The sequence below is a fragment of the Xenopus laevis genome, chromosome 9_10L (genome assembly GCF_017654675.1).
Source record: "Xenopus laevis strain J_2021 chromosome 9_10L, Xenopus_laevis_v10.1, whole genome shotgun sequence".
NCBI lineage: Eukaryota > Metazoa > Chordata > Amphibia > Anura > Pipidae > Xenopus > Xenopus laevis.
The window spans coordinates 74,223,832-74,368,010 of record NC_054387.1 but is presented as its reverse complement, the minus strand read 5'-3'; the positions used below and the strand labels follow the sequence as shown (position 1 = coordinate 74,368,010).

The following is a 144,179-nucleotide window of genomic DNA, read 5'->3' as shown; positions in this document are numbered from 1 at the left end:
CCAAAATGAAATGTATCGAAGTACTGAATGCTGCAAACCTAAATTTCATTCTTGAATAACCTCAAACTATGTTTAAAATATGTACAGTAGCTAGTAGAGTACTAGAGTAACAAAGTCTTGATGCAATTGAAATGCCTGAGACAGCACTCCTACTGTATCATAAAGAAAAAATACCAATCATAATCAATGATGAATTGGTGTCTGATAAGCCTTTCTCAAAGTAACCACAACCAATGACTTTTGGAACTATTGTGTAGACATTTTCTTTTGGGCCAGATTGTATGAAAACCACATACCTGTAGATCAGAAGTATTCCCCAATATGATTAGGGATCTTATTTTGTTATTAAAATGATGCCCAAATATCTGTGTACAATGGATCTTGAACACTCTTTAGCTTTTGTGGAGCTACTACTCTTTGCATCCTCTTCTCGAGTTAGCATTAATAGATTCACATATAGGATAGAACTTGGCACAATTTAGCATAACAGCATTGAGTTTTGTAAATGATTGGAATCTCCTTGTGTATCTGGCCAGATTGGCTAAAAGCGAATATTACATTGCAGCAAATGCTGCTTGATTTTGTCAGAAACCCAGAAAAATAATAGTTTCTTATTGCTCACGGTGTTATTATTGTGCTAGCTTGGTATTTGCTGCTATTTATCTCTCAAATGGTACTTCATTCATTCTCATGGGGTCAGAACCATCCATGTAACTATTAATCTCTCTGTAAAACTGTGCTTTGTTGCCCCTAGTCATGAAGTCAGAACCATCCATTATTAGTCTCTCAGCAAAACTGAATGACATCCTTACATATGGAGTCAACATGTAAATATTCATTTCTCATTAAAATAGTACTCCTACTCTAACTTTTGAGTTGGGACTATCCATGGAATGTACAGTTATTTTAACGCTAAATAATATAGTATTCTTTACCTACTCTGGGATTCAGAACCATCCACGCAACTATTATTGTCTCTTTAATTAGCACTTCTGCTCTACTTATGAACTTTTTCTCAGAACTTTTACCCTACTCATGGAGTCAAAACTATCCACGCAGTTATTAATCTCATGGTAATTATGCCTACTTCTCTATTACCAATGCAAGATGCAACTATTAATTGTTCAGTAAAGTTGCTTATTTCTCACTAGAATAGATCTCCTTCTTCACTTATTGGGTCACCATCTCCTTTGATAATATGAAGTAACATGGGCAAAGTTTGTTCACATTCAGATCCACATAGCAAGCACAAAAATGCTTGCTTCATCATTCTAAAAAAATTAGACCAGGAAAAGCAAATTGCCTGCTGTTTGCTATGGCTTACTAGACAAGGAATAATGCATACATGGCCACTGCATGGCCATTCCACACAAGTTCAAGTTGCAGTTTGTATATATGTAAGCCACAGGTCCTCAGTCTGTAATTCGAGAACCTGACCCGTAGTTTATTCATGCTAAACCTTGATTTCTCCCAAATCCCTAAATCCTAATGAGAGACTCTCATTAGAAAAGAATGACATCTAAACAGATCTAAAAGTAAATTAGCATATGGCCTATACACACACACACATTGAGTCTATTGCCTAAAATAAAACTAAAGATACACACAGAGACATTGTATATGCGACACACAGCAAATGCATATCACAGTACAATAACAAATTAATAAATGTGTATATCTTTCAGTGACTTTCAACACTAAGGGCTAGGCCACACGGGAAGATTTCAGGGAGATTAGTCGCCTGGCGACTAATCGCCGCGTCTAATCTCCCTGAATGGCTTGCTGGTATCTTGCACCCGCTAGCACTAAAGTCGCCTGCACCTATTCACAGGCGGCCTAGTTTTTCAAAGTCGCCTCGATCGGAATTGCCTCGATCGACTTTGAAAAAAGTATCGCCGCGTGTGAATAGGCGCAGGCAACTTTAGCGCTAGCGGGTGCGAGATACCAGCAAACCATTCAGGGAGATTAGTCGCCTCAAAGACGCGGCGATTAGTCACCAGGCGACCAATCTCCCTGAATCTTCCCGTGTGGCCCTAGCCTAAGGCACGTCAAGCCCCATGTGCACATTTTTGAAGGTTACATAAACTTTTCACAACCATGTTGTTTTGCCTTTCAACTGCCAGCATACTCTAACACAGTGCTCTCCAACTCTATCAATGCATTGAGCCAACTGTCTCATGTTTATGGGCTGGATAATATTGATTTAAACATGTTGTACCCAGCAGTTTATGGAGTTCATAGTCAGATGGAGGGGATGTAAAAATAACTTAAAAAGGCCATACATGGCCTGTAGGCCTCCAATTGGGCAGCACTGTGAGAACTATAGTTCAGTGAAATCAGGGTTGGATTCACATTTGAATAAAACCTTTCCCCGCCTCTTTAGACAAGTGGCCCACTTAATGGAAAGGGCTCCTCCAGTGGGAATCCTGCCTGTTGTTTGTATACCCAGCTTGCTATTTCTTGTCAGTCTTGTAAGCAGGAGCCTCACTGGAGAAACCTTTATTGGGGGCACTTATCTTGGCCATATCTTTAAAAAGGAAAGAACCCCACACCCCATTCTAAACATTCCCTGACTGCAACCACTGCCCTCCCTTAATCTGAGCCCTTCCCCTGTACAAGTGGGGCAAATGAACAGCAGCGACATCGGGGCTGGAGTCAAAATAGGCCCTGGCATTCAAGTACACAGAGGCCCAAATAGTCCTCCTCCAGCCCCACTAAATACTGACTGTCTATGGGACCTTACAGCAGCCCCTCTGGCATTTGCCAGAACCCACAGATTGCCGTTCCGGGCCTGACTGATGGTGATCGCCATGTACAAACATGTTCACTATAAGCTGACCTGGTCCTGGCTTCATATCATAGTCTCTGACAAAAATCTGTCTAAGACTAGAGGCAAATTCCTGTGTGACCTCTGAGAACAACACTATTATACACGAGTATTTAAACACAGTTGTTGCTGAGTCTAAAGTGCACTTGCAACCAACACACAATATGATCTTCAGAACAAAAACCTTCTGGTCTTTAGTGCTTTTACAGTCGGACAGTCACAATATACTGTGTTTTATACATTTTCAGCAACAACTCAAGCTCCAAATTAAAATAAATTAATTTTTTGTTAGAACAGTCGTACCTGCTAATTCCAGTATACAAATACACTACAATATATACAATATATGCTTATTTTTAAAATAATATATTTGCCTTTCTTTTATGCCTATGTTGTGCTCAGTTATTGGTCCTCCCCTATTCATTTTCCTACTGCCTGATCGCTAAAGTAGGTGGGACCCTAGCAACAAGATAGCAGTTTATAGTAACGAAAATAAAGACCCATTACCAATGCCACTATCTACACTGTCTTAAAAGTTGATTTCAAGGTGAACTTCTCCTTTATGTACATATTATATGTACATAATTTTAAAACAGCATTCTTTGCATATATGATATTTCATCCAGTGAATATACACCATGGCACCCTATGGTACTGTAACACTCAACAGAATTGTGTCTGTTTTTGGTACGAGTACAACAGAATACTTAGTACATAAAATACACAACTTAGTGTTATAACACTGCTGCATTTTAGCATGCGTACATATACAGTACAGTGGGTCACAACCTCTATCCTCTAATCATAAACCAGCCTCTAATAACAAATTGTATATAATCAAGGCTAACGAGAGAGAGTCTGAGATTGACAGTGAATCCCTGGTGTATATATGAACAGTTATTAAAGAACATATTAAGCCCTTTGTGCTTTATCAACACTTCCTCTCTAAAGGGCACCCAGAGTGACTGCCCTTTCTGCCCTTAATCAAACCCAGCCTATATATCCCCAACCAGTCTGGAAGTAGATATAATAAAGTATTACATTTACTACATGCAAAGAGTCTTTGAATCACTGCATGGACACAATGTAATCTCCCGAATAACAGCAAAATACAGAGCACTCTGAATGCAACATGAAAATTGAACTGACCTGTATTTACTATAAGGCAAGATCTGTTTTCACATCTAACAATGACTAATGTGTGACTCTATGAATTCAAAAGTCTTGCCATTCATTGGCTTTGTGCAGATATCTGCTTCCTATTGACAAGTAATCCTGTTCTCTGTATAACAGTTCAGCATTACATCTGCTAGGATATGTTACCTTGTATAAACCCCAGCCATGACACTGTCTTTATCCACATTACCGAAAAGAAAAGACCAGTAAGTACTCCGAATAACAGACGTCTCCAACTCATTCTATAAGTTCATTCATTGATGTTGGATTCATATAGAGAATAATATTAAGTCTGACTTGGCAACATAATAATTACTCGGATGAACTTTGTGACAATAAAAACAGTTCAATAGATACACATGTGATATTAAATTCAGCATTGTAGTCGGGATCGTATTCTTTGCACAACAGACATAGTCCCTTATATCTACCTTTAAAGGGATACTGTCATGGGAAAACATTTTTTTTCAAAATGAATCAGTTAATAGTGCTGCTCCAGCAGAATTCTGCACTGAAATCTATTTCTCAAAAGAGCAAACAGATTTTTTTATATTCAATTTTGAAATCTGACATGGGGCTAGACATTTTGTCAATTTCCCAGCTGCCCCAAGTCATGTGACTTGTTCTCTGATAAACTTCAATCACTCTTTACTGCTGTACTGCAAGTTGGAGTGATATCACCCCCCTCCCTATTCCCCTCCAGCAGCTAAACAAATGAACAATGGGAAGGTAACCAGATAACAGCTCCCTAACACAAGATAACAGCTGCCTGGTAGATCTGAGAACAGCACTCAATAGTAAAAACCCATGTCCCACTGAGACACATTCAGTTACATTGAGAAGGAAAAACAGCAGCCTGCCAGAAAGCATTTCTCTCCTAAAGTGAAGGCACAAGTCACATGACCAGGGGCAGCTGGGAAATTGCCAAAATGTCTAGCCCCATGTCAGATTTCAAAATTGAATATAAAAAAATCTGTTTGCTCTTTTGAGAAATGGATTTCAGTGCAGAATTCTGCTGGAGCAGCACTATTAACTGATTCATTTTGAAAAAATTTTTTTTCCCATGACAGTATCCCTTTAAGCATCAGTGATTAATAGGCACCCGGGGTTCAAATGTACAGCAAGTGCTTATCTATCAATCACATATCACTGATGCTTAAAAAGTTCTGTCCACTTTCAGAAGCAAATAAGGTACAGTCAGAGTCAATATGAAGAAAATACTAGAACTTTCTCACAAATGAATGTGAATAGACCCTCGTAGTGCAATGAACCCCCATCAATGCAATAGTCACTGATAATGTACAAATACTGATCAATACAGGAGTATGAATATGGAATTTCTATACTGATAGGTGCTGTAGGGAGTCCAATACTATAAAGAGTCAGACTTGGGGGGGGGGAGAGCTGAACTGATGAGTGTTAATGAGGAACTGCAAGGCTTGTTCATTTCTAATAGTGATAACCCAAACAACACAACAATAACACTGCTACGAGTGATTCGTATCCTAAACTTCCAATTATGTGAGTACAACAGGACATTGTATACAGCAGGGGATGCCTTAGATCTATGCAGTGCATGTGATCCACTCTCATTGATCCATCCTGCATTATACTGAAAGGCCCTGCAAGCAAATCTGTTCCATTGTTTACAATGCTCAAGTGCTGAACTCATCAGAGCGGGGGCTTGGGGGGGAATTTCAAATGGGAAACATCACATGAAATAGTGAAAACAGCATATCTGCTCTATGTGATTTATTCGTCCAGCAGATGGTGCCGTGGGGTTGGTCCACTGACTACACTCAATAGGCCAGGTCAGGGCAGGTTATTGGAATACATGTGATCTTTCTTCACACTACAACTCCTAGAAGCTCCAATGCTGGGAGCTAAGGGCCAGCAGGCTGCATATAAATATTATATGTGCCATCATTCAGGGGTCATGCATGTCTGTTTGTATCTGTTGTAAAGTTACTTTCTGTGCATTGTTAGGAGGGAGGTTATATAATGTTTCTTTCCAAGTGAATGTGCCTTCCCCTCTGTGAGCAGCCCGGGTCTCCCCTGCACATGCTGGGCATGGGGAAATATTATGGTGGGCTCTGTAGGAATATTACCTGCCATTTGCATGATGGATATGACACCAAAAGCAGCAGCATCATTGAAGGCAAAGGCACCCAGGATAGAAGCAGCTAACACAGCAAGTGGATGTTATGAAGAAGCAGCAGTAGCACTGAACTGCATCCTTCCTCCCTCCCCGAGCATCTCTATTCCCGGCACATGGTTCCCATCTGCTGCTGGGCATCGGCAGTGAGTACAGAGCAGTGGTACCTACCGTCAGTGGAGCAGGGATCCTGTGTCCTGAACGATCATTGCAGAGGTCGGCAAAACCTGCGATCCACGGGCAAAGTGATGCTGCTTGCGACAGCAGTAGCAGCGGCAGCAGCAGCAGCAGCGAGAGGCAGAACAGAAGCAATGAACAGGGGCCTCCCAAGCAGCAGCGGCTTTCAGTGCGGCCAAAGCCCAACCTCTAAAGCCATCTGCCCGCCCAGAGCCAGGCTTAGCCAGTGCAGGGGGAAAGCGGAGCCTGAGAGAAGCCACAGCCCCTGCATGTCACTAGCTCCACCTGCTCCACACTGACTGCCTGCTGCAGTATTGCTGGAGAGGTCAGGCTGCTGGATGTGGAGCGGATAATGGGCTAGAGAAAATGAACAAGGGATGCGCTGCTTTACTAACAACTGTCTGGATCATCCCTGGGATGGGCGATTAAAGATAAGAGGGGTGTGTAGCAGAGGGGGAGGTGGGGATTGGCAGAGAATGTGCTCACTGATGTTGCTTGTGGAGCTCAGTGAAAGAGGGGGGCGATAATACATATGCACCCTATGAACTTTCCGTGGGGCAGAAAGGACAACAAAGTAACATAGGTTTTGTAGTGAGTGATTCCTGAGGACAGTGCAAATAGGGTGCTAATGAGACTCTTTTTGTATAGCTGCTGAAAAGTTTCTGTGGAGAGCGTGAAAAAGTGCAAAGTAGAAGGAGGAGAGGCAAATGGTACTACTATGCACATTAGAGCCTTGTTTGGAGTAGTAGATTGACAGAAGGGGCATATACAATATACATGCTTTTACTAGGGAGGAGTTTGTGTGGGGCACAAGGTGAGCTAAAGACAAGGGCAGTGTGTGCAGGATCAGACAATTGTCAGTGAAGAATTGAGTTCAGGCCCGGACTGGCAATCTGTGGCTTCTGGCAAATGCCAGAGGGGCTGCTATAAGGTGCCATAGAAAGTCAGTATTTAGTGGGCTGGTTGGGGCTGTTTGGGCCTCTGTGTTGGCTGAGTGGGCCTCTGTGTACCTGAAATGCCAGGGCCTATTTTAATTCTCAGTCCGGGCCTGATTGAGTTGTCAGTACTAGAAAACAAGAAGAGGTCTGGGGGAAATGATTTATGGAGATGTACTGTAGTCCTCCTGGTTGTATATTGAGCAGGCAATAAGTAAAGTATAGAATAGTTTAAAGAAAGAATAGTTTAGTATGCTACATTACTAATGGGATCATTCTGTGGAGCAAAGAAAAGGACAATGTTCTACAGAAAGAAATCAAAGTGAGTGAGTGATGTTGTAAATCGCTGTTAAGGAGCCACAGCGCTGTACAGTGCATAAAAGTACAATATATATAAAAGTATACATGGTGGAGACAAATCACATAATAAATATATAATACACAAAAGCCATGAATATCTTGTAAATTATATCCTTATAATCGGTGAGTAGTGATGTCATCAGTTATAAACGGTGAGTAGTGATGTAATTTCTGTCACATGACTCACTAAAATTTGTGTATTATAATAAATAAAGTACCCCCAATTGTAAAATATGAGGATATTATAAGTTACCTCAGAGTTCCATGACCTGTATAAAAACACTCGGCCTTCGGCCTCGTGTTTTTATATGGTCATGAAACTCCTCGGTAACTTATAATATCCTTATATTTTACAAGAGGGGGTACTTTATTCACTATATACAGAATCATAGGACAAAGAGCTTAAGTGCTATGTGGTAAGAGACATAGTGGGAAGGAGGTCCCTGCCCCGTAAAGCTTACAGTCTAAGTGGATGGGAGGCTAAAATACAGGTACAAATTGGAGATGAAAAAGTGCATAGTCAGTAGGGACAGGACTAGGCTAATGTTTTAGTGGTCCAAAAGGTAGTCTCTTGGTTTTTTTTTTAAGAGATTAAGAGAGGATTCCTTACGGAGGAATGCAGGGATGGAATTCCAGAGGTAAGGAGCAGCAAGATAGAAGGGTTTGAGACGAGAGGTGGCAGTAGATGTGGATGGTGTGAAGAGAAGGTGGCTCTGAGAAGAGCGGAGAAAATGACCAGGAACGTATAGTGAGACAAGAGAAGAAATGTAGTGAGGAGCAGAGGAGTGAAGGGCTTTGAATGTTAGTGGAAGGGTTTTATATGCTATGATTACTCTGGGTTAAAAATAGAGACAACTGTCCATCAAGTCAATTATCCAAAACTGCACTGCATAATCAAGGTGAGGTTAGGTCCAGGTTTCTGCTCTCCATTTCACAGAAGGCAATTCAATTTTCTAGGGATGGTCTATGGAATATAGAAGTGTGCTGACACAAAATCACAGTATTGTGATTTGAACTGTATTGAAGTATTTTATCCATTATGGCCCCTCCAAAAGATTTCCTACCACTGATGTCAAACTAACAGGCCTATAATTTTCATGCTGAGAACAGGACCACCTTCCATCTCTTCTGCTCTTTCCCATTCCCTTCTCTTTTGTCAACTATCCTAGTAGTTTATCATTGTTCTTTAACATGCAATACCTGCTCACAGCGTAACAGTTAGTGCTTAAAAAATGATAAAAGTAGCCATGCAGTTAACCATGTGAAATTACAGAAGGGACATTAGCTTTTTTTTTTTTAAAAAAAAAATTTTTTTTTGAGATTTATTATATCCCGAAGCTGGAAATAGCTCAAATCTAAAAATACACCAACTAAAACCTGTTGAATTCATGTAGAAGTCAATGATAGAGTTCCCTTGAACCATTTGAAGGTGTTTGTAGCCTTCATGATGGCTCTAAATTGAACCAATTCAAGTATTTCAGTTTTTCACTGCAGCTACACTGATTTAAGTTTTTTAGAGTTTTTTCTTAAATTAGAAACCATTCGAGTTGTGAGTTCATTCGAGGTCTAAAAATGCTCACAAAGTTCTAAAATGTGACCTTTGATAAATAACCTCTAAGATTTAATAATTGAAAAATACACATTTTTAATAATTTTAATATAAAACTGTAACTAATAATCATTAAGAGCCATTGCCTAGAATTCATAGAATTCTGCATCTCCTCAGACCACTTATCACAAACTATGGAAGTTTTCTCCAGGGGAGAACCTTCCTCCACACTCACAAGAAATGTTACAGACAGCAAAGAGAATCAACAAAGACCCTACAACAAAAAGGAAAAAAAAGTTTCAACATTCAATTTGGAATTCGAAGGAGGAAAAGGAACCCTCACAAATAAGAAAATATGGCCTGAGAGAGAAAAGAAAGAGATGGAAGTTCTAAATCTTTCCACACAGGCTTTAACCCAAGATGAACTTAAGGTACTGGCAAAAGGCCTGTCCTTTTGCCCCACAAAAAACTATGATTGTTTCTAAATTATTATTGACGTTAACTCATTTGTTCATATATTGTTACTGAGAAAACATTTTTTCTTTACTTCTGAATATGAATGTAAACATAAACAGCACCAATTGACAAAATTCTACAATATTTGTACTTTAAACCCTTCAACTGGAATATAATAATGATATACGTAGAATTGGCATATCAGCTCTTCCAGACCAATTAAATTTGTTTAGACCAAACTCCGACTTTTGCCTAGTCCACCAAAGAACTCTGGTAGTCGATCTTTTCCAAAAAAAAAAAGATTTGAGATCTCCATATGAAAAAACCTGCTGTGAATCACACCATCATAACTTTAATAAGGGTAAAAAACAGGTATTAAGAATCATGGTGAATGACCAGTCAATAGTCATCTGTTCTGCGGATAAGAGAGGTATTATAGTGGTTCTCAATTATGATGACTATAATCAAGAAGCAATGTCCCAGCTGTCAGACAAGGATTCATTTACTGGCCTTGATTCTTAACCCCACCCTACCCTTCAACAAATTCTATATATTCTAGACAACAAAGCAAAACAAGCAAACTTGTTAAGCGAAAGCCAAGTAGAATTCCTTAAGGTACAATATTCAATAACACCCATATTTTATCATATACCCAAGGTTCATATAGAAAAGCGTCCTCCAGTAGGCTGCACTATTATTTCAGGAATCTACTGTTTGGGTGAACCATTGGCCCAACTGGTTGATACATACCTACAAAAACTGGTTTTATGACTACATAACTATCATATATTACCAACATATCATGAACCAGTTATATAAACTCACTTGGAAGAACCATTTTATCTGGCATGCCTTAGATGTAGTGTCCCTCTACCCGTTATGCTAACCTTACTATGGGCTGGTGGGAGGAACAATATATTTACAATTTAGAGAATCTCTTTAAAAACAATATAGTCTTTGATGACCTGATCATTATCTGGTACCCTGTCATCCATTGTCTCACTCTGCATTTTGATCTGTTATCCAGTCCCCTCTCTGGCTATCCTGTCCTCTCCAGCTATCCCGTTCTCTCCTGCTATCCCGTCCTCTACTGCTATCCCGTCCTTTCCTGCTATCCCGTCCTCTCCTGCTTTCCAGGTCCTTCTGCTTTCCAGATCCTTCTGCTCCCCTATCCCCAGTCTAATCTGATTCTACGCTCGCACCGTCCTCTCTTCCCGTCTTTCCTGTTCTACACCTGCCCTCGTTGCCCTCTTTTTCCTGTCCAGTCCTGGTCTTTGTCCTCTCTGTCCTGTTCTGCTCTGACAGACTACGCCCTCGTCACCCTGTTCCTGCCTTACCCTTTGTGTTACATCGGCACAGCCAGTCCCTGCCTAAAGGGTTCACCTTCCTCCTCTACAACTACAGTGCCTCCTTCCTAATCCTTGACACACAACAAGGGAGTTTGTGTTTAGTCAAATCCTTTTTACTATAGACTAATCACTGTGATTGTTGGATGTATGTGCTCTTGTGTTTGATTAGAGCCCCTATAAAGGTGTTGTACAGGGGTGTGCTAACTACTTACTAGAGTAAGTGACCCAGCAAGCACGAAACACATTAGGCATTTGTCCTTCTTGTCCTAATAAATATTTTTGCAGTTTTAACTATTTTTCTTTGGTTTGATTTTTTTGGGAAGCCCACATTATGTTGCTTTGGTTATAAACCAGGGACACATGCCCATGAAACTTGAAATGCCATTGGTTTCTTCACTCTTTTGACTACATTTGAAAAGGCTTGGTTCTTCTTTTTTTTTTTATATTTAATTTATTTATTCAGTTTTTTTGTTAAAACAAAGAATAAAACACATAACAGAACAATACAGCAATAAATGTTTTCTCATTGCATAGTCATCAAGGCTTGGTTCTTCTTGGAAGGTTATTTTCTACCCTTTTCTATGTTCTTTTCCATGTTCCATGTTCCACTGGATTCTTGGCTAATACTAACTTTTGTGCCTGGTATTATAGAACACTGCCAATGATAATTTGTTCCACTTTATGTCAATTTAAACAGAAGTATGTCCCCCCATTTAGCACCAGCTTTTAGCAAATAACTTGCCTGTTTTCATACTGTTCTAATAATAACATTTTCAGCATCAGGGAATCAATTATATCATCCTTCAAAAGGCCTCTCTGCACAGTAAATAATGAATGAGAAAGAAAATAATTTAAAAACAATTTATTTGGTTAAACACTCTTCATTAAGACAGTGTTGCCTACAGCACATATTATCTTATCATGTTCTTACTACTATCATATCATATCACAGTGATACACCCATCATGTCTCACGTTTAGCATATTTTAGCATTATTTACTTTAGCATATTATCTGCTGAGTGTGCACTTGTCCTGTCCCTGCACTATGCTGTCCTGTCTTGCAGGAGTTGCATATTTTTGCACTTGCACTTTTTGTCTGTTGTCCGGTACTTCTCTGTTGTGTGTAGCACCATGGTCCTAGAGGAACGTTGTTTCGTTTCACTGTGTACTGTACATACGTATATGGATGAAATGACAATAAACTCACTCTTGACTTGAAATGGATCTTAAGGAAAATAATATGACTGAAAAAGAGGCTGATTTTTCTTTTAAATAAAAGAGAGTGATTATTAAAAATTTCAGTGGTTAATTACATTGGGTTACAGTTGTAATTTCAGATGTATTTAAATTACGATAACAGAACTTAAATGTAGAATATTCACATCATTTCACAAAACATTCTTGTTTTAAGAATTAGATGTAACAGTGCAGACAATAGAGGTCAGAAAACTACTGCTTTCAATAGGAAAAAAACTCCACTGAATATTTTTAATGACCCTTTCATTATAGAACACCGTACCCTTGTTGTTAGTATGTATAATGACTTCCTAAGATGAATTGGCCTTACAATTTATTTTGTGGTTATTTAAAGTACCTCTGTATCCCACTGCACCTCTTCATTTTGCAGTTGAAACTACTAACAGGTTGTTAGAGTCTCATTATCAGGACTAGGTCAAATCCAAACCCATGTTGTCATTCTGATACACTTTCCTCTTGAGCCAATGGAGGCATTGCTCACATTTCCTGGACTCTGCACTTATGTATATTGGACTACACTGCCTGCATTCATTTTACATAAGTGGGCATTATACCTTGCCAGTTCAGCAAACTGCTTATGGCATTACCCAGCATAAGATCTCCTACCCATGGACACTCAGCTGGCTTTCCTGACACTCATTGGCAGTAGCACCAATGCAATGGATTGCAAATTGGGAGAAAATAGAACAAGAATTAATTAATAAAAGAAAGATATATAATAAAAAGTATTTCTGGAACATGACATTGAGGAGAAACTAGCTGTAGGTTGCAGAGACTTTAGAAGGATGTCCAGTTGGCTGGTGCAAATACAAATCAACTGGAATTTGGGGATCCCTACTGCTTATGTCATGTAGATAGATTAGTATTAGCTACTGAATGCACAAGCTAGGGAGAGCTGGTGGGCACAAGCCGCAATGGATCCTTGGCCTGCACCCAATAGCACTCCCCAACTGCACATGCAAATGATGTGATCAGGGCCTCTAGCATGGGATTTACAATATAGCGCTAGGTTCAGAGTACAGCCAGACTCATGCAAGTGCTTTAAAATGAGCAATAAGGACCATGTTTTTGCTTCTGCTAAGGCAAGGTTAATACAGCTAGCTTAGTCATAATAAAAGCTTTGGCTTGGCAGCAACCGGAAAATAGTTATACATTCAACTCTTTCAGAGGAATCAAGATCAGTCCAAGATGCGGCTGGATGTGATTTATATACTGTGGGGAGTGATAGTCTCACCTCCCAGCAATGTGAAAAGAGGTCTAGCATGGGGCAACCATTACTGGGAAGCCTGCAACTGAACAGGGGGCCCTAAAGACAAAAGGGGCCTATTTGTCATGCTGTGTAAAACATAGGAGAAAAACATCATGGGTGATGTTGCCCATAGCAACCAATCAGATCTTTGCTTTTGTTTTCTAACTTATACGTGACTGATGACATCTAATTGCTGCCTGGTTGTTATGGGTAACATCACTGGTGATGTTTTTATTCTTTGTTTTACACAGCATGATAAATAGTCCCGTAATTTGCTAAGGTCTAGTAATCCATAGCATCCAATCAGATGTTTGATTTTAAACAGCTTCTTAGCAATTGCTACCTGCTAATTTGTTGCTATGGGTTACTAGATCTGTAGCTTTTCTATATTTTATTACATTTAAATTCCATCTGATAAATTCTGAGGTGCAATAAAAATGAAGATATACTGCTTTTGAGGTTTTCATTTATTTTAATAAAACGGCTGTGACCTAATCCTCACCATCCTGTTATCATGATTGACATCTGATGTGCAATTCTGAAGTCCTGCAGAATGTCACTCATTTGCTCACACTCATCCGCTTAAAAATTCTACCTGCTGATACACTGGGTCCTGCTGATTGCAAAGAAGTGACCTTTACACACGTGTGTGTCTCTGTAACCTGCCCATAATATCAGCTCTTCCTGCCACATTACACACTGCAGTTCACACACTTGTCATACATGACCTATATAAACATATGATATGTCATATTTCCAATAGTTCTGATATCGTTGGATTCCTGGGATTTGTTCTGATACCAATCATTTCCACCCCTTCTTTAAGGGCATTGTAGGCATTATAATTATTTTGATCCTTATTAATTATCTATTGTTATTGCTGCCAATTTTCTCTCCCAGCACATATAGAATATATTCAAGTTAAATTGGTGGAGTGCATTATGGAACTCAGCAGTGGCATAACGATGCAGTGCAGGGTCCCATCAACCCAAAAAAACTTTGGAGCTCCTACCTGTCCCTCTTGTTCCCTCCAGCCATCTTGATCATGTCCCCCACTCCCCTGGCTGCTCACATTGGAGCAGCAGCTAGGGAGGGGGTATTTTCTTAAATATATAGGAAGAAGACAATGTGGTCTGGGCCCCAGTGCCGTAGCTAGATGGGGGTGGGCCCTTGTTGCGCGATGCACAGCCGGGCCCCCGCCCCCCTCCATACTCGGCGGATTCCAGTGGCGAGCGGGCTGCCGGGGGGCCCTGAGGGGGGGTGCGGGCCCTGGTCCGTTCGCACCCCTTGTTCCCCCTCTAGTTCCGCCACTGCTGGGCCCCCCTGTTGCCTGGGGCCCTCCTGATCCCCATAATTAACCCTTATTGGAGGCAAAACAACCCTATTGGGTTTAATTAATGGTTACATTTTTTTTTAGTAAGTCTTTAGGTATGGAGATCCAAATTACAGAAAAATTGCTTATCTGGAAAACCCCAAGTTCTGAGCATTCTGCATAATGTCCCATACCTGTACAGTATTTTGTTCATTAAGGGTACAAAATCCGATGTGAGGGCTGTTACCTGCAATGGATATAAAGTAAGACATTATTTGGGACTGCTAACAGCCGCAAAAATTTCCCCACAGTAAACGGCACCTGAACTCCCATTTGTTAAAGGTACTTGTGTCAAATAGCTGTCTTTGCACTTCCATATAGTTGTGCTTGGCACAACTTATTCCTTCCTTCCTCCTGTTCCGATTCACACACAGTTGTGCCTGCTGACACAGGGGAACCCTGCAGCTACCATCACCAGTGATGGGTGAATTTGTCCCGTTTTGCTTCGGCGAAAAATTTGTTTAGTTTTGGACGCCGGTCTATTTTTTCCGACACCGGCGAAGCACGGGAAATTGCAGCGAATTCGCACCTGGCGAATAAATTTGCCCATCACTAACCATCACCTTCAAAGGTGTTCCCACGGAAATCCGGTTCATTTGCCACAGTGCAGCTGCACTGAAAGAATGGGAAAGATAAATCATTTGCATGCTAACCATCAACTATGATTGCAACCAGACTTCAGCGCAAATGCATGCAATTCACATGTACATGCTAGTGCAGTTGCACAATTGCATCAGGTGCATCACCCCCTCCCTGTGCCCTTAAAGACACTGGAATTCAGGAAAAAAAACCTGTGTTGTGGGGTTAAAAAAATCTAGAAATCTATCACACTAAACACTACAAGGCTAGCTGCTGTAGTCCAGTAACTTTGGGATGGAGAAACAATGCTATAGAATGTATATGTCCCCTATCATTACCTATTTATTTTCTATTATAGGGTCACTCTTGACAATTAGCACTTGCCGAAGGTTGGCCCGTAGCACTGATAACTGCTGAGGAAGGACATTTCACATTAGCTGACTCAATATACAGTAGATTAAATAAACATTTCTAAGTCAGTTGAGTGCCAAGTTTTCGAGTTTGAAATTGTTTTTCTTTTGCACGTCGCACTCTCTGAAATTACTGTTTCTTGATTGACCTTGATTAGTAAAGCTATTTGCTGCAAATTTGCCCTAATTATTTTTGTATACAAAGTTGAGTTAAGCAACCGCTAAAAATTATACAAATGTCAAGGAATGCTAATTACTGAGAAAAGACACTGGAAAAACAAGGTGCAATGCTAGCGAGGTTGGAAGTCAAAGTTGGAAATGTAATGAGAGTTTTTTCTCTTTTTTTTTGCCAGTAAACCCAGACATAATTGTTGAAAGTTTTAACAAGCCTCCCACTCATGTCCTGCAGAATATGTATAGCCTCTAGAAATATAGCATTGTTTCTTTTCACTTTCAATGTATACCTCTTCTTTATTCTTGTATGCATTTTTAGGTCAAATGGCAAATGGAATATAATATTATAATTGCCTGCATCTTTTTTATATTGCTAAAAATCCATTGCAACATCAGCCCAATCATCGGTTTTCCTCTATGCTTATCATACTGAATAAAAGCCTAACACAAGCCTAACATCAGCATGTTCAAGGCCAAAATATTGGCTAAAAGAGTGTACAAGTTATTACCACTGGAATCTGGGGCAGCAGCAATAGATCCTCTGGAATGAATAACATCCATCTCAATTGGAGAACCCTGTGCAAATTCTTGATGCTGACTATAAACCTTAGTAGAGAAGGGCAAGGCTCTTTCCTCTTTCAGCACTGTTGTGCCCCCCATAAAGAATGGGTTTGCTGAGATTGGAGTATAGGAATGTGACTGTCTTTCACAGAACCCTGACCTCAACCCAACTGAATACTTGTGAAATGAATATGAACAGAGATTGTGATTCAGTCCTGATTGTACAACATCAGTGCAAAATTTCTTTAATGCTTTTGCAGCAGGAGGAAGCAAATCCCACCAACACTGTTCCATTATAAAGTGGAGCCTAGGTAAGGGGCCGTTATAACTCTAAAGGAAGGACCAACTGTAAGGACCTGTCAGGTTGTGAACCCTGGACAAATTCAAAATCAGTAGTTTTTCCTCTGTTGGGCTACTAGAAGCTTTTGGAGCTACTGTACCTCCTCTTTCTTCACAGCCTTCACCTCCAATCTTGTTAAGGTCAGATGCCAGCAATTGTGCTATCCAGGCCCCTTTTCAGCTTGCTTCTTCTTCCTCCTATTGCTGGATCATTGAACTATTACCCTGTTGTCTAGACCCCTATAACCTGAGATCCTGACCCAGCCTTATCCTCCATTATATGATCTGCTGGTTTGACCTTTGGCCTTTTTTATGAATTTGTATTGCTTACCACCTTGACCTGTTGCTGACCTGACCTGTTGCTGCCTGCCACCTGCCCCAAATGCTGGCCACTAATTAAGACTTAATCCTCTACTTACACCTTATACCAAATCTGCTGTTTGATTTGATTCAGTTTTTTTATTAGACCATTCTAGTTACACTGTTTATTGTGTCCAGTTACTATCATTGTTTAAGTTACTTAGAATATAGGTTCCTACCAGACTGTTTCACACCTGTTGTATTTCCTGACCCCAACATTATTTTTAATGCCCCCAATATTGCATAGAAATTCTGTGTAAGCTTCATTAAATGGAAATAACTTTTAATTATAAGTACATCTGTACCATTTCTGAAATAGTCAGGTTACTTCTTCCTACCCCCCTCATCAATCTTTCTCTCTACAGGTAGGATTTGTGACAGAAGGGACTTTCTGATGGACAGTTAGCTCTAATACATAATTGGTCTGTGAACCTTTGCCTACATGATGTATATGAGTTAGCTGTCTTTCAAAAAAACCTGTCTGACACAAAGCCTGCTTGGAAAGATATTGCTGAAAGGGGGATCCTGAAAATTAATCGTATTACTTAAGAAACAGAATTTTTAAATGATAATTCAATGTTATGAAAACTCAAAACATATTCAATATAAAAAATGTAGAGAAATATTTATGATGTGTTTTTTGATGAGTAATATTGGCTGTTCTCGTGTCCTTATAACTAGACCACCAGAATCATGAATATTGATATCCTGCTTGTGACATCTAGTGGCAATCATAGACTTTGAACTAGGAATGATAGTCTTCTAGGTTTGTGTTGGTGTAAATACAGTATGTATGTATATTTTCATTTGTATAGCACTCCTTGAGGGAAAAGCACTGTACAGCAAAACAATAAATGAACAAACAAGGGGTCACTGCAATAATAAGAAACAATAACTTCATTATTAGAAATACAATTCAAATACATATAAAATATAATTACAATACAGATTAAGTTCTCAGTGTCAAGTAGACAAAAGTATAGAGGACCCTATCCCTTAGGGCTTACAGTCTAAATGGGTGCTGACTGTTTTCAAATGGCACAAATGCTAGCCTTAAAGCAAACTCATCTGCTCCCCCTAACTGTCCATAGTAGGCATCCCAGTCTTAATTACATATGCAAGAACTTTCTCCAGTTAGAATCATCCTTGCCAGCTCTACTTTAACCATAACATATTGAGATTACTAAGCAAGTTTTGCAATTTTGCACTGTGATCAAACAATGGAGAATATATAACTTTTGGTGTTTAGAAATAAAAATATTTAACCTTCAGTATTGATCGTATGAATATGGTAAGAATAGAGAAAAAATAGTAAACAGAGCAGGGAGAATTGGAGGATAAAATAAACCTTAGAGAAAGGGTAAAATGTACTTGGTGAGGTAGATTTAGTCAACATTACATTTTTCTAAATTGGATCTAAAAGTGATTCCTAAATTATCATCGAAAAATATAAATTCAACTGTTTAAAAAACCTGAAAAACAAAATAGCATGGATGTTAAATATAAACCTCCTATCAACTTCTAAAGCAGCTTGCCATGTAATTTGTATAGGCAAATTTGTTAAATATTTTTTTTTCCTATTGATAAAACTTGAACATGTTCAGAAAATGGAAAGTCAAACATTTGAGATATTTTTTTTTTGGCAAAAAATTCATAATCTTGAATTTAAATAAATTTACCCCACAGTGTACCCTTTATTTGTGTTTAGGGCACTTAAACATACAATGTTATTGCAGTTTCTCTTTTCGACTATGAGCATAATGCAAGAAAGAGACCCATGGGAAGTGATGAAGCTTAAAGCCAGCTTGCCAGAGAGACAATGGCTGTTCAGTCACAGACTGAAAGCCAGTCAGTAAAACCTTCAGTCAGAAAAACCTTTAAGGACAAGAGAGGAAATAAAGCAATAGGAACATAAATGTACATTCAGCTATTAATATTAAATTTCAATAAATGCACAGGGAGAACATTTTTACCTAACAAAAGAAATCTACTCTTGCTTGATTTTTACTTCTGACTTCAGATATATTAGTGTTTACCTTTAGACTCTGACCTTTTCTCTGTTATTAAGGCAGTTGATAATGTCTTTTTTTGTCATTTAATTTCCCTCCAGCAAAAGCAACACAGCTATTCATTGTGTCTTTGCTCATGTAAAGATTTTCCAGAGAGACTGCATCAACATTTCCTTTTATACACCACTGCAGAGCGGCACATACTCTAGCGATTGGATATGACTGTTCACTGCACAGCACAGCCTGCATCATAGATAGATAGAGATGCTACAGGGCTTTTATCTACTTGCATGGAATTATATACAACAGCAAAGTGCCCTTTCTTTCCCCACTACAGATCTTCGCACTAATCAACCCATTTGTTTCTTATAGATCTGTGTCTAACTGGTATCCATGGAATATGATGCAAAGCAGAGTTATCTCATGGGAACTTCAGTATGGAATAATCAGATTGCGGTTATCTGCAAAACACCAGACCAAAAAAAATTAGATATTGTTTTAGCTTGGAGCCATAGCAGCTATGTGTTTTGTTATTTGTAAAGTATGAAAATATACTCCCAAAAGAATTTAAAAAAAAAGTAATATAATTTGTAGTTTTTAGACATATGCAAAAAGTCAAAGTCTATGATGCTTCGATAACATGGTCAGTCAGAAAACGGAGCAAGTTAAGGAACTCACTTATCCTCTAAGGATCACAAATATACCAACTGGGCTATATAGTTTTATTTCTATATAAAATATGTCTCTGACCAGCCAACAGAGTATTGGTTTTGTCAGATCTGGACACTGGAGAATGTCCAGCAGGTAGAAGCCTATATCATGGGTAACCCAGATAACACCCATTAACTGTAGGATTAACAGCAGCAGCCATGATTAAGTGAAAGAAGTAATTTAACAATCAGACTTAAAACAACAAACAAACAGAAGTGCAACTGAAAAAAACAGAGTCCAGATACAGGCCTGAGTTGAGACAGAATACTAAGCAGAGTCCAGTAACGAGCTGAAAAGGTCAGGGCTAGAGGAAGTCAAGGTCAGTAGCAGGCAGCAGTCAAGCAAGGTCAAATAACAGGCTGCAGGTCAAACCAGGAGATCCACAGAAAACAGGTATTGGATGGGAACAGGAGAGCAGGGGAACAGGAGGCCAAAACCAGGAGGGATCACAGGAACCAAAGAACAGATCACAGGAACCAAGGCAAGGATCACAGGAACCAAGGCAGGGATCACATGATGAAGATAAGCAATTAGCGGCTTACAAAGGCCCTTAATTGTCTAATCACCAGCACATGATGTTAACAGGTAGGCAGAGACAGGTGTTCAGGGAGCGACATCTTATAAATAGTAGCACCAGCCAGTCCTAACTCTAAAAGCCCCCAGTAGTTTATAAGGAGAACACACAGCCTGCCCACTAAGGAGGCCAGGGTTTGAAACCTGAGAGTCCTGACAGGTTTCCACTAGAACAATTCTTTTATTGACAGGAGTGTAATAGCATTAGTTTGCATTTAAATAGAGAGGGGTTCATAGAGAGAAGGAACTTGAGTTGATAAATGGGCAAATTAAATGGATTACTGTAAAACTAATTCAGTTATAGGTGAGAGGATGCAACAGGTCTATTGTTGAAAGAGATTATTTAGACTTGGATCTGAAACCAGGTTTTGCCACAGAATCAAATGGGTAGAATTTCAGAGGAACAGAGCAGCTGACTAAAATGATTTTTTAAAAGGACTTTGTCATGATGGATGTGATAAAGCCAGAGCTTCTCACATTTGCTTTTTAATCTTATCGACATCCTTGAATTTTAACCATGGATCACCTCTTATTATGAAAGTCAAGGGTAGGTTGTACAGTGAGTGTAAAAACTTTAGAGGGTAGATATTTCTCTACCTAAATGCTTTATGGCATACAGCAAATGAGAAGAATGACAGGGGTTATGCTCACTCAGGCTGAAGAAGCTAGTTCCAGTGCTGGAATTATTACCTGAGAAAAGGAGAGTTCCTGGGAGTGAGCTTTCTGTCCAAAAGGAAGGAACAAGGAAGTGGGGACTAGCTTGTGCACTTTGAGAGAGCAAAGGAGAAAACAATGTGTGTTATATGTAATTTATATATATATATATATATATATATATATATATATATATATATATATATATATATATATATATATATATATATATATATATATATATATATATATATGTAAATTATATGGAATCAATTGTCCTCAGTGGTTGAAGCATCCAACAGCAAGTTTCTTGTATATGCAAACTACCAGAGGTCCTACCAATTTTTGTTTCAGAGGAATACACTTTAATTTGATTGTTATCTTTTTTATTTTCAAAAAACCCTACTGTGAATAAAATACAGATGAGTAAATACTCTGGGTTTTGCTTCTACTTTGGAAAAGCTCGAATTTCTGCCATCTGACATATAAATAGTATAGTGGAAGATAGTATTGTTAGTTCAAGTTTTACCAAAAACTACTAAAAATTTTGCAATATTGGTATTATTTTGAATTTACTGGCTTTCAAAATATGTCAGGAACCCAGGTAAATGTTGCTTAAACCTTCCAAAAGCACACCATGCAGTAAGTGTATAATTAGAGGTGCTTGGTACAATCTAATACTAATAGATAATTAATATGGCTTTGAGAAATATCACGTCAGTCATGTACACTAATGCTAAATTACATTTCTGTACCACTTTGCGTTGAGAGGTTTTTTTTTATTCACAAGGGGAAATAAAAGTTGACTTTCTAGTTTGAGAACAGAACAAGAAAAAGACAGAAGAAAAGCACCATCTCATTTCCACTTTTCTGTTTTACAACTGTGATCTTGTTAAGGAAAATCCCATTAGCAGTTACATATTATCACTTCCTAAGGGTACTTCTGTAAATGAAGACTTTTTATCTTTGGTGACATGGCAGATTTAATTATAAGCAATTGCCTAGGTCTGATATTTGCCAGAAGAGTACTGGAGTCAATTACCTTCTTTTGGGTGCAACATGTTTAAAAAAAAGGTAATTTAATTTGTTTCCTTGTGTTTATTAATTTGATTTTGTCTTTTGATGTTTTTTAAAAGACATTTTAAAATGATTCTGCTGAGAGGTGTATGTTCTGTCAGTTACGCTACCTTCAGGTACATTTCCATTAGAGATAAAGCTTTCTTTCCAACTGATGATGCAAAAGTTCATTGAGAGGCTGTGATTAAATAAAGGCTGAAGCACTTTGTAGTGCATGATGGCATTTAATTAGCAATGATGCAACAATTGTTTGTGTTTCTCTTCAGATCACTTTTTTTATTTTCAGAATGCAAGTATCAGGTCTGCATCTGACAACATGCTCTGCAATTGGTCTTCAGTTGGCTTTGACTAAAGCAACCTCAAAGTTGTTAATGAGGTAGTTCAAATTCAAGATATTTTTAGAATGTTATAGATTAGCATTTTTTCAGCAATTTGTCCACTTCATTTTTAATTGTTTTTGAATTATTATCATTCTATTATTATTATTCTATTATGCCCCTTTCAAGCTTGCAGAATAAAATACTATGAAGTTATTGGGGTCACTGACCCCAGCATTAATGCTGTCCGAGACTATAATTGTATGCATTGTGTTCGTTTTTAATATTTATCTTTCTATCCAGGCCCCTTTAATTCATCTTCCTGTCAGTCATTGTTATAATAACTGCCAACCATTAAGTGGCTGAAATGAAAAACTGGAGAACTGCAGAATAACAAATAAAATAATTCAAAAGGTGAAAACCCTTTTAAAGACATAATGCAAGCAATGTTATGTGACCACCCAATTCAGCCATGTCTTTGTATTAATTCTTAATACTTCTATGCCCACGCTCCATTGAACTTAAACGAATATTGTAATGGCCTAAATTACTGAGAGTATTGGAGCTTTTATTGATGTTACTGGGCATTCTTTTGTACATACTTATGTAGAGAGATCAACGAATACAAGTTGTCACATGACACAACTTACTTTCTGTCATAGGTTCTTTCTAAAGGCCACCATACATGAACAGATGGCGACAGATTAAGTATATGGGACCCTTTGATGTGCTTCCACCATTAAAATCTGGCCGAAAGTCAGCCAGATGTCCATGGGGCACGTTTAAATTAAACATCGGTTTGAGGACTGCATCAATTCATTGATGCAGTCCTTGATCCAACCACCTGTATTATCCTCATTGTCATCCAACTTTTGGGCCCTAGGGCCTAAGAATGGATCAGTCCGATATTGCCAACCTCAAGGTGGGTAAATTGGGGAGAGATCCGCTCTTTTGTATAGCCAGTAGTGATCTCTGTATGTATAGCCAGTAGTGATGAGCAAATTTGTCCCGTTTTTCTTAGCCAAAAAATTTGCAAAACTGCAAAAAAATTTGCTAAATGTTTAAAAATTTGCAAAACAAATTGAAGTTAATGAGTCTCAAAAAAATTTTTCGTGCGTCAATTTTTCTCACTCCAAATGCATTAGTCAATCAGAGTTTTTTCTTGTGGCAACTTTTTTCATCTCTGCGACTTTTCTGTCCAAATGCATTAAAGTCAATGGGCAATTTTTCTTATGGCGAATTTTTTTTCCAAATGCATTAGTCAATGATTTTTTTCTTATGGCAACTTTTTTGTCCCAGCAAATTTTTCCGTCGCAAATTTTTGCTGCAGTTTCGAGAAGAAAAATTGCAGATGGCGAAATGTGGAATTTTGCCTCAAATCTATGGCTGGCAAAAAAATTCACTCATCACTTATGGCCAGCTTAAGGCATCCCATGGAAGATTTATCTTGGGTTTTATGCAGTATAGGCTGTATTTGAGCAAGTCAAAACAGAGACCTGTTTTATTATTTTTCCAGATCATATTTGTTATAAATTATTAGTTATTATAATAAGCCAAGATTTACAAAAACTGTGTTGTTTAGCAACTGCTACAATAATTAATGATCTGTGGTAATCAAGGCTTGCTATTGATTGGCTCAATAAGAAGCAATTGAAGCTTTGACAGATAAAGTAGAAAGACGAAGAAGAATATTAAGCTGCAAACACAAGCAATATTCGACTGGGAATAAAAATGCACCATATAGGAGTGTCCTAGAGATACACAGACAATATCTTTAAGTGTCTATCCATAGGAGGCTCCCCCTGTGCTAATCTACATGAATCCAAGAAACGGATTGTACACTCAATTTACAAAAATAAAAATGTTTATTACATCAAGGAAAAAGGGGGTTACAAAAATAAAAATTGGCGAGCCCAATGTGTTTCGACCATAGTGGTCTTCCTCAGTGGCACAAATAATAAATAATCAAAACAAAAAGGCATGGTCGAAATGTGTTGGGCCCACTAAATTATTACTTTTGTAATTTTTGTAATCCCCTTTTTTTTTTGATGTAATAAACATTTTTATTTTTGTAAATCGAGTGTGCAAGCCATTTCTTGGTTTAGAATATCTTTAAGTGGAGATTCACTTCAGAATTTAAAGAATAATAGAGACCATAATTAACTATTGCCATCAAGAAGAAGATTTACAATCTAAGGACTTCTAAAGAACTACATCTGATGAAGGGTCACCATGTATAGTACAGGTATAGGATCCCTTATCCGGAAACCCGATATCCAGAAAGCTCAGAATTACGGAATGGCTGTCTTCCATAGACTCCATTTTATCCAAATAATCAAAATTTTTAAAAATGATTTCCTTTTTCTCTGTAATAATAAAACAGTAGCTTGTACTTGATCCCAACTAAGATATAATTAATCCTTATTGGAAGCAAATCTGTTCTATTGGGTTTTTTTAATTTTTAAATTAATTTCTAGTAGACTTAAGGCATGAAGACCCAAATTACGGAAAGATCCATTATCCGGAAAACCCCAGGTCCCGAGCATTCTGGATAACTGGTCCCACACCTGTACCAGGATTTCATGGAGGAAAGCGAGTTAAGTATATAGGAAAGAGGCTATATTCAACACTTCGTGAGCTCATTTTGAAAAAAACTCCCATGAACTCGAAATTCGACCCTTGATAAATCTGCCTCTAAGAGGGTTATTTACTAAACTACGAATGTAAAAATCCCCAAAAATTTTTGATTTTTTTAAAATTAAATCACTTTTAAAAAAATCCCGAATTTTTGAGAATTTATCAAAGCACAAGGATGGAAAACTCTGAATCAGAAAATCCAGCATCTCAAACCATATAAAATATAAGTCAATGGGAGAAGTCCCAATGATTTGCACTGGGTTTCGTGCAATACCCTGTAGTTTTCTGAGTTTTTGTGCAATAAAGCATAAGAAATCAGATTTTTCGGGTGAAAAATCCGAAAATAACGTGAAAATCTGATTTTTTTTTACAAAGTAAATGTTCAGGAAAATGTAATAAATAAGCATAAAAAAGCCATAGCGGATTTGATTGTAGCAGAAAATGTTGAGATAAAATCAGACTTTGACAAATAACCCCCTTAGTGTTGCAGAACCTACAGTACATAAAAATGCAATATATTTCCCCATTAGAGTCACTTTAAAATGTTTTTAAGTATTATTATCATTATCTTTTTCCATTCAATGCTACGTTACCACTTTATCACAAAAGGAAATCAGTAATTTCATAGAAAATCCAATTCTATGCTAAGAAAACACAGATCATTCTTCGATAGAAAGTTGAATAAATATTTTCTCCTGTTAGCATTTCATCAATCACACAGATGTACCTGGCAATATCTGATAAAAGAAATTGATGTCAGATCCTAACAATTTCTGCAGTTTTATTATATATTTTGACCCTGATTTTGCTGTAAAGAAATCTTCATTTTTTTTAAATAAGCTGTTTCTGCAGGAATAATGTACAGCCATACTGCATTAATACATATTAATACATATGTAGAAATTCAATTATTGCATTTATGTCTGTATTGTAAAACAACAGTTATTATTCCTAAGACCTTTAAAAGCTTGTTTCGTAGTCATTCAACTTTGTAACTATATTTCTTTTATTACTTTAAAAAAAAAAAAAAAAAAAAAAAAAAAAATATATATATATATATATATATATATATATATATATATATATATATATATATATATATATATATATATATATATATATATATATATATATATATATATATATATCTAACTCGTAGTCAATGCACACACAAGCAGGAGGCCCGGGAGGTAAAGGCTCATTAGTTCATCTGCAGCATTTCACATTAGCAACAGCAGCAATGGAATGCAGATGCACCATAACAAGATGCAGTCCTGGGCCACCATCAGTGATTATGGGACCTTATACTGTTAAAGAGATTATGCTGTGATTTTTATGGTTTACTTTTTTTTTTTACATTACACAGTTTACATTGCAAATAATTCACTCTGCCATTTAAAAATGTATTGTTGAAGCAAAAAATGTATTTTACTTTGTTGTAATATTGAGGTGGATCCATTGTGCCTGATTCTGAGCTTTGGGAAAGTTATTGTTTCTCCCATTCTCCCATTCTCATTGTACTTCAATGCTACCCCAGTATTGCTCCCTAGTCCCACCTAGGGGTAGACATGAGGAAAAAGCAGGGTTTTAGCAAAGCAAAAGATTTCTAAATCTGACTTCAATTCTTCTCCAGCCTTCAGGAAACCTGTGTTTTTGGAAGGGAAAGGGTGGTCTGGGGTGTCATAAATCATCACCCTTCATTGTATTTATATAGTTCCCACTGACTCTCAGTGTATTTATTGAATATGGGGATAAATATTGCTTCTTGGAGTATTTATTATACATTGGGCTAAAGCTCCAACTGCTTCTAATTGTATTTAATGTATTTTGAGCTCCACTACTTCCCCCTTATTGTATGTATTTACGTTGTAGAGTTATTGTTCATAGAAGCCAGTGTAACATTACATCGACTATGACTGCTGTCTCCAATTGGTAATCCGGCCACACCTGGTGAACACAGGTACAAAGCAGAACATCAAATGGCCAGATAAGTCATCAAGCATGCATTTAGCTTACTAAACACGCGCTTCCATTGTTTGGACCATTCAGGGGGTGTTCCGCAGTATTCTGCTAGTAAAATGTTTGAAACTATTTTAGCAGTCTGAATTTTACACAACATTGTATTGGACAATCATCTATTCGGGAATTACCTGAAGCTATTGAAGGTGATCAGCAACATGAAGATCCTCCAGTTCATCCAGCAGATGCAGGCCAATGCAGGCACCAGGACTGGCAGCAAATCATTTGTGTACACTTCTCTTGTAAGTACATTTAAAATGCCATACACATGAGATTCTGATCATGTAAACATTACATTATGTTGAAATAATCATTACATATTTTTTTATTAAACAGGGTGATTTGACCCTTGAAATGCATATTCTGAGGAAGCCTAATTTATATTTTGACTTAAAATAAGTGAAAAAAAATAGATATGGCCAGTAAATGGTTCTAGAAAAAGTATATGTTTATTTTGATTGTTGTAGACGAGGTTACAAATATATTTGTTTAGACGTGGGTAGTGATAGGCGAATTTATTCAGCAGGTGCAAATTTGTGGCGAACCTTCACGTATCGCCGCCGGTGAATAGATTCAAAGTTTTTTACACCGATGACATTTCTGACGCCGCGGCGCCAGCGACAATTCCAACTCTGGCAACAATTAAAATGCATGCCCATTGACTTTAATGTGTGTCCAATTGTCACCGGGGTTGGAATTGACGCCGGTGTCAAAATTTGTGTTTCATGAATTTTTCGCATTTTTGCGAATTTCACTGGAAATTCGCAATTTTTTCGGTGAAGTGAAATGGGACTAATTTGCCCATCACTAGATATGGGTTATTTTGACACTCAAACATTAAACCTCCTTTTTAAATACAAAACACACATAAGAGGAGATGAACACTTGCCGAAAATAAAAAGATAGAGAATCTGTTCGGAAGGCTGGCGAAGGTCCTTTTCAGCTGGTGTGGTGTACACTATAAGATGATATAGAGAATATGATTTAGAGCGCAAGTTTCAATTTTGAAAAGTCCTTTAATAAAAATGTGACAGTGAAGTTGTTGACTCCAAAAAATTAAAAAGCTATGAACTTGATATATATTGTATTTATGGTAAGTTGTGATGTGGTTTTCAAAAAAAAACCAAATTGCTTAAACAACCATTTTCCTCTCATTGCATCAACAGAAACCATCATTTTAGTATCAGTGTAGCATGTGCCACCCAAACATAAAACCATTTGTAAAAATACATACAGTATCTACTCTCATAATTAATTTACATTTTGGTTATTAAGGTTACAGAGCCTGCCCGCCAGATAAAATTGTAAACTGCAGAAAGGCAGAAAATCCTGCTTTAAACTTTCACTTGTTTAATTATTTTTCCGTTTTAAGGGAAAATAAATAGAAGTTGAAACGTAGTCATAAATGGTATTGTATGCCCTGCAAATCATCAGCAACTATAAACTGTCTTTCATTTGCTAATGCTTTTATTTGTTATACTAATAAAGCTCCTATTTCAGAACAGAACAATATGTCTTTTCCAGTGAAGAACATTCTTTCAGGGCAGAAGGAATAATGGCTTGAGCTATGAAACACACTAGAGGAACTCACGAGTGGCACACTAAGCATTATCTGTACAAAACGGAATCTACTTGACTTCTGCGACATTCCGTTACCATTCAATAAATTGTGTTCCACATCCTTGAGCTTTTCTCAAGCATCACTGATTTGTAAGCATTCTTTGATTTATTCCAAACTGAATTTCAAGCACAGACCCTCATTGTATCATTTAGAAACACTGGGAACCTACACAGAAATACAAAACCCTTTAATGGAAGTTTAGCTCACTTTTAGTTCTGGTAAATACTCAATTCAGTCTGAGCAAAGTCTTTCTTTCATTTACTGGTTCAAAGATAAAATTTCCCCAGTCATTTCCAGATGCAGTGGCTTTTGTTGCACAACTGCAACTGGGTGGGTGAAGCAGCAGTTTAGTACATGGCAGTTATGAGCAACACAGTTTCACATCTAACACTTCCATAGAAGCGTTTATATTAATAGGTGTTACTATTTATAACATAAAGGGCAGATTCTTTATGGGGAGTTACTTTTCCCTGGGACACTACTTTTTTCCTTCTTAAACTAGACTGTAGAGTTGAAACTCCGTACAACTCCCAGTAAAGGCTCCCTACACTTTAAAGTTCTTTAATAACTTGGGTGCCAGTGGTTCTATAAAACAACAACATTTCAATGGTTAACGTGGTCCAGTGCCCAAAATAAGAGGCCCTCACAGTGTATTTCTCTTGCATTCTCTCTATCCCTGATGTTGCACTCAAGTATATGCACTCAAGTCCATATTATGCTTTCAGGTGACACCCAGGGTACTAAATCTTCAGCTATACTCGTGGAGCAACTGGCTGCTCTACTAAGTACGCTTAGTTTGACTCTAACTACTAGAGCAAGCTATAGCAGGATCGATCCTCACTTCTAGCTACTCCTACTGAGGCCTCAGGTTTTCCAACATCAACCATCTACTTCAGCAAGTGGGAAACAAAGAGACAGAACATATTGTGCCTCCTCTTTCTGAAAGACTAAGCGCAACTAATACACATGGCCAATAAGGAACTACAGGCATGGAACCTGTTATTCCAATTACTCGGGACCTGGGATATTCCGGATAAGGGGTCTTTCCATAATTTGGATCTCCATATCTTAAGTCTACTTAAAAAATAATTTATACATTAAACCCAATAGGATTGCTTTGCTTTCAATAAGTACTAATTATATGTTAGTTTCGGATCAAGTACAAGACACTGTTTTATTGTCACAGAGAAAAAGCAAATCATTTTAAAAAAATAATGATTTGATTAAAATTTAGTTTATGGGAGATGGCCTTCCTGTAATTCTGAGCTTTCTGGATAATGGGTCTCCAGATAACAGATCCCTTACCTGGACCAGGTAAACTGTTACCTGGAAAGTTTATCAGTTCCCCTCTCCCAACCTTGTACTAGCCCAGCTATGCTGGATTAACCCTTATGGGCTCTACATAGTAGAGGAGTACAAAAGCTTTACTTACTTACCTACATAGTTACAGATGCTCATTTTGATTGAGTCACTCTGTTTAGACTTAAATACAGTACAACAGTAAAAATGTAAGTTATGCCACAGTATGTATTGAGGTAGGTGCAGATGGGTTAAAAAATATGGCACAATTATAAATGTATTTAAAAGGCATTTAAGCTTCCATAACAAAGTTGATTTTTATGATTTATTTTTAATTTTTTAGCATCTATACAGTCTGGAAATAAAGGGGCCGATTCATCAAGGGTCGAATATCGAGGGTTAATTAACCCTCAATATTCGACTAGGAACTAAAATCCTTCGACTTCGAATATCGAAGTCGAAGGATTTAGCGCAAATTCTGCGATTGTACGATCGAAGGATTATTCCTTCGATCGAACGATTAAATCCTTCGAATCGAACGATTCGAAAGATTTAAATCCAACGATCGAAGGAATATCCTTCGATCAAAAAAACTTAGGAAAGCCTATGGGGACCTTCCCCATAGGCTAACATTGACTTGGGTAGCTTTTAGCTGCCGAACTAGGGGGTCAAATTTTTTTTAAAAGAGACAGTACTTCGACTATCGAATGGTCGAATAGTCGAACGATTTTTACTTCGAATCCTTCGATAGTCGTAGTCGAAGGTCGAAGTAGCCCATTCGATGGTCGAAGTAGCCCAAAAAAACTTCGAAATTCGAAGCTTTTTACCTTCGAATCCTTCACTCGAAGTTAATGAATCGGCCCCTAAGTATCTGCTGGCTTTGGTCCAATTTACCCTAGCAATGAGCGAATGGTTTGAATTACAGCCTGGCAAATTAAAAAGAGAGGATCTAATTAGAAAGATAAGTAATATAATAATAATATATCATAAATATCAATAATATAGTAGTCTAGCCGTATAATAGTTGTGTTGGCTGATGAGGTCAGTGACCCCTAGAGAAAACTAAAGAGCAACGAGAAGGGCAAATAATTCAAAGAATAAACATAAACAACTAAGACCAATTTCTAAGAATAGGACATTGTATAACATATTAAAAGTGAAATACACATTTAAACCTTGGAGCTCAGTCGCCCAGCAATTTTAGGAATAGAGCCTCAAAGCAATACTGGTCAATTTTGTTCTACTCTTTAGGTCCAGTATCTACTTAAAGGAAACCTATACCCCCAAAATGAACACTTAAGCAACAGATAGTTTACATAAATATTGCCCTTTTTCATCTCTTGCCTCGAGCCACCATTTTGTGATGGTCTGTGTACTGCCTCAGAGTTCACCTGACCAGAAATACTGCAGATCTAACTGTAATAGGAAGAAGTGTTGAAGTAAAAGACATAACTCTGTCTGTTAATTGGCTCATGTGACCTAACAAGTATGGTTTGTTGGTATGTTTGTGTGCACATTTGCTATTTATGATTACCCAATGGCACATACTACTAGAAAAGTATATTATTATGAAAATGGTTTATTTACATGAAGCAGAGTTTTACATATGAACTGTTTTATGCAATATCTTTTTTTGTTTGGGGGGTATAGTTTTCCTTTAATGGGAATACTCCTTGTGTACAGTGAGAATCCTGCTTGTGTACACCCGGCTCAATGTTCTCCATTCATAAGATTGTTGCTGCTGAGTGTTATGAAGGGAGACTTATTTGCGACAGTGGAAGCTTGTGCAATTGTGTCATTGATGCTGCACACTCAGGAGATGTTATGAAGGGAGACTTACATCAAGGAGGTACACACTCAGGATCACGTAGCACAGACTTTATTAACTGATCCCAAGAGAGACCATTAGCTGCTGACCACACGGTCTATAACTACCAACAAGTATATCCTGCTAGTTCTTGCATAAGTTAAAACAGTGAGACCTCTAGTGACCAGTTGTAATATATCATATTGCTACACTGAGATTAAACATATTTGTTTCTGTCCCCAAACACCTCAACAGCAGCACTAGCACTCTCAAACAAGATGATAAAGGTATTTAAGCACTAATATTTAAAGGCAGGAATTCAGTAGAGAATTCTGTTGCATATGTGAATCATTTTCCACCATCTAATGTGCTTTGGGGAGCTAGAGAAAGCAATGCAAGCGGTCTGTGCAAGGTTATTTCCCCCCTTTAAGAGGTGTTCTGTGGGCACATTCATTTAAGCTTTTCTACATGTCTACAGGGAGATCAACCCTTTACCTGCCAGCACTGCAGAATTTACTGAATTTCACTGGAATTTAAGTTACTGTAGTTACATTTCTGGGATACTGTTTATTCTATGGAAACAGACATTGCTTCATGGACTACAGTTAAGAGGATAAATAAACAATGGTTTATATATTAAGTTGCTGTTCCATTTAAAGCACCATAAATTAGTCCTTTACTTAAAGGGCATGTAAAGTCTAAAATAGAATAAGGCTAGAAATGCTGTATTTTGTATACTAAATATAAACATGAACTTACTGCACCACAAGCCTAATCAAACAAATAATTTATGCTTTCAACGTTGCCTACAGGGGGTCACCATCTTGTGACTTTGTTATACATCATTGCAAGACTAAGACTGTGCACATGCTAAGTGTGGTCTGTGCTGCTTAGGGATCGTCATAAACAAAGCTGCTTGAGTTCTGCATGGCTGGGAAGTAAGGCGGCGGCTCCCCCTGCTGCTCATAAGTATGATTGTTTCCCTGCTCAGCAGTTAGGGACCATCTGACAATTCCTATCCGTCAGGTTTCTTATAAAAACGGTACACATTTTTTAATTAAAGTATCTTGGAAATAGGTTTCTTTTTCATTAAAGAAAGTAAAAATGGGATTTTATTTTTTTGCCTTTACATGCCCTTTAAATGTGTATAGGTTTGTTTGCATTACAGCAAGAAAAAAAGAGCTACAAGCCACCTTGCGTATAATCAGACTATAATCTTGACTGTCAAGAACCTTTATAGAATATGAACCTTACGCCTTTTTGTATTGACTAGTACTGTACTGATATGGCAAGTCTTAACTTGATATGCTTTACAACTAATTGATTCCTTTGTGTGAAATGCTTTTTAATGGGAGCATGATGTTATATGTTATGTTATTTCAATGTAAGTCAAGGGTAAACAGAGCCACATGATTCCCATTGGAGGACTGCTTGTGTTGGGTTAAAAATGTATCTGTGATTAAGAAACGTCCTCAACCATCATGCTTTTACCCTTTATAATATGCTAAGATTTGCCTTTAATTTGCTTCCTGAACTCTACTTTTACATGTTGGGATGCAACAAAAAGAGCATGGATCAATCATGGTGACATAATAATACTAGGGCAATTTAACACAGCTAAGCAAACAGAGCCCAGAACACTGACACAGAACAATGTCAGGAACAATGACACAATCTATCTTAAGTGATTAAATCTACCGCAACCTGATAGATGTGGTACAGAAATAAAATTAAATCAAATCACACATTGTTTAATAGTCCAGATTGTTAGGATTGTTATATTAGCACATGATGCTGCATTATGAATAATATGCAGTATATTACAGCCATGCCTGTGTAATTACAAGAGAAATTCTTGTAATGACTTTGGTTTAGTATCATGTATTGAAAAAGCAGTGCATTGTCACACTGTTAACCCAGAGATGCTTTAAATGTTGTGCTTTAAAATTAAAATTGTTGGGGAACGTTTAAGAAACAATAAGGGGTATGTAAAAAAAAAGCTGCCATAAATTAAAGGGACCCTGTCATCGAAAAACATGTTTTTTTCAAAACGCATCAGTTTATAGTGCTACTCCCACAGAATTCTGCACTGAAATCCATTTCTCAAAAGAGCAAACAGATTTTTTTATATTCAATTTTGAAATATGACATGGGGCTAGACATTTTGTCAATTTCCCAGCTGCTCCCAGTCATGTGACTTGTGCCTGCACTTTAGGAGAGAAATGCTTTCTGGCAGGCTGCTGTTCCTTCTCAGTGTAACTGAATGTGTCTCAGTGGGACATGGATTTTTACAATTGAGTGTTGTTCTTAGATCTACCAGACAGCTGTTATCTTGTGTTAAGGAGCTGTTATCTGGTTACCTTCCCATTGTTCTTTTGTTTGGCTGATGGGGGGAAAAGGGTGATATCACTCTAAAGGTGGCCATATACGAGCCGATAAAAGCTGCCGACAGACCAAGTCAGCAGCTTATTGGCCCGTGTATGGGGCCCCCCCGACGGCCTTCCCCGATCGAGATCTGGGCGAAAGTCTGCCAGATCTCGATCGGATGGGACAAAAAATCCCGTCAGATCGCGGCCGCATCTGTTCGTTCATGCGGTCCCGCGATCCGACCCCCGTTTCCCATGCGTTAGGATCCGATCGTTGGGCCCTAGGGCCCACGATCGGATCAGCCCGATATTGCCCACCTCAAGGTGGGCATATCGGAGAGAGATACACTCATTTGGCGAAATCGCCAAACGAGCAGATCTCTCGGTGTATGGCCACCTTAACTTGCAGTACAGCAGTAAAGAGTGATTGAAGTTTATCAGAGCACAAGTCACATGACTTGGGGCAGCTTTTTTTCTTTTTTTCCCATGACAGTATCCCTTTAACATTTTAGCATGATTAAAGGGGTTGCTCATCTTTGATTTAACTTCTAGTATGATGTAGAGAATGATATTCCGAGACAATTTGCAATTGTTTTTTACTTTTTATTATTTAGTATTTAGTTTTTTTAGTTATTTAGCTTTTTATTCAGCAGCTCTCTAGTTTGCAATTTCAGCATAAAGTGAATCTAGGTAGTAAAAAGTAGCAATAACAATAAATTTGTAGCACTTGTTTTTTAGACCCCCATTTGAAAGTTGGAAAGAGTCAGAAGAACCGACACATCATAGCTCTGTCCCATATATATCACTGGTCTCTACTCTTTTTGCAGTGCCCCCTGTCCCTTAAATCATCATCCAGTATAGATCTGTATGTATGTATTTATACATACAATACATTTTACAGACTGCTTAGGTCAATATCCATTGTTAGATGGGATCAGATCTGCATGCACTATAAGTATGCTTCTAAACCCCAATATATGACGTCAGCTTATAGGAAAAGCAAATTGTTTAAAGGGGTAGTAAACCCCGTTGCATTGCACTATTCAACCAAACTACAAATCCCAAAATCACGTAACATATTATGAATCTTAAAACATGCTGGAAGCTGTAAAGCAGCAACCAGAACTATTTAGACACCCCTTCACTAACCACTGATATTCAGACCCAGATAGCAAACTGCCTAGTAGCTATCTATTCCTGGATGAACCAACGCCACTTCAAGCTCAACTTGGCAAAAACTGAGCTCATGGTCTTCCCACCCAAACCTAGTCCATCTCTTCCTTTCACCATTACTAATAATGGCATGGGCATTAACCTTGTTAATTCAGCACGCTGCTTGGGAGTCATCTTTGACCAGTCTCTCTCCTTCTCTAATAATATTAATACTACTGCCAAAACCTGGTGTTTCTTCCTTCTCAGTATAGCAGAGATATGCCCCTTTTTTCACAAACAGTTGAAACACTAATCCATGCCCCTATAGTATAGGCTATTACAATCTCCTACTAACCAGTCTTCCTGACTCCCTTCACTCTCCCCTCCAAATAATCTTAAACTCTGCTTCCAGGATCCTCCTGCTCTCTCCTAAGAGGGAATCTGTCCAACTCCAACTAAAATCTTTAGCGTGGCTGCCTGTTAAGCAAAATATAGCATATAAAACCCTTCTGCTAACATTCAAATCCCTTTACTCTTCTGCTCCTCACTACATTTCTTCACTTGTCTCACTGTACATTCCAGGCTATCTTCTCCGCTCCTCTCGGGGGCCACTATATTTTCACACCAACCACATCCACTGCCACCTCTTTTCTGAAAACTTTCTATCTTGCTGCTACTTAGGTCTGAATTCCATCCATGAATTCCTCTATAAGGAGTGCTCACTCAATCTCTTCAAGAAAAAACTTTTAACTTTTGGAGTGCTAGAACATCAGTGTAGTCCAGGTGTTTATTGGACAATGCCTTTACCATGTGCACATTTTCCCCTCCAATTTATGCCTGCATGTTATCTACCCACCCACTTAGACTGTAAGCTCTAAAGGTCAGGGACCTCCTTCCTACTGTGTCTCTTGCCACATCTATCTATCTATCTATCTATCTATCTATCTATCTATCTATCTATCTATCTATCTATCTATCTATCTATCTATCTATCTATCTATCTATCTATCTATCATCTCTATCTATCTATCTATCTATCTATCTATCTATCTATCTATCTATCTATCTATCTATCTATCTATCTATCTATCTATCTATCTATTATATATATTATAATACACAAAAGCCATGAATATCCTGTAAATTATATCCTTATAAACGGTGAGTTCTGATGTCATCAGTTATAAACGGTGAGTTCTGATGTCATTTCTGTCACATGACTCACCGAAACTTGTGTATTATAATAAATAAAGTACCCCCAGTTGTAAAATATGAGGATATTAGAAGTTACCTCGGAGTTTCCTGACCTGTATAAAAACACTCGGCCTTCGGCCTCGTGTTTTTATATGGTCATGAAACTCCTCGGTAACTTATAATATCCTTATATTTTACAAGAGGGGGTACTTTATTCACTATATATGTTATCTATTCACTATCTATGTACTATATCTATTCATTCATAAGGAAAGAAATTGTATGGGATAAATGACAAGCGAATCTCTGGAAAGGAAAGAAAGAAAATGATTCTGTTACTTTCATTTCACTGACTTTTTTTTTTTAATGTGAACATCATTATAGTAATTCCTAAGCCTAATGCTTGTATATTATATTATTATCTCCCAGCAAATTATCCCCCATAAGATACAAAGCATAAAGGGACACATAGTAGGGATTGTCTGTTAATTAAGCATTTTACCTTGCTTTGATTGCTTTGCAGTCACCCGATGGTCCAGGTCTGAGCATTACATACATAAAGAGTAAAAAAAGAGTAAAATTGTCTCCTTCCTGGCTTTCATTTGTTTTACCTCTTGGTGCTAAAGGGATCTTTATGTGGTGTAATAAAATGAAGGATCTGGCAAAGGGTGCATTTTGTAACATTAAGTACTGTTGGGCAGATGAAAAATATTACTATCTAGTGAGTTAGTGGATATTAAACATGACTTATTTTTCATTTTAATTAAATGCCTCAATATTTCAATAAGCCATGAGCTGCACTGTTCTCCTTAGCAAATGGTCTGTATATATATATATATATATACAGACCACTATAGTCAGGTGATCCCACTGGTGTCTAATAAAAGGGCAGCCAAGTTTGGGAGTTTTACTTTGAAAGCAGCAAGTAAGTTGCAGGTAAAACGTATTCGTCCCTTTTATAAAATGTATAATGAAACCATAGAATTCTTAATGAATCAAATGAAAATTGAGCATAGGACTGGCCAGATATGGGATGACTTTGACGTAGTTGGCCAGCTTAAATATATTGCAATATATGGACAAACAATCCCTGTTTTGTTTAAAGGGTAAGGCATTTTTCAGTAGCAGTATGCACAAAATGTCTCTGTCTTAAATATATTGATAATGGGTTGAGTGCAGAGGAATCTTGTATTTGTCTATATGTATTTTGTGGTCACACCCTCATTGCACCCCCACCTAATGATTTTAAAAACTAGTGGTGAGCACAACTTTTCCTTGTTTGTTATAGTTCTACAGGAGCAGTGACCAGCTCCATGTTGTAGCTCCCACCCCCTCCAACTATAGTCAGGTGATCCCACTGGTGTCTAATAAAAGGGCAGCCAAGTTTGGGAGTTTTACTTTGAAAGCAGCTAGTAAGTTGCAGGTAAAACGTATTCGTCCCTTTTATAAAATGTATAATGAAGCAATAGAATTCTTAATGAATCAAATGAAAATTGAGCATAGGACTGGCCAGATATGGGATGACTTTGACGTAGTTGGCCAGCTTAAATATATTGCAATATATGGATAAACAATCCCTGTTTTGTTTAAAGGGTAAGGCATTTTTCAGTAGCAGTATGCACAAAATGTCTCTGTCTTAAATATATTGATAATGGGTTGAGTGCAGAGGAATCTTGTATTTGTCTATATATATATATATATATATATATATATATATATATATATATATATATATATATATATATATATATATATATATATATATATACGTATTTGTTTTTGGAATATACTATGTTAATAAAAAAAGCAACATACTCACAGATATGTGGTTTTAAAGGAGTCATAAAACTTCACACTAAAAACTAACTCTCTAGCTCCCCCTAGCACTCTAAAGTAGCTATCCCTAGCTTAGTTATAAATGCAAGAAAACTAATGAGATTCCTCCTAATCAGTTCTACATCTGTCATCTAATTTTTATCTAATATAATAGTGTGCTATTTTTGCTCAGATTTCAGAAGGGTGGATATAGATAGTTTCATTTTCTTCCATAGGCAATCATCCTATGAAACTAAAAAGAGAGAATAATTATATAAACAGTGCAAAGAAGGACCTAGAAGGAATGCAGCTCCCATCATGCTTTTACCCTCAAATTATGAATGCTGGAGAATGATGAAGATTGTTGTCCAGCAACATTTGAGTGGAGCAACTATATAAGAAAGATGTCCTCTTTAAAACTGCACCCCCTAGGTCTCAATAGAAGTTGACAAAGAAAATACACATGGAAATGAGAATTCAAAAACTTCAAGGGCACCAGTTGTTCTTATAACTTAACCAAAACTTGCTTATTGAGAAACAACAACAAAAGAAGATCACTGAGATAACAGGTTGCAATTATTGAACAATCAGTATATACTCACAAACAACACTGTGAGCAAAGCACCCCTCTCTATAAAACATGTAAATTGGAATCATTCAGTTCACCCAGAGTTCTATTTCCATCTCTTGTAACTCCTCTTTGAGTGGAACCCAGGTAGAACTATTTAGCTCCTGAGGCCTACAGACTGGTTCCCTCTCTGGGCAATAATGCCACTGGGAACCTAGTTCCTCTAACACTCCTCGGGGGAGCCCAAAACTGCTCAGATAAATAGCCCTGAACTATCCCACCTTGAGAGACCTATGACAGGAGATAGCTGGCCAAATTCCTGTACTTATCTTGGGTTCTACTTTTGACTCTCTTCCACCTTCAGGATTTTCTGGCAAAAAGCTCAGAGTCACATGGCTTATCAATATATATCTTAACACATTGTCACCTAGTGGCTAAACCAGGGAACTCTAAAGGTCACGATATGACTCAGGAAGAGGAAAATTACTCCCTTCATAAAATAAGGGCCCCTTAAGAGGCCAAACTTTAAGGGATTGCACAATAAATGGATAATTTATTTATCAGTCCCCTACAAATAAGATCTCAGCATGTCTCAACTTTCATCAAATGTTAAAGAATTCTGGGATTATCAGTCCAGCAACTAGTGAGTAATGTGTGATTTAGTGTGTCCCTAATAAATGTGTGTGTGTTTTTTTGTAATATATAAGCCAGGGTCCCATCAAGGTCTCAGAGCATGTGCAGTTGAAGTCGTTTCAGAAATGCCTGGAACAAGCACAAGCTCAGTGATCTCAGACAAGAGGACCTGAACGGGCATGAGATGGTGCGACCACAGCCTGCACTACTTTTTAACCAGGCACAATCTAAATTGGTGCAGTTATGTGCATCTCCCATAGGGTCAAATTTACTAAAGGGCGAAGTCACTAACGCTGGCGAAAATTTGCCAGCGTGACGTCATTTCTAAATGATTTACTAATGATCTCCAGCGTAACTTTGTCAGCAAAGGAGATAGGGGCAAATTCACTAATATGCGAAGTTGCGCCAGGCGCAACTTCGCCGCACTTCGCCGCACTTCGCCAGGCGTAGTTTCGCCAGCGCTCCGCAAATTCACTAAAATCCGAAGTTGCGCTCAGGGGTAGCGTAAGGTTGCGAAGTTGCGCTAGCATTGATTCACTATGTAAATCGAAGTTACGCTAGCAAAGGCTAATTTGCATATGGCGCCAAATTCAAATTTCAATGGAGGAATACGTATCAGCACTACAAATGCCTAGAAAACCTTCAAATCTGCAAATAAAATTTTTATTTTGCCCTACACATGTGCCCACTGTCTAGGTAAGTTGCCATGAGTCAGGAAATGTAGGGGGGAAGGAGGGGAGCCCCAAAAAAAATTTCGATCTTTTTCAGCCTATCACCCATAATGTAGAAAACACGCCAGCGTGTTTTGGGACTTAGAAAAAATTTTGACTTTTTTTTAAACAATCCCTATCTACTCTATTGCGCTTCGCCAGGTCTGAGGTGGCGAAGGAAGTCTAGCGTAAAAGGTAGCGTTCAGTACACTGCGCAAGTTAGTGAATTTGCGTAGTTACGTCACTAGAGAATATTTGCCAGGCGTAAGGGTGCGAAGTAACACTAGCGAAACTACGCCAGCGTTCGTTAGTGAATTTGCGCAGTAACGAAAATGCCAAACGCTAGTGAATTAACGCTAGCGTTCGGCGCTTCAGCGCTTAGTGAATTTGCCCCATAGACTCTATCGGTACTTCGCTCCCTAAAGCCTGGCGAATTTGCGCTCTGGCGAATGTACGTAACTACACAAATTCCCTAAGATGCGGACTTTACTGAACGTTACCTCTTGCGCCAGACTTGCCTTCGCCACCTCAGACCAGGCAAAGTGCAATAGAGTAGATAAGAGTTCCTCAAAAAATAAAAAATAGAACATTTTTTCGGGTAACCGGCTTCCCCCATACATTTCCTAACATGTGGCACATAAACTATACACTGGGCTCATGTGTAGGGCAATATAACAACTTTTTATTATTATTTTATTAAGCTTTCCCAGTCTTGTGTAGTTAATGTATTTGCTGCAACATATACGTCCATTGAACTTTAACTTCCTGCCATATGCAAATTAGGCAACACTAGTGTAACTTCACTTTTCTTAGTGCAGTAACGCTAGCGCAACTTTGGATTTTAGTGAATTAGTGTTGTCTTGGCGAATCTACGCCTGGCGAAGTGTTGCGTTGTGAGAGAAGCCGTCGCTGGCGAATTTTCGGAGGTTAGTGAATTTGCCCCATAGTGCGGTTCAGGAGAGGGAGTGAGACTTTCTGAAATAGCCTAGGATTATAAGCACACTTTCCATCGCCTTTAAAAATTGTGCTCTAGGCATTTACAATTTGCAACATAATAAACTTTCTAATGAACAACATTGTGAAATGCAGTTTTTCTTTCCTACATTTTGACTCGTCATTCTTTTAGACTTGTATTACATTCCACTAGTAATCTAAGTACAATAAGGGTAGATAATGTAAATATAAGAGGGTTTTAAGAATTAGAAATGCAGCTCTTTAGTTTTATTAACTGGTCTTTACACATGGAATCTTTATTTTTCTGCTTAATACTTTTGGACTTCTGAAGTGTCACCTTTTTTGTAGTCATTTTAAGAGCACAAATAAGGTAGCAATAAAAATCCTTGGTGCATTAGCGCTGATCAATACTGCATTTACAAAAGCAGCCTGAATGCCAGGAATATTATTTTTTATGACAAGATTTCTGTAAAGAATAAAATATCTAAAGTGGTTTTAAAATTAAATATGGGATCCCGATGAATAAGAGGAAAGCCTAAAGCTCTGTATCTGGTATTAAACATTACACTGTGTGTCTGATGTTCATTTCTAACTGCGGTAATTAATACTTGTGTAACTGAAAAAAACAACTAATGGAACTAATGCAAGACCTGCAAATGCCAGAGGGGCTGCTGTACGGCTCCATAGAAAGTTACCATATAGTGGGCTGGTAGGGGGCTGTTTGGGCTGGTAGGAGGCTGTTTGGGCCTCTGTGTACTTGGAATGACAGGGCCTATATTGACTCCCAGTCCAGGCCTGAGCAGGACACATAACAGTGCCACACACACATACTGCACCAGGTACATAAATGGGTTCTACAATATGTCTGGATAGTTTATAATTTGTTAGTAGTTAACAAGTGATTTCTCTCACAGGTCTGAGTGCAGTCTGTGCAGTATTCATAGTTGTGGAATGATAAAAGGGCACCTGAACCTTGTGTAAATCCTGTCCCCTAGTTCTCAAAAGTAGGTGACCCAAACTTGAAGGGGTTGTAAACCCAACTGTAACACTATTCCACAGTGCCCCCTAGTTTCCTATAGAAGTTGCCTGAAAAACATAATCATAGAGGCAAAAAAAGTTCATCAATAAGGATTTGACTGATCGAAATCTTCCCTATACATGCAAACGAATCGATTCCCAGCATCTTGTCAGGCATCTTGCTGTTATTTTACATATAGAGATAATTATGTCATTTTTGTCTTCATTAGGGATGTAGCGAACTGCCGATTTGGTGTTCGCGAACGCCGTTCGCGAACATCGTCAAAAAATGTGAACGTTCGCGAACAGTTCGCGAACTTCGAACACCGCTAAAATCGTTCGATTCGAACGATCGAAGGATTTTAATCGTTCGATCGAAGGATTTTCATTCGAATCGAACGATCGAAGCCATTCGAACGAATGCTTTTCATTGGATCCAATGCTTACAATCGTTCGAACGAATGGAAATCGTTCGATTTTTAGCGGTCGAAGGAATTTGAATGGTCGAATGGTCGAACGATCGAACGCGAACTCAAACTGCGAACGTTCCCAAACGTTCGCGAACATTCGGCGGACGCGAACGGTCGAAGTTCGCACGAACTAGTTCGCGGGCGAACAGTTCGCTACATCCCTAGTCTTCATTATATTACACTGGATTCAGACATTGGGATAAAAGGCAGACTTGTTCAGTGCTGGAAAACTGTGATTAAAGTTTCCAACTCCAGTTGCAGGAACAAAGAACATGGAGCCAGAGTTACACAGATCAGCTATGATTCTCATTGGAGGATTTTTTAAGCAGTCTTTGGCTGTAGAGAGAGTTTTATTTCTTTGAGAATACAGCCCTGATGTTGCTGGATTACAGCTCCCAGCATGGCTCCACCTTTAAAGGGATACTGTCATGGGAAAACATTTTTTTTCCAAAATGAATCAGTTAATAGTGCTGCTCCAGCAGACTTCTGCACTGAAATCCATTTCTCAAAAGAGCAAACAGATTTTTTTATATTAAATTTTGAAATCTGACATGGGGCTAGACATATTGTCAATTTCCCAGCTGCCCCAAGTCAAGTCTGATAAACTTCAATCACTCTTTACTGCTGTACTGCAAGTTGGAGTGATATCACCCCCCTCCCTTTTTCACCCCAGCAGCCAAACAAAAGAACAATGGGAAGGTAACCAGATAGCAGCTCCCTGACACAAGATAACAGCTGCCTGGTAGATCTGAGAACAACACTCAATAGTAAAAACCCATGTCTCACTGAGACACATTCAGTTACATTGAGAAGGAAAAACAGCAGCCTGCCAGAAAGCATTTCTCTCCTAAAGTGCAGGCACAAGTCACATGACTGGGGGCAGCTGGGAAATTGACAAAATGTCTAGCCCCAGGTCAGATTTCAAAATTGAAAATAAAAAAATCTGTTTGCTCTTTTGAGAAATGGATTTCAGTGCAGAATTCTGCTGGAGTAGCACTATTAACTGATGTGTTTTTTAAAAAAAAAACCATGTTTTCCGATGACAGGATACCTTTAATTCTATGTTACATTGTTCTGAGTAAAGTTTGGTTGAGCAGTGCAGCAGTGTTTAATACCCTTTTAATTACCAGTACAATAGGACTCCTGATTACTACATCAGGTATTTTGATGCTATCTAACATAAAGCGATAACTGTGCAAGTATTGGCTTCACATTATTACACTGTATCACATGAAAAGGGGGAACATACTTCAGCTAATTGTTCTGGGCACGTACCTTGTTCTGACCAATCATTCCTCCACTATTTTCAAGGTTTATACTGAAGACCACTTAAAAAATAAACTGACTTATTGGTATATGGTATAAATTTAGAATATGATGCAGTAATAAACTGTGGCAAATCAAAATTTCATTTTTATTTGTTTAGTGACCCTTGAAAATATGATAATAAAATTATGATTGGCTGTTGTTTTGTTTAGGCAAGCTGAGTGACACATTTTTAGAAGGATTACGTGCCTATAAAGATGTTGTTTTGGTTATTATTCTTTGGGCCAAACAATATATTATATAATTATAAATGGTGTCTTCTGATGACAGCAAGTCTCTCCTGGTGACCCCTTCCTGCTCTACACTAATACTCTAAACCTGCGGCTCCCTCCTGCTGCCATTCTTCCTACCGCCAAACCCAAACCAAGTGAACAGATGAAGCCATCATTCTGTGGTTGGTCACTACTCACTTTTCACCCACCATATGGTCACATAAATCCTTGGTGACTTCTAATATCTTAAACAAATTAATAAATGACAGTAGGTTATATTATCTACTATTTAAATCATGCTGGAAGCTGTAGTAGAACAAGTTCAATATGGCTAGATACTAGCCATGCCTTTTAAAGGTGAAAAACAATTTCCCCTGTAATTTAGATGTGAGTTATAATGGGATTTTTCATAAATAGTTAAGAACTTCTTTTTCATATTTTCATTCAAAGAAAGACAATACAGATGAAAAACACAAAAGAAAACACAGGAGATTTGATAAGGAAAAAAACAACTAAACTAAAATAAAGTTCTTGTTCAGTTTCAAATAAAAAGTGACAGGTGATGCAAATAAGAGTGATTCCCCTTTTTCCTCTTGCCCGATGACACTTTCTGGATGACGCCCATCTTTTACTTTTATTTTTACAGATATCTGTAACTTTCTAATTTATTGCCCATAAACCCTTTTACAGTGATCTAACAGTATATATAATGTGCCTTTTCAGCTTTCATTTGTATTTTCCCCGGCGAAGGGGCCTGTGTGCTCCAAAAGCTTGCAATTGTTACTTATTCAGTTGGCAATTAAAAGGTATCACCAAACTTTACATTTTCTGCATTTTTTCAATGCCTAACATGCTACAACATCTTAAAACTACGTAAAAGGGAACTAAAGCCAAAGAACAAATATGGTGAGAAATGTTGTACCTTATGTTTCAGACATTTGTACAAGCCTGAGGCCACCACAGTGCTATAAAAATGAAGATCCATGATTCCAAAGATACTCATGGTAGCTTGATTCAAATGTTTGATTCCTATTCACCTTGTTTAAAAGGTATTTTCAGGTACTTTGTCTCCTGCAGGTGTCATTGCCTAATGGACTTATCTGTGCACTGGTAACCTAATTACCTACCTTGCAAGCTTCAGTTATCCTGTTTGCTTAAAAAATAAAAAAACTTAGATTGTCCACTACCTGCCATTTTGGGTTGCAGATACCCACAGTGATGCTACACTGTAAGTGGATTATTATATAATAATAAGGCTGGGAGAAGACCTACTGTGTAAATGATGGTCCCAATGATTCCAATGATTGGTGTAGCCAAAATAGTCAGGAATGGAATAATATAAACACCACCACCATAGCAGCAAGAACTCACACCACCCACCGAGATGCAATGCTCTCTAGAAATCCGGGCAGATTTATGTCATATAGAAATAGGAATAAATATTGAGACAGAGAAATGAAATGAAATGTCAGAGGAAGTAATATGACTTTAGTTATGAAGAAGAATAGGCAGGGAGCTGTAGTGTGCAACTGAATTACACCTCTGCCAATTGTAATATGCTGTTGGAGTTATTCCTCCCATTATGCTGGTGTTAGGATAGCAGATTTAGTGATAGCTGATGCTCCTTTATATGTTACAAACTTGCATTCTACTGAATAGGAACAAGTCTCACATTTAAACACCTGACATTAGGATAATTATACACTGTTGTTTTTATATCGGCCTTCGGATAATGTAACTGTTTTGGGTGTACTCAAACCCAAATGTTCTGCAGTAAAAATAACGGTAATCTAGTTTTTAATGCTTATTGCTAAATTTTATTAATGCAATTTCCTTTTATAGCAAACTATTACAACCGCTTGTTAAAATTTGATTTTAATGGTTTTGGTAACAATGCATATTTACTAAGAGTTTTGACATGTTTTCCCCTTCTCCTTTTGCATTAAAGATCTTTTGTATAAGAAAATAAAATCCATAGAGCTGTTTCAGGTTTGCCTCAATATTTTTTCTGCAGGGTGACTAAATTGCAGAAGTGTAGCTACAGTAGTACCAAGTAGATTTTCTTATATTGACTTCAATATTCAATAATATCACTGCATAAAAATAGCTTGAAAACTGTGGGGCTGATCCCCCTAGGGCAGGGGTCCCCAACCTTTTTTACTCGTGAGCCACATTTAAATGTAAAAAGAGTTGGAGAGCAACACAAGCATGAAAAAATCCATGAGGATGTCAAATAAGAGCTTTGATTGGCTGTTTGGTAGCCCCTATATGCACTGGTAGCCTACAGGAGGCTCTGTTTGGCAGTACATATGGTTTTTATACAACCAAAACTTGCCTCCAAGCCTGGAATTCAAAAATAAGCACCTGCTTTGAGGCCACTGGGAGCAACATCCAAGGGGTTGGTGAGCAACATGTTGCTCGCGAGCTACTGGTTGGGGACCACTGCCCTAGGGGGTAGGGGCTGGAGCAAGGGAGGGCCGGGCTTAGCCTGAGGACCATTTATAGTGAGATTTGGGAAAATGCCTATTTGGTCTATTAAATACACCTGGTTAATTAGGGCAAGAAGTAGGGTGAAAATACACTTGGTGTCCTAGATATTTTTGGACAGATTATCATATTAAACTATGGGCATAGATCTGAAGTTTGTGGGCAGATTTTGGATAGTCTGTATGAGGCAAGGTATGCTTGGTTAAGGAATCTAATTTATATATACAGGTATAGGACCTGTTATCCAGAATGCTTGGGACCTGGGGTTTTTTGGATCTTCATATCTTAAGTCTACTAGAAAATCATGTAAACATTAAATAAACCCAATTAATTATTACAGACAGAATTTTTTTAAAAAATTGGGGTTATTTGGATAAAATTGAGTTTATGGGAGACAGCCTTTTCATAATTTGGAGCTTTCTGTATAAAGGGTTTCCAGATAACGGATTCCATACCTGTGCCTACCTCTCATTGCTAATGTTATATCGGGCACTTGACTGAGAGCATCCTTTCATATCTAACCATCTAGCATTGGACTGTCCCTTTGAGTTCTTTTTTTTTGTTGGTCAATTGATCTATGAGCTGAAGGGAAAAACCCAATTTCATGAAATCAAGCAAAGCCCCAGAATCTAGTTGGCTTACAGTACTACAGTAACAAGCTTTTGGTGAACTATTCTGTTATGATAAATCCTGGACATTAACCACAAGTTTTACAAATACTTGTATGCCTTTTTCTCTAATACTGAATTATGCATTCTAAGAGTCCTTACACATTATATTTTCTCCATTTAATGTCTCATTACAGATTTACTTATCTCATTTTGTGCCCTTGGAGTGTTAATTACAGCAGTCAAATTGCTATCTTTTTGGCCAGATATTTCAAAATTAAATTTAACGTTTATTTCCAAAATTTATGGCCGTAAATTGCAGTTGAAATGTGAATGTATTAATGTGTCTATAAAGTAACATCCAGACATTATTCAATAGCTGTTGGAACGTAACACAGTGGGCTGTAATTACTGCATCTATTTCAGCACAATTAGCTAGAAAGTTGCAATATTTGAAAAGAACCATACCGTTTCGATCCACAAAATCCTCCAAAATTCACAATTCACCAATAAACTGATAATTGCCTCTTTCTACTCTAATACTCTTTGATCACACAGTGGATTTTGATACCATTGATCACCTTCTCCTTCACTGGTCTTTCCATTCTCTGGACCTTTAGGATATTGACTTCTTCTGGTTTTCCTGCCGTTTCCAATCACTAATCTTCTTTACCACTTTCTGCAGCTGTGGGGGAAATGTGATAGTCTGTGCTAGGTTCCATATTTTTTTTAGTAAGTCTTTATTTTCAATTTCAAAGAAAATTGAAGGGTACAGAAGGAAAAAGGGAAGGGGAACGAGTAATAAAATACAGTTATGTTTTTCAGATATATATATACAATAACATAGTACATTTCCACACATAGTATAACTAAGTCCCAACTATTATCATTAGGATCACTTTAATACATAGGATCTACCTTTGTTTAGTACTAAGTTATCGTATTTTATTTTATAGAGGGGGTGGGAGATGAACAGATAGAAGAGGGGTGGGTGATAGAGGGACAAGAGAGAGAGAGGGGGGAAGCAGATTAAATCTTCTTTTCTTTTATTTCCAGCAAGATTGTTCCAGTTCGAGACTACTCGATACGTAAGAGTAAAGGTAAGTAGTCTTGTATTTAATGAATTCTTGTAGTTCGGTTTCTTTTGGTTTTTATTGTTTCTTCCAGTCTTAGAGTATCATTATTCCACCTGTCTTTGGCTTGTATGGTTTCCACGTCTGTATTCATTCCATGGCTCCCATAATTTTTCAAAACGTTTCATTGTTCCTTGTTTTAAAGCTATAAGTTCTTCCATTGTTTTAACTTCTTCCAGGGCTCTAATCCAATCTATTTTACTTGGTGGCTCTGCTATTTTCCATTTTCTTGGGATTTGGCTAGGTTCCATATTTTATTCTTTGTGTAGTTCCCTTAGTCAATTAATTCCTATGGCCTTCAGTACCTGTACACAGATGAGACTTTTTTCTCAATACCCAACCCTTTTAATTCAAGTTCCTTGTCGTTTGTCAGCAAATCCCATCAGGATGTCTCAGCGTTTCCTTAACTAAAATGTGTTCAGTAACCAAAAATATTCCATAAATATCTTCAACTCCAAAATGTCAAATTCACCTGCTGAATATGTAAATTGTGATAATTCCTCCCAAAGATGCCACAAAAATTCTAGTTGACTTTCTCATCATGTCATGGGCGTGACATCAAATCTCATTTCGGCACCAGATTCCCCCTACCCTCCCAACTCTGTGTCAGGGAAGAGAGGTTTTTTTTTTTTAAGTTATATTTACTATACAGGCATCCGAGAACTGCCCCTCCCCCAAACCTGCCGTCCTAAACACAGACCCGTGAGTACCTATATGCTAAATACAGCCCTGGACTTACCACTCAACCACTAAATTCCCTTCACATGTGTGTATTCTCAAGGGGTTCACCCCTCCACTGGAATTCTCTTCTACCCTCCACTATATTTCGGCTAAATTTTTACCCTGCAAACATGTTTAGATACTAACATCTCTTCCTCTTGCATTTATGCATGTAATCTGTATGTTCATTGTAACTATGTTTTGTATAGCACTGTGGAATATGTTGGTCTTTATAAATATGTAATAATAATAATACTTACAATCTATAATTATACTACTATTAATAATAATCTTGGCTGTAGCTTTAATCAAGCGTTCCCCTTTAAAGTGCACAAAATCAGTTGATTGTGTCAGCCTAACTGCTGCTATAGGGATGTACACAGCTGTAAAACATTTACACCTGTAGAGATTGCATAGAGATTGGTAATTCAGGTTCTAGCCAACATTACAAAGTGCAGGCAGCTTAATATTAGAGGCTTTCTAATTGTTTATATTTTGCATGCTCATACACATCTCATATCTGCCTCATATTCTGTGCTACTACTACTTACTCTCAGTGGAGAAGCTGTCAGCAGCAGGTGCAGGATACATACTTTAATTCTGATTTACTGCAGCAGCTGGGAATCCATGGCTCTGCAAAACCACGTTCAAGGCCTGAAAGGCGATACCTATCTTCCTGAAATCCTGAGGCCAGATGAAAACTAAGTATTAGTCACCAGGAAAATTCATTTTCTTTTGAAAGGCCCTAGTTCTTTTTTTTCCATATTTAAAATAGTGATTGTCGGCAGTCTGCAACGACTCAGATGTCAAATGTTCAAAGTGCCAATGAAAACAGGGGATTTCAATTATTTTATAATACCGTAACTTAATTACTAGATTATTCTTGTTCAGTATAGCAAGGGAAAAAAGGCAAGTCTAAATCTCCTGTACTATTGTTACACATACCTCAAAAAAAGGATCAAATGGTGAAATGTATTAAAAGATGGGAAGTTTACACCATGTCTACTAACCCATATCAACTTTTCTTCTGTTTGATTCCAGTTACATGACCAGTAAATACAATTTGCTGAGCTGAGACCTTGAACAAATTTGCAATTTAATTTCATTATTTTGGTGTCTTAGTCGATTTAAATTTCTTGCCCACAGTGTTTGTTTAGCTGTGAGTGGGTGTATAAGTGGTCATCTACCCCCTATAAAGTCTAAAGTATCACTAACGTTACCATATGAAATCACCAAAAAAAAGTGTATGGAGTGTGGATAATTTAGAGTATGTATAACCCCCTACTAAAATACTATTTGTTGTAGAGGACAGGGATAGCATTTGGATAGAAAGTTTTTCTTGCTAGTAAGGGCAGACTTATAACCAATAACAACCTGTCGGCACTAACTATTTAACTCAGTTGGAATTTGACCTAATTTAGCATTGAAAAAACTCAATAAAATTGGTTCAGAAAAAACCAACAAAATTGGGGTTTTTGCAAAAAAAACTCAAGATTTTTGGGGGTTTATGCCCGAAACGTTTACATTTTTTGTGAAATAGCTCGAAACCCCTGATGCTTTTCAGATTTTTGGCCTAAACTCAGCGCAGACCATATCATCTTCAAATTTGAAATGGGGCCTTTGCCATTGACCTCAGGACCCCGACAGCTTGAATATTGAGTATTTTTGGATTCTGATTAGAAGCCTCTGTGTAGAATAAACCACAGAAAATTACCACCTAGGTGTGACAAGACTTATATAGCACAAAATAAGATAAGGCTATAAGTGTTATTGTCCTACATTGTCCTATTCTTTCTCTGTACAACTACTGCTCTGCAGGACACCTTTATTTACAGGTTCATGAGAAAATTGTATTAATATGTACCCCTAAAAGACAGCTCTGATAATCCCCTTAAGCAACTGCCAACAAAACCATCTTTTTAAAAAAACATAAGCACAGACATTGGCACAATCATATGTTTCTCTTATGTGTGATAAGCCTGACTTCTGAGCTTTCTAGTCATACAATATCTATTTTTACAGTTTTAAACATTGAAAATTCAAAAATATGCTGGTGAAAGGAACTCAAATAAATCCACTCAACAGTTTGAGAATATTTGAGAGCATTGAGAATACTGAATTTCCAGAAACAATAAATATTTTAGAATATATTTGATTGAGCTGTTCTGCTTTTGTTGAGCCCATTCTTTGAAAACACAGAAACATATAGTTGGAATATTTTCAGCTTTTTTCAGTTGAATTGGTTTTCTAAAAAAGACGCAACTCCACTCTTTGTGAAAGTAGATTTATTATGCTTGAATACTGTAACTGTCACATATGCTTACTGTTTCATGCAAACTACTTCAACATTCTAACAAAAGAAATGCACACACACGCACATGGGTCTATACAATAGCATTAAAAATATTTAAATATTACCTTCTTGCAGTAAATAGACATATTATTATATAACTAAAGCATTTAGCATGTAACCAGCTATGGATAAAGCAAAGCACCACTATTGGCATCCCAGGGCATAAAATACTTAAGATGAAAATAAGCCAACTAAAGGTATAATTTGTTAGTTCATCTGTATTTGGTTTAACATACAGATGGAGCATAGGGTACTACAACAAATAACACAATTCCATAAAATGGTAAGCAGTGTTGATGTTATAATTTAGTATGGTGCCCCATTTAGGGGCTTCTGAAAATAGTCCTCACTAAACTTTTATTGACCCACAAGGTACTAAAGGCATGCAAATTTTGCTCCATCTATAGAATAATTTGGGTATGCAGGCTGCACCTTATTAACCTCACTGTAACCTGTAAATTAAATGGCAAGAATGTAGGCAATGTGAAATATAATTATATACCCTATTTTTAAGTTATGAAATTCATTCATTTATTTTTCCTAAATAGTGGGATCATTTAAGAAGAAGTACATGATTGCAGTCCATACAATAAACACAGACATTTTAATAACAGAGCGCCCTAGAATAACAGTGTTAGTTGACCAGGTGCATCTTAAGTCATTTTAGAGGAAGCTGGGAGATATACTTTAGCAATAGCTTGAGGGTTACAAATTAAACATCATCGGTTTATAATTACAGGCTCTGAAAATACAGATGGAGCATAATATATTTTCTTATTTGATTCACACAGCACTCAATTCACTTCAGTAAGAAATTGGGTGTAGGAGTGCTCCATCTGCAAGTCAGGCACTGCGAAAGAAAGTGTGGCCATAGCACTATTTATGAAAACAAGCTATTTTACTTCTTGGGGAATTCTTCATAATGCAGAAATAATACAGAAAGTATAACATTCCTTGATGATGGTTATGGAAAAATCAGTTTGCCCCAAAATTTAGATATATACATTTATATGAATAAGTGTATTCGCTCAGCATTAATTTATATTGACAAGACCCATTTTCTTGATAAAAATATTGCAAACAAATAACATAACATAGGTACCTAGATAGGAAAATGTTATTTAGCAATGTCTACATCTTTCATCTTGCAAAAGGTCTATTTGTAGGTGCCTGACCTACCTAGTGAATTATCCTTAGCATATGTGTGAGAGAAGGTCACTCAGTGCACATTATATTTACTAGAACTTTCTGCACCAGAGGGATAATGAAATTCTTGGCTATTTTAATACAAAATAATGCATAATAGCTAAATATGTTTTTCCAGGGTCAACACAGGAAGGACTGAAACATTCTGTAAAAAACATTTTTCAACAGCAAACTCAGAAATCCAATGTACATATTATGCCATAAATTTTTTGAAAAAAGTCACATTCCATTATTTGTCAATTTATGTTTAGGCACACCAGGTGCATATTATATTTCTTGACCTGAAACTACAAAATTAAAAACAGTATTAGCTAATATATCAAGAAAGCCATCTGTATAAAATTAAATCAAAATTACTGCATTATCTCCATGGAAAAATATACTCCTTAAACTGTTTTATATGAAATGCGTTGAGCTGTAAAACCAAGCTCTGTAGATTGTTTGTGTTAAATTTCTTTTGCATATGAATAGCAAGTGAGCCTTACACTTACATACAAAATAAACCTACTAGACCTCTTCATATCACATCATCCAGATGTCAGCTGGATCAATAAAATAAACAATCAATCAAGTCTTTCTCTTAGTAACTCTTCCTTTTTGATCATCAATACCAATATCTTGGGACTCATGTTTTCATGAAATATGAATCGGCAAATACATGTTTGGTTCATTCATCAACTTTCAGTTCCAAATCTGATCACATGTTAAGTCCAATCTTGTAGACTTTCATCATCCTTTCACTTGCTATCAAAGCTGTCTATATCCAGATCTAAATGGAATTTCTTTTCTCTGCTTTTGGAAATATGGTACATCTTTGTTCTGCATATAATTTGCATGAGTTTCATGGTGATTGTAGAACAAGCAGAGGCATTGCTTTAGAAAATACTTTGGTTTTTAAGTACTATGATGAGGTGACATTTTAATCTTACTCTGCAGAGTAAGAAGTCTTATTTTAATAGGTTCTGAGAATGATCAGTAATATTATTATTATCTATGGGGCAAACACTTTGATCCACAGAGGAATGAATGGTTTCATTTTGTAAATATTCTGCATAACAATCAAGTTCCTCACAAAGAACAAAAAGGTCTTTCTTTTGGGCCTCAGCATCATAAAGGTCTGCTTCATGTTCTTGGCCTTCTTCATATTGCAATTGATTTTCTGTTTATAAACACCCTGAATGTATTGTGATTATTGTTGTTGTTATTATTATTACTGTTCCAGTTTTTGATATCCTCGTCCTCGTTTCCATCAATTTTTGTAACTTTAACTACATCCTGAACATCATCTTCTTTACCAATGCTTTCCTGATTCCCCTGTAACAATGCGCCATCTTTCTCCAATAAGGAACATTCTTTTTCCATCATTTTGAATACCCCTCCCTCATTTGAATTATGAGTGGGGTTTTCATTTTCTGCTCTTCCCTGCTCACCTCCTTCCGGAGGAGGTCTTTCCCCATCCAACTGTTTCATGCTGTTCTTTTTTACCAGTGGTGGACAGATCTCAGTGTCAATTGTTTCCTGACTCAGGTTCTCAGGAGGCCATTTTGGCTTGGTTCCTGAAAAGTCTTCAATAGGAGCTTTTACTATGGTAGAATCTGTTGATGGGGGCCATGTTAATTTTAGCTTTCCTCTTTCACTAGAACTTTTTGAAACACCATCAATATCGTCGCTGTATGAAATTCTTTCACTTGAATTCAAATTTGGAGGGTTGTTAGGAATTTTTGATTTTTCAATTGCTTTTTTGTTCTTGTCTTCATTTATTTTTTTGACTTGGTTGTCATGTGGAGTTTGGCTTTTGGGATTCCAGAGTTCTTTGTGCTGTTTATATCCAAAGCCTTCATCATAATTTCCTTTAGATTTAAAGAGTTGTTTAAAGTGGTGTTTGCAGTATATCTGTCCATGGAGAGATGCATAATTTCCCAAGCTAAAAAAATTAGATAAAATATAAGCATTAATAACAGTCACTTGTTACATATTTAATAGTTCATAAAGGATATTACTATATTAATGCAAAGTGTTATATCAGTGCAAGCTATAGTTGTTGCCTTTCTGCATAGTTGGTGATAATAGCAAGTTGAGTGCCTTTATAGTAGGGTGATGAGCAGGATCAGTATACAGTATCTAAAGAAAAACTGGAAATGTTAAATGGGGGTTCTACAAGATGATCTACCTTAACTGGCACAGGTCTTCTGGCAATGGAATGTGACATTGCAGCCCTATAGTACATGATATCTTAATACAAAAATTGATTCTGAGCTTAATTGGTGCTTTCAGTATATTGACATGTTATTACTTACCTTAATTTATGACTACAATGACTGCAGCAGAAGCACCTATTATGAAAGATCTGCTTGTCTGCTACCAGGCATTCCATTGGATAAACCTTCTTTTGACAAATAATGCAAATGTCCTTGTCCAGATGCGTTTTCTATTCACAAGAAAAAAAAATATTTTTACTGATTTTCTAGAAATAATTAATACAAATTAATACATGCTAAAGGTATTTGTTAATTCCACTGGGAAATCACTCCCATGCACCTCATTGCAAAAGAGATGTGCAAATTTATTTGAGTAAATATAGATCTGGTATGAATAATAGAGCAAGATCCAAATTAATGAGTCTGAAAGCTGAATCTATCCCTTCATACGCACCTTACTGTATATACCCGCACTAAATATATTGTATGTATTTAATTGGAATACACAGTAGAATCAGAATGTGTCTGACTTACTTATTTTTATTCCTGAATATGCCATGCTTTATTATATGTAGAGATCCAAGCAGATATACATACAGCAACTTTTTTTTCAAAGTATGTCTATGAAAATATGTCTATGTCTATATCTACCCCTCACACGGACTGTTCACGCTGCTCCCATCTGGCAGAAGCTTTCGCAGCATTAAAGCAGGATCAACCAGGCTGCACGAAAGCTTTTTTCCACAAGCTATTAGACTCCTCAACTCATTCCAGACACACCTGAACTGTGAACTTTTGTTTTACACTTTTTTACTTTACACACCTGGACTACATCAGAGACACTCTGATATCTGTACTAGCTGGCAGGGTCGGGCCAAGTAGTAGGCAGAGTAGGCACGTGACTAGGGTGCAAAGCTGGGGGGGCGCCAGGCACGTACCTCTTCTGTTGCCTACCCCCAGTCCGTTCCCATCTCTGCCCGTCTCTCTCTGCCCTTTACTTCTTTCTGCACTCCCGCACATGCGCTAATTGGCAGTAGCGCAGAAAGAAGAAAAGGGCAGAAACGGTCGGGCAGAGAGGGGACCGCACGCAAGCGCCAATTTGCACATGTGCACTCGCGCTAAGCTTGCTTGCCTAGGGCGCCCGTGCGGTGCGGCCCTGTTAGCTGGAGCCACGTCGTCTCGTCTCACTGTGTATTCCTATACTGCTGAGAAGACAATAAAGTTTACTTTGACTTTGAATGTTTTTGTTCATCCAGGACTAAAGTCTAAAGCAACTGGACATCAAGAGCAATGCCCCTCTCTACTATTTGTGTAAATAGTTTTTTCTCTTGTGGATAATACATGACTTTCAAGAACCCTGAAAATTCTGCCGCTACATAGGGCTGTGTGTAAGCACTGCCCACCTCAGGTAGGGGTTTAGTAATGTTCTGGAAAAGGCAATGGAGACATTCCGTCTGGGTCAACTCTTTGCATTACCATCTGTTAACTTGCCTGGAAAACTCTTTGCATTACGATCTGTTAACTTGCCTGGAAAACTGCCATGCTGGCCCTGGACCAGCAAGACAGAATTAACTTTCAACTCAAAGATAAATAAAAGTTTCCAGGAACTTACCCGTAGCCCTTAATATTTGAAATCTTTGCTGATCATAAAAAAGTATTATAGAAAAAACATTATAGTATCTTTTGTAACATTCCTGTGCAAAAAAACCATTTGTGCCGTGCAGTCATGATTTTATCTGAAACACCTGGAATACTGTTGTTTGTATTTAAGTAAATATAACGTTTTCAGTTAGTACTTATAAAATTAATTATATGTTAATGCAATAAATTCATCATGTAATTCTGAGCACACTTATCAAGGTTAGTAAAATACTCATATTATAGCATAACTGCACTCTTTCCATTAATCAGACTTGAAATAGTTGTAATATGAGTTTAAAACAGAAACACCAGTCTTTCATTGTTACTCTTGTGCTATAGTAGTTCATTCCAAATTCCATAAGTATCAATATAGTTGGGTTAGTAAACACTCCATCCATCATGACCAACATGCCTATTTACCAGTGATATACTCTTCTTGATGGTAACTACTTCTCATCTCAGAAGTGTCCGAAACAGAGTAGCCAAGACTTTTGAACACTCTTTCACTTTCTTCCCATGTCTTCTGAAAATTCTTCAGTATTTCATCTGGTGACTCAGTAGCAGAAATGTCCAACATGTGACCAGATATGACATCTTCATAGGTTGGAGGTGCATGCTTGAACTCAAATTCTTGCTTTATGGTTTCTAACTTTGGTGGTATTCTTGACCTTTCTGTTTTGATTTCCCTTGTATCTACACCAGAAACATGTTCAGCAATAGATATTGTTTCAGAATGTACCATTGGTTTGAACACGTCGTCTCTATGTTTCCTGTTAACAAACACTTGCTTTGATACATTATCCTTGAAATCTTTTATTTGCTTTATGGGAACATTTCTAGATTTCCCTTTAACAACGTCTTGTGATTTAATCTCTTCGAACTCTAACTGAGATTTCTGTTTAACATGTTGCACTGTTTTTCTTTGTTCACTTTGGAACTTACCTTGGTCTGTTTTAAAATGAATATTTGCAGCTTCAGCCTTGTTTGATTCATCTTTGTTTTGACATTTTAATTTTTCAGAAGAATTTCCTTTTTCTTTTGTGTAAATAGTTTTTTCTCTTGTGGATAATACATGACTTTTGGGGATGTCACCACTGCGTGTATCCATTTCTTGCCCTAGCCATTCTGGAATGTGTTGGGTTTCCTGGTGAGAATGACATTTTTGTACTTCTGATTTTTTGGATTCTTCGTATACTTTTTTTTTCTCTCCTACTGTGCTGACAGTATCCTCATTTGTAGGAATTGGTGTTGTACATATTGTCTCTGTGGCATGGCTTTCAATTTTGAGTTGCCTTCTTAGTGTAGCAGGTGAATGTACAATTTCACACTTTTTTTCAATTACTACAGGAATTGGTGTGACAGCCCGAGCCTGTGTTCCTTGAGATAACTTTGCAGTTGTGTCTTTTAGTTTAGCAAGCTGCTCTGAACGAGTTGACATTTTGGGTGTTACTGATCTTGGTGGGGGTGGAGGTGCTTCTTTTTGAAGAGGAGATGCACATTGTGGCCTTTCTTTGTGAGGTGAGTCTGTGCGTCTCGCTGTGGATTCAATTGTGATGTATGTTGGTGATGGAGACCTTGTTTTTAAAGATGGAGAACAAGATCTGCACTCTGTTTGTCTGATATCACTTAATACTCTGCTAACGTCATTATTACGTTTAGATTTCTCTTGAACTATATTGTTGGAATTCTCTACTTTTTTGGAGACAGTACTGATTTGTTTTTGGGTTATTCCACTGTGAGTGCTGGCCTCATTTCTGCTTTTCATAGTTGTAGATGATTTTATAGCTGAATGTATGTTTCTTTCAAAGTACGACTGCATATCCACTGTTTTGTTCTTAATGTGAGTTAATTGTTCTTGAATATAATCTAGGTTGCTGGATGTTGTCATTTCAGTTAGGACTTTCTTTGTTTCTTCACTTATTAACCACACAGGGATAATATTAAGGAAAGTGGTAAATGTGTCATTGTTTAAGGTTTGTGTGTTTGATTCAAATGCATTTATTTTTATTATAATTTCTTGAAGTTCCTCACACTTTCGTATGCACTCAATTACATCAATTGAACTGTTTTCCTTTTTGCTTACAGATTCCTGAGCTGATTGCAAGATTTTTTTCTTTTCTGCCATTTCTCTTTCATGTACTTGCTTATCTTTAACAATATTTTGAGTTGTCATGTTGCTTTCCAGAACCAGGCCTTTCTGAGTTGGAGATTTTAACTGTCTCTGCAGGTGACCAGAAAGTTCTTCTGATGTTTCAAGTTTTTTAATTTGAGTTGAACTACTATCTGTGTTACTCTGCTCCTTTTTCACTTTGAGTTTTTTAAATATTATTGGACTTTGGACACGCTCCTGGCTTCTAGTTAAGGAAATTACTTTATTCTTGCTTTCTACTTTTTTTGTCTCCTTCGCATCAGACTGAGCACTGGCTGTCAGTGATGCATCTTGTTCTTTTTGTTTTGTGCTTTGGAAAACTGACTTTTGTGAGCTAGTTTCATTGAAATGTACCCTATGGCTCTCTTTAGCCCATTCTTGCTTGGTAAGATGGGATTTGTTGTCAATTTGTATCTTATTTTCAGCACTGGTTACATCCTTTATTAGCTTTGCAGGCATTATCACATTCTTTACATTTTTGTTGAGGGGCATGCTCTGAAGACTAGGAACAACGTTTTGAAAACTGGGTTCTTTGAACTGCTCTACATTGTCTGAACCTTCAAATTTGTTGGAAACATATTGTTCACTAGTATGTTGAGTTGTTTTATATTTTTTCTGTATCTGTAAACTTGGGTCATGTTTAACTTGTGCGCTTTGGGCTATAGAAGGTTCCTGATCTGATTTAATATTTGTACTTGATAAGTCAATCACTTTCTGTTTGCTTTGGTTTGATAGATTTTGGCTTTCCAAAAAAGATGTTTTCGATTCACTAGCATGCACAGGAGGTACTGAATCATTGGTGTGATGTAAATTACATGTGGTTGTCTCTGTTACATTTTGTGAATCTTCCTTAACAGAAATGTTTACTTCTGACTCTGCCGTAGCTTGTACAATGTGAGATTCAGTCAATTCTGCCTTAATGCCCTGGCACAATGTCTTCCCTTTATTTTTTTCCATTTCTTCTGCTTCTTTCTGCTGACGGTATTTCTCTTCTGCGATCATTAAAGGAGTTTTATATTTTCTTACATAGGTTTTAGGTTTTGGTGGTGGTGTTTCAGGTTGCAAAAATGGGGATGATTTTGGTGGAAAAAATATTTTTTTCTTGGGTTTTAAAGTTTCTTCATGAATTCTTTCTATTTCACGGTCACATATGGCTTGATCAAAATCATGTACATTTATGTCACTGTTTTGAATATTTTGAACATGGTGGGAAACTGTGACCTCTGCTTGAGAAATATTTTGTTGATTAATTATTGAAGTAATTCCTTGTTGTATGTTGAATTTTGTCGGAGAACTCTCTGTTTTTAATCCTGGGGATATTATTGGTGGCAAATATGTTTCCTTTGTTTTAAAGGATTCATTATGAATTTTCTCTAGTTCTTGATCACACATTAGTTGATCAATGTCTTGCAGACTGGTGTTAGAAACTTTTTCATCTGACACATTTGATTTCACTGCTCCAGTTTCAGGTTTTAATATTGGAGATATTGTCTGTGGCATATGTACTTTTTTCGTGGGTGATGATGCTCCTTGAGTAATTATTCCTTGTTCATAGACCCTTCTTTGTTGTTCAGAAACTTGAGTTGCGGAAAAACTTTGGACGTATTCTGAGGTTGTTGATTGCTTACTCTTATTTTTATTAGTGACTGTCATATCTTCTACTTTATGCTGAAAGACAGGTAATCTAGACTTTGGAGGTACATTCTGTTTCTCAGAATATTTTATAGCTTGTTCATTCTTCACACTTTTTTGCTTTGTTCCCGACTGCTTTATGGAATAGTTATTAGAAAAAAGCTGAGTTTTCTGCTCATAATTTGGCTGAAAGTTTACTTTTTTGTTGACAATTTCTTTGTGGTCTATGAGTGGTGGTGGAGTAACTGGTGCAACTGGTGGAAAAATCTCATTATCCAGTTTATCAGTTACTGGTGGAGGAGGTGAAGGAAAATGCTCAGACTCGTTGTTTGTCCTCATTAAAGGTAAAGGTGGTGGAGGTGGGGGTAAAGGAAGCTGAGCTGCTAATGGTTCTGTTACTGGTGGTGGAGGAGGAGGAGGAGTTGGAGAATATATTTCAGGATTCTCTTTTGATTTTCTCATATTTGCAGCATGTGGATTATTTTTCATTTGCAAATGATGATCTGATTTGGATGATCCAAATTTCCTTTTTGTTGTGACCTCTTCCATAGATTTATTTTTTAGACTGTTGCTCTCAATGTTTTTAATTTCTTTTGGCATTTTCATTTTCTCTGTGTTTTCAATATTATTATTGATAGAATCTAAAACTTCTGCTTGTTGAATGTCCACCTGATTCTTTGCAAGATTCTTCACAGAATATTGCGTAATTTGTGTCTGTTGGTTTGCCACTTGTCTGTGAGCATGATCAGCTACTTGATATCTGCTTTCATTAATCACATTGATAGCTTGTTGTGATGCAGTGGATTTGGAAGTATTAATACTTGAGGACATTTGTTCGTTTTGCATCACCTTGCTTTGATTAATTGTGTCTGTAGGTGTTTTTTCTTTATGACCCTCACTAAATCCTTGAAGTAAACATTTTTTCTCTCCAGAAATTAGTTCTGCAGACTGAGTGCCAGATATGGCGTTTTGCTGTTTCCAGGCTGTTTTTTTCATTTTTAACTTGCTTTCAGTTGCACTGCAGACTGAATCTTTGCTAGCCACTTTTTGACACAAAACTTTGTTTCCACCACATTCCAAGTTGACATTATTAACAAGGATTTTCTGTGTCTCATTTTTAGTTTTTTGCACTGCATTCATGCTTTGTTGGTTCTTACAGTCAGTTACCAAACTCTGGAGTTGGTCATCACGACCTGCAGTGATATATTCCCCACTTGACGCATCTGTTTCTGTTTTATAGAGTGTTTCTTCTTTTGATTGCTGACTGCTTTTCTTTGTGTTTTTCACTTTAGCTTCTTGGCATTGGACATTTGGAGATGGCGGCTTGAAACTCTTTATGCTGTTTTTGACATCTCCCTGCACATCTAGAAAGTTTTTCATTGTTGTATCTATGTTGCCTGATATTACATTTTCCTTCTCTACTTGCTTAACATAATTTTGAGCTTCTTGTAAAGACTTTATAGTAGCTTCAAGGTTTCCATGAACAACTTCCTTCTTAACAAACTCTGGCTTCATGTTTACTGCTTTTTCCAGAGAATTGATTGTTCCTTGAACGTTGCCAGGGATGACATCAGCCTTTTCTATATCTCTCATTTGATACTGTGATTCATTGAGAGATTTAAGCATTGCAGGGAGATCAGCTTTAATAATCTCCTCTTTCTGTACAATCACTGTCTGATTTATAGCTTGGCTAAGTGAATTTAGAGTTTCTCTTAAATTGCCTTTTACAACTTCCTCTTTATTTACATCAAAAGATTTATGCTCTGGCTCAGTCATGAAAACCTTAACTGTATTATATACATCTCCTGGGATGATATCAGTTTCATCAACAGTGTGTTCAATTTGAAAATGCTGCCTTTTAAGCTGCAGTTTGGTACCTTCAACATCACCTCCAATTATTTCTTCACATTCTTTTTCCTCAACAGATTCATCTGTTGATTTCTGAAGTTGTCTTAGATAATCTAATGCTCCTGACTCAATGCACGTAGTGTAAAACTGCACATTACCTCTCTCTGAGTCTTCAATTTGAACTTTCTCTCTGTTTTCACTGGACACTCCAGAGGATTTTAAGTTAGATACTGTGCGCTTTATGTCACCTCCTATTACTTCATCGCGTTGCACTGTGTTCTTGTCACTTTGATTAAGAAGAGAATAAACGGTCATTTTAATATCTCCCTTTTCACTTTCTTGTATAAGTATTCCTTGTTTTGAAGAATTCTGAATATTAAGAAGGTTCTTAATTGTATCTTGTATGTCACCTCCTTTAATATCTTCTCTCTGTTCATGAATATCCTGAGTTCTGTTAAACAACTGGGATTTTGTTAAGCTAACATTGCCTTTTTCCTCATCATTTAACATAATCATTCTGTTTGTGGAGGAGTTTTCAGATAATAAATTCATCATAATACTTTGAAGGTCACCCCTTATCATTTCTTCCTTTTGTATTTTTGGAGAGTCCTGATTCTTTAGCTGGTACTTGACCATATGGATATCACCAATCTCATCTGCCTCCAAAATAATGCCATGAGACTCTACAATTTTCTGGCTATAAAGTTCTTTTAAGGTCTCCTGGATGTTTTTTCCAATAATATCTTGTTTTTCTATTGTGTGTTCATTAAATTCATATAAAGGTGTGGTTTCAAACAGCCATGTTGTAGTTCGAACATCAGCATGTGGGATTGATTCCCTTTCTATTTCTTTAACATTTTCATCTTTTTTCAGTGAATCTAAATTGTGATTTTCAAAAAGCCAAACCGCTTCTTTCACATCCCCTGTATCAATGTCCTCTTTTCTCACAGTCTTTATATTTTGATAATCCTCTCCATGAATCTCATCAACAGAGTGTTTTTCAAATAACCATGTAGATGTTTTAACATTGCCCTGCTTAATTTCTCTTATGCTAACTGTTCTAACATACTTGCTAGAATCATCTTCCTGTTCAAACCGTTCTTTATTGCCCTTAACATCACCACCTTGAACATCTTCGATTGTACGGAATACTGTTTGTGTACTGTTTTTGTCTTCAGCTATTGTGTCTAGTGACTGGGTTTCAAAACGATATCGAACAGAGTTGACATCTCCTTTCTGAATATCTTCTTGTGTAACAGATTTTATGATATAAACTTTATTTGAATCCTGAAAAGAGTCCAAGGGCTTAGTCTCAAACAACCACCTTGTTCCTAGAACATTACCATGAGATACTTCCTCCTTCTTCACAGTAGTCACTTCATGATAACATCCTTCCTTATCCTGAATAGCATATAAAGGTTGTGTTTCAAACATCAGAGTATAATTTTTCACATCTCCTTTTATTATCTCTTCTTCATCAATTGTTCTTGTAAAGGACTCTTCAGAATTGTTATCTTTAATCTGATCCAATGAAAAAGTCTCAAAGATGAAACATCCTTTTCTCACATTGCCACCTTGCACATCAGTAACGGCAAATTCTGATTTGTTTTTCACTTGGTCTGCATTAATTTCATCAATAGAATTATTCTCAAACAGCCACTTGCAACTGAGAACATTTCCATTCTGCAGATCCTCTTGTTTCATTGTTTTTATTTTTTGCACCACTTCATCAGAATTTGAACAAATTTTATCTAAAGGTTGGTTTTCAAAAATGTATTTCATGGATGATACATCAGCTGACTGTATGTCAATTTCAACAACACTTTTAAAGTCCCTTTTGCTTTCTTCTTGTATGTTGTCTAAATTTTCTGTCTCAAAAAGAAAGCATACTCTTTGTACATCTCTGCCTTGAATATTCTTTTGGTCAATAGTCTCTGCTTTTTCTGATTCATCATGTATAGAGTCTAGAGGCTGTGTTTCAAACAACCATGTGCAAGTTTTAACATCCCCACTTTGAATGTCTACATTGGCTGACATTTTATCCTGTTTGTCATAAAGATCTTCCATTTGCTGAGTTTCAAATAGCCATTTACACATCTTGACATCTCCTTTAACAATATCAGTTTTGTTTTCTGTAATTATTTTGTCATCCTCTGCATTGCTAAAATATTTAATAGAATCCAGAGACTGTGTTTCAAAAAGCCATTTACCTGTTTTAACATCGCCAGATTGTATTTGCTCAGAAGATATACCTTTGATAATCTGATAATTCTCAAGACTTTCTCGAAATTTATCAATGGGTATAGTTTCAAACATCCACTGACAGCTTCGTACATCACCTCTTACAACTTCTTCCTTGCGGATAGTTTGGATCTCATGATAATGTCCAAAACGATCCTGAATTGCATAGAGCGGAGTTGTTTCAAAAAGTTTTCTGTTAAGCTTTACTGTGCCCTTGTCAACATCTTCAACTGCAATTTTATATGTTAATTCGCTTTTTGTTAAATCCCCACTCTCAAAGGCATTCTTACAGCTGATCACATCTCCTTTATGGATTTCATCAAGTTGAATAGTTCGGATATGCTCTTTGTAGTCTTCTCTTATTTCTCCAAGTGGTTTTGTCTCAAAGACCCATCTTTGATGGCGCACATCACCTTTTTCATCATCCATGGTTACTACTTGTTTTAGTTTGCCCACTTCAGCATTTTCCTTAAGTTCATCCATTGGTACTGTTTCAAACAAATTTTTAGCATTACTAACATCCCCTCCTATTATCTCTTCACCTTGCATAGGCTTTTCATTTGCATTATCTTTCAGCATGTCCATTGGAATAGTTTCAAAGATCCAACATTTTTGGAACACATCAGCACCAATTATGGCTTCTTTTTCTGTGATAGAGCTTTCTACTTCTTTAATTGTATCCAGAGCCTGAGTTTCAAATAACCACTTAGCTTTTCCTACACCACCTGTGAGGTTTTCTTCCAGTGATATGCCCCGAACAACTTTAACTTGCACTTCATCCTGGTTGATTGCATCCAAAGGCTGGGTTTCAAACATCCATCTTGCTGTTTTCACGTCTCCTTTTTCTACATCTTCTCTCCGAATAGTCTTAATTTCTAGCATTTTTCCTGAACTATCTTTTAAGACATATTTCGGTTCAGTTTCAAATTCCTTTATTGACGTTTTAACATCACCTTTACACTCCTCAAGCTCTGAGCTTAGTCTTACTGAACTGATTTCACTTTGAAAAGTAGTTTCAAATAAATGCTTTCCTAACTTTACATTCCCTCCTTTAATGTCTTCAGTGGTTTGCAATGTATTAGATAAGTCTTCCTCCTTATAAATTTTATTCATACAATCTAGTGGCTGAGTTTCAAACAACCAGGTTGCTGTCCGGACATCACCCCTTGCAAGATCAGGGACTTTTTCTGTATTTTCTGTTGCACTGGAAATATCCATACCCAAAGCATCAATTGGTTTTGTCTCAAACATCCATGTTGCATATTTCACATCACCTCCTGCAATGATTTCTTGCTCTCCAATACGTTTGATATGGCTTGGTTCTGGGGATTCATCTTTAATTGAATCTAAAGGTTGGTTTTCGAAGACCCATCTCATTGATTGCACTTCACCTTTTAGAATTTCATCCCATTCTAGATTTTCTCTCTCTGGGCTAAGGCACTTCTGAGGACTACCCGTTGGATTTTCAAATGCATACTTAACTTGTTTTACATCTCCTTTAACCACACCACTTTGTTCACCCTTACTGGCAACAATATCAGTAACTTCATTGTAAAATTCCTTTTGTAAGTTCTTTCTAACTTCTGGATGAATATGTTTGTATAAACGTTTTAACTCATAAAGATTCCTTTGCTTGGAATATAATTCTTTGGACATGGCACATGTTTGCTGTTCTGCATAGCTGGGGGGCTCTGGGGACTGGGAAAAATCTGCCAATTCCTCCGTCTCTAAAATATCTGGAGGAGGTGGAGGAGGAGGAAACTCTTCTAAACTTCCAAATGTAGCTGAAGTGAGATAATCAGAGGATGTAGTATGCATGCTTGTCTCTTCAGTCACTGTATTTTGGACTATACTTGCTGAGTTGCTATGGATGTTAGCTACCACTGGCCACTCAAATTCTGGATGCTCATTATAGATCTTTAGGGAATAAGATACACAATTTTCATTTGCATGTAATAAAATCAAATTGAAAACCAGGGCACAAGATTCATGTACCCCCCCCCCCCCAAATTTTAGACTACAACTCTCAGAAGATGCTTATAACACCAAAATACGTTTGGTTTTTTTATATGGTTTCAAAACAAATGTTATTTATTAATTATATGAGCTAGTTCATTTTTTTAAAGCCCCTCTTTTACAATCATATCGACAACTGCTCATGTTCTTTTTCTGAATTTCATCAAGTTGAACAACTTGACCATATTGTTTATGGCCCTCTCATTTCTTTAAGTGATTTCTCAAAAATTCACCTTGTTTATGTTCCACGGTAACTTCCCAATATTCCAATTTTAACTTTCATGAATTAAAACCATTCTCTGAAACAGGGTTAGATTCATGTGCCCCCTTGGGATTCCATGAAGTCTGAAAATGCTGCAAACTATACTTAACAGCTGAATGCTTTTGATTTTGAATAAGTAGACTTTAAACTTTAATAACATTAAAGAAAATCTAGGCACATTAGTTCTTTTTAATTTTCTTAACATTACAATACTGGGATAATATTAAAACAGTGTAACCAGCCACAGGATATTAGATATCTATAGCACCTCTCCTCTCACCCTAACTTTTCCAATAACTTGAGCTGATTTGGCATGTGCTTGATGCATGGACAATACACAAAAGCTTGCCTGAACTGCTATACTGTTAATGTGTCCAGTCCAAGCCTACTCAAGGGCTACTTTAGAACAAAAATAGCAACACACAGCTTTTAAATCAAGCACCCTGGGAAGGTGAATACTTTGTATAAGAGGCGCACTGGCCTGAGATGAAGATTTGAGGTGGTGCCTAACATATGACCACCCCTAGTGCGTTTAACTTCCTGTGTCCTTTAACTCCTAAACAAGGGCTACTAAAACTTTTTATTTTAGATAAAAACAAAACCCTTTGTATATATTTATTTTAATAGTACAAGGAAAAACACAATATAGAGGTTTGTTAGATACCTTTGAATGATTTGCTTGTGAACCCGTGCTTAAATGAGTCTTAGCTCCTTTTTCCTTGATAGATTTTTCAAATTGTTCTTTGAGAACTTGTGTTGAAATCTTTGGTATTTCTTCAAAATTGTATGTAAACAGAAGGGGAAAAAAAGAAAAGTGAAGCTTAAATTGTGCTAGGATAATGGTTTGTTTAGTCTTCTTTCACATTAGGTATCCATTAAGGTCCTTTTGGTTCATTTACCATATAGGTACCTGAGGGCCACCCACCTGGAACTGACACCCTAGGCACTAGCCCTTGGGTACCTATTTGGTAAATGCCGTCCTGCTTTGTATCTTGAACTCAAGGGCCTTGCAAATATGCAGTCATCCTCTAACTACGAATAATTGGGAGCAACCTGACAAGTGAGGTATAGTTTAACATGTGAACATGGTTGAAACAAGAGGGGTTAGTCACTAAACCTCGATTTCCTCTGGTCGAGTTTTTTTGGGCAAAGACTTGAATTTTTAGTGGAAAAAAAATTTTTTTTTTGAGAATCAGAAGGAATCAGAAAGTCAGAATCTGAAAATCCGCCATCTCAAACTTGTTTAAGACAATGGCCCTTTTACAATTTGCAGATATCGTGATCTGTGCTGGGATTTTTTGGATAATCTGAAAAATTTGAGGCTATCAAGCAATAAACTGAAAAAAATCAAGTGATTTGGGAGTCACAGCTGAAAAATTTTACGATTCAAGTTTTTGCTTGATTTTATTGAGTTTTTTCGACCCAAATCTTTTTATTTATAAATAAGATAAAATCATGGATGGGAATTTGGTCGAGCTTGGTTTGATAAAAATATGAGATAAATTTGAGTTTTAGTAAAAAATCCCCTTAATGTTTACGTTTTATGCAATTGTACTGTACAGTATACAGGGCCATATATCAAAAAATGTAGTGGTCAGTGAAAGTATTCTTTTTCTTTCTGCCTACAGAGGTTTTTATTTCCAAGTTTATTTTCCTCAGCTGTTTCCTTCATTCATACAGTAGTTCATGAGTGCTGGGGCACTATACACCATTAAATAGACCTCAGACATCAACATCAATGGCCGGGTGAAAAAAGGACTTTTCTAAATGAGCATAGGGGTCAGATCTGGTCCTTTTTAATGTTTTTATTCAGTGGCATTACAGATGGCAACTCCATAATTATATCATAAACATGCAGACTATTGCAGGTGAGGTTCTGTGGATACATGTAAATTATACACCTAGTAACAAGACATAGTTTAAAAGGCATTACTTCATACAAATTAGTGAAGGAAAGGAAATGGTTTAGGAATAATTGTAGATGGTAAACTTGGTTGGAGCTTTCAGAAACAAACAGAAACTGTGAACATCTACATAATGATATGGGAACCCTACCAATACTAGTACTACTACTACTACAAAAAAAAAGTTTGCATAAGAGCAACTGGACTATATAAATAAAAAAAAAATGTCTACACAACATATACTGTACAAGTTCAACATAAAAAAAGTCTTAACTTTTCTTGCAGGCCACAAAACATCAGAAAGGATATTCCACCATAAGCATAGATAGTTTTTTTTTTACCATTAAGTTGCGTGGTTTTCTAGTGATGGGCGAATTTGGCACGAAACGGCGAAAAATTTGCAAACACATTAAAGTCAATGGGCGTCAATTATTTTGACGAGTGTCAATTTCGACGCCAGAGAAAATTGTTATACGCGTGCCTATTTTGGCCAAATGCATTAAAGTTAATGACCATTCGAATCATTTCAACTATTTTGACGCGCATCCCCATTTTTTCGAGGAGGCGGATTTTTTGCTGGCGAATTTTTGCAGCAGTTTTGCAAATGTATTCGCCGGCACAAAAAACTAAAATTCACTATTTTCTAGTTAAAAGTTGGTATGGGAAACATTGTACAGAAAGCTTCAAAATATGGGAAGGCCATCTCTATAGACTCTATAGACTATTAATCAAATATTTCAACATTTTAAAAATGATTTCTTTTTTTTCTTTTTAATAATAAAACAGTATGTTGTACTTCAACCTAACTAAGATAATCCTTATTGTAGGCAAAACAATCCTAATAGGTTTATTTAATGTTTCAATTACTTTTTAGTAGACTATCCAATCCATTGTTGCTACACCTAATCCAATCCATTGTTGCTATACTACATACAGTTTATGCTTACAGTACAGAGATCATACAGACAATGGAGTTTATTTATTAACGGAAGAGTTTGTGTTAACATGAATTTGATCAGTAGTATACTTACATGTCAAATTTAAGATCTGAATTTACTACTCCAGTGCTTTAAGCTATGTAACCTTTCCAAACAAATGTAAAGCAGTATTCTTACCTACTTCATCAGCTTCTTGATTATAATTAGATGCTGTGCTTGTCTCCTGGGCCTGTTGCTGATGCACAGAAACCTAAGTAAAGTAAATGATGGCATTTTAAAAAAATAGCATTATTAGCAGACACCAAGCTTCAGTAAATATCGAAAGGAGACTTTACAGAAATACTAGTTTTAGAAATATTTTCTTGAGGGTTTCTAAGAATGAGTGCATACAAATAATTAACAAAATAAGTTAACCACTTGAAAGAAGAAATGCAGAGTAAATTGAGAGCAGGTGCTTCCATATAAGAGTTAATGAAAACGTATATAAAACAGGTAAATCAGGTCCTGATTCCTAATACCTTGGCTGTTTCAGAAAAAGATCTCAGTGATTTGGAGGGGGGGCTACTGACAGGAGAGATGGTAATAGGATGAAAAGACATCTGTAATCAATGGCCTCTATAGAGAGCGATGGATCAAAGGTTAGGGAGCAGTTCAGTAAGTCTCACTGGTGCACAGTCTGGCATTGTTTATTAACCTGGACACTTCTCAGAACAGGGAGTTTCATGAATAGCGATGGGCGAACCGTTTCGCTTCAATGAAAATTCGCAAAACGGGGACAAATTTGCCAAATGCATTGAAGTTAATGGGCAACACATTTTTTGAGGCACAACCATTTTTCGGGCATGTGCGTTTTTTTTATGGCGAAACCTGGAAAAAGATTTTGCTCATCACTATTCATGAAGATGGCGCTTACAGCGCTTCGTTTATATGTAGCAGCTGACTTTACTCTGGCCTTGTGCATTTTTCATGTCCCTGACACTGCCCCCTTGTGGTTCTCATTGGAGCAGCAGAGGTTACATGCTTTTGCTAATGACACACAGGATAAAATTAGTGGGATGCTCCAGATAAATGAGAACACATTCACTAGACAAATATCGAATACTGATGTGCAGGAGGCTACCTTATGTGCAGTGCTTCTTTATTTCAATAGTTGCTTTTACATATTGCATTGTCACATACCTGTTCTGCATTGGCAGCTGTAAACTGTGTTCTTTGCTCTGCTGCATGGCTGCTGCTTGTGAATGTAACTTCTTTGCTCTTTTTTGTTTGCTTAACAATCAAAAATTAGAAGAGATTTTATTTAGATTCAAAAATAAATACATCTACAAAAATAAAAATTAAATTAATTAATTAACTAAATTAAAAGTGAGAAAAGGTGTATGGCACTTAGCAAATGGCATCAGCTTGTTATGCATCACAAAAGAAAGTTGCGTGTTTGATGCTACATGGTTTAGCCAAAATAATACGTAGGAGTATGCTGAGATTTTTAACCCAGTAAATTCTGGGTAAAGCAGGGTTAAGCAACAGACTTTAGATGCCCTTAAAGTACTTGAGAGCAAGATAGAGCATGCAACTCCCCTTTAAAAAGTGTCACTGGGACCAAGGCTAATGTTTGCACCAAAATATTGAATCTGTACTTAAAGGGCACTGGTTATTCTTTATTTATTTTTTTAACCCCACCAGAGGTGTGGGCTAGTACTGGTTGGGGGATACAATGGTCTTTAAAAAAAAAAATATATCCCCCGCCAGTGCTAGGTCACCTGCACCAGTAAGGAGCTCTCCTGCACCAGGAGCAAGTCACGCACACATTGTGGCATTAGCTCATTATGCACATGCGTGTACCTCAACATGTTCACCCACACCGGGAGCCCCTTTTGTTGTGGGCGACCTAGTAAACTAGGGAGAGTAGGAGGAAAGAGTACTCCGTGATACACGCACAGCTTTTTGGCCGAATCCTGCAGGAAAAGGCAGAATCTTGGCTTATGTGCATCCCTAAAGTCAACAGAGAATAATAACATCTGGCACCAACAAAGGTACCGATCCATATACACAGTACCTCTAAAGAAAGCAATGGCTGAACCTGCCTGTATGGGACCTGGGGGAGGATTTGTACAATTACTGTATATCACAGGAAAATATAATGTTTGCACAGCATATACCCATTGTGGCCTCAACATCCAGTTTGTTTGTGCTTCCAGAATCCGTATCCAGTGTGAGTAATGTTAAACAGCGCACCTTATAGCATAAAGGAGAAAGGAATGCCTCCCCTTTAGGTTTTCGAAGCCCCAGTGAAGTAGCACAATGTCGGCACATTCATTCTTTACTAGGGATTTGATTCAGAAGTATTATGTTATTATGCAATGGAAGAGTAATTGAAATTGGAATTTGTGAGCACATCTATTCGCTGCCTTTGGGATGCATTGTGAGAAACATTTAAAGCTTTGTTTTAAATTACTAAGCTGGGTGAAAGCTCAATTTAATCAGACAATAACAGTTTCTCACTGATATGCAGTAGAGACATGAAAGAAAAACACAACTTAATTTCAGTGTATAATAGTACAATTGAGATACAATACAATTCCATGCCAGCGTTACTTTACCGCAACAAAAGCATAACACTACTAAGAATTCTTTGACAAAACTGTTAGGAAATATATGCTTGCAGACTGATTTACTAATATCAATACTATTTTTGAGTATGGGGCAGAATTATCAACTTTCAAATTCAAGTTTTTTACCATGGTTAAAGCTTTTTGCAGCAAAAATCATGAATTCTAGTTTCCATAAACACCTATATTTAAGATTTATCAAGTGCAAAAAACTTTAAAATGTGAAAGTAAATCAATCTTCCTCCCTGTTTTTTTACTGCAATTTAACCCTAGGGGTCTCTTACAGACAAATGCATGAAAAGAGCCACCTCATGTGAACGCATGAGCGAACTGTTGTCTGTACAAATCCAATAGTTTGCTGCATTAACCACTATAACCTATGGAATAATTGTGATAACTTTTCCAGCATTCCATTAATAATTCCATTAAAACAATCAACGACATTTTTTTCTGCTATAAAGCACATTTTTTAGTCTTGCTCAGGACAGTGTATATTTATACACCTTCACATCTGTACATCCCTATTTATAATTAGTGATTGGTGATTGAACATGAAATTTGTGTGGTTAAAAAAATGTTTCAAGCACATGGGTTAAACTGCATAAACACGGATAACCCTTGTTTTTACTGTGTCCAGCCAAACAACAAAACATTTTCAGGGCCGTGCCCCCTGGTCAGGTGACGGCTCCCTATACTCCTGGAGCACTGGGTTTATTATAAGAGGAGAGGCCAGGTGTTCATGTGAAATTACTTTTTATTTAGAAAAATGTTTCCCATAATAAAATATCCATTAAAATTATCCCTCCCTTTCTTTGTTAGATTCCAGTGTAATATAATTTTTTAAAAAAAATTAAATAAATATGTAAGATAACAGCAAGATGCCTCACATAGTTTTTGATTAGTGAATTTGCTTGTATGTAAAATTATGCATTTCTGCAATGTCTGTAGAAAACTAGGGGGTGCTGTGGGACAGTGTTACGGTTGGGTTTACAACCCCGTTAAAGCAATATTGTACTAAAAACAAAAAAAAAAGGATTTTTTCTGTAGAGAAAAAAGGAAAAGTGGAAGAGGGTTTTCAAAGTACATGCTTCAGAATATGAAAAAAATCATGGTTTTGTCTGTAGGCATAAATGTCTCTAAGGAAAAACATAGGATGAACTATAGGCTTTACCTACTTTTCATGAAATATTCACATTTATTTCAGGCTTAGTCTGTGTGATCACTGAAAGAAGCTTGTCTCTTTCCTATCATGATTATTAGGAATGCACCGAATCCAGGATTCGGCCAGAATTCGGCCTTTTTCAGCAGGATTCGGATTCGGCCGAATCCTTGTGCCAGGCCGAATGGAATCTGAATCCTAATTTGCATATATAAATTAGGGGCGGGAGGGAAATCACATGACTTTTTGTAACAAAACAAGGAAGTACAATATGTTTTCCCCTTCGTACCCCTAATCTGCATATGCAAATTCAGATTCGATTTTTTTCAAAATAGGTATATGTTTTTTCCAAAGGTTAATATTACAAATTTTAATGGTTCATTGAGTGCTTCTTCAATACAATAATTTGTCAGATACAAGGTTCTGTACAATAATCTGTCTGAATGCATTAAGCAAATGTTCTGGACATATATTATTGTATAGATAGATACATAGATAAATAGATACTGGTCATTTCTGTGATTTGACAGCTTTGAAAACTGTGGTTGCATCTCTTTCTTCGCAGGACAATATCTGTACATGTATGGCCAATCGTGAGATAATGTCCTAAATTAAATCCTTACTGCTTTCTTTGCATGAATGACCTGTCTGAAAAAAAGGGGACATTTACTAATCAAGGCAGGCACTCAAAGGACCAATCCTCCAAACAAACGTACATAGCCATAAGCACTGAATAAACTACAGAATTCTTCTGTGTGGAGGATTGGTCCTTTGAGTGCCTGCCTGATTGCATTATTGTTTAAAAAGTAACAACCAATATTTGGGCAAATGCTGCTTTACTTAACACCTGTTTTTACAAATAACTTTAAAAGCACTGAATATTTATAATAAGTGTATATTGGAAAGTTGCTTAGAATTATTTATTAGGCACATTTTTATTTTGGTGTTAGGAAGTACCTAGAGGCACAAGCCAAAATAAAGCCCTGCACCATAGGAAAGGTGGTAATGATAGGGCTGCCGTTAATATAAAGTGCTAGGTACAGACCTCCAACAGCTGAAAAACAGAAAGAGGAACAAAAAGATCTGCTGTGCGAAGATCTTAGAATGGGGACATTTTTTTGACCACCCCCGTTTTATGGCCATACCCCGTAAATACCTCATCCATTTAACAAAATTTGGCAGGTTATGGTTTGAACACATTTCTTGGGGTTTTAGGGTCAGGTTTTATGTGTTATTATAGTTTTGCAAATGAAGGTAAATTGCCCTTTAAGCTTCAAGTCACACTTTCCCCAAGAGACCTGCTTATTATAAATAGTTACTTCTGTATTTTTGCTTAGCTTAAATAGTTACTAATGTATCTAAGTACAGGTACTGCGTATTCTGGACTCTCTGCCAAAAGCCTCTTATTTAATTATATTTCAGAAACATTGTACCTTTTTCTAGCGTCAGTGCAAGAGATCAAACAGAAACATTTCAGTAAATCCGGGACTGTGGGCTGAGCAGTCAAAATCTGGACTGTCCCCCGAAAAATGGGGCAGTTGGAAGGTATGAGAGTGCACTCAGTCCTTGGACATTTGTAAGCGGAGTGCTTTTGCACTTCTCAAGCAATGTTCCCTCTAAGCAATATACACATGTACGTGCACACACATTTTGAGGGCAGCACGCAAAATAAATTGCGCTACTCATTAATTGTGGTGCTAATTTTGTAAATTTCTCAGCAAAACAAAACATGGGCAGTTTCTCTAATCACTATTCATGTTAATGGTTTATTGTTCTGTATACCATATAACAATTGGTCTCATGACTGTATGGCCAACTGAAGAGCATAGGCAGCACAGAGAGGGAGGTTGAAGTCAATTATATGAAGCTCTTTATCACTCCTTATACAGTCCTAGTAGTGAAAGTGGGGCCAAATCATACAATTTTGCTACACAGCTGGATGCAGCTAATGTAAACATAGTTAATGCGTAATGTCCTCTAATATATAACCAGCAATAACTCTTTTTCATTATACAAGCAGTAGAAATGCATTTTTGATAGAGATAAACAAGTTATTGACAGTTACATTCACCACTAGATCTGAATTGATTAAGGTTGACTGATGAGAAGAACTGATGCAAATTAGCTGTGAATTGATGGCCAAAAATGAAGAAACAGATTCATTTTGTTTAGAGAAACAGAGCTTTGCCAGAATTGATTTTCTTATAATTTTTGGTAGAAACCCTATTTGCTGGGTTGATGCTGAAAATAGAGGCACAATATACTTTAAATATTATTGGTATACCTGACTCTACAGTGTCTCTTGGATGTGCAATATGACCAATTCGGCCCCTATTCAGGGCCACTGTCATTGGCTTTGCGAAGCCACAAAGAGTTATGATTAGTGATGCGCAGGTTCTTTGTCCTTCCACAGCAGAAGTTTCCAGGGCCCCAAAAGGGTGTCAGTGAAAACTGGTCCCAGCAGGGCTCTTCTGCTCACTGAAGGGTGCAACCTCCCAAGCCCTGTTGCCACCCGGCCCAGCCCAATCTTACTTTTTTTCTTAGCCAATTCGTTCCATAACCAGCATCCTTCTAATGGTTGTTGCTCTCTCCCATTAATGCCATTACCCTGCCCCTATTACATCACGGTCCAGCTCCTTTCATCCCCCCTCCCATTTGGCGGAAGATTCTTTTAGAAAGGTGCCAACCCTACCACCAAACAGTCCCAGCGTTCCTGTCTCACAGAACATGATTCTACCCTTTAAAGATTCTGCAGGCAGTGTCATAGTAGTACATAAAATGTGAAAGGCTTCTATTTCAGAATAACAATAGGATTCCACTTTAGCAGCCTATAAATTTTACTAAAAACTAACACTTGGTTGGCTGGAATGAGTTATTAGCTAAGGCAAACTTTGACCCTCTTACTACATTACACCTGTACAACAGGAGATTTGTCATCCCATAAAGTCACTTCTTTTAGAAAAGGTATTGCCACGTTCACTTTGGACTTGTGGCAGGGACAGTGCTGGCATTAAGTGCAAATCACAATACTGTCAGTGCAAAGCAGCACTGTTCTTACTGCCTGCAGAAGTTAGGGGATGGGAAGGAAATGGGTAAGGGGTCAGGGGGAGATGACTACATGCCTCCCCCGACCCACACTTCATGAATATATGCCTATTTAACATAGGCAGAGCTGTATTCATGGGAAAGACACCAGTTATTACGCATTACATTTTGGAGTGCAAATGTGGTGGCTGACTCCTAATTTGTGTACTTTGCACCTTGCCCTGCACATTATATTTCATACTGCCTTCTTGTAAAGTAGTAAACATACTTTTTTCATAATGAAATAGTTGGGTAAGGTTAGTCTGTAGGGGAATTCCCCTGCAGGAGCTTATGTAAGGTCTATATATGTGCCTTACTGAGACATTTCCTCTTTGGCCTTGGATCATCTAGAGCCAGCACCAGAACAATGTGGCCAGACCATTCTTTACAGCTAGCTAGCAATAGAAGGTTAGGCTAGCGAGAAAGGACAGTTTGTTGTCCTGACAAGAAGTAATTTGATTGGGGTAGAGCCCCTGAGGCGATTGTGCGCCAGTTAAGGACATTGAGCATTCAGGTGTAGGTTAGAGAAAAAACTATGGCAGAAGCTCAGGCCATGTGTGGTCACGCAGAGCATCAGGAGTGGCAGGTTTGCAGCAAGTGGAGGATTATAAAAGATTATGCATCATCAGTTACCCTTATACAAAAAGTAATTATTGTAGCTGGGGGGTTTATAAATGTACAAAATAGATATGCAGTACTTTCCCTTGTTTAACTATCAACTTTTCAGTTGGTCTTCATTTATCAATATTTATAGTTTTTTAGTTATACTGCCTTTTTGCACCTCAAATAGGAGTCACTGACCGTGGTGCAGCAAGACCCCAGAGCAAATTGTTTTCTCTACGAGCACCAAGCGGTGCACTCTTGAACTTTTTCTCTGATGTCTTTGTAAAGGAACCCAAAGAGTTAATTTTGGGAAAGGTATATTTCCCCTTTCAAAATATCCCTAAGGAGTACAAATAGCTTTGTTCTGTAAAGGAGAATGACACTATAGCTCATTTAAAACTGGAAATTTAAGAAAAAAAATCACATTTTACAAGTTGGCTATTGAAGTAATTTCTGTCTTAGAAAGTGAATATTTTAAGCATCTCTGAAATAAAGGTCCTACCCCCTCATTGCTAAAAAGGAGCAAAAAACTGATGCATTGTCAAAAATGGCAGCTTGTGTACCTGATCAGGCAGGCAATTTGTACCTTTTTGCTTGGCAGATTGTGACAGTATGAAACTACCTAAAGGCATTTTATTGTGACAGGCTCAATTCAAAGAAAAAGTTTCTTGTGTCTCCATATGCCTAAAAAGACATTTTAACAGATTGGCATATTAAACAGACATTCAGTAATATTTGAAAAATACATTTATAGCTTATTTAGTTTATCCCACTGTATGCAAACATATAAAGTATATGTCAGATTAGTGGTCAGCACAACTTCAACTCCCTTCTTTGGCTGGGTACACGTCCTCCAATGGCCACTTTCCACTGGCAATACTGGCAAAGAAATTAGTCCAGCACCCACAGTTTAGGATAAAACGGCCTTTATTGGACCAAGGGCATTACAGCAACATTTCAGACCAAATGGTCTTTTATCAAGCTGATAAAAGACCATTTGGTCTGAAACGTTGCTGTAATGCCCTTGGTCCAATAAAGGCCGTTTAAACCTAAACTGTGGGTGCTGGACTAATTTCTTTAACATATAAAGTATAAACAGTAGGAGCAGTAGAAAAACCTCAAAATAGTTGGACCGTGACCCTGGAGGACTAATATTTTGCTTTTAGAATCTTTCTCTATGGTTGATGGAATAAATTGTACTTTAACCCTTGTTGAAACACTTGAGAATGGTATGCGTTGTAGTCTACAAGTTTTTGAGCTGATATGGAGGGTTTACATTCTATTTCAGTGTTGGGCTTGCTGACATTTTATAAAGTAGGAGGGACTTTAAGGGGTGTAAAACCGGCTTAACCGCAAATGCTCAACCAACTTTACTCTGTTCTTGCTGGACTGCAAATCCCAGAATAATAGATATAGTGAAGGTTGGGCATGCTGGGAGCTGAAGTCAAGCAGCAATATTGCACACTAAATCTGTAGGGCATCTGACAATTCCTTCCCCTGTTGTCTCTGTCTGGGACATCATTCAGTTACAGGCTGGAGAGCCATCCAATTGACTGGGCACCCTACTGCATCCCTGAGAGAGGAGGAGGACCCAGGGGAGTGCCTTGCTTTGGAGCCAAATGCACAGGGTTACAAATAGAGCTTATAAAGGAGCCCCTGCTGAAGCAGATCAGAGCCAGATCTGTGGAGTGTGACAAGGCAGCTTGTTGTTGGATGCCTGTTGAAACCCTAGTGTGTCCCCTTTGTGAGGACAGGTCTTGATCAGCTTCTAAGTTCCAAAGGGAAAAGTAATTTTGGGAAAAGATAGCGTTACTTGGAGAATAAGAGCTCTTTGGGTAGGGACATTTCATTTATACTGATTTAATCCATTACAGCACTGATTGGAACTGTGTTAGTTAGACAGTCAATGGGATATCTACTAGAGGGTTAGATAGGTTCCCAGTGCAGAAGTTTTCTATGTAATAGATTGCCCAGTTTCTTTGATTTAACTTTTTCTATATAAAGTTATATCGTTTCTCCAACTGTGTTATTTATATTTCCTAGTGGAATCCTCCAGAGGTGTGCTCCCAAGTGCCTGCTAGGTGGAGGCACTGCACTGTAAATCCCAGTTCTCCCAGTATCTTTCATACGCGAAGGGAATTCAGGGCCCTTAATTGCAAAGGGTTAATCACTATTTAAACGAGTGTAATCATATTAGGATTATAAAGCTTTTCAAAAACATTCCTCCAAATGTCTACAGTCAACGACTGCTTAAAAATGCAAACATTTCTGCAATGAGAATCTCAGCTGATTTGTGTAAATCTATCTCCATGCTCTTTGTTCCTGTAACTGTATTTGGAAGCTTTAAGTACAGTTTCCCAAAAATAAATCAGTCTATTCTTTATCTGCATGTCTGATTTTAGTGTAATTTAATGAAGACAAAAATGACATAATTATCTCTATATGTAAGAAAAGAGCAAGATGTCTGGCATAGTGCTGGCAATCAGCATTCTTATTGGTCATTATTTTGCATTTATAGTGAAGTTTTTGATCAGTCACATCCTTATTGTCGAATTGTCTTGCATTCATAATTATCTTTTTGGGCAACTTTTATGGAAAACTAGGGGGCACTTTTGGACAGTGTTACAGTGGGGTTTACAACCCATAGTATGCAAGAGATCAACACCTTTAGTGTTCACACAGAGAAGACTTCTGCTACTGGTCTGACTTCTCTGCACCTTGCATGTCTTATGATGTCTACATGCCTTCCTCTCCTGCACTTGGTAATGCCATATTCATGAGGGTGGCTACAGGTCTCTATGCAGAAGAAAGGGGGAAAGAAGAGTCAGAATGACTCTGTGGGATTGGGAGTGGGACATGCATCTGTATCCCACCCTGTTTTAAATCTTCACCATGTGGGAATGTATACAGTGTGTCAGACTGCATTTAAATAAAGAATTTATGCAGTCCATGAGAAAATAAGTGTACATTGCATGAAAAGATGAAAAGGTTACTTCACTGAAAAAAAACACATTTCAACCAACAGCTCTTGTTGGAATCACATTCATCATTGCATTAATTATCCTGCATATTAATGCCTTTTAGGAACGTGGTGGATAATGACAGTGAATATATTAGCACAACGTGGGACACTTATAACAAATGATATTAACACCACTCCATGGATAGACTTGGCTGCAATAAAAATGAAGGATAAAGGGCTCTGCAACAGTCGCTTCAAAGAAAAAAAAGCAGGGTTCATTTTCCATGAATGCACAAGCAAATGTTACTTGTAGGTTATCTTCCAAGGTTGACATACTATATATCAGTTGCATGTTGTTAGTGATGAGCGAAAAATTTCTGCATGTACAGATTCGCTACAAACTTCCACTTTCTGTTGACAGCGAAAATCTTCATTAAACTGAAAAAATTAACACCTGACTCGTTTTTTCTTTGCATGACAAAATAAAAACTAAAAATCTAAAAACATATGATTTATTCATTTGAATGTGGGATACAAAGCACCCAGATTTATTACTAGTGGTGCCTGTGTTTGTACTCTAATAGTAATCTATAAACTATAGATGGTTAACGTTGCATAAACAGCAAATTAGTGTGGTATTGGTAACCAGTCAATCAGAGGTAATGTAAAAAAATAACAGACATGTTTTTAAGAAATTGGCAACATGGGAGCCTTTTCTTCTGTTGAAAAACAGTTGTAGCATAGAGGATATGAGGTTCTCTAACAATGTAGGACATGGGTGTAGCAGTATACTGAGAAGAAAATGCATGGGATTTTTCCGTCCCAATTATTATTGGTAGTCCCAAAGCAGAAACAAGGTGCCACAAAAAGAACGCCAATAGACTTTAATGTAGTTTGCTACTAAAATGACAAACAAAAAATATATAAAAAATATAAAAAAAATATTTGCAACAAAAAATTAGTTCTGACCTAATAGGATTAGTATTTGCTTGGACCTCCTACCTTTACAAAGTAATCAGATTTCATGCACTTAATTAAAGGGTGAGTAAAGCCCATGGAAGGTTTAGAGGGAGATCCATAACAATCCATCTATAAATTTCTTTAAGTCTTGACCAGTAGTGTACTGCCAATGAGTGGGACAAGTAATCTACATATAAGTACTGGGATTATGCACTTCATTTGGGGAAATTAGATATACTTCACAACAATAAACTTTTCACATGACCTTTTCAATAAAACTTTTAAAACTTTGACTTAACCACTATATTTGAGGTATGTCTTTCTTCTTACAAAAAAACAGTCCCAATAAACATATTGCAAACATCTAAGCTCCAACATATTTTTCCACTAATCAACTTCAGGGAATAATTGACCTGAGTTTGACTTTTACTTTTGTATTATTCCTAGAATTTCACTCTTTATTCACATTTACACAGCTCCATAAGAATGTTAATGTTACTGGCTGTCAGATAGCTTGTATTATCATAAATGCATCTCTTTACAGAGCAATTACAGTTTTTCATTATGTGCACTATATACAGTACATGGCATGATGAGCTTTATTATAGGACTATTCATATATTCCAAAAATCATTACCTCTTGCAACAATTTACTGAGATGTATGATAATGAAGTAATGAACTGCAAAAAGCTCTTAGCTGAAATAAGGCTTGCAGGCTACATTATGCCTCTCTCTGTAGCATCTGTTTTGATTTGTATAGGAAATCTCTATAGGGATTCTGATTAAATATTCTGCACAGTAGAGAAACTGTGTGATGGACTCAGCATTGTACCTGATGTTTGGAAAATCTCCAATTTCTCTTGCCCCTAATTTACGGTCAGCTCGTGTTAGCACTCGTCAAACATTTGTGAATTGTGTGATTTGAACTGATGCAGATAAAAAAAACAATAGATTCACACATTTCTCAGTTTGATGACTATAATTACTTGCTTGGTACGGAAGTCACATTCTAGGCAGTGCCAAAATGGTGAGTATTACTGCAATAAAATAAAAACTTCCTCTCCACCAAAGTGGATTGGCTCTAAACCTCTCTAGCTGTCTACAGAATTTGACAAAATACTCAATTACACATGGAAAACAATTCACCAATAAGATTTCTATTGACTAAAAACTTCATTATAGATGCAAAAGGGACATACAGTATACCTTAAAATAGGGGGTACATAATTTATTTTAATACACACGTTTAAGTGAGCCATGAGTCCATGTACAGGATATCCATTGCTCTTGTGTATTATAACACTGTAACCAAATAAACCAAACAAAAGGATACATCACCTGCCTTATTCTTATCTTACACCAAGAGATGCTCTTGCATACATGGTGTCAGACTCTAACACTTTACTGGAAATTGTAGTATGCAGCAGCAAACTGCAGATGTATAGGTTTATGGGTATGATTACATTTAAAATATTATATACGTTCATGGAGAGGACTTTGTACTTGGAATCAACACAAACCCCTAACATTTCTGTTTTCTAATAAAGTGCAACAAAGCCTGCTGAGCCATATGCTTATGTAATATCAATACCTTTTTTGTTGTAGACAACCTTCCTTATTTAGCAATATTAGGGCATATTGTAGACTTGCACCATTTTATGTCCAACATGGCTTCTCTAAGCACATCCTATTTTACTATGTTTGAGTCATTGCATGCCCATTGACAGAAATTAAAGGAAAAGAAAGAAAGAAAGAAAAAGAAAGAAAGAAAGAAAAAGAAAGAAAAAGAAAGAAAGAAAAAGAAAGAAAGAAAGAAAGAAAAAGAAAGAAAGAAAGAAAGAAAGAAAGAAAGAAAGAAAGAAAGAAAGAAAGAAAGAAAGAAAGAAAGAAAGAAAGAAAGAAAGACTTTTCATATGACATTTCGCATGGGGGGTTACTCAATATACTCCTAAGCTGCTGATTGTAGTGTAATTGACTGAAAATTGACATTGACTTGAATTATTGAATGAACCTTGCAGCTAAGCTGTAGGTTTATCAATTCTAAACAAAAAAATACCCTTTCATTGAATTTAACTATGGATCTCAATAGGTGTGAGGAAGACTTCACAAATTGCATGAAGAAGAAAGTCCCCTTTTTACTTATTGTGACTTTTAGGATTTACTTTCGAATTAGACATTAATGATATTTTAACTACATATGTAATGGTCTTTCTACTAACCACTAATTGTTCAATTAGGATACTGCACTGCAAGGCTAGTAATACAGTATTTGCTTTCATAGGCAATGCATTAACCATTTATATAAAAGGGTATCTGCTAGCAGGCCATCTTCAGTCTCCATGAAATCACCCTTAAGTTCAAAACACTGTTAGTCTACTGCTAATATCTAAATAGTCTAAAGGGCAGCTTAACCCGTGAATAGCTCAAACCAATTTTTTACATTTCAGAGCTGTTTAGAATTTCTAATTGTCAAATTCCAAAAAGGGTACAACTAGGACTCTCATACTTTACAAGATTTTGAATCTGAAGATCAGTAACTATTGCTCCTACTATTGCTACTAGTAATACAAAAATGTATTATAATATCAGAGAAACAAGAAGCGTGCAACATGGTCACCACCAGGAATCATGTGGCTCCATACTACTGAGTTAGCAAGGCCCTCTCCCCCAGAGATCCCCAATTATTTTTAGGCTCCTGAGAGAAGGAGCCTTTCAACAAGTAGAACATGACCGAAGGGTGAAAAAAAGTCTCACAAACTTCTGACCATGCCTGTGTTCCACCTAAACCCTGCACCTTTCATGACATGCAAATTGCACTTCTGTTGGGGGCCTCCTTTGCCATGAGACCCCTGACTCCAATACCCCTTGTACCCCCAACTGAATGCAAACCATATCCTCACCTGTACTGATTTCTGCTGATACTGATACTGAGTAACAGCTCTTTGCGAAGATGCAACCTCAGACTTTTCAAAGTGTTTCTTCATGCTCGCCAGTCCACCAGGCACCATGCAGGCTTCTGAATCTTCTGTCACCTTGCAGAATAAAATCAATATTGCTATTTATTAATGTCTATTAAATTACTCATGTTCTCTTTTTTAAGAGGCAGAACTAGTGTCTGTATAATATGAAGTACTTAATCCCTTTTTATTTTTTAGTTGCAGTACTTGTGGTGCCTCCAAGATGTCCTATACACACCAAGAATACTTTCTACTGGTTATTTTCTAAAGCATGAAACCTGCTTCCCGAAAACATTCTACGTAATCTAACCTAATAGAATGACCATGTGATTACTCCTGGAATAGACAGCCTGTCAGCAGGAAGGGAGTGGAGGGGCATATTGGTAGGTTACACATATTAGTTTTGACAGTTGATCTGCATTGCCTTTCACAATGTCATGCTGACAACTCATTTACATTTTTCATAGCATTTTGATCTAATTTTGTGTTCCTTCCAAAAAAAGCAGTGTGGTCCTGAAAGTACAGTGAGAAGTAATGAATAAAAAGCCTACGGCTTCACAATTTCTTCACAAGGCTGAGATTAAAAAATAAACATATTCAGGTCTGCAGCATAGGACATTTTTCATATTTTCTAACCTTTCACAATTGTAATATATTCTAGGGAACACTTTCCTTTAAATAATGGTATCCTGCTACTCTGTAGGGTTTGTGTCTGATATAGTTAGTACTATAGTCTGAGGAACAGCTATGGGCTAGTTTGGAAGAGTTTTCTATAGTATGATATGTAGGAAGGGATAGAAAAAGATATGCGGGGGACTGTAATAAAAATCGCTAACGGAAAAACTATTCGCAATGCGAAAAGTTATGCCTTTGTGCGAACAAATTTTGCTTTGTGCGAATTTAATATAGCTTTTGCGAGCCCGGAAACTGTTTAGCGACCACTTCCGACAGTGAAAGATCTTTTGCGAATTTTATAGTTTGCGCCAATGCGCAGTCAATGTAATAAAACTTCTTACTGAAAAAGTCGTTATGTTTGCTCCAAAAGATTACGACACCTTCAAGCACTTCTTATGAGTGCGCAATTAAAATTCGCAATGCAATAACAGTTTAAGGAACAATATTACATTGCGAGATGTGGATTTTTAGTCTTATTGGTGCGAATTGTTTTGCTCTTTGCGACTTTTATTACATTCCCCTGATGGAGTTTATGCAACTCTGCCTCCCAGTGTTGAGGTAAGGGAAGGTGGTGTAATCGTTTATAAGACGCTGGATAAAATTATTGGCAATTATAAGACAATTCCCAACCTCCTGATTGATAAGTAGGGGTTTTTTTAGAGATATACTGCACCACTTTTAATTTCCCGTCCTGTAGGAGACACCAGGCTTAAAACGTGACAGTACTCCTTGAGAGTTTAATAAAGCTCTGTCTGTCAGAATGGCATGTATATTGTCCACACTCCAATCATAAATCATTTTTCTTTTAACCATTCAGATGTGAACTGGCACGTGTGAGGTGCCAGATGCTTCATAATGACAGAAGGCAGTGGGGAAAGCAGTAGCATAAAGATCGTACTGTGGCTGTGAGGTCACTTGGCAATCCAAGCCCCACTGGCTGCAATATGGTGAGATCCACCTAACTATAATTCCCACTAAGACTGATTTTATTTTCTTTATTGCTACCAGAGTACCTTTCAGTTTTTTATGCTATTGAAACTGGTGGTGATTTTACTACCAGCTATTAATATTTGGATTTATTCCACTAATGGGGACCTCCCTGTACACTATATCACCGGATAAACATGATTGTTCAGTGATAATAACAATCTCCAGTATGGATTCTGGGAATGTTTTCCTGTTTATGATGCCATTTCTCAGGGGGATGGTAGTATAGGGATATAGGGTTATGGAGCAATTGCTTTGGCTACCACTTGACTCTAAAGTCATTTTATTTATAGTTGTGTTTTTTGATTGATATGTATACTTTCACTTATCATATAGTAAACTTATTCATTGTGGTAAGAATTTAGTAATCATAAGAGTGCCCAATTGGACAATATGTTTTTTTGAAGTGCCATCCTTTTATTATGAGGTAGTGATGGCATAATTACTGGATGATAAACTCTTTATTTATTATTACAGTAACTCTCCCAATCCAGAGGGGGAGTTGGAACACAACAACTGGGACAGAAACATGGCAACATAGGATTAAATAAGCATTGTGGGGGCAGAAGTATAGACCATCACTGCATCGCAGTGTCAGTTGCACAAAGCTGAGCACCCAGTACACTAACACAGAGCACAAGCTCGGCCAGTCTGGCACTCTTCCTCATGGGAGATGGCAAAACATAGAGGTATTATATGCAATGCAACAACAGGAAAAAACATCTCAACAAAATTGTGTGAGCTGTTTTTTTTATGTGAAATAAAATCCTATATATATCTCATGGTTAGAGTTTTTTTTTATTCAGTTTTTATTATATTTAGTCATTATTATATGCAGTAGGTGTTGCTATTAAAGTAGACACAGATCAGCGATTTTAATTAAATAAAGGAAACATTGCTAATCTGGGTACATTAACTGCTTTAAATAGCAGTACTAATTACAAACTGACGCAAGCAAGTGATGATCAGTCTATGTGCTGTATGGTGGAAGGGAGGAGCTGATCCCATATTTAGCAGAACACTTAAGTGAATCTACATCTAAAAGCAAAGTGAACCTGTATAAAAAAAATTTTTTAAAACACAGACATTAGGATATATTAGAAATATCATCTATAGTAATTTTCCTAAACAGAGGCGTAATACACCCCACTGATGTCATAGGGTTTAATTTACAAACTGAGCACCAACTGATCCATTAAACCATCATTACAGTATCTTTTCCCCAATATGTTGGGTTGAGTGGGAGAGCGCAAAATCCAGTTCAGTATTCCAAAATGTTTGGTGCTGCTACACTGCGTGACTATAATAAGGACCATGCTTCTTGGTACTTTCCTAAGCCAAAGAGATATACAATATATGAACCTCCTTTTACCCATGCAGGATGCCACATTGCAGAGTGATTTGACTAAATTGGAAAACTGGACTGCAAACTGGAAAATGAGGTTTAATTTTGATAAATGCAAGGTTACTCATTGGTGCAACTGATTTATAGATGTAGTTATCTTGGTGATGCCCAATCTATTTTGTACATTAATAACTGACTAGAAGGACAATGAAAACTAATAACAGATTTTCCCGTAAATTAAAGTTCTTCAATCATGTTTGTACACCATTCAAATAAATTCTGTAATCTGGCATTATTATTATTATTGTCTGAAAAAAAAAAGGAAACTAAATATTAAGTCACTTAGGGGCAGATTCATTAAGGGTCGAATTTCGAAGTTAAAAATACTTCGAAATTCGACCCTCGAATTGAAATCCTTCGACTTCGAATATCGAAGTCGAAGGATTTAGCGCTAATCCTGCGATCGATCGATCGAAGGATTTTTCGTTCGATCGAACGATTAAATCCTTCGAATCGAACGATTCGAAGGATTTTAATCCAACGATCGAAGGAAAATCCTTCGATCAAAAAATCACAGGCAAGCCTATGGGGACCTTCCCCATAGGCTAACATTGACTTCGGTAGGTTTTACCTGCCGAAGTAGGGGGTCGAAGTTTTTTTTAAAGGGAAAGTACTTCGACTATCGAATGGTCGAATAGTCGAACGATTTTTCGTTCGATTCGTTCGATTTCGTTCGAATTCGAATGAATTTAACCAATTCGATGGTCGAAGTACCCAAAAAAAACTTCGAAATTCGAATTTTTTTCATTCGAATCCTTCACTCGAGCTTAGTGAATCGGCCCCTTATTGTATTCTGTAACACATGAAAGCTTCAAATGTCCCTGGTTAGATCTTTTAATATAGTATCATTCTTGACAGTGGATTTCTGGAACAGCTGCATGCCTCAAATCATAACAATGAAAGGAAAAGTCTTTTGGGTTCCCAGAGCTGCCTGAGCAGGGAAATCATGTTGATGGCCAGCCAGTCGTTCTTTTATAAACAAAGAAGTCATGTCTTATCCAGCCATTCTGAAAATGTCTCATTAGAGCTACTGTTGCCCTTGCAACATTGATGGCATATTAAATGACTTAATTGCACTTGTTAAAATTAATTTTATATAAACAAGATGGTGCTATGGAGGAGGATTTTGGGTTTTTGGAGATCTGGGCTGATATCTCAGTCGGCTACAGGCTCTTTGCTAGGGATGGGCTGCACATCAATGATGATGGGGCAGCTGTTTTGGGAGAGAAGATGGCTAGACGGTTGGAGGAGATTTTAAACTAGGTGTGGGGGGGAGGGTTCAGTAAAAGATTCAGTGGAAGACAGGTTAGATGAGATAGTGGGCAAAGAAAGGGAAAATGGGGGAGTAGATTTGGCTGGGGATACTGTTAAGGATAGGGAGGACCACATGTCATATGTTCAATATGATACCAGTATTACATGTATGTTTACAAATGCAAGAAGTCTGACTGGTAAAATGGGAGAGCTGGAGCTGCTGGTGTTGGAAGGAAAATATGATGTGATTGGTGTGGCCGAAACATGGCTGAATGAGTCGCATGACTGGGCAGTAAATATCAGTGGCTATACTTTGTTTCGGAGGGACAGAGGCAATAGAAAAGGAGGAGGGGTATGTCTGTATGTTAGGCAGGATTTAAAAGCTCATATAAAGGAGGAGGTTATGTTACAAAATGAGGGGGCAGAAGTCGTATGGGTGGAGATCTTCACCAATTGTAAAGAATCCAGCAAATTAATTGTAGGCGTATGCTATAGACCCCCTAATGTAAGTGAGGAGGAAGAGACAAAGCTCCTAATGCAAATCGAAAAAGCTGCTAGTTTAGGTAAAGTAATGATAATGGGGGATTTTAATTACCCAGATATTGACTGGAGCAACGGTACTGCTAGATCAGTTAATGGGAACAAGTTTATAAACTTATTGCACGACAGTTTTTTAGCACAGGTTGTTGAGGAGCCTACCAGAAAAAATGCTATTCTTGATTTAGTGATCTCAAATGACCCAGAACTTATAGCAAATGTGTAAGTCATTGAACCCCTGGGTAATAGTGACCATAATGTTCTATCATTTAATGTCTGGTGCAAAAAACAAAAATATACTGGGGCAACAAAAACCATGAATTTTGGAAAAGCTAATTTTAGTGCCTTGAGGGCTGCCCTACAGAGCATTGATTGGAGCAATAAGTTTTCAGCTAAAAACATAGAACAGAAATGGTTTTCATTTAAAATGATATTAAATTATTACTGTTCTCAATTTATTCCCTTAAGGACTAAACGTAGAAGCTCTAAGAATCATCCTGTGTGGCTAAATACAGAAGTAAAGAAGTTAATGGGAAAGAAGAGAAAGGCATTTAAAAACTACAAATCTGTAGGGACAGAAGCTGCATTTAATGAATATAAACACTATAATAAATGTTGTAAATCAGCAATCCGGAAGGCTAAGAAAAGAAATGAAGAGTTAATTGCGGTGGAGGTGAAAACTAACCCTAAAAAGTTTTTTAAATATATTAATAGTAAAAAGATGCAGGTTGAGAGAGTTGCTCCATTAAATAATGGTACCAGTATTGTTGTAACAAATACAGAAAAGGCAAATGTGTTAAATCAGTTCTTTTCTTCAGTGTATACAATAGAGGAGTCTGGGTTCACAGGCTCACTTAATAACTGCACGAATGGTTCAGCTCAATCTAGTCAGTGGCTGACTCAGGATACGATTCATAAAGCTCTAATACAAATTAATGTAAACAAGGCTCCAGGGCCTGATGGCATACACCCCCGGGTTCTAAGAGAGTTTAGTTCAGTTTTAGACCAGAACTTATTTCTGATTTTCTCAGATTCACTGTCATCTGGTATGGTGCCTATGGATTGGAGAAAAGCTGATGTTATTCCAATATTTAAAAAGGGATTACGATCTCAGCCTGGCATTTATAGGCCAGTAAGCTTGACATCTGTGGTGTGCAAATTTTTTGAAGGCTTGTTAAGGGATCACATTCAAAATTTTGTCCTAATGAATGGCATTATGAGCAACAATCAGCATGGCTTTATGAAGGATAGGTCATGTCAGACAAATTTGATTGCATTTTATGATGTGGTAAGTAAGATTCTGGACAGTGGGGGGGGGGCAGTAGATGTGATCTATTTGGATTTTGCCAAAGCGTTTGATACTGTGCCCCACAAACGACTGCTTTCTAAACTAAGGTCTGTTGGGCTTAATGAAGTCGTTTGCACGTGGATAGGAAACTGGCTACAGGATTGGGTACAGAGGGTGGTTGTTAATGGGACATTCTCTACTTGGAGTAAGGTTCTTAGTGGGGTCCCCCAGGGCTCAGTATTGGGTCCACTTTTATTTAACTTGTTCATTAATGACTTAGGGGAGGGTGTTGTAAGTAATGTATCAGTGTTTGCAGATAAGGTCTTGAGCTGTATTAAAAGGGGCATAGAGTCGAGGGAGGAGGGGGTCATTCTTCCACTGTATAAGGTCTTGAGCTGTATTAAAAGGGGCATAGAGTCGAGGGAGGAAGGGGTCATTCTTCCACTGTATAGAGCACTTATAAGGCCCCATCTAGAATATGCCATACAGTTTTGATCTCCATCACTCAAACAGGACATTTTGTATTAGAAAGGGTACAGAGAAGGGCAAATAAGCTGGTAAAAGGTATTGGCAAAATTGGGGATGTTCACGCTGGCCAAATTGGGGATGTTCACGCTGGAGAAGAGGCGCTTAAGGGGTGATATGATAACTATGTATAAATATATAAGGGGATCATATTATAATCTCTCTAAAGCTTTATTTACCAGAAGGTCTTAACAGCTGACACAAGGTCACCCATTCCGATAAGAACAAAAGAGGTTCCGCCTAAATATTCGGAAGGGGTTTTTTACAGTGAGAGCCGTAAAGATGTGGAATTCTCTCCCTGAATCAGTTGTACAAGCTGATACATTAGATAGCTTTAAGAAGGGGTTGGATGGCTTTTTAGCAAGTGAGGGAATACAGGGTTATGGGAGATAGCTCATAGTCCAAGTTGATCCAGGGACAAGTCCGATTGCCATTTTGTAGTCAGGAAGGAATTTTTCCCCCTCTGAGGCAAATTGGAGAGGCTTCAGATTGTTTTTTTTTTGCCTTCCTCTGGATCAACTGGCAGATAGGTAGTTAATAAAAAGAAAAATAAAAAGGTTGAACTCATTGGACATGTGTCTTTTTTCAACCTTACTTACTATGTTACTATGTTACTATGTTACTATGTTACTATAATACACAAGTAAGATTAAGATATAGATAATCAAGATTAGGGATGTAGCGAACTGTTCGCCGGCGAACTAGTTCGCGCGAACTTCGACTGTTCGCGGCCGCCGCAAGTTCGCGAACGTCGCGCGACGTTCGCCAATAGGCGTTCGCGTCAAAATCGGTCGCCCATTCGATCGCTAAAATCGAACGATTTTCGTTCGATTCGAACGAAAATCGTTCGATCGAACGATTAAAATCCTTCGATCGTTCGAATCGAACGATTTTCGGATGTTCGAAGCTCGCGAACAGTTCGCGAACTGTTCGCAAATTTTGCCGGTGTTCGCGAACGGCGTTCGCGAACACATCGGCGGCGGTTCGCTACATCCCTAATCAAGATAACCTGTTTGCAAATAATTTGTGATCCCCCCATATTTTATGCCCTTTTCTACCTTCTCTCCTCAGTGTTCCACTCCCTATCATTCCTTCTACTGTTTTCTTTCTGCTTCATTTGTACATCTGATCTCACTTGAATTCTTCATTTCTGACCCAAACACCCGTCCATTCCCTACAGTCCGTGAAAGTTCTCAGTCATGAACATAGATTGCACACTCTCCCACCTCTTCCAGGTCCATTTATTCTTCTCAGATATATTTTTGCTACACTGCTTCTATCGAGGGTTAATTAACCCTCGATATTCGACCTTAAGTAAATTTGCCCCTAAGCCTATGTTATGTATTCATCTTCTTACTGATTTCTACTCTTATACCCTACTTTTTGTTTGTTTCATTCTGTTATATAATATTGACCCAACATAGACAATACATCTTCTAGTCCGAGCTGAGCTGAGATCACAAACTACACAACAGAGGCAGTCCCATCTGTGGCACATTACAGAGCAGAAGTCTGACTATGGTCTGCAAGGATCCTAATTTTTATTTTAGTAACTGCACAACTTGAAGCAAGTGGATTTTTAAATGTAATGGATGAAGTACATTATACAAGTGTATGCATTTGCCTGACTGTGCTCAGGCTGCTACTCTAAACAGCGAATGCAGCATTGTACTGCAGGTATATATTCTGAATGAATTGGAAAATAAATTTATCACATCACTTTTCTTTTGGCCGTATTTCTTTTCATTCCCGCTGCTCATTAAGGAAAGAAAATTACTTTTTTTCTTATGACTTTATTATCTGCTGTCCATAAAGTTGCCAATAGCTCAACACTCAGTTTATTGCACTAATCATAATTGGTTTAACAGAGTGAGTCATGGCTTGCCTCCTTCATTTTCTATGTGGATTAAGCTTCTCCTAATGGATTCAGAGTGTAAAGAAAGAAATGAGGGGGGTTGCACAATTGAAGATTTTAAAAATGATATATTCCGAAAGAGATACTAACATTCAGAAACCAACATTTACATAAATATTTTTATATTAAAGCAACATGGGAACACATTTATTAACATAAGCACAAACACTGAAACCATTTACAGGGGTTGTTCACCTTTGAATTCACTTTTAGTATGATGTAGGCCTTGATATTCTGAGACAGTTTGCAATTGTTTTATAGGGGTATATTTATCAAAGATTGAAGTTAATAGTGAAGTTCCGCCACTAGAGTGAAATTCCGCCACTCTCCATTCATTTCTATGGGATTTTTATAGGCGTATTTATCAAAGGGTGAACGTTCACTTTCACCCATTGATAAATACGCCTTTCAAAATCCCATAGAAATTAATTGAGAGCTGCGAAATTTCCCTCTAGTGGCGAAACTTCACTCTTTGATAAATTTACCCCTTAATTTTTTATTTTAGGGGCAGATTCATTAAGAGTCGAATTTCGAAGTTAAAAATACTTCGAAATTCGACCCTCGAATTGAAATCCTTCGACTTCGAATATCGAAGTCGAAGGATTTAGCGCTAATCCTTCGATCGATCGATCGAAGGATTTTTCGTTCGATCGAACGATTAAATCCTTCGAATCGAACGATTCGAAGGATTTTAATCCAACGATCGAAGGAAAATCCTTCGATCAAAAAATCACAGGCAAGCCTATGGGGACCTTCCCCATAGGCTAACATTGACTTCGGTAGGTTTTACCTGCCGAAGTAGGGGGTCGAAGTTTTTTTTAAAAAGAAAGTACTTCGACTATCGAATGGTCGAATAGTCGAACGATTTTTACTTCGATTCGTTCGATTTCGTTCGAATTCGAACGAATTTAACCAATTCGATGGTCGAAGTACCAAAAAAATACTTCGAAATTCGAATTTTTTTCATTCGAATCCTTCACTCGAGCTTAGTGAATCGGCCCCTAGTGTTTTTTTTGTTCAACAGATCTCCAGTTTGGAATTTAAACAGCTATCTGATTGCTAAGGTCTTGTTTACCTTGGCAATCAGTCAGTGATTTTAATGAGAGGCTGAAATATGAATAGGAGAGGGTATTAATAAAAACACAAATTAACAATAATAATAATAATACAATTTTAAGCTCGCAGAGCAATAGTTTTTGTTGTCAGGATCAGTGACCCCCATTTGAAAGCTGGATAGATGTAGAAGTGGAAATCACTATTATAGTCTACAACTATAAAATATAACTAATGAAACCAATTGCAAAGTTGCTAGGTGCATGCCATTCTATAACATACTAAAAGTTAAGGTAAAGGTGAACCACCCCTCTAAATGGGATGCACAAAGGTATTTGCGTTTAAATATATACACATTATTTGCAACTAACACTAATTGCCAGTTCTATTGCAGTTGTAAAGTAGCTGACCCAATGGGATCACAGCCCTCCCCAGTGTTGTGTGTGGAAGAAATTGGTAGCATACAAATGGCATAATGGAAAGATGTAGCATAGTCAAAAGGAGCTTTTCAAACAAGAAAGGGCAGTGCATATGCTATTGTGAAGCTAAGGAACAACAGCGCCATATTATGATGGACAAACAACAAAACATTCCACAAAAGAGCTTGTTGCATGCAAATCCAGATGCATGCCTATTTATAATGTAATTTATTTTGTGTTTCAGGAATCCATGTTATGACACTAGAGTAGGATGCATAGACTACGAGGGATTTTGATGCATTATGATGTAAAAATAAACAGGACTATTAAGATAAAGGAATCTAGTACAGGGATCCGTTATCTAAAGACCGGTTTCCAGAAAGCTCCAAATTACAAAAAGCCGTCTCCCATAGACTCCATTTTATCCAAATAATCCAAAGTTTTAAAAATGATGTCCCTTTTCTCTGCAATAATAAAACAATACTTTGTACTTGATCCAAACTAAGATATAATTTATTGGAAGCAAACCCAGCCTATTGGGTTTATTTAATGTTTACATCATTTTCTAGTAGACTTAAGGTATGAAAATCCAAGTTACGGAAAGATTCATTACCTGGAAAACCCCAAGTCCTGAGGGCTCTGGATAACAGGTCCCATACCTGTAATATTTCTGATTGTTAATGTTATTGACCTCACAAATTGGCTTGAAAACCAGGTTGTTAAGACACTATACATATTGTAATATACGACACCTAAGATAGCTAACATCCAATCCCAATTACTTACATTTGCAGCGGAGGTCTGGACTGGGCTAGAGGCAGCAGCCTGATACATAGCCATTCTGTCTCTCAAATGTAGGGTTTCCTGTAGATCCAAAAGCTCACTACCACTCCAGGTAGTATCTTCTGACTGACTTCTTTTAGTAAAGTCTATGGCAGATGAAAAGGAAACAATGCAGCATATCAGTACACATTCATATCTAGATTTGGTTTTACATAAGGATTACTATACACTGTGTTGTTTTCTGGAACGCAATTTCTATGCCCAACAAAGTTCAAGGCTCCTCGCCCCCTTATAATACAGTGTAGGCCAAAAATCTACCTTTCCATAAACAAGCTATTTAAGTTTTGCCCTCTGTTGTTGAGTGGCCACTTGGGTGGTTATATTTTGTTTGTTTGAGATTTTCACTGAGCAAGTTAATCCCATTTGCATGACCAGCATTATTGGTGAAAAAAACACAGACATTTGGTTTTCAGCACAAAACGTATTACATTTTTTAAATAGATAATTAGGAGAGGACACCAGAAGGTATTTTAACTATTGTGCCTCTTTGGAGTTTCATAACTAAATGTTACAGGGCACCACAACAAAATTAATTTAGGGCCCCTAAACATTGTTAAGTTGACCTATTATACTTAGATATATTGAAATGGCTCATTATTTAGGACTTTACTGGCCCCCCTTAACTCCTGGGCCCCCTTCAACCCTGCTGGGTCTGCTTCCTCTGTAGTCACACCCCTGTGTCTCTGCCTTGCAGAAAGCACTACATCTCAGATCACCAATGGAGCTCCGTATTTACCGCCTTAAACAATGCTAGGGGCAACTGTGGGGAGGAATGTATAGAGGAGATGTTACTAAATTACTGAGATATTATAATATAAGGCAGCACAGTTCTGAGCGGCAAGGGCATCCAAGGCAGAGCCCCGCCATTGGTCACTCTCCAACCCTCTGTGAGGTTGGCAAGAACATTTCATAATGAATTATCTCTAGCGTTTCTTTCTTCCTAGCAAAACTAGGTGAAATTGCTGGAAGTGGCCACTTTTTGTTAAAAATGTCCAAGGAAGCAAAATGAAGACAAAGATCCTCTACTGTCCTAGGCCATGAGCCCAGTGTAAAACAAATGTGGCATTGGTGTAAATAAGTAGTGATGGGCGAATATATATGGGGCAGAGTCTACAATAGTTGGCATACTGCCTGGTCTGAAAAATAGGGATTGGAAGCACCAAATAGTTGTCTAGCATGAAGCAATTTAGCAACAGAGACAAGGTTATTATGTTCAAAGGGTTATCCCAGATGAAGATGTCACTTCAAATAATCATAAGAAAATGCACCAGCAGTGCATTTAAACGTGGTTCTGTAATGTGACTGACATTATCTGCAACAATTTACAATTAGGCTAATAAAAACAAGGTATTTCATGGCTTTTGTCACCTGCTGGAGCGTGATTTTCCTGTGGTGACAAAGGGCCCCATATGCCATTGCCCTTATAGTAGTGTACTTAAAGGGTCACTAAACCTTACTCGATTGCACTTTTTAACGACATACTTTTTTTTTTTACTCATTTGTTGCTGGGCTTATCAAATCACAGCATACTTTAACATATTATCAGCATTCTGGGCGCTGCAGCAACATCAGAGTTGTTTTCCTACAGCAATATAGTTCAATAACATTTTTTGTTTTCCAAGTGTAATCAACTTCTATAAAGAGCTAGGGGGACAGCTTTAAAGTTGGGTTTAGTGTCCCTATAAGATTTTTAAATTTCTGACACAGGCTCCCATAGATATTTTTTTTTGTTAATAGAATTCTTAATCTAACTAAGCAAAAATCTATTTCTGGGTTACTGTTTCATACACAGGAACATTTCATCACAAGAGCACAATAAATCTAGCCAATATTGCTCTTCAAGACTTATAATTTGCTGCTGAATGAAAACACTAGGGAGCAGCCCAAGTTGTCTTTATGATTTGTGGATGTGATTTATTCAAACAAAATCTCTCACACAGTGGTACAGCACTTAATTTCAGGCCTATGTATACAGTAAATGAAGAGATGCAGACAGTGGCATAAATAGAATGTACTGCCCCCAACAATCTCAGTGTATATACCGCCCCCAAATCCCTACTGCCACCTTCCCGTATGGCTGAGACCAGGCAGGGGGATGGGGCTGTGACATCAGTGGTGGGGCTATGACATAGATGAAAGTGGCTGTTATGTCAGGGGGGCGGGGCTATGGTGCAAGGGAATCCTGCCCAGTTTTCCTTATTTGGAAAACTGGCCAGGAAGTTTTGACCCGGACAGCCTTTCAAAATACCGGGCTGTCATGGTCAAAACTGGACAGGTGGCAACCCTAGGCCCGGGCCTAGGACAGCAAAGTTTAGAAGTTGGGCCGCTGGCAGCATCTTTACAGGGGACTGGGCAGGAGATTTTGACAGCTTCTTGAATCTCCCGCCCTCCCAGTTCCCAATGGAATGGAATGCGCTTGGCCAGAAGCAGCAGAGCCATCAGGGTAGGTAAGAGAAATGTGTGGCCGAGATGGGTGAAAAGGGGGGGTGGTGGTGTTCGGGTTTGTGAGCAAGGGGGGTCTGGTGAAAGTAGTGGGGGTAGGGTATGAGTAGTGGTGGGGGCCTATGGGTGCAGGATCTTTAAATATGGCCCTGAGACCCCCAACAAACTCGATATATACATCCCCCAAGACCCCAACACTGCAAGAAAGCTATGTAATTGTACTGCCCCGTCTATACTATATCTGAAAGATTTCTTTATGCTACTATGCTGTTGCCTGGGATAGAATAGTGAAATTAGATCCAACAATAAAACAGTATTGATGTTTCCTCTGAACCAGCTAAACCTCAGTAACCAATTAAATATTTGTTTTCATTTTACAAACAGAACTAGACCAGTAAATTAAACTGCTGGTTGGCTGGTAGGGTTTAGTAGACTAGATGAAACGTTGTTACTCTTCCTACCATATAATCCCATTATAAAGACAAGATGCAAAGAGCAGTTCTATTTGATGCAAATAGAAAAGAAAACACGTATAGTTTGTAGCTGTTTTATAACGAAGAAAAAAAAAAGACATAATTATCACTAATAGGGGCCCATTCACTAAGCTCGAGTGAAGGATTCGAATGAAAAATACTTCGAATTTCGAAGTATTTTTTGGGTACTTCGACCATCGAATTGGTTAAATTCGTTCGAATTCGAACGAAATCGAACGAATCGGAGTAAAAATCGTTCGACTATTCGACCATTCGATAGTCAAAGTACTTTCCCTTTAAAAAAAACTTCGACCCCCTACTTCGGCAGGTAAAACCTACCGAAGTCAATGTTAGCCTATGGGGAAGGTCCCCATAGGCTTGCCTGTGATTTTTTGATCGAAGGATTTTCCTTCGATCGTTGGATAAAAATCCTTCGATCGATCGATGGCAGGATTAGCGCTAAATCCTTCGATATTCGAAGTCGAAGGATTTCAATTCGAGGGTCGAATTTCGAAGTATTTTTAACTTCGAAATTCGACCCTTAATGAATCTGCTGTGTAAGATGACAGCATGATTTCTGATTTTTTTTTTGCATTTATAATGATGTTTTTGATCAGTAGAATTCTCATTGTTGAATTTTATAATAAAGTTTTTAGCAACTTCTATAGAAAACTAGGGGGCACTGTAGGATGGCATTTCATTTGCGTTTACAACCCCTTTAAGGATTTTAATGTGAAGTAGTTTCCTTTATTGTTCCAGTTGCTGGCGCAATGCTTTGCCAAGCAGTATGGGAGTCTCCAGTAGTAAATGCAAAAATAACTTCTGTTCTGTTTCCAAATCAATGTGGGGGGAAACCTAGAGCTGTTCATGCCACATGGGCACTCCATTAGAATTCTAGACATGGCAACTTAACAAAGCCAAGAGGTCAAAGATGTGAATTACAAGGCTGCTTTATGTAACTGGAGTGAATTCATTGTTTCACAGAATTTTTCTGCTTTATAGAACTATACAGCAAAATCCCCTCTGTGAAAAAATGAACGAGGCCTTATAAGTCCAATTTCCAATGCATTTGTATTAAAAAGGAAAAACATCTGTACTTATTTCAGTTGCAATGATATGATAAATATAATTGCATCAGTTGTCTCTCGTCTTATTAAGGTTCCCTTAGTTCTTGCACAGACATTGAAATACCCCTTTTAGCAATGGCATTGTTAATTAAAAGGGAACATTGCGATAGCAGAAAATAGCTGTAGATGACACCAGAATCTTCCTTTAAACAATTAGAAGGTCACAAGTGTTTGCACATGTTCAGCAGTATACAAGGCTTTAATTACGGAGCGCTGTTGTTACGTAGCTGACAGATAGTATCGCTTCTTGCTACTGCTCTAATCACGCAACTGTGCCGTGTGACAGCTCCCCATTAGGCAGCCCTTTCCAGTGATATTGATCATCATTATCATTTATTTATATAGATCCAACAAGTTACAAGGAGCTTTGCAATAATAATATAACAACAGGGGACTTGAAATACATGAACTAATAAATGTTACTAAGGAAGCAATAGAAATTAAGAGCACTGCTCATAAGAGCATGTTCTACCTTTGGAATGACAGATACCCACTGCATCCTGTATCCCCTAATGCCAACATCTAAATCACTGCCCATAGTGTGGTTTTCTTCTTTAGAATCTCATCTTTGCTGTAACAACTGTCATGGGAAGCGATGAGTGAAAATGTTGGAAAACCACAAAAATGTGCAATATGCATTGAAGTAAAGTGCCTGGTGAAAAATTACGCTCATCACTAGTCATGGGTTCCAGCATCCAAACCCATTTCTATATTATTTAGAATTCTTTAAGTAATGGCAAATATAATAATAGTCAACCATCACACCTTAAAGCTCAAATACTCCAATAATCCCCTGAGAAACTAATAATGCTGGAGATGAAAACCAACAGTAGCGGGACTAAAGTTTAGATTTTAATATTTTATAGCCGTTAAAGGAGACATACTCTATGACCACCAAAACTGCATAATGGCAATTGTTTAGAGTGCTCTTCTAAACACATTTGCAGTTTACATTAAAGAGGTGGATGTTCACCTTCAAATCAAGTTTTAATATGTTATACAATGTCCTATTCTTAGCAACTTTTCAATTGGTGTTTATTTTTTATGTTATAGTTTTCTAATTATCATTTATATTTCTATTCAGACCTTTCCTATGCATGTTCCAGCCTCTCATTGAAACCACTGCCTGGTTGCTGATTTAAAATAAAAAAAAGTTCAAAATTTTCTTGAAAATTAATGTCTACATCATACTAAAAGTTAATGAAAAGGTGAACCACCCCTTCAAATATTGCATCATATTAGCACTCATTACTCTGCTAATATAAAAAATTAAGAACCTCTGCTGTCCTTTAAAGTTGACATTTGCCCACATACACAGCATAATGCAAAATTGCTCAGAGTGCTCTTTTTGCAGTTTACAGTAATTTGTGTTCCATTTTGTTTTCATGATATTAGTAGTTTAACACTACTAATATGACAAACTGACCTGTGTGCACTAATTGTGCTATTTGAAGAAATTCCCCATATTATCTTTTATTTTGTGCCTTATATTTTTTCACAGAGCTGCTGATTGAAGTGTTTGACTGTTGTTCAATGTGATAAAAACGATATACTGTAACTGAGCAGGGAAGCTGCAGGAGACACTTTTGGCATCAGTATCTTAAGACTCTGTAGTTCTCTCTTGCCTTGCCTGGATAGAGAAGTAGGGGGTCACCTCTGTGATATTAGTAGTATAAAAACTACTGTCATGAAACCAAAAAAAATAAAATAAATCACAAAAGTGTGAACAATTTTGCATTATGTTTAAAATTTATGTTGGAGGTCACATTTCTCCTTTTTTAGCTGGGTAATAGGCCTGACATTGCAATGGGTTAATCCACAGCATGACAAAAGTTGAATACCCTGAAGATTCTATATATGAATCACAACCTAGGTCTGTTTCTTCCCATGCTCTAAATCTTTACTGTGATCTTCCATTAATCCTTTATCAGACACTTTACTATAATTTTTTTTAATAAATATTGCAGAGCTTTTGACAGCTAATTGAGTTTCTATGGTAACTGTGGCTTTTATAGAAAAAAGGTTCTCAAATTATGACAGGAAATTCGGTGACAGTGTTGGACCAGCCAGGGCTGAAATCTGAAATAAACACAGATGTCCATCATCCCACTTGCAATTATTTTCTGTTGTCATCTTGATTTAAGCTTTTAGAGCCATTATTGAAACAATATGCATTGATGACAATTATAAAGGTATATGTAACTGCTTTTTGAGTTAATAAGCAGATAATATAGTGTAATTCATGCATTATGACTATGAAGATTTTCATTCATCCAGGTCATAGTATATCTAGTATAGGTCAATCTAAAAACAACTGGACTTGCTGAGTAATCAATGAAGACGTTTCACTACTCATCCGAGCAGCTTCTTCAGTTCAACTGACTGGTGTGGGAATTTCTCGGCATATAAACTCTTCCACTAATCCATTTACAATGGCACATTGTAACTCTTCAAAGAGGTGACATCTGAAGAAACTCACAGAGGTGTTGAAAAAAAAGGTTCTTGTACTTGAAGTATGTGGTGTTAAGGCGATTGAGACTGTAAGAAATCGACTGCAACATGATAACACCCTCAGCAGCAGAACGAAGCTCAGTCCCAACCAAGTGTGTTTGTTGCTAGATTTGTGCCTTAACACCACATACTTCAAGTACAAGAACCTTTTTTATAGACAGAAAGATGGCTGTGCAATGGGTTCTCCAGTCTCTCCCATTGTAGCAAACCTGTACATGGAGGAAGTGGAAAGGAGGGCCTTACTTACTTTCCAGGGAACTACACCGACTCACTGGTTCAGGTATGTGGATGATACTTGGGTTAAAATCAGATCCAATGAAGTGGCGGCCTTCACAGAACACATTAACTCAGTGGACAATAACATCAAGTTCACAAGGGAAAATGTCCATGAGAACAAACTTGCTTTTTTGGACTGTTTGATCTGTATCCAAGAGGGGGGTAACTTGAAGATGGAAGTATACAGGAAACCCACTCATACGGATCAATATCTGTTGTTTGATTCCCACCATCCACTGGAACACAAACTGGGTGTCATTCGAACCCTGCACCACCGGGCGGAATGTGTGGGAAATGATACAGAGTCCAAAGACAAAGAGCAAAAACATCTCAGAGGAGCTTTGAAAGCGTGTGGCTACCCAGACTGGGCCTTTGTCAAAACAGCAGCAACCAAGCCCAACAGGAACACCAATAGAAATAACCGCCCGGAGACACATAGTAGGCGAAACATAGTCATCCCATATGTAGCTGGAGTGTCAGAGAAACTCAGGAGGATTTTCAACAAACACCATGTCCCTGTGTTTTTCAAACCTAGCAACACACTGAGACAAAAACTGGTACACCCAAAGGATCAAACACCAAAAGAAAGACAAAGCAATGTGGTATACGGAGTCCAGTGTAGCGAGGAGTGCACAGATCTATACATTGGGGAGACAAAACAACTGCTCTCCAAGCGAATGGCTCAGCACAGGAGGGAGAACTCTACAGGGCAAAACTCAGCTGTCTTTCTACACTTAAAAGACAAGGGACACTCCTTTGAAGACAGCAAGGTCCAAATCTTGGATAAAGAAGACAGCTGGTTTGAACGAGGCGTGAAAGAGGCGATTCATGTCAAGGTGGAGAGACCATCTCTGAACAGAGGTGGGGGCCTTCGACACCACCTGTCTGCTACATACAATGCTGTTCTAACATCTGTACCCCGGCGGATTCAGAACACTTCACACATCCATTCATGCAACTCTCACAAGTAACACCTGTATCTAGGAGTTGCATGACACATTGGATAATCCTATCACAACTACACAGAATCAACACCTCTGTGAGTTTCTTCAGATGTCATCTCTTTGAAGAGTTACAATGTGCCATTGTGATTGGATTAGTGGAAGAGTTTATATGACGAAAATTTCCCACACCAGTCAGTTGAACTGAAGAAGCTGCTCGGATGAGTAGTGAAACTTCTTCATTGATTACTCAGCAAGTCCAGTTGTTTTTAGATTCATGCATTATAATAGCTTTTAGATACAGTATACAGCAATAAAGTTGTTATTAAACTAGATAAAAACTACAATCAGAATTGTAATTAATGTAACTTTGCTTTGCGTAAAGAATGGCCAGTAGCCTAATTTTAACTTCCCCAGTAACACTAAAAGAGATGTTTTAACTTTTACAAACACAATTCATACCAGTAAATAATTTTGCATCAATAGGAAGAATTAGACAATTGTCACACTAATAATAATTACATTTGGCTTCTTGACACTAGGCTGGTTTTTCCCAAGTTATCAGTCATCTGTATCAGTTCTATCTGAATGCCATATGGCAATATTAAAATGATACTGATATCTCATCCAGTGTTGAACTGAAGTGCTTTGGCCCACTGAGAAACCAACCTCTAGGATGCCACTGACAGTTGCAGTTTATCCACTCACCAAGCCACCCCCTATGATCACTGCTGGCAGCTAACAGGCCCTGCTGTCAATAATGGGCACTTCAGCCAAGGCCACACCTTCCAGGGTGACCAGTCCTTGTTGCAACTGCTTGTCACTTTGGCCAAGGCCACCCCTTCCAGCCTGGGGTAGGAAGTGGTCAACAGCAGGTCCATTGGAATGGACCTGTCCGATACTGATCTCACGTAACTGATAAAAATGCTCTAGTCTCTATACAAAATGAAAAATAAAAACCTTTAAAAAAATGTTCTAGTCTGCTCAATAAGTAAAATAAAAAGGTTTGGAATGTCCCCTGTTTCACAGACTATGGACCCTGGCAGATATCAACATCTACCTATTACTCACCGAAAATACGGTGTATTTTTGACAAATACATTTGAGTCAATGGGTGTTTTTTTTCTTTTGCCAAATGCATTGGGGTCAATGGACTTGTTTTTTAGTAGTGTGAAATGGCGTTTTTTTGTGCATTAAATGCTTTAGAGTAAATGTCCTCCTTTTTTCGCGCCAAATGTATTGAAGCCAATGGAAGTTTTTTCTCATGCTAAAAACCCCACCAAGATGGCTAACACACTTAACTACATAATAGCAACTTCGGGGGTTATTTATCAAAGGTCGAGTTTGTGAGGTTTGTGAGGTTTTTTTCTCCCTCTAATAAACTCACAACTTATTTTTTTTGCTTATTTATGAAAAAAACTCGAAAGTAGAAAACTTGATTGAATGCAATCAGAGAAAAAACTCGAATTTATCAAGTTATTAGCTAAAAAAAAACTTGAAAACCTCGATTTATCGAGTTTTCATTTTGAGCGCAAACCACCGTAAAAAACCCGGAAATCATGAAGGCAAAAAACATCTTCAAATGGTTAAAGGACCTCTTCAGATTCTGGCTTTTAGCAGCTTTGTGTTATAATAAATCTTATAATAAATTTATGTTGGATGTCATTATCCTGAAAAATTAAATTTTTTAGTAAAACTACCCTCGAAAAAACTTTTTTTGGGAAACCACAACTTGACCTTTAATATACCCCCTTAGAGATGAAGCTTAAAAGCTGGCATGACATGACGGCTAACGTTGGAAGATAAAGGGATACTGTCATGGGAAAACAAAAATTCTCAAAATGAATCAGTTAATAGTGCTGCTCCAGCAGAATTCTGCACTGAAATCCATTTCTCAAAAGAGCAAAATTTTTTTATACTCAATTTTGAAATCTGACATGGGGCTAGACATATTGTCAATTTCCCAGCTGCCTCCAGTCATGTGACTTGTGCTCTGATAAACTTCAATCACTCTTTACTGCTGTACTGCAAGTTGGAGTGATATCACCCCTCTCCCTTTCCCCCACCAGCAGCCAAACAAAAGAACAATGGGAAGGTAACCAGCAGCTCCCTAACACAAAATAACAGCTGCCTGGTAGATCTAAGAACAACACTGAATAGTAAAAATCCATGTCCCACTGAGACACATTCAGTTACATTGAGAAGGAAAAACAGCAGCCTGCCAGAAAGTATTTCTCTCCTAACGTGCAGGCACAAGTCACATGACCAGGGGCAGCTGGGAAATTGACAAAATGTCTAGCCCCATGTCAGATTTCAAAATTGAATATAAAAAAATCTGTTTGCTCTTTTGAGAAATTTCAGTGCAGAAGTCTGCTGGAGTAACACTATTAACTGATGCGTTTTGAAAAAAACATGTTTTCTGATGACAGGATCCCTTTAAAGATGATGGATACACCATTTCTCATATGAAGTGAAAAATAAACTTGGTCGTCACAACTCCTCCAGTGAAAGTCTCATAAACAAGCAAGTATTAGTTTAGGTAATATCATTTCTTGGGAATAATTAAAACAATTTCAGTCACACCCTAAGGGTAAGGGCAATGCTAAGATTCAGGTAGATTTAGTCGCCTGGCGACAATACAAAACATCTCCTGGCCAGAAGCCTTGAGACAGAGCCTACAATAACTTGGGGAAGTGGTTCCAGACTAAATATATTCATTATGTCCCATTGCCAGGGCCAGAAATAGGAATTATTTTAGTGATAAACACATATGTCAGTCTCTGGACAGAGTATATAGATAGCTAGATCATTTCTTTCTTGATATTGCATTGGATTACAGTTAGTGAAAAATGTAAGTATACCATAAACAGAAAACATCAACAGGGGTATAGGAATGTGGTCAGTTATCTGGAGACTCATTATTCATAAAGTTCCGAATTATTGAAAGGTTATTTCCCATAGACTCCATTTTATTCAAATAATCCAAATTTTTAGAAATGATTTCCTTTTTTTCTGTAATAATAAAATAGTACATTGTACTTGATCCAATCTAAGATATAACTAATCCTTATTGGAGACCAAAAAAAAAGCCTATTGGGTTTATTTAATGCTTATATGATTTTCTAGTAGAATTAAGTTATGAAGATCCAAATTACAGAAAGATCCATTATCCAGAAACCCACAGGCCCAAGCATTCTGGATAACAGGTCCCATACCTGTATTAGTTTTAAATATAGTAAGAAATCAATGTATGGTATCCCATGATTATGGCTACTGTTCTTCAGTTTATCACAATAAATACTGCACCCTAATCTATTCTACATAACAGAAAATAAAACTATTCTTGTTAACTAGTTTATGCCAAAGAATAAGAGTATTATGCCCTTAAAAATGTTTGATGCCATTCCCAGGGCTACTGTAAGAAACCATGAATTGATTTCCATTACAGTATATTGTGCCAACAAAGGACCAATACAACATGTAGAAGATACTCAAGCTAGGTATTAACTCAGTAAGCATAGTGGAGTTGTATAGAAAGTCTGGCAGTAGTCATAGGTAGGGATGGGCAAATTGTTATTATTATTTTATTAATCATGTTAAACCAATCAGTAAAAAAAAGAATGGAAAAAAACCCAGAAATTAAAAAATCACAAGTAAGAATTTCATGTTCAACCATTAGAAGACTAAACTACATTCCCCATAATATTTTTTCTCTAAAGCCTTTATGAGTTGTAGAAACAAAAAATAGAGGCAAAAGTCAAAGATTTAAAAAGCGGTTAAAAATACTGTATAGAAGCCAGTGATAAATAGCTACTTGGGAGGGGGGGTTACAGTTGTCAGCGGTTCTTATATACAATATGCTGATGGTCAAGCTGTTATACTCAACTCTATTTTAATCTTCATGTTACATACACATTAACAAGCCATGAGAAAGGCAAAACGTTTCTGTTTTTCAAGTGGGGTGCATTTTATACTATAATGCATATTACAATACAGTACATCTTGGTGATGATTTGTGTTTTTTACTCATATATCTAACTCTTTGAATGTTTTTTCTTTAATATACACTTTTTTTTGTGGTTGTATTTAACTGGGGCTATCGTATTACTGACTGATATGTGATATAGCCATGTTTAATGGTTAACCACTAGTTTTAGAAACCCCATCACAGACAGAGTGTCTGTGCAGGGACATGCGTATGGTATCACCTGACCAATGACTAAGATGTCAAACACCAAAAATACATACATACCTATTTTTTAACCTATTTTTGTTACCTATATCATTTTTATTTCTGAATGTAGAGTATGAATGATTTTGCCTGCTATTGTCTGTTGTTGTTCTGTTGCTAATTGGGAGATTCCAAGTGTCATTCGTTAATTTATTCCCAGAATAGAATTATTTATGATCTCTCTCAAACCAGTGGTGACCTACTCGTTTCACATAGCAGACCTGAGACTGTATTTATATAGTTGTGAAATACTGTTTTCATTCTTAACTGGACATCGTTGTTGGTATGTCCTCCCAGTGTCTGGTAGCTCCACTTTCCTTCCGGACTGTAAAATCATACAGGCAGGTTAATTGGCTCCTGAAGAAACTGACTCTAGGGTTCAACTTTTTTTCCCAGTCATCCATGCTACACCAATTCTTTTTTAAACGTAGGTGGTTCTTTACTTATACTTGCTACAATCTCATTCACACTTGCTAATGGCTAGGGCTCCCTGCATAGGGTAGCATCATGCTGTGTGGCAGAGCAAAGGTATAAGGTCTGGTTGGACACCTACAGCACCGGATTCGCTCGCACTACCACATGCTGGTGCAAAAGCGCCAGCGTGCGAGCGCCGAAGCACTGGGGATCACAGGCGGCTGGGCGGCATGCCGCCCCCAAAAATGTGCCGGCCTAGGCCCGGGCCTATGTGGCCTTGCCACAAATACGGGCCTGGACACCTAATGGAGTATTGTAGGTAATGGGAATTTTCCATCAGTATTCCTTTTTTCCAGGCCAAGTCTGTCAAGCCTTAAGACTGGACATATGCAGGATATTTATGTAAAGCTAATAGAATTTGCACAAGGTGCTATTCATATTTCTTGAAATTATTCTGATGATTTCTGATATGGTGTAGCTTCTACTATTTACATGTTGCACACTGCCTTTTGGTCTCTCCAAATTGCTGGAGGTCTCTCCACCCCACTTTGAAGAACAGAAACCTGTAATTATGCCCAGAAATACAACCCCATGTTTGTCAGTGCTGCAATGGTGAGTATTGGGAGGCATGCAGGCGTCCCCACTCTCACCCCTACCATACCCATCTGCCACCTGTTTTATGTAAAGGGGTATGGACAGTGATGTCCTTCTCCTCTTGACACTATGGGGCACATTTACTAAGGGTCGAATATCGAGAGTTAATTCGAGCATCGAAGTTATATCCTTCGACTTCGAATATTTTTACGGCATTTAGTTTGATCGAACAATTAAATCCTTCGATTCGAAGGATTTTAATCCATCGATCGAACGATTTTCCTTCGATCAGAAATTACTAAGAAAGCTTATGGGGAAGGTCCCCATAGGCTAACATTGGTGCTCGGTAGGTTTTAGTTGGCGAAGTAGGTAGTCGAAGTTTTTTTTAAAGAGACAGTACTTCGACTATCGAATAGTCGAATAGTCGAACGATTTTTAGTTCAAATCGTTTGAGTCGAAGGTCGAAGTAGCCAATTTGATGGTCGAAGTAGCCAAAAAAAAAACCTTCGAAATGCGAAGTTTTTTTCATTCGAATCCTTCACTCGAGCTTAGTAAATGTGCCCCTCTATGTACACTTTTGCTTAGAACAGACTATAGCATGGTCTACTTTTAGTGATGTTGTTCCATTATGATCTCCATAAAAGCATTGTTTGCATTCTGTTCCATGGAAAATATTACTTAAATATTGTATTGATTTGAGAGAATTTATATGGCTATAATACACAAAAGCCACGAATATCTTGTAAATTATATCCTTATAAACGGTGAGTACTGATGTCATCAGTTATTAACAGTGAGTAGTGATGTCATTTCTGTCACATGACTCACTGAAACTTGTGTATTATAATAAATAAAGTACCTCCTGTTGCAAAATATGAGGATATTAGAAGTCACCTCGGAGTTCCATGACCTGTAAAAAACACATGGCCTTCGGCCTCGTGTTTTTATATGGTCATGAAACTGCTCGGTAACTTATAATAAATATATAAAATAAAAAATATCTGAATGAAAAGCATGAAATAGGACAGTGATTAAGGCAAGCTGTTTGCTGACAGTGTCTTGAGATCTACTGATCACCAGCTAAAGGTCTATTGGTAGATCCCGATCTATCTTTTGGGCACCCCTGGACTACAGCATTCCCTGGTTCTACTACTTGAAAGGGACCGTTGTACCAAGACTGGGCCATTATGTAAGTTGCCAAAGATAGAGCATGATAGATACAATGCATCAACGTGACAAAACAGCTTAACATCAATGAAATGCGGAGAGACAGCTGTGTCTGAGAATTTAGTCTAATTGTTTCCGTCTTTATCCTAGGACAAGCTTTAAATACAATCAGGGTGACAACTAGACACATAAAGCTTTAACAAGGAATGTTGAGGTACTTAACTCCCTGACTGATAATAACAAGAAGGACGTTTTTGATCACATTATCGTGGGCTGACTGACCAAAGAAGCGGGCTATTTGTTTTAAATATGAAACACTCATATTTATGTATTCTAAGAAATAATATACCCCACTTGTAATATATAACGATATTTAAAGTCCCCAAGGAGTTCCACAACCATATATTTTAAAGATCAAAGTATTACTGTATTATAGGTGTCAAATTATTATTAAAGGGTTAATGGAGTCCCTAGGAGACATCACTAAGCATCAGTTATAAGGATATAAATGGCTCATGTGTATTAAATTGTGAATAAAGTACCCCCATTATAAAATATAAGGCTATTAAAAGTCACAGAAGAGTTTCATTACCACCTAAATGCATAAGGCTAAAAGCTGAGTGCTTTTATACAGGCCATGGAACTCCAGGGTGACTTCTAATATCCTGATATTTTTGAACAGGGGGTAATTAAATGTATTATAATACACATGTTTCAGTGAGTCATGGGACAAAAATTACATCACTAAGCTCTGATTATATCTGATGACATCACTAAGCACAGTTTATAGTTTTACAGGATATTCATGGCTATTGTGTATTGTACAGTATGACTATAAACTCCTAAAATTAAAAACCATAAAAACAGCTTCCTGCAGTACAAAAGATTTTTTCAGACAAAGCCTGCCTGTATAGTCCAACAGTTCAGTGACCCCCTTATCACATGGTTACAGAATACATTACTGTGTTTGGCTTCACAAATGAGGCCTATTGTTTCCTCATATGTTTAAGTGTAAGCCTCATAAATAAGAGTGCTAGCTGTTATCATGTCTTCTGCTTACATCCACCTGGGATTCAGACTACAGTGTAAGTTACTCTATTCCTTTCTTTCTACACAGAATCTTATTCTTCACATTAATGGAGAAGGATAGTCTCAATGACTGGTGGGTGCCAACTGTTCAGGGATGCTCATTTTGTAAATATACATACTGTAAGCCAGGTTCCATAACTGATTGGCTTCTGAGCTACCCCCCCCTCATAGGGGACTTATAGGGTGTCACTTACTATGACCTCAGGCAGAAGTGGGGTGTAAATGCATAGGTTCGACTGAAACTCGGCATGCTGGATAAAAAATATGGCACAAAGTGTATAGAGCAGCATCAACGGGTACAGACCAGCCCTGTGCTTACTGCAAGCCATGTCTGAACTGCAAGACACTTTTGGATGCTGATTTTGTGGCTTTGCAGACATCTAAGGGACTAAACATGTATACACATGGGAAGAAACATTAATCTCTGTAATTAAGTGGGCCTCAATATTATTTGTTCCAAGTTCCATGAAGGCACAGCCTACCTCTTAATCAAGAGTTATTATTATAGCTGTATGTATAGTGTATCCATATATCTAACCTTACACAGAAATATGCAGACATGTGGAATGGAAATTATTCTGGGTACATTCAGTGAATGATTTCAGGAAGACATTGACTTAAAGTCTCCTTGCACACAGCATGAACTTTTTCAGTCATCCCTAACTGAAGTCATCCATGTATAACAAATATATACAGTCTTTTATTTCTTGTTAATGTATTGGCTGGGATGCCATGGTATTTAGAAGGGAGGGGGGGTCACCATGATCATAGTGAAACAATGTCATTCAGTATCACAGATACATACATTCAAAGGATTCACAGTTCTAACTGAATCTTGGATCACAAAGATGATTCCCAACTGTGATTTAGGTCCACCCAAAAGAGGCAAATAAACCCTGCTCAACCTTACTACCATCTGCCATAGAATCAAAACAAAAGATTGTACCAGTGCCATAGATTCTTCCCTTCTATGTTGCCTTTTGAGCTACGCCACTCCAAGTGTTTACTGTCAAAAGACTGCGACTGGAATTAAAGGGTTGATCTTTTTTTCTCTGACCTTAATTTGATCATTGCCTGTCCTGGCGGGACATCCCATGTTAAAGTGTATAGTATTATGATTATTCTTTCAAAGGCCGAAATAAAAACCAGTGGTGTCTTAGAATTCCATGTCCAGTAAGTATATTTTATGGTATATGCTATTCTCAGCTAAGCACTCATTAATTTTCTCAGGTGGTGGTCTCACACTACAGTAGTAAAAGAGGTTTCAACACTGGTCTATGTACACACACTTTACTGTTTCACAATGACTTGGGTGCCAGTGGTTTTTCAATACACAGTTAACTGCTTTATTGCTGGAATTCAATCTCACAACATACCCTCATCAACACATTTCAATAAATCTTCTTTCAGGTGGCACACAGTTAATAGCTTCTCAAATGTTAGTGACATGGTAGTAGTTAAGGTCAGTGTTAGCACTCACTCAACAGCTATCTACCTCCTGTGTACAAGGCCCTTACAGTATTGCCCCTAGGTAAAACTCTCTGTCCCTACAATAAAGGGTGATGTTTGGGGTCTGACCTCCTTAGCAGAGCCTCTGACAGCTCCACTAAGTACCTTAAATCTGACTCACTCCTACAGTAATTACAGCAGATATCCCTTACTTTATCTAGACCTCAATCACAATGACCTCCTCCCAGACTTCACTCTGTAGAGCATTTCTTCTATTCTGAAGTCTACTTTGCCTTAGGAACAACATTATGCAGCAAATGTAAGCAAGTAGGTCTTCCTTTTATAGGCCATAGAAACTACCTGACACTCCAAGCCAATAAAAAGCTCCTCTTCCACCAAATCATGAGCTGCCGATATAAAATTTGCCGTTCCCATCCATGCCTAAACTAGCCCAGCCCCGATGGAATTAATTAGGTAAGGAAAGGAAAAGTCACCATTTCCATGTATTTAAGTTACTACAAAAATGTTTCCTCAATTTCTTATTATCCCCCATATGTAATAAAAGGCACTAAGTTTACCCATGTACACTAACCCATAGAAACCAATAAGATATTTGCTTTTAAACAGGTGACCAGTAAATGCTACCTGATCATTGGTTGCTATGAGTTTCTGCTCCTTGGCAAACTTAGTGCCTTTTATTACATAATTGCATTGTGTGCTGGTGTGATATATTTTTCAGAAAGTTCACAAGGATGAAAATAAACTGCCTAGTCTGTCTATTGTATATTCTCGCACTATTACTCTGGTGACTGACAGGTTCCTGGACTGGAAGTTTCATCTCTTGTAAGTTACTTTAAATCCTATTCCATGATATCAGAATCTCAGATATGGATCAAAATGATTTTAATGTAAGTTACTTTTGAATAGAATATTGCACAGTTTTGCAATATATTATTTATACGCCATATCTATCTATATATTCAGCTATTGCATATACATATGGAAAGCTAAAATGTGTAACAGAGATGCAGATTGGCAAGCACTTGTGCACACATAGAAAGAAAGAATTCAGGAAGACTTCCAAATGATTGTGTTTCACTAGCTGCTAAATTGAGACCTCCGAGCATTCAGTGTGACCTTTGACAGTCCTCAGCCTGATTGAGAACATGATTTCACACAACATTCCTAGGACCAATTTAAATGCTTGTTTAGTTTCCAGAAATACTGGAGCACAGACTGCAGATGCATCGTTTGACCATATTGCTGCTCTTCTTTAGAATGTTCTAGTACATAACAATGAAGGGTTTAGTCATTATGGGCAGGAACAAAAACTACACTAAACAGTGTCCATACACTTGGAAACCAGCCTAACATACTGTTGGAGGCCTATTTATCAACATTTATAATTTTCATGGTCTTATAGGGATTTTTATTTCTCTAAAACCACAAATGTGATGACATTTATGAAAAAATCAGTAATGAAAAGCATGAACGGGAAAAGTTGCAGAAAAGTAAAAAAAAAAAACATGACTTTTTCAATTTGTTGCACAATAATGATGAATTTTTTTGTATCAACACACAAAAGTCAGAGTAAAAAGCACCCAAAAAACACCAAAACCATGACTCAAAGAAAAATCTTCCAGTTGTAACAGGTACATCTGCCATTGACTTCTTCATGATTTTGACAGGCTTTAGCTGTCGTATTCAGACTTTGTGGTTATGCAGTTGTGTCGCAGTTGTGTCGCAGTTGTGTTGCATAATAAATCCAGGAAAAGTCATACTTTTTTCTGCAACTTTTTCGGATTTTTAGAGCCAAAAAGCCCAATCCGAAATATCCGTTATCCGGAAACACCCCAGGTCCGAGCATTCTGGATAACAGGTTTCATACCTGTCTATCTTCCTTTCAGTCCATGATACTTCCGTTCTCAACACTAAACAGTTCTGGATTGCTGGTCTTTACTAATATTTATTCATAACTTCTGTAAGCTAAATAAGGTAAATCCAAAATGAATTTGGAAGCATAATTGTGCATTCAGCAGATCATAGCTGAATAATGTTTTCTTACATCTACATCGGTTCCAGTGTCTAATATTTGTCACTAATCGCATAAAAGGAGGCTGTACAAACCTTAGCTCCTATATTTTTTTTGAATTTACAATCTCAACAGCACTGTAGTGCCCAGTCATAGCCAAACAACAGCTGACAAACTGAGGTTTGGATCTTTCTGTCATAAATCAACACACACACACAACTCTAGTACTTTGGCAGTGACAAACCTTTAAATGTCATCCTGAATACAGTTTACAGTCAAACGGAACTACCTCAGGTTCATGGGCAGAGTCACCAAATTGTTGCTGTCTGCTTGGGCCATCACAGACTTTATGCACTGCCTGACTGACAGTAGATTTCCATTTTTGCCCTGTAGCTGTTATCAAAGCTTTGCCAGTTCATTCAATGTTATAATACAGTGTATATATTAGATGTTTATACAATTGATATATATATATATATATATATGTCATATTATGTCATAAATATGATCAAAAGTATCTGAACAACCCTTGTAGAATTCCTCAGGAGTAAGAGCACTATTTACAATCTGGGTCTGAGGAGAAGGTGGAGGGAAGATGGAGGGTTAACATTTATATTTGACTTTTTAATTTATGCAACAAAATTCACAGCTATAAGAAGAGGTTCTCATTGCTTAATAAAAGTTAAAATACCGTATAAGCTGACGGTGCAGATTCTCAGTGAAACAGATTGGATGAAATTATTTCACCTGCACAGATTTATTTTCCTGCTACCAAGAAATGCTATTGTGTGTAACCAATACAAAAAATGGGACATTTTTTAACAAGCAACAGACACTGAACCTTTGTTGCTGGTGTTAAAAAGAAATGAAGCCTACACACAGGCGATTTAATAACAGAATAACTAGAGCAGAGGGAAATGTGGAGGTATGGGCCTAAATTTGTCGTTTTCTTGTTCCCTTATTAAGCATACATATTTTTTGCTGTCCCTTTTTGTAGGACTTTTCACCTTTCACTAATAAAACAATTTGATTACAGGAAATATCTACCCTTAACCATTGAATAAGCAAGCCTAGGTTTTGCACAGGACAGCATTGTGAACCAAGCACTAAGTGGCTGCTAAACATAATTTTCATAAGGTTTTTAGGTGTACATCAAGGAGGTCATTGCTTTGGGCCAATTGAGTTAAGCCATCCATGTACCTGAAGATCACAAAATAAGTGAAATTTACCGATATGGAAAGCGTAGAGCTAACTATCAAATCATAATGAAGGTAAATGCAGGCTGTAGGGAGAGGACTGTATATATGCGATTCCATGGGGCTCTTGTCCCAATGGAAAAATTCATCTGGCAGGACCTAGTCAGCAACTTTTATCAGCCTGTGAACGACCACCTTTAAACAGGACATACGTGGGAAGATGTGCTAGTTTGGTGAGCAGTTCTTTGTTTCATAAACCCGTAGGGCCAAAACAGTCTGATCAGATTGTTTGGCTCATAGAAGAAAACCAATGTGGTCCTCGTCTGTTGGGATATTCCTTTCTGCATGGTACATAGAGTATCTAACTGAATTCCAGCCAGATGTTAGTCAGACAGGCCAACAGAAAAGTTGTATGGCCAGTATGCTCATGATCTGGAGGGGCCAGTATTTGAGTGATCTCTAGGGGCCACGTTTTTAACTGTAAACAACCTGTTTCACGGCACCTTTAGATGGGTGTAACTCATGTATTTTGTAGAAATAGGCCCATGTTCATTAGTCAGCCCTGTATAGGGAGGCACATAAACAATGCCCCAACTGCCACCTAATGTGTGCCAATCAGATGCACCTGTACATCTGTCACATCTGTGGTAGATGGAGCAGACCACAACAGAGTTTGTTAAGCATTAAGGGGTGCACACTTACACAGAGTGCTCTGGCACTTGGGCCCAGGGTAAGTAAATGACCTGTGATGCTAGGTCATATGTATATATAAGCACCTAAGGGCTATTGCCTAGAGCACCAACTATTGGGAGGCAGTAATCAGGTGCCTATATGATTGATAAGAAATATAAAACACCTCCCCAGGTGAGGGGTCACCAGGCACCTCAATCACAGGGCAATCTCATATTCCACCAGCTGTACAGAAGGACCACAGTTTAGAGATTGCTGTAGGATATTTATTTTTCAAGATGATGCTAATGTTCATGCACTGCCCTTAATATGTACTACTCCTTTCAGGAAGGAATAACCTGACCCTTTTAATAAACTGCTTGTTTTTATTATTTCATAACAATTGTAATTATTCTACCCAGTATGATGCCTTAGAAATGCCATGAAGCAGGTGTAACTGAGGCATCTGCTGTACTGCACATTGCTACACATTTTCTAACTGAAATAAATGATGTGATGTACGATTTATAGGCACCAGGTTCATCCATAGTGTGTCTTCTATCTGCATTTATCTATATAAAGGGTGTGCAATGGCTTCAAGGTCTGGTTTGAATAAAAAAAAAAAAGAACATACAAAAAGATCTCCCAACATAAACCAACCAAGTCAGAAACAATAGCCGCTCCAAACACACCCCTCGTGGGTTTTCCTCCTCCACTCAGTTCCACTCCAATCCCAGTGCTCAGCCACCAGCGCCCCAGCTGTACATTAGCAATATCAAAACAGATCCACAATGCCTAAAGTGAAAACGTATGAGGCCATGTGATATGGATCCATCTACTGTTGGAATAAATATTCCTTATTAATTTTACCCGGAGTGCTGCCTATCTGTTTTTACATTGATAAACCAACCAAAGTGACTTTTCTTATTGTATTTTCTATGCCTTGACAAACGGCATTCAAAACTTAACCCTTCTATATTATGCATGCTGAGTTATTTGCAGGGGGATTACATGCTGATCTTTTAATGCATAAAGTAACAGCAGCTGTTCTTATGAATCTCCATGCTCAATATCTCAGCATCTGCTTTGGAGAAGTTCAGCTAGGGATAAAGGTCTGATTAATATTAATATATAGTTGTTAAAACAACAATAAATTCTCTGCAGCTGCAAAGAACCATGGCATACATAGATTCAGCAACAAACAGCAATATAAAAAGCCTGTCAAAGGGAAATCTTTATTTTTCTCATTTGCAATTATCAACTATCCAACTTTGTTACTATTACTTTGGTAGGTCTCTTCCCAAATGTCTCTTCTCATTCTCCTTTTCATCTGATATTTTGCACATTGTCAATCTATGTCTAGCATATAATAACAATGTAAAGGATACCAGCAACCTACACATTCCACATTTTTAAAGCACATCTAATTATTAATATACATATCATGTTTTCATAAAATTACATTTACTGCCATGAAAATATTTCCTGCTAAGCTTGCTTTTCTTAGTTGCTGAGCTAACTGATCCTGCTTAGAGCTTTACTTCCTGCAGTGAAGTAAACAGAGTGCTGCAGATTAGAGGTGTGATTTATCCAAATGTTTTAAAAAATTGTTTCCTTTTTCTCTGTAATAATAAAACAGTACATTGTACTTAATCCAAACTAAGATTATAATTAATCCTTATTGGAAGCAGAACCAGCCTACTGGGTTCATTTCATGTTTACATGATTTTCTAGTAGACTTAAGGTATGAAGATCCAAATTACAGAAAGATCTCTTACCTGGAAATCCCCAGGTCCCAAGCATTCTGGATAACAGGCCCTATACCTGTATAGGGTATATTATGCAGAATTCTAGGGACCTGGGGTTTTCTGGATAAGGCTTCTTTCCTTAATATGGATCTCCATACCTTAAGTCTGTTAAAACTTTTTAAACATTAAATATTATTATTATTTATTATTATTAACATGTATTTATATAGCGCCAACATATTGCGTAGCACTGTAAATAAACCCAAGATAGTTGGTCACCAATACAGGTTCATGCAGCTTAGTTAGGATCAAGTGCAATGCTCCATTTCTTTATTTGAGAGAAAAAGGAAATTATTTTTAAAAATTAGAATTATTTGTTCAGAAAGGACTCTGTGGAAGATGACCTTCCCATATTTCAGAGCATTCTGGATAATGGGTCTCCAGATAATGGATCAAATACCTGTATACTTATATTCTACCTCTGTTATAAAGCACAGCTGCCTTTTAAAAGAATGACATTTATTTCGCCAAAATATTAGAGCTTGTTTACTGCCACTACCCTGTTTACTTCATTTCTCAGAATTCTCAGAATTCCAATAGCAACCACCCACAAAATAGCTGGCACTGCAACTGCCACTGCAACTGCTTCCCAGTGTCAACAAATATTTAAGGGGCTGTTCAACTTTGAGTTAACTTTTAGTATGATGTAAAGAGTAAAGTTCTAAGACAATTTGCAATTGGTTTTCATGTTTTATAATTTGTGTTTTTTTTCAATATTTAACTTTTTGTTCAGCAACTCTCCAGTTTGGCATTTGTGCAGTAATCTGGTTACTAGGGCTAAAATCGCCTTAGCAACCAGGAGGTGGATTGAAGGAGACACTGGAATATGAATAGGAAAGGACCGAAATAGAAAAATAAGTAAGAAAAATGAAATATTACAATACAATTGTAGCCAATTGTTTTTTTGCGTTGCTGGGGTTAGTGATTTGATAATTGGAAAGAGTAAGAAGAAGAATCTGGGTTGTATTTTTTCCAGCTCCCTGGGGTCAATGACCCAGATGAATCTTCTAATGCAAATCACTCCTAATATATGTAAATCTGGCTCCATGTTCTTTGTTCCAGCAACTGGAGCTTGATGCATTAAAGACAGAATAACTAATCGGAGGTACGGTATTGTCTTCTCTTGTGATTACAGTGTCACAGTGAACGTTCATGTACAGAAAAATAGTAGAAGTGACCAATGTAACAGGTGCAAAATTTAAGGTCTAGTAATTGGCACTGCCCTTAGCACATCCCCCTTTTTTCTCCTGCACCTTTCCTGCCCAAGTGTATCCTCCTCCTTCCAGCTACACTGCTGGATTTAGCCTTAATGGCAGGCGGTGGGCTGGAGAGGCTGAAAAATATTTATATAAGCCTTACGGGCTTATAAATAAAAGATGGTCTTGCATAAAAGCCAGTCTTATATTGCTTTCAAAAACAAACCTGTAAATGTTGATTGGTTGCTAAGGGTTAGTAGACCCAGACCAAACCTCCCTAGTTGTCATATACTGCCATGTCCAAAATAAAAGCACTTTGCATTTTAGTCCATATGAAGCAGGAAAAATAATTTTTTGTGCATTATTCATCTGGTCAAACCTCCATGTCTAGTTTTCCCACAAGCTAAAGGTGATAGCCGTAGGCCCCTGTCAATGCAAACATTTAAAGTGACTGAAGCTACTTCTGAGAACTGTTTGTAATAAGTCGTTTCCTGTCTCTACAATAAACCACAATGGAGTGACAGAGTGGAGTAGAATCCAAAGTGTAACAAACTGCTAACTTTCCCCTTCATCGTAAAACTTCATTCCATCAAGTGTAATAAAGTAAATGATAAATTCTAAATGGCAATTCATTTAAACGTTCTCTCCCTTCAAAGATGCTGCTGGAAAAACTGCGCCTATAACGAAACTTTTTGTTCTGATCATTAAAGCCTTGCAATTCATACGCCATGTTAACTATCTGACGTCTCTTGTGGAAGTGCATTGAGAAGCAAAAAAAATAAATTTAGTTAATGATGTGGCTTCTAGAATAATAGTATTGCGAGTTTCCCTAGACCAGCGATTTTGGATGTAAATTCAGACAGGCAGAACGTATATTATTTTGCAGAGCTATACTGGCTTTTCTGTGAGTAATTTAAAAATGATGTTTGCGCTTCTTGGTTTCAGTGCTTGTTAAAATATCCAGGTGTAAAGCATTTTCAAATGCATTTTCGCCTTAACCAAAACCAAGTGGCTGAAGCAGCAGTTTTGGAGAAACTTTATTTCCCCTAAAACAATGGAAAATATCAATTCATATTTTTATGCTTAATTTGAGTTTAAAGTAAAATATAACACCCCCCCCTTTGCTGTTTATAGTTTATAATTGTATTTTTATTTTTATATATGAAGAAGCATATCAGCAAACTGGAGCATCTTTGGATGTCTCTTCTGCTGAATGGGGAAGTGCTCCTATAGACAATAAGGGAACCCTGAAGCTATTGACACAAATATGACATAAATTCTAGGGTTCCCACAGCGGGTTGCACCAGTAAGTGCAGTAAACTCCAACAAAAGCACCACATACTTGTATTTCAATGCCACATGCCTGAAGTGACAGCTTGCATCCGATTTACAGAAAATGTATGTGCAATTACATGTATTATTGTGGCAGATGCAGTCAAAGATGGGTACCTAAAACAATACTGTTTGATAAGGTGTATGCCCCTCTCCAGGATCAACGTTTGGCTTAAAGCAAGTCATGTGTACAGTTTGCTCAATGTTCTTTGCTTATACAGCAATAGCTCTGGGCTCTTAAAGGGGTGGTTCACATTTACATTTACTTTAATTATGTTATAGAATGGCCCATTCTCAGCAACTTTTCAACTGGTCTTCACTATTTTTTTTATAGTTTGTTTTTAACTCCTTGACCTTTTCTTTTATGCTTTCAAATGGGGGTCACTGACCCCATCTAAAAAACAAATGCTCTGTAAGGCTACACATTTATTGATTGTTACTTTTATTTACTCCTCTTTCTATTCAGTTCCTCTCCTATTCATATTCCAGTCTCTTATTCAAATCAATGCATGGTGGCTTTGGTAATTTGGACCCTAGCAACCAGATTGCTGGAATAGCAATCTGGAGAGCTGCTGAATAAAAAGCTAAATAACTCAAAAACCACTAATAAAAAAAAACTTAAAACCAATTGTAAATTGTCTCAGAATATCACTCTGTACATCAGTGCTGTCCAACTTCTGTGGTACAGAGGGCTGGAATTTTTAGGGCCTACGTGGTGGAAGGCTCCCTGTTTTTAGACCACACCCACTTTAAACAACAACCATGTAACCACAATAATAGTGATAGCACAGCAAAAAAACAAATGGTTGGTGCTCACTGTAGGAATATCACCCATATGTAAGTCATATTAAAACATACCCTTATATCCATATGCCTCCTCCTCTCCTGCAGGCAGAATATGGCACACACAGGGAGCATAGGGCAGGCAGAAACAGCAGGAGACAGGGAAACCATTCAGGACTACACTAAGATGAACAGTTAATATTGTGCTATATACAGTGACACAGTGCTGGTGCCCCTCCAGCAGTTTCTACGAGATGTGTACAGGTGAACAATGTGGTCACTTTCAGTCCAAGTCTGAGGTAGGAATAGTACAGGGTGTAAGGGGTGTGAACAATAGAGGTGTCCCAGGTGTGAACAATGGAGGGGGGCATTACAGGTGTGAACAATCCAAGATTTTACTGTTTTCATTTGAGATGTAAACAATGCAGGGGCCAGTTAATCTCAGTACTGATGCCTTTTCAATCTTACACAAAATAAACAGTCACATCAGGCAGACTTTCATGGGGGGGGCACACAAGGGGGGTTGTGGACCAGTGAACAACACCTTTAACCCTTAATTCATAGTTATCCTGTTCAAAATAGCATCCAGTACTTAAAGATGATCATTTTTCATTATTTGTGGACAAAAATGACGCCAAGACAAAAAAAAAAAAATTGCAATTAGAAAAAACACCTATTGGGGTCATTTATCAACACCAGGCAGTAACCCATGGCAACCAATCAAATTGCTGCATTCATTGTTCTACTTGCAGTTGGCTTTAAAAAGCTAATCACAGATTGGATACTATGGATAACTGCCCGTCGGCAAATTTGCCCAGTGTTGATAAATGAGCCCCATTGACTTTAATGCATTAGGACAAAAAAAGTCGCCATGAGAAAATCAGCCATTGACTTAAATGCATTCGGAACGTGAGAAATTGTTGCGAGAGTAAAAAATTGTCATGAGTAAAACAAATCTGACGGCCTTGACTTCAATGCGTTCCACCAATATTTTGCACTTTGGCAAATGTTTTCACAGTTTTGCAAATTTTTCAGGGTACTGAAACGTGGACACATTCACTCATAACTAGTAGCTCCTCCTGGAGGAACTCTCTTATGAAACAGTCTAGTAGAGGCTAATAGAGCTACACATTTGGATGTCTAAGACTAAATTGCTAGTTAAATTGAAATATGTTAAGGTTCTTTAGTTGTAGCAAGTGACACCTGTTTTGTACAGTATCAGTGCACTACCAGAAAGTTTGCTGCCAACTGTGATCACCCAGTGCAGGGTGTTGCTGAACTGGAATAATGCACACGGAGATGCTAGGCTGCAGGGTAGAAGTCTGCTTTATTCCTGGCTGCTATCTATACACTGTTCTCTCTACACTGTTCATTGTTCTCTCTGCACTGTTCACTGGAACAACATTACACAACATGTAAGCAAGCTGTAATGCAATCGCCAGCAATTAAACTATAATAGGCCACAGTCATACTAAACCTTCTGGGACACCAGTATATGAATGGAACAAACTCCATATAGGTTGATTGAATACACCTCTGCTACTGATATAAATATGTGCTGTTTTTGACATGCAAGGTAGATACCAAACTGTACTCCATCTATAACTACTCAATAGCTTATTTGTTGGCTGCCTCCTCCCTGTCTCATACCTGAGCAACTTGCCCCATGTGGCTCTACAGCACTTGGTTAGAAACTGGAGGAGATTGGCAATGGGTTAAAGGGACCCTACTGTACTACACTGCTCAACCATACTTTACTCAATTATTTCTGTTGTCTTTTTAAAGAATCCCTGTAGGACATATTCACATTAGATATACAAACACATTGGCAACTATCTCAACCCTTTGTACCCTTTAGGCTAAACATGATGATTCATCAAGTTTAGCCTAAAGGGTACAAAGGCTGTAAATTGATGAAAGTTAATTGAATTCGGGGTTATTTGGACCTAATGCTTAGATATCTCCCATTTAATACATTTCTTTTCATTTCTGGCCCTTCTACGCTTACTTTGGATGCAATGACAAGGGAGCTGATATATTAAATTCAGCATTTTTTTTTACCAAGAGCCCCCAATTGCAGTGGTTACTGCTTGGTAAAATAAACTGAGACTTTCAGAATTACAAAGTTCTTTTCTGCAGTGGAAGAATTCATTATACAGAATCAAAGAGATTTTCAAAGTTGTCAGTTTCCCCCATTGACTTCCATTACATTCATTTTAATCCAATGCTTGCTACTTTCAAGGAATAATCATTCAGCATGGTGTTATAACCAAGCAAAGCTGCTGAGCTCTAACAACCCATAGAACAGAATGGTGTTAAAATCCTGTACTTAAATTTAAACTGCTGCATTTTAAATATAAATACAACTGACCCTAAATACTAAAGCATGTGCATCTTATTTAGTACAATGGAACAACATGCAGCCAGGTCACTATTTCCAAGGACTTTGTATATTCTCGCTGTCTCTATATATGTCGGTTTCCACACAGTGGTTTTCTGTCCTCCTACACTAACATACAGACAGGTTTTTTGGCTCCTGACCATAGTGTATGCAATTTATCAGGATATCCACTGGAAATGGAACTTATATCAACAATGTAAACTTTTTGGGGTGGCATGATTCAGTGCTGAGGGTCCTAAATTAATCCCAACCAGTGAACCATCTGCAAAGAGTTTGTATGATCTCCCTGCGTGTGTGCATGGGTTTCCTCCAGACGCCCCAGTTTCCTTCCACATTCCATAAAAATAAAGGCAAGATAATTAGGTCCTGATGAAATTGCCCATGGGAGAATTTAGACTGTTACCTCCACTGGGGCAGGTAACTGAGAACATAATTACAGCAGCTAGAAACTTGCCACCTTTTGATCACTTAACTTTCAAACTCCACTACATTTCACTTACTCTTTCTCATACACAGACAGCATATTGGCACAACAAGAGAAGCAGATCTTCCTATAGAATTGGCCATTTTTGTGCAACTGCCGATTACTTTGGAAATTGCTGTTTGTTCTGCACTACATTTTTAAAAAATGACAGAATTCAGTGAAAAACAGACTATTGACTAAAGGACGACATACTCTTGTGCAACCAGCATACCATAAAATTGCTTTGACTTTTATTCTCAATACAAATGACAAATATATGGTCTAACATGAAGCATATATAAAACATCAATATGTATACAGGCTAAAGCCAGATGTGTAATGGGAATTCTACAAAGTTAAGAAAATGATTTCACATTTAATTCCATTGTCCAATACATTTTTAGTTGTCACTGTTTCCCAATAACTTACCTTAAATCTGAGTTCTTAGCTACTCCCAATATACTCTCAGGATGTGCACCAATTAGAGAAAACAACATTCACTTCCTCCTGTGGCAGAGTCTGTATCTGAGCTATTTTTGTTATGGATTTCTGAGTTTTTTTCTACTTATAATATAGTTCCCAGTCCCCGTTATTGCAAAGCAGGTTTCTGGAGACCAGCTCCACTAAGAATATTCCTTCCTTCTCACACATGAGTTAATGGTGACAGCTGATTTTATTTTTGCATGCATACAAAAAAGGTGGAACTTGGGGGCTATTTTTAGGCACTGAGTACTGAATGCAGAGTGTCTGAGTCAATGACTAGATGTAGAAACCTGTTAGTGAAACCAGTCTTGCCTTATACATTTGCACTGAAATAAAGCGAACAAGAGAGGTAAAGTAACATTTAAAAGTATATTCAGAGTTTTACTCTACAAAGAGTGAAAAAAACCCAACAAATTGGCTTTGATTTGCGGTGAGCATATTACAGTATGCGCCTTGATTATCAAAATTTGGATTTGTGTACTTTTAAACTCACATTTTATTTATTAAAAATTCCAAATATAAAAAGTGCAAACGGATAAAGCGAATGAATACGAATATGACAACGAAAACCTTAAAATCATCATTTTGTAAGAATTTTTGTGCAATTGCAAGTGAAAAAAAATCCTTGAAGTAAATAAAGATTTTAAAATTTGATCAGGACAGCTCCCATTGACTTCTACATGACCTCACCAATAGTGATAATAATAAATTCGGCAGACATGAATTTTGGCATTTTGCTGTAAGTAAATAAATTAGCGAAACTGTGGCGACAATTCATTGACGAAAAACCTGTTGCGCGTCAAAAAATTGTCACACGTCAAAATTATTTGGACACCCATTGACTTAAATGCATTTGGACCAAATAGTCGTGTGTATAAAAATTGTTGCTCGCATTAAAATTGACGCAAGTTTGATGCCCATTGACTTCAATGCGTTTCCCTAATTTTCCCAAATTTTCCACCGATTTGTGAATTTTTCAGCGCAGCGGAACTCCACAGATTTGCCGATCACTACTCACCAGTTTGACTTGTGAAAACAAAAAAATATGAATATTAATAAATCAGTATATTTAAGTGTATTTTGTATTTGGCAGTAGGAAAATAGGCCAACTAATAGCCACTGTTTCCCAATGACTAAAATAAAACACACCTTGATAAAATTGGTAAACTTCGTTTTACACAGCATAATAAATATTCTCCAGTGTGTCTTTTGCTCTTCAATATTTTTGTACGTAGCCTATAGTTCCACTTCCTGAAAGGTTCTACAGCAACAAGAGTTTGGTCGTCTGCCTACTAAATGGGCAAGACAAAAGGGTGATGCAGTACATAGGGCTCATCATACTTATAATGCTCTGATATGACAGGGGACCAGGGAATGTGCATTGATGTCTGTAGTTAATTTGGCCAGATCAGTAGCACTTCCATTGTATTTTAGTAGATTTTTATTAAGCCATGGAGTGCTCCCACAACCTTTCCTTTTTGCATTTTGTAATGCTCTATAATAGCAGGATTAACATTACTTTTAGTGCAAATTAAAGGGAGCAGTTGACTGAGCTGTAACTGTGGCTTCCTGCTGGGTGAAGGCAGGCAAACCTATATATGTCTGGCATAGGATGATATACTGTAGTTTAAATAATTACTTAATTTTGGATCAAAATTTCTGATCTGTATTATGTATCTTACAGCTGTGCAGTAGCCAATAAGTCCGCTTTCTGAGAGGTTCTAAAGCACTGTGCCACCTGATGTGTTTCACTATGCTCATTTAGCAGTTGCTGGATTTTGTTTTAGCGATGACGCGTTGTTGCATGGTAGTGCATGCATATAACCGGGGTGTCCCATGGATCACTAGAATACTGAGTAACACTCACTACTGTCACAGCTCTAGGAAACTTGTAGCACACTTTAATATTGAATAAACTGAAGGTTTACACAACACTTCTGTTGAACTCAGGAAACGTTTACTGTCAGCCACCAGCAAAGTTTCATAATAATATTTTCTACACAAATTCTCTTCCAGCACACACCCTGGACAGTTAAGGTTCCCCCAGACCACTGGGCCCCAGCCTACTTCCCGACTCCTTCCAGTCAGGGGAGCTGTGGTTTCTTACAGATGTCCAGCAGAGAGGCCAGCTTTGTGTTTGAAGCACACTAGGCCTTACTTAACCTAGTCCATAACTGGTGTTGCATGACCACAGGTCCCTTTCTCTAGTTCTCTCCTCAGTGGAGCATCAACTACTCAACAGTCTACCCTGCCACTAACTCTCACCACCTGCAGTAAGCTCTAACAAATCTACCCCACTACCTTGAGGTGGCCCGACTTCAGGCTCCCTGGCATCATGCACTATGCCCTTCTCATCAGCCAGAGAGGAAGTGGTATCCTGGTGGCCACACTAACAAATAACAGTATTCAATATATTCAGTATTACAATATAATTTATCCTACTCCTTACATGCACAATTATAGGTCTAAGAGAACAAAGTCGGGAACTCCTTTTCCAAGGTGTTGTCCATGTGCTCATCAAAAAGAAAGCAAAGAACACATTTTTAGAAAAAAAAATTAATAAAAGGGAAGGGGAGACTGTGTTAAAGTGAACTTGTGCAGGGTAAACACATAATGGCTGTTTTGTAATTCTGTAGCTTATCATGTGATTCATGTTTTAAAGGATAAAAATCTTTCACAAAAACTGGAACCTGCAGTGACTTTGCACATGGTAGCATTGCAATGTGAAATAAAACAGCTAAATACAAAGATAAACAGATGCATCACAGGGGCTGTTGGCAGTTAGGAAAATCTGGTGGGTAGGACTTTGATGCCAACCTAATGGGGCAGGAGGCATGGAAATTTAAAGGTGAAAGGGAATGTTCACTTTAAAATATACTTTTAGTATGTCATGGACCATTCCTTGCACTTGGACTTTATTTTGGATTGTTTGATTATAGTTTTACCATTATTTACTGTTTTGTTTAGCCTTAATTCTCCTTTGGATCAGTGTGACAAAATAATATATTTTTCCAAACTTTGTTTTCTAACACAGAGAACTATCTCCCGAGACAAATTGATCCCTTCTCAGTTGTACATCAGAGTCCTCTGACAGCTCTGACAGAGATTTGCTGACTGGGCTCCTAATCTATTGCAAGCACAATATTCCCCTCAATCACAAATGCAGGCTGACTGCAGGCACTCTGACTACTGCCTTCAGCTTCCCTAGTAACTATTTATTAGTGCAATATTTAGAAATTAGTAACCAGGCAATGAACTTGCTATGTTATATATAACCAGGGCAGTAACAATTGGTTAGGTTTCCATTGCTGATAATACAACTTTTTAGACAATAATCATGGTAATTGTTGTGGAGACTGTAAGGGGCACACCACACACTGCTTTATATTATAACTCTGTCAATGGGTGAGCATTGAGCAATAACGAATTATTATAAGTCATGAAGACTATAATTTGTATGTATTCTATTTAAAAAACATGTTATATCAAAGGAACTTGAATGCAGCCACTAGGCAGATAATGATCCACACCAGGACCTTCCCAACTCTCTCTTAACTACCCTGCTGTTTATTATGAACTACACAACCTGCACTGTGTATTTCACCAGATTTATTTGAACTAGGGCCAGGGGCAGAAAAAGGGGTAGGCAGAAGAGGCACATGCACATACTTTCTCCGTTGCCTACCCCTAGTCTGGGCCCATGTCCCCTCACTGGCTGGTGGTGTTCTGCTACCCCATAGCCAAAGTCACACAGAACTTGCACAGCCTCAAGAACCCTTCTCCAGCTTTTATTCACATTTTTAAATAATGCTAAAAAATGTTATGTTAATGTTATATTAGCTTTTATAGAATTATATGCTATGAAATTGTTTTCTTTGCTTTGCTAAGCTTTCTTGTTGTAATCAACACATCTGAAACCACCCCTGCCATCTCTCACTCACTGTAATATGAACGGCCTACATGGCACTAGATCTGCCATTTTTGGACAAAACAATTTCTAGGGATAATTTTCAGACCAAGAACCTCCAGTACTGGTGCTTTCAGCTTGCTTGTATCACAGTCAATGGAAGACAGTTTCAGGGTGTTCCCCATGTGCCTTTAGCCTTATTGGAATTAATTAGCAGAGTAATTGAAGCAGGACCTCAAGCCACTGTAGTCTGAATGATCAGTTATGAAGTTAGCTAGAATCTCAACCATAAACAACGACAGAATTGCTGCAATTTATTAAACAAGGAAACTAGATATCTTTATTAACCTCCCTGGGTGAAAGAAATCATTAATAGCCACCTGAGTGGTATCTGATGGTTTATGAGCAATAACAAAGACCCTATTTAAACTTACTCAAATTAGTAACGCACAATGTTTTTAGGGGAAACTATCCATTTATTTGCCTAAGCATAATTATGTTATCCAGCTTATGCAATTGTATTTATTTTTCCCATTTGTGAATTATTCTCAGGGATGAACTAAGCACTCCTTTTACAGATGCATGCAAGCTCCGCATAGGAGCATTTGAAATTTTAATCTGATAAGTGCCGGCTTGCATATATTAATGTACCACAAAATATGATTGACTCATAAAGCTCTTGCAAAGTATTTCTAATGCTAATTAGATTTTGTATTTAGCAAATGCCCTTTTGAGTCTTTTAGATTTTTTATCCTCTGGGGTGTTCGTTTCTGTGGCAAGCCCAGAAAAAGCAGAGCATGACCAATACATTCAGGTTATAGTCAATGCACAGTGGCAATACACATTTTTATCTGGTAGCTGCACACAGGAGGGGAGACATACAGAGCTTAGCCATAGATTGTTTTATCTGAAAGTGGGAGCCTGGTTAAAAAGACACTGTTTAGGATGAAAAAGCTATATATACAAATTACATTGTAATTGAACCATCATGTAATATATATATATATTTAACAGTAACCAGGCCAAAAACATGTAGCACCCTCACACCACAACCTCTTACTCCTCCAACAGCCACCCTACTCCCTTAGAAACACCATCCTACTTAAGTGCCATACCTTTCCTCCCACCAATTTCTCAGGACTCCCATGACCTCAGCTCCAATGGAACTTACCCATACTTAACAGGTACACTGCCCCACCCCCCCAGGAAGTGAGAGAGGTTGACAGAGCTGCCCAAAATTCTACATGCCAATTATTTCTCTCTGAAATACCTTTACTAACCAATTCCCACAAACCCTGGGAAATACAGTATGTATCCCTTTCCTACTGATGGCCAGTTACAATAAGCAAAACGAGAGTGGGTGCTGGCTGCCTAACCCTGTTAAAGGGGTAGTAAACCCTGCTTCACTGCACTGCTAAATCAAACAATTAACTCAGTTGTTGCTGGACTACAAACCCAGAATAATGTAACAAATTGAGGCATGCTGGAAGTTGTATCCTTAAAGGGGTAGCAAACCCTGTTTTATTTTGCCATTTTGGGGTCATTATATTACACTGGAATCAAACACGTGCAGGGTCAGACTCATGGCCCCCTGCCAGCCCTGACCTACTCCCCCAGCTGTTCCATAGAGAACTGACTTTAGCATCGATTGCGGCGGCATTCGCACATGGGGGTTGGCTTTGGGGGTCGGGTGGGGGTCCCCAGGGCCCGCTTTGTTTTGTAGCGCCAGTGGGCCCCTTAATGCTCCAGTCCGACCCTGAACATGGGGATAAGGGACAGACTTGTTCAGTGCTGGCAAAATGTGCTTAATGTTACCAAATACAGAATTAAGAACAGAATATCTGATTATTTTCCATTTCAATACTGCTGCGGACCCTGTAGAACTCCTATCTACTCTATTGAACTTCGTCTGCTCTGACATGGCGAAGTAAACTCTGGCGAGGGAGGTAATGTTCAGAAAAAAAAAATCTTATTAAATTTGTGTATTTTCACCCCCTTCGCCAGAGGGTGCGAGGTTATCTACATCACTGGCGAATTTTCACCAGGGTCAGTGTTAGTAAATTTGGGAAATGCGAAAATGACGTCACACTGGAGAATTTTTGCCAGTGTTAGCCAATTCGCACTTTAGTAAATTTGCCCCATAGACTTTATTAGCTTTAATAAAAATTAATGTAAACAAGGCTCCAGGGCCTGATGGCATACACCCCCAGGTTCTAAGAGAGCTTAGTTCAGATTTAGACCAGCCCCTATTTCTGATTTTCTCAGATTTGCTTTCATCTGGTATGGTACCTATGGATTGGATAAAAGCTGATGTTATTCCAATATTTAATAAGGGATTACGATCTCAGCCTGGCAATTATAGGCCAGTAAATTTGACATCTGTGGTGGGCAAATTATTTGAAAGCTTGTCAAGGAACCGCATTCAAAATTTTGTCCTAGTGAATGGCATTATGAGCAGCAATCAGCATGGCTTTATGAAGGATAGGTCATGTCAGACGAATTTGATTGCTTTTTATGATGAGGTAAGTAAGATGCTGGACAGTGGGGGGCAGTAGATGTGATCTATTTGGATTTTGCCAAAGTGTTTGATACCGTGCCCCACAAACGACTGCTTTCTAAACTAAGGTCTGTTGGGCTTAATTAAGTCATTTGCACATGGATAGGAAACTGGCTACAGGATCGGGTACAGAGGGTGGTTGTTAATGGTAAATTCTCTTCTTGGAGTAAGGTTCTTAGTGGGGTCCCTCAGGGCTCGGTATTGGGTCCACTTTTATTTAACTTATTTATTAATGACTTAGGGGAGGGTATTGTAAGTAATGTATCAGTGTTTGCAGATGACACAAAACATGATCTTGACAAACTGGCAATCTGGGCAGCTAAGTGGCAGATGAGAATCAATGTTGATAAATGTAAAGTCATGCACCTGGGATGTAAAAATATCCAAGCCACTTATACCCTTAAAGGAACAGTTCAGTGTGACAAAACAAACTGGCTAAATATACAGCCTGCGCAAAAAATAAAAAATGTTTCTAATATAGTTATTTAGCCAAAAATGTAATGTATAAAGGCTGGAGTGACTGGATGTCTAACATAATAGTCAGAACACTACTTCCTGCTTTTCAGCTCTATAACTCTGTATCAGTCAGCGACTTGAAGGGGAGCCACATGGGACATAACTGTTCAGTGAGTTTGCAATTGATCCTCAGCATTCAGCTCAGATTCAAAAGCAACAGATATGACCCATGTGCCCCCCCCCTCAAGTCTCTGATTGGTTACTGCCTGGTAACCAGGGTAACCAGTCAGTGTAAACCAAGAGAGCTGAAAAGCAGGAAGTAGTGTTCTGGCTATTATGTGAGACATCCAGTCACTCCAGCCTTTATACATTACATTTTTGGCTAACTAACTATATACGGGAGGAGGGGGTCATTTTTCCATTGTATAGAGCACTTATAAGGGCCCATCTAGAATATGCCGTACAGTTTTGGTCTCCATCTCTCAACCAGGACATTATTGTATTAGAGAGGGTACAGAGAAGGGCAACTAAGCTGGTAAAAGGTATGGAAACTCTTAGCTATGAGGAAAGACTGGCCAAGTTGGGGATGTAAAAGCTGGAGAAGAGGCACTTAAGGGGTGATATGATAACTATGTATAAATATATAAGGGGTTCATACAATAGTCTCTCTAATGCTTTATTTACCAGAATTTCCAGCTGACACGAGGTCACCCATCCATTTAGAAGAAAAGAGATTCCGCCTAAATATTCAGAAGGTGTTTTTTACATTGAGAGCTGTGAAGATGTGGAATTCTCTCCCTGAATGAGTTGTACAGACTGATATATTAGAAAGGGGTGAGGTGGAAACCCTAGGTAAGAGAGCAGAAGGGGAGGGTTCTTGTTGGCTATAGAGGAAGCAGACCCAGCAGTGCGGGCCCCCCTGTGACTACGGGGTCTGCTTCTTCTATTGTTACGCCACTTTCTGCAGTGATCTCATATAATAGTCTATGTATGTCCATGTGATTACATTGGTACATTTCCTGGCACTTCTCTATACATGACATATCATTGATATTTATATCTTGCTTATCATTCTTGCTGAGTCATAACTTTTAAAAAACCATCAGTTACAGTTATAAATGGCAGTGTTTGCTGGGATCACCAACTATTTTTACAGAGCCACCCCTCTAGTGTGTGACTGTTGTGTCTGATGTCAAGGGACATAAATAGAAAGGTGACTGAAGCAAAGGGCTTTTACTGAGATGACCAGCATGGCAGATTACGTTGGTAAAAAAGGGGAACAGATTTGTCTGGCAATGAGAAAATTAGCACAAAACTATTTGTTCCATTATGCCGTTAATTACATTTCCCCTGAGCACTTCTAAAGCTTAGACACAAATCCCATGCCAGTGCGTGGCTCTATTTAGCTTTAATTAAAAGTAACAAATTCACCTTCGCGGCTGCGTTGGAATTTGTTCTTTACTTTGTTATAAGGAACGTTCTGTGGTATCACCGAATGCAGATTTCCTGATGGAACATGTTGATTAGCATATGTACCGGAGAGGAAGGGATGGCAAAGCGGACTGACAGTTGCGGTATGAGACATATGGTTGCACGCACATGTAAGCTGTCAATAAAAGCTGCTTCAAAAACGCTGTCATCCAATAATGTTCATTAAGAAGGGTTAAACTTGATGGACGTTTGTCTTTTTTCATCCAAATTTAACTATGGAACTATGAACAGTAAGTAATGTTTGTATTCCTGCCTGTGAATGGTTTGCAGTGTTTTGGGAAAATTGAGCTATTTTTTCATAAGAGCATTTACTCCACAGTGGTTTCAGGGCATTTAGTAACATAAGCGCTAAACTGAAAAAAAAACTGTTGCCAATAGCAACCAACCAATAATTCGCTTCTAATGGTCTCCTACAAGTAAAAATGAAAACCGTGGTGTGGGCCCTTTTATAGCGTTTGCTGAAGCTTGTTTGGCAAAATGTGGCATTATTTCTTTAAAGCAGCAGGTGAAAGTGTTACACAGTTCACTGTTCACAGTTCAAAGTGCACTGTAATTGTTTTGACCATGTCCATTTTATGGCCACACCCCTAAATAACACATCTACAAAATTTGCCAAGCTATGGAAAGTTTCAACATATTTCTGGGGGTTTTAGGGTTAGTTTTTGTGTTATTACAGTTTTACAGGTACAGGTGAATTGCTGCATGCTGTCAGTTTTACCAAGAGACCTGCTTATCTTAAATAGTTACAATTGTACCTTTGCTTATCTTAAATTGTTACAAAAGTGCAGCTGCCACGTATTCTAGTCTCTCTGCCAAAAGCCTCTTATTTAATTAAGTTTTAGAAATTTGACATCTTTTTTTATGGCTGTTCAGTGCAGGAGATCAAAGAGAAAGTCGGGACATTTCAGTAACAATCTGGGACTGCAGGTTGAGCTGTCAAAAACGGGACAGTTGGGAGGGATACAATACAGCATGGCATCAGACCAGCCGAGTAGTCTTTCCTTGCAGATAGCCAAAACCAGAGAGAATGGGATGGCTGGGAGCAGCCTTTTATACCCAAAGCTCCCAGCATGCTTTGCTGTTAAGTGACATCATACATTTTAAAATGAAACAAATATTAATTTCAACAATAATTACAAGTACATCTACATAAGAGTCTGCTAGTTCCCAGCTATGCTAATGTATGTGCACAGCTGCCAATCATTAGGAGACGCCTGTGTGTTTCACCAAACCCAGAGCAAACTGAAAACTCTGGTAAAAACTATTTTGAACTTGAAATGTTTAAAGTTTGCAGTCTTATATTCAAAAGTTTGTTGCATGTGGTAATGGAAAATTAAAAGTTTAATACTTAAGTGACAAAACTGTTTAAATGCTTTAGCATTTTAGATCTGCAAACAGCAGGTTCCCACATGAAAAAAATGTGTTGCATTGCTGAGGATTGTGTAGGACAGACACGAGAAGTAATGAAAAGAGATTAAGAAGGAGATGTTTTTATTTGTGCTGGTCAGTAGAGGTAGAAATGACAGAAAATTAAGAAAATGCCATCCTCCACAGATATCTCCAAAAATATTATTTAAACCACATGACTCTGTCACAAAAACAAGAAATGTATTGTTGCTATTGGCAACTGTAACTGTGCAAATGAGCACCTATTTTAGTAAACAAGCATTCGGCCAGTGTTATTTTAAATTTTTTTTGGATATGCTCTATTCATCACTCCTTTATGGTATCTAACATTTTGTCTGAACTCCCTTACCTAATAACAATGTCACAGATATATGAAAACCGTGCTGGATTAGCCATTTAGTACTAGTTACAGCAGTAAATAACAGCTCATCCCAAATTTACCCATAACTGATCTTTCTGGTGGGATTTCAGGAGTATCTTGGACAATACAGAGGCTTTCTGAAAATTTTAGACTAATTGGCCACTAGTCCTCCTGCACTCCTCAGGGCCTGCTCCGTACTGTGTGAACCATTGTCTTAGAAACAGCATATGTCACTTTGGTGGCTGAGACTTTAGGTGCTATGGGGCAGTCACTAAGGGGCATATTTATCAAAGGTCGAAGTTTGAAGTTAAAAAAAACTTGAACTTCAAATTCAAAAAGACCAACCGAATGGAGGTCGAAGTTTTTTGTGGTCGAAGTGGGCCGAATTCAGCCTACTTCAAATCGTATGATCGTACTTCGATTCAAAGATTTTTTAACTTTGACCTTCTAACTCCCCCAATTGCCTCCATACAGGTTGTAGGAGGTCCCCCATAGGCTAAAACAGCACTTTGGCAGCTTTTAGGTGGCGAATGGTCAAAGTCGAAGTTTTAAAGCGACAGTACTTCAAAAAATTCGACCTTCGAATTTCGAAGTTTTTTTTCAACTTCGAATCGAAGTATTCCCTAGTCGAAGTACACAAAAAATAGCTCGGAATTCTAAGTTTTTCACTTCGAAACTTTACCTTGACCTTTGATAAATCTGCCCTTAAGAGTACTAGTGCTTGCACCAGCTCTTGCAAGTGATCATAAGCAGGCATCTTCCCTCTGAGCTACTAAAAGCCATTGGCAAGGTTAAAAGTCTTATGTAGAGTATTAAAGGGGTTGTTCACCTTTGTGTTAACTTTTGATGATGTAGAGAGTAATATTCTGAGACAGTTTGCAATTGGTTTTCATTTTTTATGATTTGTTATTTTATTATTTGGTTTTTGAGTTATTTAGCTTTTTATTCAGCATAGCAGTCTGGTTGCTATGCTCCAAATTACCCTAGCAACCACACATTGCTTTGAACAAGTGACTTGAATATGAATAGGAGAGAGCCTGAATAGAAAGATGAGTAATAAAAAGTAGCAATTACAATTAGCTTTACAGAGCATTTGTTTTTTTTAGATGGGGTTAGTGACCCCGATTTGCAAGCTGGAAAGAGTCAGAAGAAAAAGGGAAAGAATTCAAAAACTATAAAAAATTTATAATAAAGACTAATTGAAAAAAATGCTTAGAATTGGCCATTCTATTCTTAAAGTTAACCCCTGTAATATAACAAATCTTAACCCCCATCTATACACTAATAAGGTGCTGACTGGCCAGGTTTAAAGAGGATTTTGGCCTTCCAACTTTATACTGTAATCTTGCCCATAGTAACTAAAATGGCTTCAAACATCTTATTTTAATTACAGCGATAAAGCTTTATTCCCTTTTAGTATTTTTGAAATGTACAGTACAAGGATTGATGTGTTAGATTGTGTATACTATTGCATATGCAAGTGGAGAGAGATGACGGCTGCCATTGCAGATTCCTTGTAATAATAACTGGGTTTTCCAAAACTACCATAAATCAACTTTATTAGCAAGCAACGAGTGACTGGGGGAGGATGATGAAGGTAATGCAGAATAAATAATATTTATCGAGTTAAAACTGGAGGAAAAGTGATTTCCTTTGAGTTCTAGTAAAAAGATTTAAAGGAGAAGGTAAAGAGCGGGAATGTCAAATGTACCCCCAAGGATCATAATGACCTACCTGATACCCTGGGCAGTAGTGAGCGATCATCTTCCTTTCTTCTTTCTTTGCTTGGGCTAAAATTCTTAGCCAGACTTCAACAAAAAAGCCGGCTTTTTGCTCTACTGCACATGCATTGGCTGCTGGTTTCTGAAGAAATGAGGAAGAGGATTGCTTGCTAGTACCCTTGGTTGGTGCAGTTTTTTGCTAACAGGAGCACCCAGGCTGGTGCTCCTGTTAGCAGAAAACTGCACCAACCCAGGTATGTCATTATAATCCTTGGATGGTGCCCTAACATTTGGCCACCCCTATTAATTGGAGCTTTCATTCTCCTTTAAGAAAACCATCAAATTTATGAACACGTCCAAGAAAATTATTTTGCCCAGTTGAATGACAGTACAGTGATCATGAGACTTCAGTGCTGCCCAGAAAATCCAATACAATGCTTGTAAGCTTGTCCAAGGCTGCTATGGAAAAAAGTGGCCATGAGATACAAAATCTCATTAGCAAAGTCACATTTTTGGTAAAAAATTATAGATTTACAATAATGATTTATACTTTGGCAGAGAGTAAGTTTCATTTGGCTCCAGCCAAGAAAATCACAAAGGAATTATTATTACAAAATATATATGGGTTAAGGGCCTAAACAATGGGGGGACAAAATGGCCCACTCTACCTGTCATTACACTTTATGCTAGTCAATGACAAGCACCCTATAAAAGAACAGGGATAAGTGACAAGTGACAAACCTCAGCCCCCAAAAAGTAGATTGTAAGATTTTCATTAGTGATGCGCAAGTCAACAAAAAGTCACCATGCACACGACTAGCGATGGGCGAATCTGTGGCTTTTTGCTTCGCTGAATAATTTGCAAAACGGCACAGAAGGGGCGTGGAGATGTGAGTCTTTACAAAGTAACAAGAAAAAGGAGGTGCTACAGAATATCAATGTAAATACATTAGCTCACCAAGTAGACTGTGTGGTCCAGGTGCACCAGACCCTCAGCTTCAGGGAGTGGCAAACCAAAATGAACAGGGCTATTCGGCATTTAGAGGAAACTACATGGCCAAACAAATATGTTAAACAATAGGTCTTTAATAAACAAAATTAAAAGTATATATGCATCTCCATAGGCCCTACTCGTTTTGTACCCCCAAGGTACTTAATCATGAGCTAAGGTTTCACCCACAGGAAATGAGCTTTTATTCAGACATCAACCAATCAAAAACAATTAGAAAAAAAGGAAAAAGTCAGTTCTTAAAGGGACAGTATCCCATAAAGAACAAAATTAATATGTACAATATACAAAAAATTGGTAAAGATATTCCATAAAAACAAATATACATGATAACAGTGAGAAAATGCACAGGATATAGAAATATAAATTTTGAGCCTATTTTTTGTTTCAATAATAGCAAGAGGAAGTGTTAGCAGCACTTTATTGCGAGCCAGTATCTCTCACCCTAAACATCTTATTAGAAACATACCCATGGGCCAATTTTTTTTACACCTTAGGCGTCTTTGTTCTGACTTTCTGACTATTACACAGGTATAACATGAGTCTGCTATTTGTTTTTATGGAATATCTTTACCAATTTTTGGAATATTGTATATATTGATTTTGTTCTGAGTGCCCGATAGCCTTGTTTTTCTTGCTATAAAAGGTCCAACTGGATTCTCCTAATAAGCATCCAATCAAATTTCTGAGGAAGGCTATTTCTAACACCCAGAACATAGCAACTTGGTATACAATAATAGGTGGAGATTTTAAAACAGTATTTTCCAAGACCATGGATAGATTTATTAGAAAAACTAGCCAGAAACGGCCTAGTGCTTACACGGCAAAATGGAACTCCCTGCTACCTTAACCCCTTTCGAAGACAGCCTGGGAGTCTATTTGGGACAATGCCAAAAGAATGATAACGTGCGTACAGCAAAAAGAATACATGTATAAAATACTCATGTTCTGATATCATACACCAGAAAAGTTACCCAAATTCTTTCCAGAATGCTCCCCTATGTGCTGAAGGAATTACTTCAAATACTCTGGGACTGCCCACTCATTCATTCTTATGGATCAAAGCGTCCACGCTTTTAAACCGCCTTTTGGGACATCAAGTCCCCATGGAAATTTCAAGCTTTCTCCTAGGCAAACCCTTCTACATAACCCACAGGACACACAGGCTTTGATCAATCAAGTACTTACAGCTACCTGCCTAGCAATTGCTTTCAGATGGTCTCAAAACTGAACCAACTATTGAATGCATAATAAAAAGATTAAATGGCAACAGACTGTTTGAATCAAAATAACACAAATACTGTACCTCAAGGAATAGTCCATGTGGGAGCTGATGGCATATTCAACATTATGAATACCCCCACTGAGCGGCGGGCATATAATTTGAAATTGCTATACTGTAGAGTACCCCTCACTCCTGCCTGGTTGCACAAAGGCACCCTGACACATGACATCAGACTCCTCAGATAGACTGAAATACAGATCGGCACCCTGCCCTGAGAGGAAGCACTCTGGAAGGCAAATTCCAATGTATTATATATCCATAATAAACAAGAAGATCATTTAACACCACTTTCCACTTTAAGCTGACTTGTCAGAGCTTTGTTAATATTATCCTGGCAGCTAGCTGCATTTTGCCAAACCTCTGCACCTCAAGGTACGACTTTCTCTGTTGCTAAACATTTTCCTCATGGGGCCGAGATAAGAAGGCCAGTAACATCAAGCAGCTTTATACAGCTTTATAGAGTAGGGGCAGATTTTTTCGGACGTGAAGTTTGTTTTCCTTAAAAAAAAGAAAAAAAAAAAAAGTGTGCAATCAGAATTTATGCCAAAATATTACAGTGGATTTGGCAAAGTATTTTCTAAAGTCGTGCAAATGTATAAAACCTATGCAGAATCCAGCTTAGTTATAACTGAGAAAATTGTGCCAAAAAATTGCAAATTTAAATGTTCACATTTTTTAATTTCTGTAGTAAATTTGAAAACTTGAATTTGAGATTTCTCAATTAAAAAATTATAAAAATTTGAAAAATGACAAGTAAATCCTGACAATCGATTATCGAAGTCAGTGGAATGTGAATTTTCAGCCTTCAAGCTAAGTTTTTTTTAAAGCAAATTTTTACAGAATCAATGAAAATTAATGACACAATTTGATTTGATTTGATTTGAAGGGCATTGTATTTATTTTATTTTAAATGTACAATGCTTGTTTCTACATAAATTGACTGAACTTTTTGGCTTTCATTAGTGATCGGCGAATCTGTGCAGTTTCACTTCGCTGAAAAATATGCAAACGAATAATTTTGACTTGCGTCAAATTATTTTTGATATGGTGCATTTTTTGCCATCGAATTGTCTCCGCAATTTCACGTATTAATTTGCTTGCGGCGAAACGCGAAATTCACAGTGAATTCATGTCTGGCAAATTTATTCGCCCAACACTAGCTTCCATAACTCATAATTGCAGCTTTGCAGATGTTTCTGAGCTTTATAACTACGCTATGTTTTGTTTCAGCTAGTGACCTAAGAGACCTGGGAAACTGTGGACAGCCTGTATTGTATTATGTTTTTGACAAGCAGTCTGACGATCTGCCAGGGTTTACGTTTGATCAACATTTTTTGCTCCACATCATGTTTGTGGTGCATATGCTGAACTTTTGGGCCCCCCCATAAATAGACTACATAATTATTTTAAATTTTTTCAATATTGTTAAGCCAATGGTTATGAGAGTTATAGTTCATACAATCCCTTTTCTTTCATTGAATTTAGGAAGCCTGACCCCTAGTGGCCACAATGTTTGTTACTTCATGCCCTGATGTGTTTCTTGGACTGTCCTTAGCTATAAGTGATAAGGGGCCTCTAATCTCTGTCACCTTAATCAGTGGTGCAGCCCACTCTGGGCATTCTTGATAGTTTAGCATTTTTGAAACTGTGTTCAGTTTTGGTTCTGGATAAGACCCTTCTGCCTTATCTTGTTTATCAATTTTTGCCATTTTTGGACCCAGTGCCTGGGCAACAATCCTCAACCTGCTATGCAATATCTAGTTAATCCTATATGCCTCACTTGGATCTTTGGTTATCCCCAAGGAACTGCATTAACTATTTTGTTTCTTTGTATTATGCTATAAATAATCCAACAACATCAGCTTTACTTTAATGATTTTCCATAATTTGCTATATCTACAGTTATTGCTTGCTTTCATTTTATTTACTTTTACTATTTTTTGTTAGGCTGGTTTCCTTTGGTTTTTTTTACTCCCAATTTAGGTTTCTATGGTAATTAATTGGATTCCAGTTTTGGTGCCATGTTTTGCACAGGGGGAGGGTTCTTAAAGGGATACTGTCATGGGAAAAAAATTTTTTTTCAAAATTCATCAGTTAATAGTGCTGCTCCAGCAGAATTCTGCACTGAAATCCATTTCTCAAAAGAGCAAACAGATTTTTTTATATTCAATTTTGAAATCTGACATGGGGCTAGACATATTGCCAATTTCCCAGCTGCCCCTAGTCATGTGACTTGTGCTCTGATAAACTTCAATCACTCTTCACTGCTGTCCTGCAAGTTGGAGTGATATCACCCCCTCCCTTTTCCCCCCCCAGCAGCCAAACAAAAGAACAATGGGAAGGTAACCAGATAGCAGCTCCCTAACACAAGATAACAGCTGCCTGGTAGATCTAAGAACAACACTCAATAGTAAAAACCCATGTCTCATATATTAGTGATGGGTGAATTTTCGCCGCCGGCGAATACATTTGCGAAACTGCAAGCAAAAATTCGCTAGCGTAAAAAAAATGGACGCCAGGGTCAAAAAGGAGACATCGGCACCGTTTCGCAAATTCTTCACGATTTTGCAAATTTCGTGGGAAATTCGCAAATTTTTCGGCGAAGCAAAACTCCCCAAATTCGCCCATCACTAGTGTGTGTGTGTGTGTGTGTGTGTGTGTGTGTGTGTGTGTGTGTGTGTGTGTGTGTGTGTGTGTGTGTGTGTGTGTGTGTGTGTGTGTGTGTGTGTGTGTGTGTGTGTGTGTGTGTGTGTGTGTGTGTGTGTGTGTGTGTGTGTGTGTGTGTGTGTGTGTGTGTGTGTGTGTGTGTGTGTGTGTGTGTGTGTGTGTGTGTGTGTGTGTGTGTGTGTGTGTGTGTGTAATAAATATCTTTGTGACAGTTATTATTAAGTAAGTGAGGAAGCTGTGGTTTTTGCAGAGACTTTTCAAAGCAATTTAACACATATTTCACTATGCTTCCTCTGTTAATGTAACAATAGCCGATGCAAAGGGTTTAGCAACAACAGTAAGTTCCCTTTACCAAAGAAAGGCAGTTTTAGATAAAAGGGATACTGTCATGGGAAAACATGTTTTTTTCAAAAGATTTCAGTTAATGGTGCTACTCCAGCAGAATTCTGCAGTGCAGCAGTAAAGAGTAACTGAAGTTTATCAGAGCACAAGTCACATGACTGGGGCACCTCGGAAAATGACAATATGTCTAGCCCTATTTCAGATTTCAAAATTAAATATAAAAAAATCTGTTTAGTCTTTTGAAAAACAGATTTCAGCGCAGAAGCCTGCTGGAGCAGCACTATTAAAGTGGACCTGTCACCTACACATAAAAAGCTGCATAATGAAAGTCCTTGCAAATTAAATATGAAACCCCAAAAAATGTTTTCATTAAAACATCCATACCTGTTATAAAGGTGTTTAAATATCTAAACTGTCAATCAAATATTACCTGCCCCGCCTCTATGCCCGTGGCATAGAGGAGGGGCAGTCAATTACTTTCACTTTCCATTCAGCACTTCCTACATGTCACTGCTCTCCTCACATTCCCCCTTCCCTCCTCAGGCTCTATAATTGTGTAGGGTACTGCAAATGGACATTAGGTCCCTCATTCTGGTGCATACACAAGATTTTGGGGTGATACACAATTTCCCTTAATAACCGTGTCCACAAAATGGCAGCTGCCTGCTTGCTGTGATTGTATAATTCCAAGACAGAAGGAAACAAAATTTAAATAATAAATACAGTGTAAATAAAGTTTATTTTGCTAAACTAACATGATAGAAAAGAATTTGAAATTATTTCTTAGGGTGACAGGTCCCCTTTAACTGATGCATTTTGAAAAAAAAGAAAATCATGTTTTCCTGTGATAGTATCCCTTTAAAGCATAATGTCCTGCTGACATCCAGCATTCTGGACTCATACAATCCCTGCTGAAGGCATTAAACTGTGAAAGAAAGAAAGAAAGAAAGAAAGAAAGAAAGAAAGAAAGAAAGAAAGAAAGAAAGAAAGAAAGAAAGAAAGAAAGAAAGAAAGAAAGAAAGAAAGAAAGAAAGAAAGAAAGAAAGATTAGTGTTTCACAAAGCAGTGCTGTTTGTGGCCAAATGATGGAGTTATCAGTTTCTGCACATAAAAGAAATGTTTAGTGCACATGATAAGTATTACGCTGACACAGAGAGGATGTAGGATATGGCAGTGTGCTCAATAAAGGAAAGCTGAGAAATGATTTTCAAGCTAATGCAGTGTATTTCCCTGCCATTGTAGAACAGTGAATTCTGCTGTCAGTGAATACAATGTACATCCTGTGTTCTTGGGTGCGGAGGTGCATCTGGCATACAGCCATGGCTCCTGGAGGAAAGGGAAAGTGGAACATTTATATAAAACATTTCTCCAGTAGCACTTGCTAGCATGCTAAGGCATGGGGGTGTATGTAGTAAAAAGTGCAAAGTTTGCTACAGTTCTGCTGAAACAAGTTACATTGCCTGCAACACCAAGGAATTAAGTGAGGTGTATAGAAATACAAGCAACACTTTCAATAGACTAGTAACCCATAGAAACCAGATGTTTGCTTTTATAATTCTAAATTCATTACCAATACACAACTCGAAGTCAACTGCTGATTGGTTGCTGAGGGTAACTAAACTAGGGAAATAATGATCTTCCAAATCCAATCTCCATATGACAGTGAAGGTGACTTTCCATACCAATTGTTACGCAATATTGGAATATTTTAGGCGCTATGCTTGCCTCAATACTGTTTACTGGCATAGTGTGTCTTCATCAGAGCAAGCCCATGTATGGGAAATTAATCACCCATGTGGCACTGACCTAAAATATATAATACAATTTCTAACTAAAGCAATCCTGTACCACTGATAGAAGGGGGTAAAAGCTGAATTAAAGTGATATCCTTCACTGGGTAGCAAAAGTAACTGAATTGAAAGCTTTAAGACCAATTCCTAGGTGCCTTTCATCAGATAAGTTACAATACAGGGTAATAAGTAACTGAGGGATGCCTAACAACTCCAGCAATTCTACCTTCTGTTCTCCTTTTAAGACAATGTTGTCTCCTGTTAGCATTATTTATTATTTGCATATAAATGCAACATTTCACTATATTTTACAATAGAAAGTTATATACATGAAAAATACAAGTGCCATACAAATACTGAACAATACAGGGGGAGAGAGGCCCTTTCTCTCATAACACAGTATACAATTCATAATTTCTTTAATCATTCTATATCATTGTAAATGCACTATCCTTCCTTTATTGTATTTCCAGCATAGCATACATATTATTTCACTAGTTTGTTTATGAGCCTCTTATAGTCAGTTGGAAATTGCAAAGCTGAATCTGTAAAGTTGCTTCCACTTTATGCAGAATTCAGCGTCTTCCCTAATTATTCTGAAAGTATATACAAACGCAGGATCAAAGAGATACTCACCATCTGTGACGCCGTTCTGGCTACTCTCTGACATCTTGTTGAGAAATGTTTTGCCACCTTTCGTGTCAGAAACTTTTGTTACGGAGCTGGAATGGCTCTTGGGCTTTCTCGCCAATGTTGGTGACCGTAAACTTCTCTCGATTTCAGCAGCTTCCTGTTAGTAGAAATAAAGGGGATGTTAAAAGTTATCAGTAGGAAACAGATGCTTTTTTTTTTTTTGCCTAAGGGTGTCTGCTACAAAAGTGGTGTTTTCCAGTATAACACTGGCTAATTTTTTTGGGAACTTGGAAATGTACAAGCTTGCAGGTCAGCTCATACAATATCAATAAGACATTTTGACAGATGCTTAAAACAATGAACTTGTTTATATTTTTGCTGCCTCAGAATTTGTGTGCATTATTTTATGATTTCTTCTTCCAGAAGATGCCACAAGAATAAATGGATTATGACAGCTTTTTGCTTTTGCTGGATTTG

The 144,179-nt window shown here is 37.7% G+C and overlaps 2 protein-coding genes across 3 annotated transcripts in view; both read right to left on the bottom strand.

Moving 5' to 3' along the window:
- Nucleotides 1–6,736, bottom strand: part of b3galt1.L (Beta-1,3-galactosyltransferase 1 L homeolog) — a 147,859-nt gene extending 141,123 nt beyond the window's left edge. Inside the window, exon 1 of the mRNA XM_018235877.2 lies at nucleotides 6,330–6,736. The gene's annotated coding sequence lies outside the window, so the exon portion shown is untranslated. The remainder of the gene's footprint in view (nucleotides 1–6,329) is intronic.
- A 48,032-nt stretch (nucleotides 6,737–54,768) lies between these two features.
- xirp2.L (xin actin binding repeat containing 2 L homeolog) lies at nucleotides 54,769–143,832 on the bottom strand. 2 transcript variants are annotated; one of them, XM_018235875.2, is made up of 9 exons: nucleotides 143,706–143,832; nucleotides 94,943–95,085; nucleotides 84,042–84,173; nucleotides 70,943–71,032; nucleotides 69,941–70,013; nucleotides 67,586–67,695; nucleotides 57,194–66,560; nucleotides 55,232–55,362; nucleotides 54,769–54,858 (listed from the first exon to the last, which is right to left on the bottom strand). In XM_018235875.2, the coding sequence occupies exons 1-8, from the start codon at nucleotides 143,737–143,739 to the stop codon at nucleotides 55,271–55,273; spliced, it is 10,041 nt and encodes a 3,346-aa protein (XP_018091364.1). In that variant the 5' UTR covers nucleotides 143,740–143,832; the 3' UTR covers nucleotides 54,769–54,858; nucleotides 55,232–55,270. The 2 variants fall into 2 exon arrangements, with proteins under 2 accessions (XP_018091364.1, XP_018091365.1); XM_018235876.2 differs by lacking the exon at nucleotides 143,706–143,832 and adding an exon at nucleotides 124,023–124,248.
- Between the last annotated feature and the right edge of the window lie 347 nt (nucleotides 143,833–144,179).

Bases quoted from the DNA above. Each gene is read 5' to 3' on its own strand.
- xirp2.L (XM_018235875.2), bottom strand. From the start codon at position 143,739: ATGTCAGAGAGTAGCCAGAACGGCGTCACAGATG. The intron at 84,174-94,942 runs GTAAGTAATTGG...TTATTCTGCAAG, and splicing joins TCCAGACCTCCGCTGCAAAT to GTGACAGAAGATTCAGAAGC. The intron at 71,033-84,041 runs GTGAGGATATGG...TTGATTGTTAAG, and splicing joins ATCAGCAGAAATCAGTACAG to CAAACAAAAAAGAGCAAAGA.